This window comes from Platichthys flesus, chromosome 10, assembly GCF_949316205.1.
Source record: "Platichthys flesus chromosome 10, fPlaFle2.1, whole genome shotgun sequence".
NCBI lineage: Eukaryota > Metazoa > Chordata > Actinopteri > Pleuronectiformes > Pleuronectidae > Platichthys > Platichthys flesus.
In genome coordinates, this window is record NC_084954.1 from 15973742 (window position 1) to 16099864 (window position 126123).

Sequence of the window (126123 nt, forward strand, 5' to 3'; positions counted from 1 at the left end):
ACTCCGATGCATCACGGCCAAGTGACACACAGGGTCCTTTGTGTCGCCATCATCACGCTGCCTGGAGCCGAGGGACACTGTTCCAGAAAGGAGCGACTCATTTCCTCACTAACTATCAGGGAGTGGCTCAAGAATAGACATCAAACTGGGCTGATTAATTATAGAATGCGGTCTGTGTGAATGTGTGACTCCTCCGCTCCGGCAAAAAAGAGAGAGCTGGCCCTTCTCTCTGTCACATGACAAGCTGAACTTTAACAGACAACAGGCCAGAGGTGCATTCCAAAAACTGGAGCATGTGATTAGTGTTGTTTTTCTCATCTCTCCATCTCCATCTCCAGTAATGAGACACTGCCACGTTAATAACTGGAGGCCCTCTTCGTCAGTGGATTTGAAAGCAAGAGCTGGTACGGTGCCAGTGAAGCAAAGCCTGGTGGGACAACCAGCTTTATAGAAACACAATGCTGGCTCCACCCTTTGCCTCCCCTCCCTCCCATTTACACCAACCCCCCTGCTGGGGGACAGGAGGAGGGCGGGGGTGCTGTAAAGACAGCTGTGCTGCAGTTGAGAGGGAACCCAAACCCAGTACTGTGATAATATTGTGAACAATTGCTGCCTTCTTCCATTTCCCCCAAATGAGATAATAACATCACAATGAGATTTTATCCAAAGCTTTCAAACACATGAGTGAATATCAGACAAACTATCTTCAGTTTTGCTTCAACAGAATTTGAATAATGACATTTATCAATAAACAAAACACCAACACTGACTACTTCGATAAGTCACAGTTGGCTGTGAGTGCTGGACACACAAAGACACACGCACAACCTTGTACTTTTATGTTTGTGAGGACACTCATTGGTATAATGTATTCCCTTTGCCTCTTACCCCCACCTTAACTATCCCAACTAAATGCTTAACCCTAACCCTTACTTAGCCGTTAAAATAAAAGGAAATAAATACAATTATATTTTTAAAATGCATAAAAAAAGAGAGGAGAGAAAGCGATACAAAATATAATAAAAATGCAAGAGTGCAGGGGGTGTAGGGTAGGGCTCCTTACCCAGGATCTCACACATGCAATCTGAACTCATTAGGACCAGACTTTGGTCCCCATAATGTGTGCTGGTCTTCACAAGGTCAGTGTTTATGCTGGAAGACTTTGAATTGACTTCCATTCATTGTGGGCATCCTAATGAAAACTGTATCCTTAACATTAACCATGACCAGTTAATGCCTAATGACTAACCTAACCCCAAATCACATGAGATCTACTCGTCCGGAAAAGGTCCTAAAGACGTAAAAAAAAAATGAGTACACATGTATATAATCAATGAGGGATTATCTCCACCATGGCATTTGTAAAAATGTGAGCGTATCAATACGCTGCAAGAAATACCAACCTCCCTGTGACGGACATGTATCAGGGCAATGGTGCATTTGTTATCATCAGGACGTGTGGTGGCCCAGCACCGAGGGGAGGGGAGCAGCATGTGTGTGTAGCATTTCTATCGCTGAGTCATTACTTCTCAGTACTCTGAATCTGGACTCTGTGTGTGTGTGTGTGTGTGTGTGTGTTGTGAGAATGTGTGTGTGTGTGTGTGTGTGTGTGATTGAACAGGAGCAGCTCTTCCCATGGATCTGAGATTTCCTCCCAAAGTGTCTCTGTCTAATCCAGACACACTGTCACTCGAAACACTGGCTCTACTGTAATTACTGTGATCTTGTCGGATACACAGATGAAGTCGGTCGTGGAGCGAGACAGTGCATTGGCAAGTTGCTGCTGGAGGAGGAGGAGGAGGAGGTGGCCTTCTGAGTTTACTTTGCATGGATCTTGATCATTCTTTCAGACTGTGTGTGAGTGAATCCATGTGGCTGGCAGATAAGGCAGCTGGCTGAAGGACTCTTGTCTTACGTGACTGTGCACTGCGGCATCAGAATCACAGTTCAGTGTTTCTCCGAGGAACTTGTGTAAAAGCCAAAACAACACATGCCACAGAGCTGAGGTCAGTGATCTGTGTCCTGTATGAATAAGCCTCTGGCAAATACAGTGACCAAACCAGTGATCTCATAAACACGCAGTGGATGTCAATTTGATTCAGGGACGAGATGCACTTAGATTCCCTCGCAGCCAATCCCTCGCAGTCAAAAGACTCAGGAGGACTCGAGCTGCAGCATCAGCTATAATGCCAGCCCCCCCCCCCCTCCCTTTACTGAAATATTACTTTCATGTCGTTCGGCCACAATTCACTTTACACTCAGCGTTACAGCTGGAAAAACACAGCATACGAGTCCAGGGACAAAATAGTTCCCACTCTCACACAGCTGCAATCCTCAAGTGGATCCATCAACAGTATCACATCATGTTATATAAATATTAGAGGTTTGAAAGAATGTATCGGGACCTCGACTGGAAGGTGGAGAAACAACAAGTGGAGATTATCAGCTGCTGAAACTTGTACAACCACTTTATATATCCATTAAAACACAAATTGGCTGTGTCATCTGGACTCTTTAACACTTTATAATCATTTTCTGGTCGTCTGAAAGTATAATTCCACCACAGCAAGTGACCTTCAGCTGCAGATACGAATGGAGTGTATTTTGGACAGATGCCCAGAGTGCACCTTGGACTTCAGGGCCTAGCTTTTTTTCGAGGGAGGGTTCACACTGCGGTGAAGCCTCATGTGAAAACGTAAAAAACTCTCAAACACCTGCAGTTAAAACCAGTCACACCTACTGAAAGGAAGACGTGCATCTGTGAATGCAACATGTTGCGTTTACTGTGTTTTTTTCAGCAGGAAACCTGAGACAACTTGCAGCCACTTCCGGACTTTTTTGACTCGGAGCTCTGCGTGAGTTCATTGTTAACCGTTCGGTGGAGGAGGCAGCTGGAGGTGCAGAGGAGTGAACCTCATAGAGAACACACAGAGGTTTCGTAACCAAAGAGGCTGCTTGGCTGTCCTTGAGGGGGAGCAGCCCCTGAACTGTGGCTTGCAGAGTAGGTGTTTCCTCCTGCCATTCGCTAGATAAATAAACCGCTTTAATAACCGTGTTGGCCTCTGTGCACCAGCGTGCGTGTGTCTGCACACAACACAAATCCCCCAGTAATTATCGAGCTGGGTGTAGCCACTGTACGAGCTGTAGGGCCACATTATGCCCAGCAATGACTGCACTCACAGCCCCAGAGTCAGAACTGAGTGTTGTCTTATACCTGCTCAAAATACTAACTCTGAAACTGGGGTGAAGAGGAAGTGAAGATGCGTGAAGAGGATAAACCACACCCCGGAAAACCACAGACATATCCCCGGCTGGGTCTGTCGTCACATCAGGAGTGGATCTGTAACGCCACTCAGCACAGTTAATCCTGAGCTCTTTTAAATCTTTGTTGGGTTGAGGGGTGAGCCATCATTGCGACAAAGTGGGAGACAAATTACGTGTGTGTTCCAGTACTGCAGAAATTGGCTCATAAAGACTCTTTCGATTTCTGGCCTCTCTTCCTTTTTTAAATAAATCACAGCAAAGGAACTGAATGGAAAACCTTCAGCCCCCTCAGTCACCTGTGTGATACCGAAAACACCCGGCCACACTGGCAGAGATCCCATCAGGCGGTTGCTGTAGGGACAGCCCCAAATAAGAAGTGCAGCTGTCGCTTAAGACCTTCTGTCATACGCATTATTGTGCAAACCACTCGAAGTGTTTGAGCAGTTGGCCTTTGTATTGTGGCATCAGGGAATTAAGAGAAAAAAGGTTTAATATATGTCGGCCTCGTCGTGAGAAGCTTAAAGCAGAGGTTCTCAATTTTTTCTCAGACAATGACCTTGTACAAGATAGAATATATACTGAGGACTCACTCATGTACATCCCATAGAATATTTTCACTTTTTTTTTTTGCATGTTCACACTACTTAGGCTATATCCATAATACTACGTTTTCATTTGAAAACAGGATTTTCAAGCTAAAACAATCTCTATTGACATGTGCATTTCAGCACTATATCAGTTTTAATCCAAGTCAATACTCATGCTGATGTAGACAGGGGGGGGGGGGGTACACACCCCATGCTAGACACAGGAATTGTTGCAGGTCGCTTGAATAATACGATAATAACAATATGTCTCCTACACATGTAAACAGTTAAATCACTGTAAAATAGAAAATTGAACGTCACACAACAGCCGTTGGAAAAGACAACAGGGTCAGCAACCCTTGTTATTGATTATCCATGTTGCAGAACAACCAGGGAAAGGTCAATATTTTAGTCTTGTACTGACACAGAATACCATACACCTTCACAATTTCAACAGATGAATCTAGAAACTTTTCACAGACCCCTGGCTCTTAGTCAAGCTCCCCTACGGGTACTCAGGCCTTCATTTGAGAACCACTGCATTAAAGTTCCTGTTGCTTTGATAATAAAACACACCTTTGCAAATGTTTGACACTTTACAAGTGAGAAATATGAGAATCATTACACAGAGTGCATTTTACTGAGCTTCCTTCTATGACCTGAAAACCTTTCCTAACCTCTCCAATCAGGAAGTTTAACTTCCAGCCGAGCAGCACGGGGGGTAACAGGAGGGCCAGGAGGTCTCATCTTTACAGAGCAGCGGTCATATGAACGTGCTTAAAGTTTCTGTCCTTGACCCCAATAAAGCTGTGACCATCATATGGTTGAAATGAAGTGGTGGGAACCAAAGTGGCCATTACAGCCCAATTAGGCTGCCATAAGCGTTGAATGGGAGGACTTCAGCTCTGACACCTCCTCCACTTGTACTGTTTGTGGTGAATAGTTTCACTGTGGGTGGGTGTTCCCTCTTTTTATAGGCTGCATGATGGTGCATAGGTTGTGTGAAACATCTTCCGTACCGGTGGGGACCTGTCTGTCGGAAACCTCTGCGGTCCGAAAGCAAACATCCTGAGGCCTCTGCAGCAACTTGCCAAGCACCAGATTTTCCACACAGCAAAATGCCACCACGATTAAAGGCCCAAAGCGGTCCGTGGGCGCAGACACATGCGTGTGTACACAAGGATACAGCTCGAATGCTGCAAAACATCTGCTTGTTGTGTGCATGAGAGACACAGGATGTGCAACGCAGCCTCGTAGATGCAAACTTGCCAGAGGCAGTTTTTTTCTGTAAATGTGTAAAACAGAGCAAAAGACACTGAACAGAAAAAATCCTTGGAAATCGGGGGAATTATACAAACTAATCTCTTGTAGCCCCAAACACAGTAAGTCAGGCTTCTTGTCACCATCAATCCCGTCATTGTTAGAAGTGAAAACACAGGCGTTAATCAGCTTCAACGGAAACTAAAACATTCTTCCTCTGTGACTCAGTGGTGCAGTGGCTCTGATAGATTCACTTGTAGTTAACTGACAAACTCAGATCAACTTTTAATGGAGTAAAACACCAAATTATATCATAACTTCTTCATCGTTGTGCGATTTCTCTGACATCTATCTTTTTTCCAGTCTTGTTGAATAAAAACAAATAGATTTTTTTTTTATGTACTGCCAGTCCCAACCAAAAGTAAACTCAGGAAGTAACAGCCAGCAGCTCAGCCTTGGCTCCACCCTGGCTCACAACCAACATACATTGAAAAAGAATTCTCAATTCAGCTGTACATCATCTCTCACTGCCCATCTGAGTCTCATGCAGAAAATCATGTGGTTCTGTTGTTCCAGCAGCTGGACTTCCTGTTTTCTACATTTTCCTATTTGTGGGTGAGGCAACTGAGGGAGGACATGAACCCTTTCTTTTTTTAAACATCACTTTTAACACTGCAGACTTTAAACTATAAGCATTATTGAGTCTCTCATTTTTTTTAAAAAACTCTTAATTAATTCAGCTACTTTTCTTTTTAATAAATTAAACGATTATACTTTTTAAGTTTAAACTCTCACAGATCTTACTATGCAACCTCTAATCCTTAAAAAACACAGAGACGTAACAGATTTAAAATCACTTTTTTAATAAGACATTACAATGACATTGTTCTGTACATGGTTCCCCTCAGTCAAAATAGGAGTAAGAGCTGCAACACAAGGTGTCAGTCAACATTTCACCGGTCCACAGCTCCCTCTGACTGCACGACAGATGGTCTCTGATGTAGGGTTAATGTACTTTCGTACTCATGCTACAGATATAGGCTATCATATAATGTCTCAATACTGAGACTAATCAACTGTGGTATCAGATTGAGAGCGCTCAGAGCTGAAAGACATTCCTTTGGAGAGATTGAGTCAACGACTACATGTTACCCATTATTCAAAATACATCCCAACAAGCATGTTTAGGTTACGGGAGGCCTAGTTGTTGAATATTCAGAACAATTAGGTATCAAGACGTGACAAGAAAGGTCAATCAGTTAACTATGGCCCACATGAGGGGAGTGGGAGGGCTGAAGAAACATGTCCAAAGTCATTTTTTCCCTCTGATGTCAAGACCGATGACAATGAAATCTAAGCAATGGTGGATTTTTTTCTCTCCTTTTTTTCCCCTTGCTTCTGTCAATACCATTGAGAAGAAATATATTTTTCATCACAGTACTGTGTCAAAGTCTTTGCAAGGAGGCTACATGACATGAAAGATCGCACCTTGGAAGAAAGAGAACAAAGATCCAAGTTCAATGCAACAACGAACTTTGAAACAAGCCACAGTCCGAGAAAGATAAAAACCTCCGCTCCGTTAGAAAAATTATATAAAACAGGAAAAAGAAGAGGCAAAGGCGGTGAACTCTGTGGCTTTTTAACATTTGGAGCGATCAATTCCAATATTCATCAATCAAGCCCCCCAAAAAACCTAGAATGTGATCTAAGCTTGCTACAGAGCAAAAAGCAAACTGTAAACCAGAAATCCCAGTTTAAGATAAATTAGTCGTGGGGTAAAGGTATTAAAAAATAAATGGGGAAATCAACTTTTTCTTAACCATACTCAGTTTGAGAAGTTATTTGTTACTTGCAACTTTATTACAGTTTTGACCTAAAACAGTCAGCACTCAATCATTAAGATTTGTAGTTTGAGGTTAGCCATGTCAGGCCCTCATATAGTCCATCACCTGTGGTTGCACAGGAGGGCTGAACATACCAATTCCTATCTCTGATGCGGGTCAACCCGAGCTTCTCTTGGATTTCATGTGGCTTCATGGCGTCCGGGAGGTCTTGCTTGTTGGCGAATATCAAGATGATGGCGTCCCTCATCTCCCGGTCGTTGATGATACGGTGGAGCTCCTGCCTCGCCTCGTCTATGCGGTCCCTGTCCGCACAGTCCACCACGAAAATCAGACCCTGGGTGCCCGTGTAGTAGTGTCGCCACAGGGGGCGAATCTTGTCCTGGCCTCCCACGTCCCACACGTTGAACTTGACGTTCTTGTAGGTGACGGTCTCCACGTTGAAGCCGACCGTGGGGATCGTGGTGACAGACTGTCCGAGTTTCAGTTTGTAAAGGATCGTTGTCTTCCCGGCAGCATCAAGTCCGAGCATTAATATTCTCATCTCCTTGTTGCCAAATATCTTTGAGAGCATCTTCCCCATGTTGGACTCTTGTGCATAAATACTTTGTTCCTAACGAGAAAAATGTCAGCCACAGTGCTGATGATGATGATTGACTTCAACTCTAGAGCTTCAGTTGGATAAAGGGTTTAAATGTTAAAAACATAACTGGAGGGAGCATCAAGGGGTGGGGAGTCAAAACTGCACACTCATGTCTAAACCTAACAATACTTGGGGTCCTTTTCTTGGAGAGTCTGTGCGTCAGGATTCGATGAAGTGCTCGGACATCTATGTTCAGAGCAACACACTGATGTCAGGTCCTGCACACAACATGGCTCGGTTGAACACTAACAACTTGGCAGCAGGTGTTGCCTGACTTTCATTGTGTTTGGCCAAAATCTACACAACGCTGCGTGACAGACACACACAGAGGCCGTGGTGAGTCAAAGCTGCAGTTGTCAGACACGGTGTGTGTGTTTGTGGGAGAGAGAGAGAGAACGAGGCCCGGAGAAAAGCCTCGGCACTTGTGACTTTCTTCTGGCGCTTATGTCCTCCTCGCCGGCTGCGCCCTTGTTCCCTTCACCGCAAGAAAAGGCAGCTTTCTGCGGTTACTCCACCGAGCCGGGCGTTCACCGAAGCTGGAAGGGGTCCACTCCGGAATAAAAAAATACAATCCTCGGTTACTCAGCAACACCCGCGTCCACGCGTGAGACTCCACTTCTGGTCCCCCTGTGAAGAGATTTAGAGAGGGAGGGTCAGACATGCCAAATTACCCGGCTACCGCTCGTGGTTGCTAAAGACGGCTAACACGAGCTAGCTTGGTTGCCTAGCAAGCTAGCGTATGCTATGTGGCTAGCGGCGGTTAGCTGATCATATCCGACGATACGAAATCAAGCGGCGCTGGAACAACGTCGCGCTCGCGTCCGCCCGGGTGGAAGGATGCATGTGAGGCCGGGTGATTTACCTCCTGTCTCCCCCTCCTGCCTCGATAACCCGACCAGCGCTCGCCTCTCTCCGGGAAGTGGAGCTGGTCGTCGCGGCGCTGCTACACCGGAAAGGTGTGGAGCTGCATTAAGCGCCACTTCCTCCGCGTCTGCTTGATTCAGCTGCTGCCGCTGCTGCTGCCGTCTCACGCTGCTCCAGCCGTCCGGGGCTCGCACGACCCCCACAGGGTAAACAACGGCACGACACAAACTGTCATTAAATACACGGAGTCTCCTCATTACTGTGCATATATAGGTATTTACTTAATGGTGTACATAACAGCAATCAATGTTAGAACACAACATGATGCTTTATTCTAAACAAAGACTGTGGGTGGGTGTTTTACTTTGTGTCTCTTTGGAATGGCCACCATTTATGAGATTATTTATTGCTTATTATTATTATTATGGCCTGAACACTGACAGGCACTGAGAGACAGTGCCTATTGACATTTTAAGGATTATTATTTTTATTTTTTTTTATATATAATTTTTATAAAAATGTATTTACATCCTGCTCAGAAGTGGACTTCGCAGGATTAATGTAATCTAATTTAATTTAATTTAATTTTAATGTGCTGTTACTTATGGGTGTATGGTTTTGTCTAGATCTTTCTAACTTTGTTTTTAAAATGCTGGATAATCAAATGAAATGCGCAGAAGTGGACTGCGCAGGATTAATTTAATTTAATTTAATTTTGATGTGTTGTTTACTTTTGGGTGTGATTGTTATTTGTCAAGATCTTTCTAACTTTGTTTTTAAAGTGCTGGATAATCAGATTAAATTGAATTTGAATTAAATTGTGATATTATATGAAGATATGTTTTCTTGTCTAATGGTGAAAGAAGGAATGAGAATATATTACCACTTAGTCAAATTTCATAAAAATGGCTTAAAAATAACCTACATTAAAATGTTATCTTATAATGTACAAAATGGTCCATTCCTGCGTGTTATATCATATATTATATATTTCAAGGTGATAATCAAATGTGTGGCTTTTTGTTATTATTATTATCATTATTATTATTATTGTATTATTATATTTCAGTTGTCTCCTATTCTCATATGAAGCATTTAAAGGTGCTCTATGATAAATACAAAGGGTAACATCACCTCCTTGTGGTAATTACATGCTACTTAAAGTTAGGTATGATTCCTGGTTTCCATCCCTACACACAAGGAGCCACACAGGTTAGACTGTAGCTTACTTTCTACTTTACTTTGTCCCTTAAACACTCTGCAGCAAGTCAATCAGAGGTTCCCAAAAACATATGAAAGAATATCCTAGATCATGCTCCGAAGTTGTGAAGCAGACATCCGCTAGATATCACAAAAGCTAGTTCAGTGAACATCTTTAAAAGAAAACGTAAAACTTCTCTCTTCCTTCAGCCTTTAACTAGAGCTTGCTCTGGTCCGTACTCCTACGTTTAATGCATTTAAAAACTAAATAAAATAAAATTTATTTTTAATTTTAATTTTATTATATGAAAGGTACTACACCAATAAAGTTTATTATTAATATATTAATTGAAAATCTTTTATCCCTTTAGGGCTTATTGTACAGTAACTGTACAAAAACTTCTTGGATCATATAGATTTTCTTGTTTTGAAAAAAAAAGTTTTCTGCATCATCTGGGATGGATTTTTATTTTGCGCTGAAAAGTATTTACATATTTTATGATGAACTAATGCTTTATATGTCATAGCATTTATTTATCTAAGAGTTGCAATACGACCATATGTTGTTGATGTTTGAAAGTCCAGCAGAGACTCCCTGTGGTAAGTACCGGAGTTGCATCCATATGTACAGCTGCCAGTTAACCAGACAGTGCATACAGCTATCACCTAACACTGGCCTTTTGCTTTACCTGAAGGTTGCCTCTACAGTTGGAAGGTGAAGGTGAGATGAAGAGTGCTCACTTGGTTTCAATCTGCACTATTACCTCACTATAAGATGCCTTTCAATTCTATACCATTCACCTTTAATAATCTGGACTAAATGTTTTTGGTGCTTCTTATAGAGAATATACAGCATTTTCTTTCATTTGATTAAACGCCTGTTACCATAATATCATTATACGCACTTATGCAATGTTGTTACGTTGACTAAAATAATGTGATATCCTGTCAGCCTTAAACCACAGTGACAAATTACCGGACAATTTATATGTTTCACATGTCCGCACAAAACAAGGATCTCACTCACTGACACTTCACAAACATGCAGCTGGAGAAACTGAGCTAGATAAAACCTGCAATAACCGTAAGGCGACTCTTCCTGAGCTGTTTCTTAAAGCATCTTTTTTTATCATGGTGCAATGCAGCAGGACAGCGGCAACACATTGTTTCGTCTTCAGGGACCAGCAATGAGTCCGACCTGGGTGTTTGGCACACAAAGAGGACACAATTACAAACGTCTAGCTGTCAAAGTAGCTTTTTAACAGCCAAACTACAAAGTCTTACATGTAAGTGCCATATATGTGCAACTAAACTTAATTATTATCAATATTTTTAAATATTACATTTAGGGCTGTGGAATGATTAACCTTTTTAATCAAATTAATCACAGGTTTCTATGGATTATCATGATTAATCATATTACCGATTTCTCTGTATATTTTGGTGAAAACAAACAATTTATGACAAAAGACGGATATATATATATTTAACATGTTTTCTTTTAATAATCATAAATAAACAAAACAATGGTGCTGCAACTCAGCAGTTCTTTAGCATTTCTCTTTGCTATTCCATATGGAACATTAATATAATCTTCATCCTTAACAGAATTCGGGCTTCTTAGCCATTGTATGGTTGAATAAAACTTTTTAATTTTCTTTTTAAATCAAACAGAAATTATTTGAGCTTCTTAGCCATTATTTTTATAGGATGGTTGAATTTTGGGTATATTGGAAGGTCCTTGTGCGCATGCTTTAAATGTGTTAAAAAACAATCACAAATGAATCCCGTAATTTAATCATAACGCGTTAATGTGTTAGTTTTCACAGCTCTAATTATATTAAATATAAACACCAGAGTTGACGGTGGCTTATTAGAAATCATCTTCTTAACCAAGGTGCCTACATTGGAAGATGTTGGACATTCTGCTGTCCTAATGTCAATGGGGAGCTCCTTCCACCGTTTGGAAGCAAGGACAGCAAACAGTCGTCATTTTGTTGAGTGGTTAGCTTGCAGTGAGGGAGCAGCCAGCAAGGTTTGACCATGTCCTGGATGTAGAGCTGGCCCGATCTGTTCGCAGCATGGTACACAAGTACTAGCGTCATGAAGTGGATGCAGCAGCCACTTGTAATTGAAGGGAGCATAGAGTCTGAGTGAACCTAGATATGTTGAAGAACAGTCAAGCTACTGTATGGCACTAGCATGCAGACCAGCCATGTGGGAGTTGCAGTGTTTAGGCGTGAGATGACAAGAGCCAGGACCAAAACCTGTGCCGCGTAAGTATTCTCCTGATGTTGTGCAGCATGTATCTAAGCAATCGAGTTGTTGGGGCAATGTTGGCAGGAAGGGAGAGTTGACTGTCGAGTGTGTCCCAACCAGGTTCCAAATAATCTGGGTGGGGTCTATTACCTAATTGGCGCGTGTAATGGTATGGTAATGCCAAGGAGAGCCTTTCAATGAATTTTCACATCCTCTTTTTAGTTTCTCTTTTACTCCAGATTTATGCAGTTCCTTAAAGTCCAAATTTAGATTTTATAAACTTTTCTGCTCTATTGTTATTTTGTAAAAATCATATGTTTATCCTACAGCACCACTTTTGTTGATAATCAACCAAATGAAAGAATACAGCTTAAGGACAGAGTAAATACAGCTTAATGTTTTCCGCGATGTCAACAGAAAGTAGCTTGCATGTTAGATAGAAATCACTTTAGAGAATGCGTGATAATGGGATCGTCCACAATTATATGTTTCATGCAGGATAAGCTGGTATTCATAGTAGAGCCTAGCATTTCAACTGAAAGGGAACTTTCTATAGTCTCCTTCAACTAGTGAGCAATTGGCTCGGAGTGCACAGTTTGTCAAGATTGTCCGAATAACATTACCTCATGGGTGTGCAAAGGCAGATTTTAGTATCAAAAACAGACAAAACTGAGGTTCATATAAAACACATTAACTTATTAACACTTATTTGAAATTTGCAGTTGCAAATATATATATATATATATATATATATGAATATATATATACTCCCTGTGGTAAGTCCCTGAGTTGCATCAATATGTACAGCTGCCAGTTAACCGTACAGTGCATACAGCTATCACCTAACACTGGCCTTTTGCTTTACCTGAAGGTCGCCTCTACAGTTGGAAGGTGAAGGTGAGATGAAGAGTGCTCACTTGGTTTCAATCTGCACTATTACCTCACTATTAGATGCCTTTCAATTCTATACACTTCACCTTTAATAATCTGGACTAAATGTTTTTGGTGCTTCTTATAGAGAATACACAGCATTTTCTTTCATTTGATTAAACTCCTGGTGCCATAATATCATTACACGCAATAATGCAATGTGGTTACGTTGACTAAAATAATCTATGTGATATCCTGTCAGCTTTAAACCCCAGTGACAAATTACCGGACAATTTAAATGTTTCACATGTCCGCACAAAACAAGGATCTTACTCACTGACACTTCACAAACATGCAGCTGGAGAAACTGAGCTAGATAAAACCTGCAATTACCGTAAGGCGACTCTTCCTGAGCTGTTTCTTAAAGCATCTTTTTTATCATGGTGCAATGCAGCAGGAAAGCAGCAACACATTGTTTCGTCTTCAGGGACCAGCAATGAGTCCAACCTGGGTGTTTGGCACACAAAGAGGACACAATGACAAACCTCTTGCTGTCAACAGTTTACACCTGAATGCAAATGACTGAAAACATGAACAATATAAGACAAGGCCAGTCAATTAGATTTATAAAGCACCTTTCATACACAGAGTTAGATTCTAGGTCAGTTGAAGGTTAGGTGACATTTACACTTTTTACTGAATAATACATCAATGTTTTCCTCCCATCTTACAGATATCTTTTACATACATTACATTACAATACGATAAGTTCATTCAACCATGAGGGCACAAAGCCAGAACAGCAAGAATCAAGTTAGTCAAAGTAGCTTTTTAAAAGCCAACTACAAAGTCTTACATGTAAGTGCCATATAAGTGTAACCACGCTTAATTGTTATTATTTTAAGTTATTATATTAAATATAAACACCAGAGTTGACAGTGGTTAATTAGAAATCATCTATACACATGTCAATGGGGACCTCCTTCCACCGTTGGAAGCAAGGACAGCAAACAGTCGTCATTTTGTTAAGTGGTTAGCTTGCAGTGAGGGAGCAGCCAGCTGACTGGCAGATGCAGAGCAGAGCGGACAGGTTGGAGTGTAAGGTTTGAACATGTCCTGGATGTAGTCTTGACCCGATCTGTTCGCAGCACGGTACGCAAGTACTAGTGTCATGAAGTGGATGCGGCAGCCACTGGTAATTGAAGGGAGCGTAGAGTCTGAGTGAACCTAGGTACGTTGAAGAACAGTCAAGCAACTGCATGTCACTAGCATGCAGACCAGCCAGGTGGGAGTTGCAGTGTCTAGGCATATGATATATGATGATGATGATAAGAGCCAGGACCAAAACCTGTGCCAAATCTGAGTGAGAAGCGTAAGTATTTTCCTGATTTTGTGCAGCAAGTATCTAAGCAATCGGGTTGTTGGGGCAATGTTGGCTCACCAAGTATACCAAGTACTCCACAAGATGGGGGATGGTGTCATTGGAAGCATGACTTACAGCAGAGTTAAGGCCAAATTATACTCGTGTTGCACGGACGCACGCAACACGCCCGTTTCGAGCCCTCTGGCGGCTTGCGTGCGTCCGCCAATTTTTCTAACTATACGACAAAACGACGCGAGCCTCACGCAGCCCGCAAGGCGCAAGGATTGGTCGGACGACTACATCCCGTCCGGAGTCTAGTTTCCGGTTTCATGCCCCACAATACGCGGAAATCACGGAAGATTTAGAAGAACGAATATGGACCAAATAGATGAGCACTTGGCAGAAGAGATCCGAAAGTATGACCACTTATATAACCCGTCACTGACTGGCCGATTTGTCCGCCAGAAATAGGCTATGAGGAGCCGGAGTGGCGATGTAAATAAACATTCGACGAAGAAGAAGACGTCTCTTCTTTGTGTGTTTTGTTTTCGAAAAAAAAAGTTACTCCGCCTAGTGTTCTGGCGGTGAATTGCGTTGCAACACGCGCAACACGTTTAGGAAGCATAAACCAAAACGGATCCGTCGATGCAGCTGCGTGGCCTTCCGCGGTTGCAGTCGCAGGACTATAATTAAGGCCTAATTATACAAAACACACAAAGAAGAGACGTCTTCTTCTTCGAATGTTTATTTACATCTGATTTGATTTGATTTTATTTGGACATGGACATGACAATGTCATTGGACGAACCAGATGCATTGTTTACAGTGTATTAGGATAAATGCTAGTTTACAACACCTGTCCACAGGAGGCTGTTGCCACTCCGGCTCCTCATAGCCTATTTCTGGTGGATAAATCCGCCAGTCAGTGACAGGTTTTACAAGTGATCATACCATCGGATATCTTCTGCCAAGTGCGCTTCTATTTGGTCCATATTCGTTCTTCTAAATCTTCCGTGATTTCTGCCGGTATTATGGGGCATGAAACCGGAAATGCAGCTCCAGAAGGGATGTAGAGCAGACCAATCACAGCCTTGCGGGCTGAGTGAGCTTGCGGAGCTTTGCCGTAAATTTTAGAAAAGGGGGTCGACACCCGTCAGCACGTAAGGAGGGATACATAAGCACGTAAGGGACCCGGAAGGGCTCTTGCGCTTACGGGCCCGTGAAAACGCAGAAGCATGTTTCAGGCTTTAGAGTCAGGGTTCGAATTATCTTTTTGTCTCTAAGGGGGTCTCTAAGGGGGTCTCTGTCATAAAAAAGTTGGCACACCACGCACATAAACAATGAAATAGCCTAGGCGCGAGCAGCGCTTTTGCGCACGGTGGGCTTAGGCTGTATATATCTTGACACACGCACACAACAGACAGACAAATTTTGTACAGAAATTGATTTATTTTAATTAATTTCAATATATTATTGATTGTAATAGTCCATATATATGTAGCCCTATAGTCAATTCCCTGTTAAGACTCGGCTTTTACCTGAGTTCACTTTCTACCACCTGAATAATGTCTACTAATGGAAATGAGTGGAGTCCATAACACATTGCAACTATTTACAAATAATTTATTTAACCAAAGCAGGCATGTAGTTGAAATAATAATGATTCGCTACCGGAAATAAGATGTAGTTATGTTTAGGCTATTTAAACTATATTTAGTCCCTGTATAACAAACTCAATGGATATGGGCACTAGGCCAATAATGACAACAGCAATCTCCCTTATCAATTAACTGCATAAAACAGCACTTCACATTTAAAACTGAGTTATCAATATGGGAGCTAATAATAGGCCACACCGAATAGTAACTGTCACAAAACTATCCCTAGTATAACATAAACTTTGTGTTCACATGAAATTACAGTCATCTGTTACAAACAGGAACATCATACAGGTATAAAAGAAAATACAAAAGCCGGCACTGAAAAGGCACAAATAAAACGATCAGTTGCAGGCCTGTTAACTGGGTTCTTTGGCGCCCAATAACGACCACTACTACTCACGACCACCTGGTTTGTGGCGCGTGCACCGATAATATTGCCTTCAGTAGGTCCGCTAGCATCCACACGTAGCTAACCGGCAATCGTTCCTGGCCAACTGGTCGTCCCACGTAGCTGAATGGTAGCTAGCGGCGCTATTCAGTGGCGTAGCTCCCACGTAGGCTGCCTCAAAGGAACCGCTAGCGTCCGGGTTGCTCGGCTGCTACCTGAGCAGCACGTTATCTTGCTAGATGACGGCGGTACACCTCCGCTAAATCAGCTAGCACTGTACACGTGCACAATACTGAGGCAGCTAGATAACTCCAAAACGGAACATAGAATACTGTGCCCTTTCGCGAGCTGAATGAAAACAAAAAACTCTTAAGTACAAAACTGAAAGTGGCGTTACCTTCTTAATACTGCTGTAGCATCCTTATTAATTTCTCTCTTTTACTTCACTGTTAGTTCGACAAAGTCGGCCTCCTTTCTCATCTCTTTTTCTCTCTGTGCTCTCCCGTGTGTTTGTTTAGATCCCGCCTCTCAACCAATAGGGAGTCACTATTCTTGAGTGAAGTTCATTACCACCAACTGCTGACCATTTCACCTAACTAGCATGTTAGATTGACTACACTCTACCTATTTTACTTTTTTAACTTATTACTGAAACTTTGTAGACATATGATTGCCCAACCATATCCCCTTGCTTTATCAACAGTTATTTAATTAGCATCTTCTTTACACTTTAGGTATGGCAGACAGCTTCAGATATGAGAGACCCCCTCAGATTTGGACTTTGTTGCTTTCATGGGAGCTAGTCCTCACTCTCTGGGAGCTCGGCTCCCTCTGGCTCCCACGTAATTCGAACACTTGTTAGAGTGTATGGTGCTAGAACACCATTAATCATTTCCGTGAACTTTGTTCTGGGAATTAAGACATTTACAGCCTGCTCTGTAAGCCAGGGCGAGATCAGAGTTCTGTAAAGTTGGCAAGATATTCACAGATTCGGACTTTCCGGATCAATAAGTCATAGGTGAAATGTTGTTAAAGCACAAACGCTGCATAATTCACACCGTAGTAATGTGGGCAACGGGCTACAGGCCAGTTTTCATCAATATGAGTCGTCCTCCGTGATGGACACGTAACATTGGTTTCTACAGACAGCTAGCTGAGAAGGGGCCGTCTACAAAGTGCAACTCCGAAAAGAGATATTCAATAAATATTCAATAACATCACTGTAATACTGTATATTCTCACTATGCTACAGTACAAAGTTTTTAACAATGTCCTTTATCATAATTTTTGGAAATATGTTTTAGGGAAATTATTCAATAACTTCGCGCTCATACTGTATATTCTCACCAAAATCCAGTCACAGGTCCAGCGAGTCCTGCTAACTATGCTACAGTATAAAGTAAAAAAAAATGTTATTTATCATACTTTTGGAATTTTTTGTATGAAGATTATTCAATAACTTTGGTTTCATGCTGTATATTGTCACCAAAATCACATCACAGTTTCAGGATCTCCTGGTGGCTATGCTACAGCACTAACTTTGGGAAATTGTGGTTTTGTATAATTTAGGGAAATATTTGTTATGAATAATATTCAATTACGCCAGCCTCATACTGTATATTGTCACCAAAATCACATCACAGATTCAGGGAGTCCTGCTGGCCATGCTACAGCATTAATTTTGGGGAAAAACAGATTGAGCATATTTTTTTGAGTATTCTTTATAAATATTATTCAATAACATCGGTCTCATACTGTATATTTTCACCAAAATCATGTCACATGTCCAGGGAGTCCTGCTGGGTATGCAACAGCACTAAGTTTGGGAAAAAGTTATAAAATTTTTTTTTATTGTGGGACTGTAATGAAACCTGTTCATCGTGAAACCCACTTTTCAACCTCAGATCCCTTTGAAGGCCTCCTACACCAAATAATCAGCATTCTCAGAAGAAGTAGTTTAGATCGATAAGATGGATTATGTGTCTGAGTCATTTCTGTCCGTCAATTCATGAAAATATGAGATAAAATTAGGTTCTGGCTTCAATGTTAAAAAGATTCTGAATAAAATTCAAGAAAATTGGGAAATACATTTTCTGTTGTTTCGCATAACCCATCAAGGGTCTCCTTGTGTTGGCCGTGTAGTTTCCCAAACTAAGTACTGTAGCATAGCCAGCAGGACTCCTTGGACATGTGACATGATTTATGTGAGAATATACAGTATTACAGTGAAGTTATTGAATGTTTTCCATAATAAATATTTCCCAAAATTATGCTCAATCACTTTTCCCCAAAATTAGTACTGTAGCATAGCCAGCAGGAGACCTTGGATCTGTGACAAGATTTTGGTGATAATATACGGTATTGCAGTGAAGTTATTGAATAATATTTATAAAAAATATTTCCCAAAATTACGCTAAATCACTTTTCCCCAAACTTAGCACTGTAGCATAGCCAGCAGGAGACCCTGGATCACTGACATAATTTTAGTGAGAATACAGTATTAGACCGAAGTTATTGAATGATATTCATAACAAATATTTCCAAAAATTATACAAAATCACCCTTTCCCAAACTTATTGCTGTATCATAGTCAGCCGGACTCCCTGGACCGGACCTGTGACATGCTTTTTGTTAGAATTTACAGTATGAGACCGAAGTTATTGAATATTTTCCATAATAAAAAAATTCCCAAAATTATACAAAATCGTTTTTCCCAAAGTTAGTACTGTAGCATAGTCAGCCAGACTCCCTGGACATGTGACATGATTTTCGTGAGAATATACACTATTACAGTGAAGTTATTGAATAATTTCCCTACATTTTTTCCCAAAAATTATGCTCAATTATCTTTTCCCAAACTTAGCATTGTAGCATAGCCAGCAGGACTCCCTAAACATGTGACGTGATTTTAGTGACAATCTACAGTATAAGACTGTAGATCTACAGTATAAGACTGTAGATTGTATTCTGATAATATTCTTATCTAATAATTCCCAAAATTATAGAAAATCACTTTTACCCAAAATTACTCCTGTAGCATAGTCAGCCGGACTCCCTTTTTTTGTGATGTGATTTTGGTGACAATATACAGTATGAGACCGAAGTTATTGAATAATATTTATATATAATATTTCCCAAAATTAAACAAGCCACATTTTTCTAAACTAAGTGATGTAGCATAGCCAGCAGGACTCCCTTGACATGTGATGAGATTTTGGTGAAAATATAAACTATTACAGTGAAGTTATTGAATAATCTTCATAACAAATATTTCCAAAAGTATGATAAATTACATTTTTTTAAACTTTGTACTGTAGCATAGTCAGCAGGATTCCCTGGACCTGTGACGTGATTTTTGTGAGAATATACAGTATAACAGTGTGGTTATTGAATATTTATGTAATATCTCTTTTCGGTGTTGCACTTTGTAGATGGTCCCTGCTCACTCGTTTCTCAGCAAGCTGTACGTAGACAACAATTTTCAGTGTCAATCACGGAGGACGACTCACAGTGACGACAACTTGCCTGTAGCTCGTTGTCCACATTACTACGGTGTGAATTATGCAGCGTTTGAGCTTTAACACCGTTTCGCTGACGACGTATTGATCCGGGAAGTCTTAATCTGTGAATATCTTGCCAACTTCGCAGAACTCGAGAAGTTATTCATTCGCAGTTTGGTGGACGCAGAGTGTAACCGCCTCAAATAACACCAGAAAAGGTAGCTTTATTTTTCGCTAGTTGCTTTTCACACAAAAAAAGTCTCGAAAAGGATTTGAAAAAGTCGCCAGATTAAGCGAGAAAGTCGCCAAAGTTGGCAGCATCGCTCACTGGTTTGTTTTAGCGCCGCAGATCAGCTGTGTGTCGGTTGTCTGTTTTTCACACGAGCTGTATGTCTGATACTGACGGTGGGGTTGCAGGTTGATCTCCTGCATTTCCATCAAGAACAAGTTGGTTCATGTACTAAGCTAAATGTCAGGACTTTACGGTATGAAGATGCGCATATTTTGGTCTGTCGATAACAATCAAAGGCCCGATAGAACAGATGAGTGGATTTAGGAAGTGAAACCCTGGAGTGCTTTTATTCTGAAACGGATTCGGGAAGTGGTGTAAATACATGTGTGATATAAACAGATAAACATTGTGGTTCACAGCAGAATAAACAGTGATAATTATCTTGCCTGAGTTTTTAATGTTTATCTGATGAATTTACGTCACAGACAAACACTTTCTGTCTGCCTTTTCAGAATAAAAGCACTCCAGCGTTTCTGTTTCCTTGTTTAAAAAAGTGTTTTTTATTTTTACATCATCCATCTTTATATACGTATATGGTTGAAACATGAGGCTTATATGCTGAAAGGCAGATTAAATACCTCCATGACCTAAAGCAGCACTACATGATGAGTTGTCCCCACTGGCGCCGTTAAACCAGTGAAGCGAGGATGTGTTTGTGAGTGTGACGTCACCCACAGTCGCTCGATAATCAGCTACAGCGTTCACAAGGTTAAGGGCTGTGGTCCCGCCCCCCGTGTGCTGGGAAACATATTCACCATGGCCCCCGCTGCTCTGCACCCACAGCCGGAGGAAAAGCACCCTCCGTCTTGCCACTGACTCACTGACAGCGCCTGTGAACCGGAGACTTTGTGAATCTGTGAAGGAGACAGAACCGAGAGCGAATCATGGCGGACAAGATGACACCACTGGCCCATGCTCTATCGCAAACTAAACTGGACCTGAGTGACTCGAGTGACATTTCTCCCACTCGCGCTCAGCTGCAGACATGCCGGAGGAGAAAGCTGTCGAGCTGCAGCTCGCTGGAGACCAGTAAGCTGGTGCACGCTGCCGAGAGGAACGTCCTGGTCCTCAACACCGGGGGAACCATCGGGATGACTATGCATCCTGGAGGTAACTGAGTCTCACTGATGTAACGGCTCTGCTGCCTAGCAGTATCTAGTGTACGCGTGTGTGCATGTTCGTGTGCATGTGTGCGTGCAGGTGTGTTCGCTCTAACATGAGCAGGGAGCGTGCGTGTCAACAACACGTGAGCGCACCCTGAATTAGTCCCATAATACAAACAGCTTAGCCACACTGCCGCACACAGTAGATGCTCCGTGCACCACCGTGGCAGGACGTCTTCAAGGGGCAGGCATTAAGGGAAAGAGTACGAGTTCAAAAAATCACTATTTATAGTGCGTACTGCAAATACAAGAGAATCGAGAAACCCAACCACTTCGTAATAGTCAATATTTTTCATTCTGCGTGACGGTATGATGATTGACAAAATTGGCTTACACCCCCAGCACCACCTTAAAGTACCCCCTGGCAGAAAATGGTAAAAACACACGCTATTCTATAATAACAAAGTGCTGCGATTAGATGCACTGTTTGAATGTGTGTGTGAAAGGGTGAATGTAAAACGGAACTGTAAAGCGCTTTGAGTGGTCATCAAGACTAGAAAAGCGCTATATAAATACAAAACCAAAACCAAAACCATATTTTTTCAATGAATAATATAACAGGTTGTTTACGCGAGGTAATGGGCAACATTTGGAGCGTGTGGGGAGGGAGACTAACATCCAAAGGTCCCTCCGGCTGCTGGTACAAGCTAGAACAGGTCTTTTTCAAGGCCGCCCATCAGTAGTAGATTTTTTTAGTTTTTGTGTTGTAAATGCATTGGAAATATACTGAGTGGGAGTGGGCGTGGGAATTTGGCTGCAACACTGTTTTTCCGGGAAACTCCAAAAGTTTTTGAGTCCACAAGACACTTTTGGAGTTTCAGCTGTAAACAGTGTTGCAGCCAAATTCAATTGAATTGAAGTAAATAGTGACCACTTCAAATGAAAACACTTCACCCTCCATCGGCATAGTAGGGACTACATAATGAGTGAAGTTTCTTCTCTCTGTGATATATCCCTTTAGGAAGAGATGTTATTGGGATGCAGTTGTCTCTGTATCGTTAAGATTCTATTAATAGCACTTTTCTTCCAAAGAGTTAAAGTGCTATGCAAAATATATTCAGTAAAAACCAACAAACAAAAAGTATCAGCTGTAGATTAGGTATATTCTGTTTAGGCAGACCAGAAAGTAGAGCATAAAAAGAGTCCGTCCGGCGGGTGATACAAAGGATGTTATAGTGTCCAGGAGAGAGAAACATGCAGTCACATGCTGCCAATGTTCTTTGGATGATTAACGACATTCTTAGTGACATTTCAAGGTTATGAGGCAAAAATGACTCATTGATTTGACATTGAGATCTTTTCCTGACTGAGGCTTAGAAAATTCTCTGCCAATCCATTTCTTGATGTTTAAAAAATACAGTTGAAAGACATGTCAAGTTTCCCAGGAGACACAGCAATGTAAAGCTTTTGTGCTCCTGGTGATGTGTCCACGAGGCAGAAAGTAGTGGTTCAAAACATAGGACCTAGAGGTGAACCCCGAGTACACCACAGTACATTTACTTCAACTTTTGGATGAACATTCAAGTAAGGTAGTAAGTGAGAGAGAGAGAGCAAGGAGCCTGAGGTCTGTCTAAAATAGGGATCGGCAACCTTTACTATCAAAAGAGTAATTTTGCTCCCTCTTCCCCCAAATACAATTTGTCTGGAGCCGCAAAACATATTTGATAACACATTTTATAACTATTTTTATATAGTTATAATATATTTAAATATATAACTATAGTTTATATAAATATATAAACTATATAAATATAATATATATATGTATAATATAAATATAAAAACTATATTATATATAAATATATAAACTATAGTTTTTTGCATTTATGAAATTATAGACCAACAATAAAGAAAACTGTTGACATTTTATTGCTACATCAAACTCTTATGAAGATGAGGAGAAAATACAATGGCATAGGCCTTTGAAATAAATGTTCCTTCAGCCATGTACATCAATCAACCGTCGGGTAAAAGAATGTGACGCATCTTTTAGTTGGCGAAATATTACTGATCTCAATGTGTGTATCTCTCTGAGCGAGCGAGCGGGCGGAGCCCCTTGGCTGTGTGTGTCCGCTTTCTGGGAGCACACACACATACTTTTTATTATGTATTTCAGAATATCCTTTAATCCATAGCTTAAATACTATTTACTCAGTGTGGATAGGAAGAATAACTGTGATTTTTCAACACCTGTAAAAATGTAATTTCTTACATGTACCACTAGGGTTCAGTATGAGACTGATGTCTGGTGTTGTGATGGTCTGTTAACTCTGCTCTTCTCCCTAGTGGGCAAGGATTAACAGTATCGCCTTTTTCTGTTTCTTTAACCCACAGGGCTCGCACCAGAACCCAATGCACTAGTGAACTACCTGCGCAAGCTGCCCTTCCTCCATGATGCGATCTATGCCGAGAAGTCGTTCCTGTATGAATACTATTCCTTTGCGGACACCCTGGTCCTGCCGTAAGTGCGCCCACCTCCTTGCTCAATCAATATTTTGAAGAACTAATACAACATATGTTCTGCTCTTCTCTGGTACAGTTTAGTGTAAAGAATCACATCTTGATTGTACAAGTAATAAATAATTTTTATTGCACAAAGATTCTTCTCAATAAAAGCCTTTTTTTACAAATATTAAACTAACCTTATCAAACTGTCATATTTTTCATGTGCATACATTTCAAATCTGTTGCCTCAAGGATCATCATGTAAGGTCCCAGCACAGAAACAGTAGGTATTGGTAGTGGTTATGGACCTTGAAAATCAATTAAACAGAAAAATTATCAGTAACATGTTCAACTGCTATTCAAAGAAAAAAAATATAGAGGGCAAAGTATTACCTATCTTCATAATGAAAAAATGAATGCAATACATGCATTGTTATGTTATTGTCCTTGACAGCTAAGGTTTTTGTTGAGTAGCTCATATGTAGCTTGTATTGAAATACTTAACTTAATGTATGTGCAGACCATTGCCAAGGAAATTAAATCATAGACATGCTCGTCTGACTTTTTTTGCAAGGCGGGTTATTGCTATACGTTAATCAATTTAGAAATGACTATAAACTCTGCATCCTCATGAATATAACATGTACCCAAGAGTATAGTTGTTATTGTCACTAAACAGTGAAAGATCCATTTCATATCTGAAGAAGACGATATTGAATCGAAATTACTGACTCCCAATATACAATAACAATGACTTTAATGATCATGAAATGCTTTTATTGCTTTTACAGGAAGCCGATGTCTCAGTTTGGCCAGCCATTTCAAGGGTGCTGTAGCATTGGCAGCGTTGTGTGTGCCTGCATTGTGCATGAGAGTGGTGTGAGCCTCTGCTTAGGGTGTGCTCGCCTGACAGGAAGCGCATGCCAACATGGCCTTTGGCATGAGGAGCAAATAGCACGAAGGACTCAGGAGTTCAGAGCTGTTTGCACTGCCTGAAGTATTTCTGTGTGTCTAACCCTGCACTTGTGAATGTCATCTCTGTAACCAACAAGCCATCTGCTTTAAAGTGTGGCATGGGGGGGGATAGCCTGATGTTTTTCTTTAGGTGTATTTAGTAAATCGCTGCCATTTGCCTGCTGGTTAATCTGCTCTACTGCATGTTTTGATTTTTTCGATTCTTTTTAACGTTGTGTTGTGTTATTGTCTTTTCCATGTGCTGTGGATCAGTGAGCCTAAAATCCCTTGTGAGTGGGCTCCCAGCCAATCAGCAGTCTCTGTAGGGTCTTCATTAGTGATAGAAGGTGCCTCGTCTGCCAGAAATGTACATTCTCTCACAAATTTCCATACCCCCCTTCACGTAGGCTGCTGCGGTGGGATGCGGCAGAGCAGTGGGGAGGAGTGTGGTGTGTGGTGAAGACAACGGATCCATATAAGCTATATCCATATATATATATAAGCAGTTGTTAGTCAACTGGTTTTCCATAAACTCGCAGTTGAGGCTGTGTGAGCAGTTTGTGAGGCTCATAATAATATTTCAGGACTTCTCTTAACCTTACAACTTGTCCATACCCCCTGCGACACTCGGCTGTCTTGTGTTATTTTGTCAACTGCTTGTCAAAAATTTGATATTTATCAGTTTTTTTAAATAATATTAACGATTTACAACCATATCATATTTGTTAGACTACTTGAACATGTTTAATTAATATTATATAAATGTTTAGACCTTCAGTACAACGCAATGTTTGCTCATCCTTGAGTGTATACTGTCTAATGGGCGTACTGTTGATAGTATGCAGTTGCCAAGCTTATTTTACTGAGGAGGCAATTGGTTTATTGATTTATTGAAAAGCTTTATTCATGTGATGTTTTGAGGGTACGCCACAAGGCTGCCTGCCCCCTACCTCCACCCATCTCCTTCCACATCTCGAGTCCCCCAACACACACACACACATAGACACACTATGAGGCATCTTAGCATGGATATATGCAAATGCATCGCTTTGCTCCACCTCAGGCTGCTCCGCCTCATAGATATGAAATTTGTAATATGAATAGTGTTTTCTTGGGGGAACTTTGGACTGAATATTATTGACAACATGCATTCTCGGGTCGTGTGTGGACTTGAGGCTAATTAGAAGAGTGTCTGTCGGACGTCTGGTCGGGGTGGACTGGGACTTGCCTCAAAGTCCTTCCCCCTGCTGTTCCATTCAGCTTATATCTCCCTGTTATGAGGCTGTGGCGGAGGGGGGGGGGGGGGGGGGTTGTTCCACCCTGTTTCACCCTGTTTCTTTAGAAGGGAGATTAAAAAACGAAAATCTTTCCATGGTTGTTTAGCCAGTCAAGCTGCCTTATACGCAGTGTCGCAGGTGGGGCGGCCCGATTAAACTCCACTCCGAGGCGATTCATACAAGGTTCCCTTCCTTGGAATTGGAATGAAACAGAAACACAAGGTTTCAACCTAATCTGAGATGACTCGCAAAATAACCCTCAAGATATATTAACAGCAGTAATAAAGCCCCACAAAGCATTAGTACTTCATTCATTGGCCCTGAAAGCTCAACACACTGCAACCTCAGAAAACCCATTCAAATACACACAGGACAAGCAAATACGGAGGAGAAAGTATCTGAAGTCGATTGTTCGAAAAGTAGCCAGAGTTCAGAGGGGAGACGACTCATTTAGAACCATGAGTCATCATTTTAGGAGACGAGCAGCAAATCTTTATAGTTAAGTCAGGAGAACAGGGACTTTGTGTGAGACCTGTCTGTCTCAGCAACATGTATATTATATTAAATTATATTAAAATAAATCCTGTTTCTTTGCCAAATAACAAGTAATGTTATTGTTACTTTATGGAGCGGTGAAAGATAACTGATTTGATCTTGTACTGGATTTATTAGATGTTAAACTAGCAGCTAAAAACAAGAAAAAGTAGAATAAAGCCCTGATTTTTGCCGTGTCCAGTGCTTGTGTTGTCCAACTCACGATTGATGTTCTCTCAATTTGCTCTTGGTTTGTCTTTTTGTGTGTTTTCTGAAGTCGTAGTGTGTAGAGCTGTCAGGGCCGCTGCCATGCCCCTCCCTTATACACTCCTTAAAATGCCTCTGTGTGTTTGTCTGTATGTGTGTAAGAAACAGGTTTTGATTTCCTGCTCCTGAGGAACAAGGCTAAACACACTGAGTTACACTTCATAGAGTCATCTAAGTTTTCAGAGTATCCCCATCCTTCTTCAAGTATTCTTAAAAGCTTAACCAGAACATGAGGCGACCTTATGAAATAATGCCAATGAACACAAATAATCAATAATCACAAATCAGACAGTGATAATCCTTTGTTAAAGCACGTGCCTTTTATGTGGTTTTGAGTGAACAGCAACCCCTGTAATGACTAAAACCCCTGATTGTGGACCGTTTGTACTTTCTGTGTTTATTTTCTGTAAACATGAATAGTTTTGCACACAGTCACTGAAACTCAGACCTAAAACTTGATCTATGTTCCAGGTTGTCTGAACAAGAAAAGAGGATCGTCTACACTATCTTGGAGTACGACCCTTTGCTGGACTCCTCAAATATGACCCCAGATGACTGGGTGAAAATTGGAAAGGACATTGAGGTATCTGCTGTTGGATTCAATGCCAAATAATATCGTGTATTCTTTTGAAAGCTCTCAGATGATGATAAGATCAAAACAATTGTTCATATGATATAACATAATGGGGAGTCAAATTAACTAGTGATGGTGCGTTTGTAAATTTTGTCTTGTCTGTCTCCAGAAAAACTATAAGAACTACGACGGCTTTGTGATCCTGCATGGCACAGACACCATGGCTTACACAGCCTCTGCCCTGTCCTTCATGTGTGAACATCTGGGCAAACCGGTCGTGGTCACCGGCTCACAGGTGAGAGCTGGCTGCTGGACACTAACACAAGACAATATGTCTGCACCTTTTACTGTTGCATCTCAGGGTTGTTCTGTCTTCTTAAGATACGGCATGTTCTGTCTTTAGGTGCCGATCTATGAGATAAGGAACGATGGCAGAGGCAACCTGCTGGGGGCGCTGCTGATCACTGGCCAGTTTGTCATTCCTGAGGTGAGGAGCCATAGATGTGTGGAGTTGCAGAATAAATATAATTCACTTGTAGTAACTTTGTTTTTTTTTAAGCTTTCCATTAGTTTTTCCTTTTTTATTATGCATGGGGTGTATGAGGGAATTGTGATGAAGGTATGAATGAAATAATACATGAAAAGAACTAGTCCGTTGATATTATAAACCTATATCATGTTAAGAAGATGCAACATGATCTACAAAAACTATTCTGAGCATTCTTGACCCTTTCAAAGGTCAAAAAGTCTCCTAAACCACTCAGGAGAATTGTCCTGAGTGTTTCACAATACTGAAACACAACTACCAGAACAGGAAAAACAGTATTATCCACTGTGTGGTTTTCTGTGCAAGTAAAAAAAGTGCAGTTAAACTTGTGTCCCCTGTATTTAATTGGATTTTACTGAAGTAAAAAGAAAAATTTGATCTTGTTTGAGTGTTGATGAAACTGTTTTTTTTTTTTTATCTCCGTTCAGGTGTGTCTGTATTTTAACAACAAACTCTACCGAGGGAATCGCACTACCAAGGTGGATGCTGGGAGTTTCAACGCATTCTCCTCCCCTAATCTTGGTCCACTGGCCTCAGCTGAAATCGATATTAAAGGTAAGTCAGGGGTCCGGTTGAGCCTGTCGTCGGGAAGCAGATATACCTGATCTTATTTCTTATTTGTCTCTGGCTTTTCCACAGTCAACTGGGATGAGGTTTGGAAGCCAGACACCCAAGACACGTTTCAAGTCAGCACCGACCTGAGCTGTAACATCGGCCTGCTCAGGATCTTCCCAGGAATCACTTGTGCCACTGTAAGTCCCTATGAGAAATATCGTTGATGTTATGCAGGTGATGCAGTGTCTGAACTGGAGCAGAGATGATTATTACCTCTGCGAAAGAGGTTTTCGTATGTGTTTGTCTGTTAGTTATGCAACAACTACTTGGCGGATTACCATGAAACTTGGCATAAGTGTCAGGAAAGGACCCATTAATACAGAACAGGGTGGCAGCTCAGCAGCTGAAGCTCAATGTAAGTTGGGTGATGTAGCAGGACAATGTCACTAAACACTGAAGTAAAAACATACAAAACAAGAATGGCACTCGGAGAGCACATACTGTAGCTCCTCTTAGGTTAATGCATTATCCCTATTATATTATTAAAGAAACTTAAAAAATCCTGACTCCTTTAAAGATAGAATGGGTTCTTCGTCAGATCACGCCTCAACCCTCCACAAAACCCTAATGGAAATCAGTTCAGTTGTTTCTGCATAATCCTGCTAAAAAAACTAACAAAAGCAGATGAAAACCTATTCTCCTTCGCCGAGGTAATGACTTGAAACAAAGAAAATCCACCTTTTGGAGTGGTAACCTTAACCTAATAGTGAGGTTGTAGAATGTAGAAAGTTAATTACACCCCACGTCCCAAGACTTTGTCTGAGCTGAAGACGTTCTGAACATCCTGCAGATCTGACAGCTGCTACCGGAAGCTCTGGTTTTGAAGGAGGTTTTGCCCAGTTAGGAAATCCACAGGTTTACCCTCTGCTATTTTCCACCAGCGCTGTTGATGTGTAAATGGATTGTTCAAAAAATACAAGAAAGATTAGAGTTGTTCGTGAGTTATTGGCTTAAGCACATTGTGTTTGTCTTTTACATGTGACTCTGGAAAATGTTTGGGACTTATTTCAGGAACAAGTAATGCAGAAAATCAGTTTGTTCCAATGGGTTCACATGCTTTTTATTGACTCTGTATTTGCATGAAGTTTCAAATCATCCACTATGAGTAATGTACCCGTCCATTTTTTTATGTGTAAATACAGTTTCAAATCAGCACCAGATTAAATTAAGTCAAATGAAGAACGGGATTACATTAAAGACTTTAACAGCGCCATGCAAATATTTTTATCCAGGCGTGTTGTAATGAAATAATTTTCCTCCTGGGCAATAAACGTGATTAAGTGTATGTTCGTCAAAGGCAACTGACTGCTCCAAACTGCAATCAAATATAGTTAAGCTTAATTTAATTGTGCTATTACCCATCTTCTGTTACTTTGCCAGTCATGGAAACTGCCATCAAAGCTCAGCCCAGAGAAAGATGAGAAGGAGTTATGGGCCATGACCAATCACCCTGTAAAGAGGGAGGATTGGCACAGATACTGTAACATTTAGGTGCACCTCCCCCTGCAGCGGCTGCTGGGGGAGCGACTTTACTATCTCAATCTGCTGCCGCTGCCCGGCTCGGCTATCAAGACTTCCTCACAGCTTTTAACTGCCTTCGTGGGGCACTATTTTGATAAGGCACCAGGCTCCCTTGTTCGCCGCCCCGCCACTGCTGCGTGAGCGCCTCATTGCTAATCTGCGTCAAACATTTCTTGTCAAACTGCTTATCTCATCAAAAAATTACAGACTGTGCCCGGCACTGGTAATGTCACCTTCTCCTCACGTTTTATGGTAACTGCCGTGGTCTTGCCAAGTGACTTTATGCTTGCTTACACCTTCAGATTAATTGCTTTCCTTCTTGCCATTTCAGTCATCTGCCATTCTAGTCACAAGCCATGGCTAATGATGTGGTATAGGGCCTCTCATTGCCAGCCAACCAGTGATGAAGATATTGATTGCGTAGATGGCGCCAGATGGGCTTTTTAGTGGAGTGGATGGTAGCACGCCTTGGAGTGAAAGGGGCTGCAGGAAAAATAACATGGAATACTAATTCCTCAATTTGATTCTACACAGTTGAGCGGCCAGTTGAGTTACTCATAAATTGTGGGTGTTTATAATAATAATAAACTGTGGTGGTGTCCGTTTCCAGGTGGCGGCTTTCCTGCAGCCGCCCATGAAGGGTGTGGTCATGGAGACCTATGGCAGCGGAAACGCTCCAGACAACCGCCCTGACCTGCTAGCGGAGCTGAAGAAGGCCACCGACTCTGGCATCATCATCATGAACTGCACGCAGTGTCTGAGGGGCGTTGTGTCCGCAACATACGCCACTGGAACGGTAGTTCACGTTCACCTTTTCCCCGAAAACGCGACCTTTCAGTTTTTGTGATTCATTTTCCAGATACAAAAAAGAGAATCTGGTCCGTGACTCAAACTCATTTCGAAAGAAGGAATTAAACCGACAACCCATTGTCTTGATTTCTCAGGCGTTGGCGAAGGCCGGGCTGATACCTGGTGGTGACATGACTCCAGAGGCCGCCCTGACAAAGCTGTCCTATGTGTTGGCCAAGAAGGACCTTGATCTTAAAGCCATGAAAGAGGTCTGGATCTTCGTAAACAAATACAGGTTTTGGAGGATCCGATTATTTCCCAGAGAAAGGAGAAGAGAAAAATGAAAAAAAAGTGTGCTTGTGTTTGTGGCTCTGTCTTAGATAATGGGTAAAAACCTGCGAGGTGAAATGAGCTGCCAAGGGAAACCCGAGCTGGGTCTCAGAGACAGCCGCTTCATCCAGGTCATCGCCAAGTGCCTGAGCGTCAGCTGCAAGGAGGTGAGGACGCCACTGCCCACCGGCTTCACCACTCCTAACTGAAGTCCAGACTTTTCCTTAAAGTTGTGGTCATTAAGATGCATGAATATATATTGAAAAATACAATGACATTTTTTTTTTTTTTTTATATTTAACGTAAGCATTTTTATCATGACATTTTGTTTTTTCTCCAGGAACTGGAAGCCATACGTGACGCTCTGACTCCTTCCCTGGCTTGTGCTGCCGCTAAGATTGGCGACACAGAAGCTTTAAAAGCCCTGAGAGAAATGGTACAACTTCACTGTTCATTCCATCGGCATGTCCAGTTTTACTACACTGACATTAACACCCCTCTCATACACACACCTTCAAATAGTGGTTTGTTTTAAGGGAAGAAAAACGTCCCCAGCTAAAACCTATTGTAATCAAAAACAGGTTAACCAGCCTTCTGAGCTCAATGTGGTGTTTGCTGTGACAGTCTGAACACAGCCTACTGCTAGACTTTCACATAAGCTTATCTAAAAGCATGCTCGGTTTGTCATTTTTTTACACTGATGCATTTCCAGCGTCACTCTCTCCGTATTTAATGGCCGCAGCAAACACACTGGTGCACAGTGAAACAAAATCATCAGGCCCGACTGGTAAGGCAGGCCCTGAGACGTCCCAGCAGTCACATGTACATGTATGTATGTGGCTTGACTGGTATGCAGTCGCTGCTTAGACAGTTTCTGTGGACTGATTTCTTCCTTTGATATCATAAAATCTGTTCCACGTTCAAACCTACACAGTTTGTGACGGATTTGATCCACATCCTCCTCGTATAAAAATCTAGTGCTGTCTTTACACAGCATCAGACTGCAGAAAGGGTACACAAGCCTGTATTTAGAGTGTACGTGGGACACTGTTTTTTTGTAATATAGGAACACCCAACCCTGTGCAGTGGTCTGGGTCAATATGTTTTTTGGACGATAATGGAGGCAAAAGCTTCTTAATTAATTCTTATGTGTGGCACGATATTTCACCACACCGGTTCTTTAACGACCAGCTGAAATAAAGTGAGCCTGTTGTGTCCTGCTCTTTCACAGGGCACCAACTTGTGTCAGGGAGACTACGACGGACGCACACCTCTGCACGTCGCGGCCTCCGAGGGCCACCTGGGTCTGGTGCAGTATCTTCTGAGTCAGGGAGCTACAGTCTACGCTAAAGATCGCTACGGCGATACACCCCTGTGCAACGCTGTACGCTTCAGGTAAACCGCACCTGGGTTTGAAACTGTGAGAGCTGATGCGTTTGCTCTTCGTCGATCTCTTACGGTAGTTATGTCATTCATGAAGCTGCGAACACAACACTTAAAATCCCCCCCCCCCCTTTTTTTTGCCATCAGCAACCATTGTTAATCCTCTCAGTCATCAGGAGTGTTTCCTGCAAACATGTTGTTAATGGCTCCTAAAGAGGGAACTTCATTAAAAGAGCTGGAAGGTGGGAAATGACAGGAAGGGGAGCAGCCGCTAGGGGATGCAACTCGTAATGGAGTTTAGAGGCCAGGCAACAAACTAATTAGGCAAATTGTCACCTCACAATATAGACTGTGTTTATTTTTACCGAAGCGGATTTTAAATTTGGGTCACTCATTCACTTTGACTCTGAATGCCTATGTGGCAGGAGCCATGTTTAATGTTTTCTGCTATAGCTGCTACGTCGAGCCTCGGGGTGAAAACGGTGTGTGTGTGTGGTGCCAAATGGCTGTTGTCCTATTTTAACGGTTGGCTTAACTGCAAGTGTGGACTTGTTTCGGTTGCAATTGCAGAGGGATGCACTCAACGCTAACAGCAGTCGTTACACTGCCTACAGTAAACCCTTGAACATGGCCTTCGTGAAAGTACTTACAAAATAAGAGAAAGTTACCGAACTGGAGTTTTGAGTTGCTACCAGGATGTCAACATGTCTGACGCGCATTTTAGCGACTGCAGCATGATGACCATATACGGGGTGGCAGAGAGCAGGGAGAGAATAAAAAGGGTGAAAATACGAATGTGGGGAGTGTCCTCCGAACCAGTCCTACCAGCCTGCTCCCAGTTTCACAGATGAGAGATACTGGCTTCTTAGCACACTCAACGGGTAATAGTTTCTTTCACTGACTCGACAAAGAACTAAGCATTAAATTGTCATCTTGTGTCAATTCACTTTTTCACATGGCGAGGGCAGCTCTTAATGATAAACAGCTCAGGGATCAACATCTTTAGGCCTTTTGGTTTTATTTTGTAGTCTTGCTTATGTCACTTCAGGTGACTCCTGTGTGGGCGGTTGGTTCTGGGCGATAAGGAACTTGTTCCTACTCGCCAAACCGCCACCAGTGCCACGTTGACTCTGTCAATCAAAGCTGAAAATTCAAGACATAGTTTAGAATCAATGTGATCAAATTAAAATGCTTGAAAGCAACATTAAACTTAAGTGAAGCTTCTGAAAACACTTCCTTATACAGGTTTATCAGCTGGTATAAACTGAGTGAGTTTGATAATAGTTTTCATGTTTTAAATATACAGTAATATTACTGTCATCTCTTCTAATAATTCATTTAGACACAAGGAAGTCGTGAAGCTGCTGAGAAAGACCGGAGCTCACTTCTCCAGAGACAAGCTGGAGGAAGCAGGAGCAGAGCTGTGCAGGTGAGACACCCAGAAAGCAGGTCGCCAAACAATCGCACACAGTTTCTCGGTTGCTCGGCTGTGCACACAGTGACCCATCCTACATAGCTGACAACCAGTCGCCCCACTCTGACACAAACGGCAGGAATGCTCCCAGGCAGCATAGTTTCCGATCTGCGCCGCATCTCTACTGTCGGCAAGTAGACACCGCGAGCTGAGACACTCGACAAGCATAATCAAATCTGTTCCAATGAACCATTTCAGAAACACGCCTTTTGTAAGGTACGAAGTATGGCTCGTTTCCCTTTCAAGAAATAAGCCAAACATCACTGACTCCTGAAGACCAAGATTAAAGATTCAATTCCTTGATGTGCTGCCCAGTCTCTTTATACCACCTGGGCTAACCCTTTAATTGTGTTAATAATACTTATGTTCTTCTGTGTAATAACTCTGTCATTTCCTGTGTGTCAGCCTGGCATCCATCAGTGACCTGGAGGGCCTGGAGATCTGGATGCTCGCTGGAGCTGACCTGGCCAAACCAGGCTACGACGGACAGACGGCACTTCAAGTGGTAGGTTCAGGGCGGACACAATCCTCGTTAATAAAATCACTTTTACATTTTGAAATTAAAACCACTTCTCGTTCTGTCTTCACCAGGCCCAGGCTGTCGGCAACATTAGAGTAACAACGTTTTTAGCTCCGTTCTTGAACCAGGTGACACTTTCTATTCTAGCTGCTTCATAGCTTTCTCTTTCCTGACAAACAAGCACAACAGTTTCTTCTGAATTACATGTTTGTCTTGTTTAATTTCAGACCGCATTTGGTGAATTTAATTCATATGTTGAGGATGATGAGGAGGAGGTAAATGGCACAATGTGAATTTGTGCAATTCCTTTTTTATATATTTCCCATTAGTGGCCCCTCAAAACCATGGCTCCCTTTCTTCTTTGTGCACATCCATTTGAGCCTATGGTCCATCCATTTTTGTGTTGTGTATCATTACATTACATTACATTACATTTCATGGTATCGCAGTTGTGTGTACAGCTGCATGCTTTGCACAAGTTGTATGGTAAACCCCTGGTCCCTGTATCTGTATCTCATTGGTCAATCTGTCCCCATTGTATTTCACCTAACACACACACAATACACAGTCAAATGTATTAAAAGGTTTGTTCACATTCATCACGTCTTGAAACAACACTGAATGAGCTCCAAAGTCCTCACTGTTTCAAATTAAATTTAAAAATGGAGAAATGTAAGGGAGCCATTGCCAAACAGCTTCACCTCGCAGCTTCAACTTTTAGAAAATAAACATCAACTTCAGCTGAAATTTGAAAAACAAATATTTACACATATCAGTTTTCCTCCATCTCTTATGCTGAAATGACTTTATGAACAGAGACAGAATAATTTCAGTTTTTCAGGAAATTTCTGCCGTTTCAAAGCTCAATGAACTGAACTTCTTTGTCTCAGAATTTCAGAGTTTGTCTTCAGATCAAATCTGGTCACACCTGATGGCTGCACACAAATGCCTGAGAATATCATGTGTGTGTGTGTTTGAGTGTGTGTTTTGAAACACCTCTCACCTCACCACTGCTCCATATTCATTTTGTTTCCTTCTCCCCATGGCAGAGTGGCTGAGTGATCCAGTTCCCCGCCCCACGCCTGTGGCACAGCGAGGTGACGCCGCCTCGACCGACAGGAAGCCGCCCTCCATTAGCGTCCACTTCCTTCCCGAGCTGTCCCCCCCCACACGCCGCCCACCCTCCTGCTGAATGTCCCTATTGCACTCACTTTTGAATGTCTGCTTGTTTGTTTGTGGTGGAAAGCCAATCGCTGCCCACACGAAAGCCAGTTAAGAATTGTCCATGAAGGGCACCGAAGGGCACCGATGTTTGTACACGTACATACATATGTAGGAAACGTATTATACTGCTGAATGTTTCGATTTTAATTTGTGTCGATGAACGTTGAACAACAGACTGAGTTATTGTTCTGTCAAGACAGGGAATTCAGAGCTTCGCCTGAGCTGTTCTGTCACGGAGACCTGCTGTGAAACTTCCCATGACTCCATGAACAGCGAAGGATGGCAAAGAAACAACTTTTTTAACAGACAAATTTGAAAAGAGCACATTACTTAAATAAGTATTGTCGCACTGTTCTAAAGCAATATATTCATCATATCTAAGAAGCACAGAGTACCTCACAGATCTTATTTGTATTCTTATTTTTATAGCAAGATGCTTGTAAAGTATTTCGTTTCCTGGAGTATGAACCAACTGTGGCACTTGACTCGGGTCTAAAGCATAGTATGGTGTAAAGTCTGGTCTCGAAGCTGAGATCCTCACTTCCGTCTGCTCAAACAGGTATAACAAAAACCCTCCAGACTCATCCAGCCTGTTTCTTTGTGCCGTCCGTCGAGCTGGAAGAGTCACATCTCTCCTTTTGAAATGTAAAAGAAGAAAAACCATCGCCAAACCACCTCAGTTTCTGTCTTCTGTCTGTACGAGTAAAGGCTCAACAGCGCTGCTCTTTAATTTGATACAATTTACTCTGTAAACCGGTCCATGTACATTTATTATCAAGTTTTGATGTTTTGACTTTAAGTTGCAAATACATATCAATTGCTTCAGATGAGCTGTTTTCACTGCTGTTATTGTCCCAATTTTGTGTATTTTTAAAAATGCAAACAAAAAACGTGTGTGAAGCTTTAATGAAAAATAAATTTTGAAATGAAATAACCGTCTCCTGTTGCTTGACACTCACATCCTTGCTTAAGATTCGCGAGCAATTTCTGATTCGAGGTGGTTTTCTGTATGAATTAGTGCATGAAGGCCCAATTGTTGATGGCGCTACTGTAGGTATTTTGTGTTTCTCACAGAAATGTGGTCACAATAAAAAATTAGATTGCTTCCCTAGGCCTTCAGCGGAAACACATCAACACACAAACTGGAGCTGATCAGACACTCATCAGTGTGAGCTCCCACAAATCTGACACTGGGATAAATGAAGAGGTTAAAGCCTAAATCAGAGTTGACATAAAATTCCTCAAGTCCATGTGACTTTTGCAGTTTGGTATTTGCAGTCTCTTGTCTTGAGGGCGGCTGCCCCTTCGTGCGCCTTGTGGAGCAGGTGGAACCCAGCTCGTCCGGTTAGACCAGCATGGGTCTCATTCCTGCCTGAATGAGAGGCTTGTATGAACCTAGCCCCAAAACACTATATAAAGAGCTAGAACTCTGCAGTCACTCAGTCTGGGCTGGGATGGCACCAAGGGAGCACCGTCGCATGGGAGAAGAGTCACCTGCTCCAGGTGAGCACACTAAAGCGGCCTCCGTTTGTTTTCCTGTGGACTTATTCTTTGGCAAGTAGGTTCCGTCGTGTTGTTGAAACCTGTTGTGGTGATGTGTGTGCTCGTGTCGTAACCACAGGAGGATCTCAAGAGGCTACATCCAGCTTCTGCTTTTCAGCTGGAGAGTGGAGGACGGACGTTTTACCCCCGAAAAAAGTGTGTAGTCTCGCTGATTAAGTGGTTCTCAACAGTTCAACAGTTCTTAGACAAAATTGTGAAATGTTTAGGACCACTTGACCAGCCAGACCAATGCTGCTGCCGGAAAACATCTGAGGAGGCCGGATTCTGATCGAGTCATGTCAAACTGTGAGTTGTGTTCTCTCCGTCTTCCTCTCTGATTGTGCCCCCTTGTGTTGCAGTGCCTAATCCCAGCCACTGGGTCGGGGTTGTAAAAAATCATCAGGCTTCAGTAATTTAATTCTGCTGGCAAGCACACACATTTTTAACAACCCCGCTGATGCACCGACGCTGCTGTTTCTATCCCTGTGTTTTACTGTTGCTACTGTTCAGAGGTACTGATTAAAACAAGTCAATAAAAAACCCATTTGTCTCTGTTGAGTTTGTGTGGGCTGGTGGACGCGGAGTCTGTGGGGACGGCTGCTGTCCATAGTACTGAAATTTCAATCTCTGAAAAACCACCGCGCTTGCTGCCATTTTACATCCAGTGCTTCAAACCGGAGGGAAGCACTGACTGTTATTTAGTCAGGGATGATAAATAGTGAAACTTGGGGTAAAATATCTCTGCTTTGTACTTGATTTATGACAAATGTTGTCTCTCGTTCTCTACCAAACCACTTCAAAGTCTATATGTGGACTCAGTTAAACTTTAAAGACCGGCATTAAAACTTTACGTTGAGTTCCTTTAGTGTCAGGATCAGTCTGGTGGGAAAACTTGACCAAGAGACTCTTCAAGAAAATCCAAATGCCCTATTTTTCCAAGGAGTACAGGCTACTTAATATTGCATAAATCATTCATGAAAGCACCGTGCACCGATTACTCCCACCCTCTCTGCTTCATTTTAGACAGCCCCCATCTCCTCTTTTCCTTCTGATCTCCCTCCGTGCACAGAGAACCATCAATATTTGCTAAACGTTTCTCACAAAGCCGGGTCCGTGCACGAGGAGAAGCTGCAGAGGTCTCACACGCAGGAGGATAAGACAGGGGAGAGGCATTAATGAGATGCCCTGAGCGATTCCTCCGTACGTGCACAAGGGCAGCAGATGTAGCAGCACTTGCACGTCCCAGGGGGATCCACGTCCTCCGAATTTCATCAGCGGCTGGAGGGGTGGGGGGTGGGGGTGCTGGGGGGGGGGGGGGGGGACCCAAGCCAGGCTCCCCAGTGGGGAGGGCTGGGTGACGGACGTGGTAAATCATCTTTACTGTGGATTGTAATTATTGGTCTACACTGACAAGACCCCCCCCCCCATTTCCTCCACCCTATCTTTTAAAAAAGTGTGTGTGTGTCTGTCCTCGTGTGTATGAGTGCAACAGGGGGGGGGGGGGGGGGGGTGGTGACATGCGTGGTGTGTGAGGTGTTTGTGGGATCAAAAGTAATTTATTCATGCCTAGAATATTTATTATTTACCCCCCTCAGCTCAGGCGTTACAGCATCATTGTCTCTTTTTGAGATGATCGTCTCTGACCTGATCAAGATTAAGGAAAACTTGGCACAAAAAAATCTGTCTGATTTGGTGAATATTACAATCTCCTGAGTTTAACTTCAGATCAAGTGTTTTGGTACCTGCGGACTCAACTCAACCAGCAGTGTGAAATGAATAAAGTGAGAATCCACCTTGAGTGTAATCTGCCTGCAGCTTTTCTCTTTGTTCAGCAAAAGGGCCACTCCATCGATTTCCCTCCTCATTAGCAGTAGCCACAGGTCAGACTGTGACAACACTTCTCTGTTGCTTTACAGCTTCTCTGGAACGTGATGAAAATTACAATAATGATGTCGCAGTGGTGTCATCAGGGGTTATTACTCTTTGGATTTGTGAACTAAACATTTGCAGAAAGAACACGGATACAAGTATATGCATGGATTTTAAAAGCCTGGGGACAAAAAGCTTTGATATATGTCAGACCCTTTAGGAGTTTTTTACGAGTATATTTTCTGTTGGGAGTCCTCCAAGGGTAAGGTACAATTTTAAATCACAGTAATCCAAGAACACTTAAGCTAACTTCACCAAGGAGGTCAAGTTTTCATTCCTGTCTGTTTGTCTGTTGGTTTGCATGTTGGATTTTTGCAAAAGAAACCACTATAGTCAAGCTAGATTGACTATAAGGGAACTGATGGGCCCTGGCAGAGGCATGTACTCTATAGAGTGCTGGTTTATACTATAGTTCACACAAATTATAGTATAGTGTAGCATAGTGCAGTTCTGCATGGTATAGTATAGTTCAGTATAATATAGTTTAGTACAGTACAGCGCAGTGCAGCATGGTATCATATAGTATAGTGTGATATGGTATAGTGTAGTACAGTGCAGTGCAGCATGGTATAGTATAGTGTAGTATAATATAGTACAGTGCCATGTAGCATGATTTAGTGTAGTGTTGTGTAGTATAGTATAGTCTGGTAGAGTTCATACGTTCTAGTACATACTGTTTTTGTTGCTCTGTCTCATTGTAAATCAGGGTCATTTGAAACAGAGCAGAAACATTTGTCTCAGTGAAATCTCACCGGCACACTGAGCCAATGAGTTCACAGTGTGCGTAGCGGCCCCACGTGGATGACATCACCTCAGTCTGCTGCTCAGCTTCAGGAGAAACTGGTTCAACTTCATAAATTAAAACTGAGGAGACCAAATGCTCTGTGGACTCAGGGCCCGACTCACTTCTAACGCTGGAAACATCATCGTAGGGTCTTCTTTGGTTCTGCCAATATCGAACCAGTGCTTCTCCTGAACCTCACACAATGTACCTGCTGGTGTCAACGTCTCAACCAGTCAATACAGCATAATTAGCCTCAGCCCGCTGGAAATGGTGACGGCTCCTCAATGACAGGACTGATGAGTTCTCAGTGACTGAATCCCCCACACCAGTTGAATTATTCAACAGCACAAACACCTTAAATCATCATGTTTCTCAGGTGTCACACAAGGGATTTTGTTCAACGTTGGGTGATTGTCTCAAAAGTGAAATTTAGTTTGACTGGATTTTGATGGAACCTTCTGCAATAAAGCAGATTAAAATCAATCTGAATGAAATCAGTTTAATTTGATTGAAGAAGCCTCATCCCTGTTGCAGAAATAAGTCAAGTGTCTCTCAGCTGTCTGATATTCCCTTGTGCAGAATACAGTGCAATAAATACACCCTGTGCAATAAATACACCCTGCAGGAATATTACATAGGAGACAGGGATACCATAAAGTAAGATGTGATGAGGTCATTACCGTGCACACACTCACAGTGTGAATATTACAGGGAAGCTGTCGTTAGGGGTTATATTGCCTGGGTTGCCATTGTGTTTCACATTGTGTTTTGTTGGGTTATCTCCGTGCCAGCAAATCGGGTGGGAGAGCAGGTCATCACCGGCTGACAGGGGGACTGAGGAGAGAGAGGGGGGGGGAGTGACTGAGAGAGGGAGAGGAGAGGAGAGAGAGCAGCAGATGCACAAGGTGCGCCTCCTGCAGCAGCGCGCACACATCGGAGCATGACCTGCACCATGCATAGTGGCTTTTCATGAAACAAGTGTGTGAGAGGATGTAAAGCTGTCCGCGCGCACGGATGGATTGTATCGCTGCATTGTCTCCGCGCTCCGCTGGAAACCTGAGGGGTTGTTTTACGCACACGTGCGAGCGCACACCGTGATCTCACTGGATGTCCGGATTAAAAAACCTTGCGGATCTTTTCGTCGGAGGACGCGACAGATATGAGATAGATGGATGTACAGCGCAGATAGGTTTCCTGTGGAGTGGAATATATTTTTTCTCTTAGGCTACACGCGCAGCCCACATGGCTTTGCCAAACTCGCCGGGGTCTCCCGGAGCTGGGAAGCCCAACCCCAGCGTCATCGACCTGGGGACCATCTTCGTTGACTCCGACATCATATTTGGATTTACAAGTCACCTGCTGAGGAGAAAAACAAGGGTAAGAATACAGAGATCGTTGAAACACGTGTTTTCTAAAGGGTGATCCCATGCGTAATTGTAAAAATCAGTTGGAAACAGTGAGGAGTCGGACAAATGACGCGCGTCTGACGGCTCCTGTCCGGTGCTCGGGACCTGGAGGTGCGCCGCGCAGCATCTTCCATCTCTTCTTCTAATCTACAACTTCACCCCTTCGTTTCACTCATCTTTTATCTGACGCATTCAACACTTCTGCAACAATTTGCACCGGATGGAGGGTCCAAACTTTTTTATACGATTTCTGGGATTTGGCCAATATGCATCAACAAAGGCTTCAAATATGGTTGAAATTTGTTATTCGGTTAGAAACGGATATTAAGTAGTATAGATGTAAATGTGAGTGAAAACACGCTGTGAACGATTTGATTCTGATTTAATTTTGATCTTTTTATTTCTGTTCTTGATCGTTCCATGTCTTGAATACAGCCCCTTCGCAGCTTTTTTCAGAGCAAGATATTTTGAAACCCACCTTGAAAACTGCTTTTAAATGACAATTTATAATCTTTTTAGATCTTGTGGACTTTTTATTTGCGTCCTCTAACATCCCATCCCTTAATGTGGATTTAAACCTGAAGTGGGTTTCCCTAAACTAGGTCGATTCAGGGCAGAGAAACAAGCCCGTCTCTGATGCCAAGAGCAGGGGCTCATGTGGCCACTGTCGCTTACATCATCCCCATGAAATATTTAAAGTTTACCAAATTAAATATTTAACCTGAGTACCTCCATTCACCCCGCCACTTAGGGAGGTGCTACTCCGTTGTTCACCAGAGGATGGCGCCAGAGTCCCACTAACAACCACCAGGGGCAGTGCCTGCAACAGTTGCTGATGCGCCTTGAAACTGAAACTGTGGAATTCTCTAAACTGGGTGACCTGATATTTCCAATTCTAATGTTACAAATGAACAGAATCAAAATTATCTCAGTTTCTATCATCTTCAACATCTTGTTGCAGAACAATGTGATGGGAGTTTATTGAGTTTTCTTATCTTTTTCTTATCTCATAACCTTAAATTATCGTTTGATGATCACAAAGAGGAGACTTGTGCACCTTAACTCCATAAAGCTCAATGCAATGCACTCAAACCCAAACTTTGTTCAGACCCACAGAACTTTAAATCCCAGTGAGAATCCTACAATTTGACATTTAGGCTGAATTTTTGGAAATGTGCCAAACGATTACGCACAAGCCACAGCCCACGTTTCCATTTGATGAAATGATGCAGCCATAACCACATACGTTGTATTAAATGTAAATCCCACTCTATCACAATGCACCACTCTACTAATTCAGACTGATCCATGGCACAACAACAGCCATGAACCCTCATGTCGTCCCAGCACCCTGCAGGGAAGTTCCCCTCAGCTTCAGCCCTCCCATTCCTCCTGTAACACCTCCTCCTCCCTGCGCACGGCTGACTTCTCTCCTGTGCCAAAAAAAAAACTCCTCCGCTGCGCGCAAACTTGTCACACGCTCCCCAGTTCGATCAGCAGCTCCTGGTCCCAGCACAGCCTGACAGATGACCGCTAACCTCCAGCCAGGTCCTCGGTCCATCCAGCCTATGGCTCCGCGTCGCGTATTTCACCGGCGTAACCTTTGAGTTCCCCCCACGCCGAAGGTGCGACCTTGATCTGGAGGAAAAATGAGCTCCTTTAGGGGCAACTCAGCTCCTGGTGGAGACTACACCGGCCACCGCTTGTTCGCTGTAAGTGTCTCACACGAGATTCAGTGTCAAAAATGGTGATTTGCTTCTCAGGCTGGTTTCCAAACTTTCAAAAACCACAATCTGTGCGGCGCGCTCTTGGACAGGTGCTCCGTGCTCAAACAGGTTGTCAAGACGCAAAGAACGTATTTCTAGTAGTTGTTAATGTTGACCGAACCTTCTTTTCACCCTTTCATGCTGCAAGGTGGAGGGATGCCCGATTGGAGAGTCCCCGGTCACCCCCAGGAAAAGGCTTCACTCTGCGGAGGACGCGCGGTGCAGCAGCCGGCCTCCCCCCGAGGGCGCCGGGTCGGTTTCCATCAGCGAGTCGGAGGAGAAGAGAGGCTTCTGCCAGCAGTGTGAGAAGAAAGTGTCCGAGCTGAAGAGGCAAGCGCTGGCCCTGGCTGACCAGAACTCACTGAAGGTTGGTGAAATCCCCTTTTTCCCCCTCTTTTTATTCCAATCCCGGTCTGAAAATACAACTCTTATTTGCTTTTCTTTAGCCTTAAAGTTTGAGACACTGGGATAACATGAGACGCCTTGTTGTTTTACAGTATCTCTTGATAAAATGGTTAAGATAGTCAACAAGTGAGAAAGTCACAGTCACTGTTGTAGCATGGGAGATGAACTGGGACTCTCTGATGGAGCTTTTCTGTAGAGCTGCTTGTGTCTTCGGTCTTCTCTCTACCGCCTGCACCTGCTCCTAACGTTGACCTGTCCATCCATGAACATCCACCTGATTGTTTCCATCCACTTGCAAAAGTTGTTTATTGCCGTGCTCGACTTCAAATGCTGGCCTTGGATGTGAAAATGGAAGCTTTTGGGACTTTGAAAGTGGCCCATTGTCTGGCTAAACAATGCTTATCTCTTTATTTTTGCTGTTGGGTGTGGGGGGGTTGTTGGCGGCGGCGGTGGCTGAGGGGGGGGGGTTGAAAACGGGGCGAGCCGCTCACGTTTGCAGACTGAGGAGGAAGTCGAGACCCAATCGACCTTCGCTGTGCATTGAAAGTGTTCCTGTGCGTCTGCTCCCACAATTCCCACCGCTGTTAAATATAGGCCCTGAGACCCGCTGTTGTTGTGGCGAGGTCTGGGTCTGCCCTGGGGTCTGTCCTCCTTTGTTGTCCTGTTTTAGAGCGTCCCGACTTCAGATTGGATTACAGCTCTCCAAGGTTCCCCCCAAAAACCCTACAGCACCTGACGTCGGTACGGGAACAGGTATATCAGGGACAAGGGGGCATTTCTGAAGCACCTGGGTCTCTGTGGTTGAGACGTCTGTATGTGTGGTCTAATCTTTGTTCCGGCCATATCAGATCTATATACAGGTATCAGGTAAGTCCACCCCGGGAGCACATTAAGCCTCCTCTTAGCTGCTATTATCTGCCATGAGAACCGACCTCCCCTTTTTAGTGTGGGACCCTCCAGCTGTACTTTGTGGCCCTCACCAGGTGCTCAGTGCTGGAGAGAGAGATGAGAGCAGCCCCCTGTCCCTCCCCTACCCCGCACTTGTTGATGGCTAAATTGAGCCTTAATTCCGGGGTGGCTGTTATTGTACCGGGGTTATGGTATGGTCTCGTCCAGCTGGAGGATAGTCGACCCATTGTCTCTGTGTGAGTTAGAGCTGCTCACCTGTTGGACGCGGTTTGTGGGCGATCGTTTCCAAATTGCTTCCTCCGCGGAGGGAGCGAGGTCAACCGGACGAACCAGGTGGCCTGGGTCCACGCTCTACCTGCGGGGGTCCAGGCCAGTGGTGTGTCTGCGGTTGTCATGGAGAAAAAAAAAGTGGAGACTGTTTACCCGAGGTCGCACTTCCCCTCCCTCCCCATCCGCCAGACTTCTTTTTTCCTTTTTTTTTAATGAAGAGGAAGTCGGCTCGGTCCCCAGACATCCCTCTCCCCCCCTCACCCTGCCCGTTGACTTATTGTTTGAATACAGTAGTAGTAGCGAGTAGATCAAAATTCAAGGAAGACTGTTTGGGTTGAGAGAATGTGCTTTCATACATGAAGTCCACTGGAGGGAAAGTTCACTGTTCACACACACACACACACACACTGAAGTCTCCCAGACAGCTTTTGTGTTTTCCTGTTTGGGTCTAAAGGAAGCTGCTTACAAAATGTCCTTCAAAAGCTTTTGGGAAGAAAAGGTGCCGTCACTTTCCCTTCACATTATAGTTTAACACAACTCTGCTCTCGGGCCAAAATCACTGGGTCAGCATTAAAAAAAATATTAAATTTGAGATTTTTCTTTATCCATCCACATCCAATTGCAGCAATTAAATATGTTTCACGCTTCCTCCTCTTTCATATCTCCATCTCCTGCCTCAAGTGCAACCTCGGTGTTTGACGGCATTTAAAAACCATTTTAACTCCACATATACGACTATATTACCCTTTATACACATCATTTGCGATGGTTTTCTCATTATAAATACTTTATTCCAGTTGATGAAGTGTTGCCCAACGCTCAACCACCAAATACATCTCCTGAAATTATGTCCTAGAGCTAACGTCCCGGTCCGATTTGATGCATTTGATGTTATTCAGATAGCAGATGATTAAAAAGAAACGCATCGAGAAAACCTCCATCACTTAAATGTAATCAAGGGAATTCACCTATTTGATTTGCATAATTAAAAAACCACAGTGAGGGAATGACTTCAATAGTGAGGAGCAGACAGTCTGGATTGAATAATTGTAGACCATGCTTATTGTGGCTGGACACAGGGGCGAGGTTTAATATGAAGTCGACTTCAAAGTAACCAAGTGGCTCCTCGGAGGCTCTGTCAACACCGACTGATAGAGACATGCAGCCAGTTCACTCTCACCCTCTCTTTTTAATGTCGAGTAAAGAAACTTCACATTTTCTTTTTTTTTTTGTGCTTGGGGCATTTGCCATCTCGTGAATAAGTGAGTGTCAGTAACAGCAATTAGGTTTGTAAAGCGTTGGTAGCCTGGAGTTATTGTGACCTGAGTGTGTCGAGGCTGTGCTGGAACAGCTTAGACCCCTTAGTCACAGTTTAGACAGAATCCCTGTCATTTGATACCTTCTTTTTTTTTTAAAGAGGCTACCCTTGATCGTGATCGCTGAACCATGAGAGAGTTGAGATCCGGGCTGAATGGCTGCCAAAAAAGACGGTGTTATTTAGATCAAATATGCATGGAGGTGCATCGATGCTCAGGCTTCCTCGATGAAAAAGTTGGAGCACACAAAACTACTCGATTACTTCCTTGTAGAATATTATATTGCCACTTTTGTGTCGCGCACAGTACATATGTACCGGGAGCCAGCAGCAGGTCAGCTCAGCTTAAAGGGATAGTTCACCCAAAAAGGAAAACTCCCTCATTATCTACTCACCACTATGTCGATGGGGAGAGAGTGTTTGAGTCCACAATACACATTTGGAGTTTCAGGGTTAATTAGCGTCGCAGCAAAATCCTATACAACTGAAGTAAATGGGGACCAATCCTTCAAATATACCCCCCCCCCCCCCCCCCCCCAAACATGGTGTATTTGTGAGGGAGTTCAGAGACAGCCTTGGTGTTTGTTGCTCCGAGACGCAACAATCTAAAGCTAAAGGCCAGTATATCAAATCTGTCCAATTTCAGCTTCTTACAGTCGACTGTGGTTTATTGGGTTATTGACTAAAGTCAGCAGTGCTAACACCTGCTCATGAATACTGAGGCCTATGAATATAAAACGCAGTGTTGGTCCTTGTGAGCTCTATTGCACACGGACTGATTAACACAGAATGTCCTGGCGGGCTGTGACGGCTGGATGATGTGGATTACAGTTGAGCTAGTTTGAGGCTCAGGTCAGTTGCAGCCAGATCTCACCTTGCTCATGACCTTTGCCCTCAGGAAATGGGGAAACCGAATTTAGCTCCATCACAGTGGACATTCGAGTATAACGAATTTGAATCCTGGTTCATAGAGAGCAAACCGGCAGCTAATTATGAAAACAGTGCACTGCTGATATATTCACAATGTGTCCAAGCCGATTATGGATGGTGTGCATGAGTGTGACTGTGAATGTGGCTGCAGGAATTATTTTGTACCACCAGGTCTTTTGCCAGCTTTTTCACATTGGATTCATAAATAATGGGAACAGTCATTTTTCTCAAATGGCTCTTTGGATTCATGTTTGATCTGTTTCTGCTTTGTTCCTCGTTTGACCCTTGATCCACTCAAAGTGCAGAGCTGTTAGTGAATCCACGTGGATGTTTCAAATCAGATTTTGTTTTTCCAAAGCCCCGGAGAAAGGAAATTTATTAACCACACTTCGTGCAACTCATGTTTTCAGGGCAAGGGTGTTTGACTTTGTTTTGTGTGAAGTAAACACGTGAATTAACATTAATGCCACGTACTAACGGCATGATGCTTGCATTCTGCCTATTGTCCCCATTAATTCTCAAATTCACAAAAGACGTGCCGCATATTGTTTGATTGTCATGACCAAGGGCATAGAAGCAACATTGTTGACTGTGCAGTCAGTGTAAGAGGAATAGTTCAGGAGAGATGGGGGAAGAAGTGGATGCTGGTAAATGGCTTCAGATCTACCAGCCTGGCCACAGTTTCTCAGGCTGTGCTACGTCTCCTTTGTTGACTGACCTTTGACCTTTATGTCAGTTCTCCCTGTCTTGATGGTGGGTTATGGTTTCGTTGGGGGGGGGCCTGGGCTGGAACAGGTGTACGCTGCCAGGTTCGCTGCAGGAGGGCGGACGACAGGTCAGAGTAACTGGCAGACGGATGAAGGGAGGGACAGAAACGAGACTGTGTAAAAGAACCCTCCGGTTGTGAAACTCGAGCCGACGTAGAGTTAAAACAGAGCATGACCATATTATTCTATTCACCTCTAAGCACCTGAGCCCCAGAGGCTTTGTGTGATATGTGTGTGTTGCGTGCCTGTGTGGTGCCTGCTCAGCAGTGCATGCACTCGAGAGACAAGAGAGGCAGTGAGCAGATAAGAGACGAGACAGGAGAATACAGGGGACTCTGGGCTGAGCCGTCCCCTCACCTCGCCCCTGCATGCAGTGTGACTTTTGCTTTATGGCATGTGGCTGTATTAAACCACAGAGCAATAATCTGGTGTCAAGTGGTGCAGCGACCACAGACATCAGTCATGGAGCTACCGTGCTGCTCTGTATCTGTGGGCCTCAGCAGGATGCAGCTGTTCGCTGCCACTTCTCCTCAAGTCTCCGCGGCTTCAGCCAGTCGTTCTTTCGGCAACTGTCAGACACGTCTTCATGCGAGAAATTACTTTATGTACATTTATTTTATAATTACTATTACGGCTGGGAATCTAAGGTAATTACTGGGTTTGCACTGAAAGCTGGCACGGAATTTATTGTTATATTTTTCGTCTGGTCCCTGATTTGAATCACAATTTTGCCAGTTTTGATAGTGGTGCGGTTACTTGTGTTGAGCTTACTTTAGATTTGGCATCTTTTATTGAAAGAAAATTTGGTTTATAGAAAAACACGTTCATACTTCTTAAAGTAGCATATGTAACAAACCCGAAATAAGGAGAAAATCTCAGGTATTGCTGGCAAAACTCATGAATCATATCGGCACTGGCTCAGAAAACTCATTTTCCACCACTTAAGGTACACTACAGTGACATAAAACAAATCCCACTGATGGGAGATGACTTGGAATAAAAGAGTTTCCCTTCTTTTCCTCTATTTTCCAGCCTGTAGTAGTAGTAAAGTCAGTAGTAAAGTGAGCGTAAAGAGTTTTTTTAATTCACTTTCCCGCCTCCAGATTTCCACTGCTCCTCCTGCATTTCAAGGTACTTTAGGCCAGAAGCCTTTTCTTCTAACCTTTAGGCAAGCCCGGAATGGAGGCCACATCTCCACAATGTCTGCCGCAGTTTCATTTTACATCTTTAATTTGCAGAGCCGAAAGTGAATTGACCCCAATTGTTGCTGCACAGGCCGCTACTTATCGCAATTGCGAGGGTGAATTGCTTCGAGGCAGAGTGCAGGAAATGGGTTCAGGGTGTGCAGATGCGTGCGCTGATGGAAACTGAGCCGCGGCGAGGCTGATGCTCTCCTCCTTTCATCGGGACCAAAGCGAAGGAATCCATTGGAGGAGGTTAAGGAATCCTCTACCTGGAATAAGTACAATTCCTCCCGTCGAGGCGGAGCTCGTGGCTGCTCGGAGGAGCGGATCCACGGCAGGCGAGATTAAACAGGAGCTGACTTAAGTTTCCAAACACATGCGCACACACCCACTCACACACTGTGCACACACTGGCACGTGGGGAACACAGGTGGAATCATGCTTGAGCTCAGACACAAACACACACAAACCTGAATGTGTGCTACTCTGGCCATCTGGTGCAGCCGCGTGCCACTGAAATGTGCGTCTGCAGAGAGCCGTGCAGATGTCCCCTCACTTACCTGTCAAGGTGAGCACAGCTGCTTAGACCGGGGGGATTCATTCTGCCTCTATGAGTTACTGCAACAGGGTCCAGTGTCTCGTCATTCAAAGACATCAAATATACAAGCCAGCAGATTATCCTTAATAACAGTTATTCAGAAACGCTGTTTTGACAAAGTATGTGACTGAGGAGAACAACTGCACCATTATCTCAAAGTGAGCTGATGAGAAAGCAGTTTTAAGTTACCAGAGGCCATGAACGTTCACACCTTGAAGAGCGACTTTGCTTTTCTTTAATCTCTGTGGATTTTGGCCCGAAGCAGCAAAATCTCACCACAAAATAAGGATTATTAAAAGATTTAAACATTTTAGGAATCTTTTTCTCAAGGTATTTGCACTTGACTTGCATATTTCCATTTTATGCAACTTTATCCTCCCATTCTACTTCACCTCTGAAGCAAATATTCATTATTTTTATTCCACTACATTTGTCCTTCAGCTTTACTTTCTTGCTTCTGTTAAAGGAAAACTATCTAAGTCCAAAGGTGCTCTTGATGAATTTAAATTATGATCCTTTGTGGGTTCAGAAAATTCTCCTGGTCCTTATAATTAAACAAACTAATTATACATAATCCTCTTGGATTAGCTGGAAAATACTTTGTCCCTAAAATGAAAACAGGGTTTAGTTGAGGTTTTGAACACTGGACCTTTTACTTGTTGTGTTTTTCATAGTATTAGTTTAGTTTTACGTAAGTAAATGATCTTCAATCACCAAATGTGCTCATTAAATTGAGCCCTAATCACCAAAAGTTGGCGACCAGTATAGTTAATGGATGGATGGATGATTTACTAGCTCGCATCACATTTAGTTGGAGTGTTCATTGTGAGGTATTGTGAAATGGCATTACCTGTCTAATCAATCAGTTCTGAGGATGTGGTTTTTTGAATTATGGGAACGGGCACTGCTGAGGTTTCTGACAGCACCTATATTCTTGAGCTGTTCCTTGTTGCTTTTGTATCCGATGAACGATTGCCGTGCGTGTCTGAATGGGTTTGCTGCTGTTTGGTGAAGGATCATGTGCTACAATGAGCCAGACCGAAATGAAACAATGGAGCCGCGGACGGGGCTGACAGGACGATGTGTTACGGCACAGCACAGGTCCGCGGAGCATGAGAACGGAGCGACAAAAGGCAGAAATGTCAATGCGCAAAGAACACAACAAGGCATCGAGAAGTGGAGCCAGTGGGAATTCATCAGTCTGACTTGTTAATTCAGGGCGAGCTGCCTGCGTGTGTGCGCGCGAACCCTTCGTCTCGTGCTCTCTCTGGGCTCCTGGTGCTCGGCTCCATATGTCATGGTGAAGTGAGACGTGCACGGCTCAGGCAGACTGCAGTCCATTATTGAGTCTGATTCAGAGTATTGGAAAAACATAGTTGAGGAGATAAATTTCCAAGACCACGGACACCGCCGAGCGCCGAGTTTGGAGGGGCTCCATAAAACGCGCTCAATTGACAGCGGGCCTTGTGGTAGCAGACAAATCGGCTGGCTTATTGCGATGTGCTGAAAGAGAATGCCAGCGCTGTGTATCCTCGCCAAGATGGATATGGGGACAGCAAACTCTGCGCTGCTCGGGCGCGGCCCCCTCGCTCACAGCAAACAGTGGATCAGCAGAACGCGGCGGCGCCTGCGTCGGACCTGATGCTGCTCTGTTTGTCTCCCTCTCTGGCAAATGTCAACGGAGCTTCTACCTCTCTCACCTGCCAGCTCAGAATGCTGCCAGTGTTTTGGCCTCTGTGGCAATATTTACCCTCAGAGCGCCGTGCACGGAGCGGGGCCCAGATCTCAGAGAAGCGGGTTTATAAAGTCTCTCATAAATGTTTAAGAGGACCGAGCGAAACCTTCTCTGAGCTTTTGTCAAGGTGCCAGCAGCGAGGCACTTTAAGAGTTTGTCTTGGCTGCGATTTTTTTTTTCTTACTTACACAAAATAAAATACACAACAAGATGATGAATTATACACAGTGTTGTGGCAGTTTGAAGGCCTTGCGTTGGCAGAGTATATTACTTAAAAAGGGATAAAATGATCAACAGGTTTCTTTGGCTACTTGGCGGTTGTGTTATCCCTGACGTCACCTCATGAGGTTGTTATTGTGAATGTAAACAGATCCCAGAATATATGTTGAATATGAGCCCAATTGTCACCACTGTTCTTACAGGTCTGTTATAGTCAGACATAAGCACAGGTTCCGTCTCTGCTTTGTCCATGTGCTGTGCGGTGCTGCGGGGCAGGTACCACACAGCGGGTTTTAGAGCTTTTAGATCGAACCATAACAGTAAAGTTGTTGGTAGTAAAAACCAAAAGAATGAGCTGAAAGATGCTTAAAATCCTGGTGTAGGACTGAAGGGAACTGCTGAGTCAGGCCAGCATTATCTGTTTATGTACAAGAAACTCCTTGGACGTTACACACTGCTAGTTATTTCTTTCATCGGTATAAGAATAGTGATTAGAGAAGCTTTCACGACAAATTGAGTTTGTTTTATAGCAGGAGCGTACATACGCAGATATAGCAGAACAAAGCACAATCCCATGTTTTCGAATCTTCTCCTCCTGTTGTCTGCAGTAAACTCCAGAAAATGTCTTAACCCAGTTTTATGAACGCTTTCCTAACTCTAACTGCTAACCTCTAAAAAATAAATGTAAAAAACTTAAAACTGGAGCCATTGATTGCAAGGTATTATTTATTTAACACCGGAACATTAACCCGTTCATTCCCGGTGGAGTCTCTCAGTTGCCAACAGTAGTAACCTGAAGTTGTGGTGCGCAGCTGCAGTGTGTGTGTGCACCGCTGCTTTCATGTCATATTTCTATATATGTGTCGGGCTGACAGAATGCACGCGTCCCTGTGTGAGTCTATTTGTGTTTGTGTAATAGTAGATGGATTGTGATGGCGTGTGTTGTGATTGGGAGACGGGTTGTGTTAACTTGTCCTGCCGGGGCCTGTGCGTCGGTGCTATTTTTCATTGTGGGGATCTCATTCAGATACGTATATAGTGCTCCATAAATCCTGGCGCTGTGAGAAAATGCCAGTCAAAGTTCACGCTGCTCATGTTCATTTCATGCTTGAGTGTCCAGCTCCGCGAGCGAGGACGAGTGTGTGTATTGATGCTGTGCGAACGTGCGTGTAAGTACTGGAGGAAAAGAAAGAGATGAAGCACATTCAGAGTCCCTCCATCCTTTCCACTTTGCCGTAGAAGCCATCCATCTTTCTGAACTTAACTGCTACCAATTTATGATTGCATTATTATAGTCGGTGTTTTATCTTCATTCCAGCACGCAGGCCTAGTGGTGGTCTGGTTAATGGAGAAGGTGATGGAGAAGGTGACTGGCCATTGCCATTACTATTTGGCTTAGCTTTAGGGAGAATACAATGAAGATACCATCTCTCTTAAACTCTGATTTTTGCTGTGCTGGCTGCTGGCTAATCATGACCTCCTATGATTGCGTAACTGATCATAAACTACAAAACTACACTTGGGTAGTAGCGTAATTATAGGCCTGAAATATTACATCACCAAACTAGAATGGCACTCAGGAGAGCCCTCTTATGAAACCATATTCAAATCTACTAGATCCAGATTTTGATTTGGTTCTGCCTTAAATAGCACACCATTATCAATATCCATTCATTGTTCTCTGAGAAATAAAGGAAAATGGTGAAAAACACCATATCTAAAAAAGGGTTTTTCTAAAAAGTTTGCCCCACCCCTCCACAAAATGTCAAGGATATCATTTTTTGTGAATCCGGCAAATAAACAAACAAACAGAGACAAAAACATGACCTTCTTGGTGGAGTCTGAACCATCAGATCTGCATCAGCTCATGTATCTCCTGAAACAGAAGGAGCACAAGGAAAGTGGAATAAGTGGGTTTCTCTTTTACTTTTCTTTCACTATTGAGCGATTTTGGCCTGCTGACATTTTCAAGGAAACAGCACAGCCTTGCATTCTACAAAAAACACAGCAGCGAAGTTGCTTTTACTACCTCGGGTAAAAAATTTGCATCTGAATTTTCTCAATAAGCGGAACCACTGGAAAAGGTCAACCTCAGCTGTATGGATTTTCATAATGGATTTTCCACCAGAAAAAAAGTCAATCGAGACACGGCAGCAGTGTTTCTCGTCTTTTCCCCTGACAAACTGCTGCACTTGTGTTACTGTAATGCTTCTAATATTTTATTTTTGAATGTTTGAGTTGCCTCCAAAGTGTTTTTATAGTGATTGGAGATATTTTCATCCCTTCTGGGCAACAGCCATGTTAGATCGTCTTCTAAACACAGACTCCCTTTATATTTTCTGACTCATCCCATGTTTGGTGCAGATAAGCAGATTCTTTTGTGCATCGAACTTTGACAGATATTGCACAATGGGTTGTAAGTATGTTTAGGTTTGTCTTATCTATGTTTCCAGTCATTTAACACTACTTTCTTGACATTTTCAAGTTTTAATAAAGAGTTTGTAATGTCTCTCTGTGAGTTGTAGTTAGTTCTTAGCAATTTATCTTTCCATTCTCCATTAGGCTTCTTTATTTTATCTTTCATTATAAACTAGTGCAAGTAATTCTTGGGACTCTGCTGTTCGTACTTGACACTGGTCTTAAATTGAATTCATGTTGGTCTTGAAAGATGTTAAATTTAAGCTGCTGAAACCCTGATACAGTGATGAACTGGCATTAATGTCCACTGTTACAGTAAACCCCTGCTCTACGGAGGTCACTGGTGTTCTGACAGAAGCAAAATTAGGATAATTACATTTACATTCAGATCAGCAGAAACGTCCTGGCGTGAGAAATGATGCCATCTCGAGCTCGTCATCGCTCCCAGTGGACGGAGTAAACCTTCCCCCGTCCCTCTCCCATGAACCGACTCCCATTAATAGATCCATCCTTTATGCTTCCCCACTTGTTACTGCCGCTCTATTTTATGATGTCACCCTCTCTGCTGAAGAGCTCTGGGCTGTTTTATCTCCTTCATGTGTGTCGGGCACTTAAACTTAAACCTCTCTGTTTACGAGGCCCAAACTGCCTCTCCATCCTCTGCGTTTGCTTCTCAGTATCCGCTCAGCATCGCCTGTAAAACCCGAACCGTCCTTCGCCGTTCCGGGGGGGGGGGGGGGGGGGGGGGGGGGACCTCGCTGTCGGGCCTCAGAGTGCAGACCCCCGGCTAAGTGCCTGACTCCCATGCTGTGTGTGAGAACAAGCCTTTGGGAGAGTTTGTGTGACATGTGTATACCTCTTCGCTGCATTCTGAGGCTATATCTCACATTGCTACATTTATATACAAAAACACATCAACTCTGCTACGGATACGCCAGGCGTCCACACAACTCTGCAGTCTGGAAACACTGCTGCTGATCCTGTTTCAGTTTTAAACCTCCTGGGCTTTGTTTTAGTCCGGTTTGCCACAAACTGAGATGTTTGGAAACAATGACGTAAACACTCATGACCGCTTGCTCGCTGATTGTCAGGTTCCTATCACATGACCCCCCCTCTGGATGAGAACAACAGGCATTAGCTTTGGTTACCAGGACCAAACTAGGAGACAAACTATTATTCGTGCAATCTGCGACCATATCCAGCGGGAAACACACGCCTTCCTGTTTACAGGTGTGTTGGAGAGGGATTAAAACTGATCCAGAGCCAAAACTCCCTAGTGGACGGAGATGGTTTTAGTTTCAAATAAAGAGTAGTAGAAGGGATGTAGCTAAACTAACTATTGTGCTAGTTAAACTTTTCAGTTTCCAGAGAGTCTTGGGGGCTAATTGCTGCTGCCTGCCCTAATTGCATGTGGTGTGATTGCGGGGACATTTCACTTTCATTTGGATCTACTTTCAGTTATTCTGTTTTTTCAGTTGTCATCATTAATGTGGTATGTTTGCTCTTTGTTTGCCACAGGCTGTTTGGCAGCCGCTCACCCGGTGCTCCTCTCGCAATTATGGCTGTTGTTTACTGCTCTAAATTTATGCATCAAACAGAAACATTGCTGGAATGCCTTTGAACGTGTCTGTGCAACACGGAAATGCTTCCCTCCCTCCCTCCGATGCCCGGTGAGAAGGAGGGAAGCTCTTGGGGAGCACACCTGTGTCTTTTGGCCTTGGTGAATTCCTGTGTTCAGTTCTCTGCTGTGTACATCCTCGCTTTATGACCTTCAACAGCAGCAACTCATACAAGCAAAACAAACAAACAACCAGGGTCATTCTCTGATGGACATTTGTAGTTCGGACTGCTGGCGAGCCATACAACTATTATGTAGTCAAGCTTTAATGTTTGGTTTTATTTAATCTTACCGTTTCTACCCTACTGCGGACAACCGATATTTTTCCCTCCATATAAAAAAATTATCTTCGTCCAAAGAACCTTCATTTTCATTGATCTCCAACCAGACGACAACATAAAAACGACATCGAACACTCAAACAAACATGCCGGGCCACTAGGTGGCGATAAAGTCTATATCAACGATCAGTTACATACCAGAGTAAAATGCAGTCTTATACTGGGCAGATGCCTGTGAATGTTTTTCATTAATGGTAGATTTAGCTGTAAACGACTAATTAGACCGGCTCCCCAAATATAGAGAAACTGGTAGATAGCGGCTTTTGTCATTGTTTCTGACACATGGTCATTACTCAAAGCAGAGGTTGGCACATGTGAAAAAAGCTTTGAAGTTGGTCTTAAATATACACACAGATACAAAATACGTTTTTTTTTTTTAAGATACTGACTTTAAAAGGCCCTTGTAATCATTTACATTTTAGTTTGGGTTAGCATTTGGAGGAAAAAGTCACATTTAAAAAATAGACATAACAGGGACTGATTTGTGACCTTTTTACCTTGAGTTCCCCTGTTCTGAGAAAATCTATAGCATCTTAATTCAGTCTCTTTTTGTAAATTTGAAAGCGAACATTCCTTTAGCAGATTTCGTGTAAATGAACAACCTGTGATTCTGCCTTTTTTTCTTTTTCATGTGATGCTCCCGACCTCTCCATCACTGACCCAAACTCCGGTTTGAACATCTCTACACAAATCCATTTTCGGTTTCTGTAAAGATGTCCTTCCATTTTGTTTGCGTTTTTCTCAGCAAACATGTTTTCAGCCACTGTCATTTCCACATTCATCTAGCGAGACGCCGCCCCCTCCTCTCGCCAGTCTGTCCATCCACTGACCTCTAGGCCGCCCCTCATCCCACATGCGGTGTTTATGCTTTCATCCCTTTTGTGAGCGAGAGGCTGTTTCGGCTGCTTCAGCCAATGGAGGGGTGAAGCCGGGGCACACTTGAACTCCCTAGGTAGCAGCCGCTGCAGACCACATTTGAACTGAATTTGAACTATACACCTGATTCCTGTGTTTCCATTCCTTTCATGCATTTTACTCCGCCTCATAAACACGGCCACGAAAACCCTTACACTCCGAGTGCATTCATTAGTCTTCTGTTTTTCCCGAGGATTGGTTGCCGCGCTAGAAAAGAGGTTTCGGAAAGTGCTTCCTGCTCAAGTTGTTGAGTTATAGAGGGGCGCTGTAAAAAGCCCTACAGTAGCCATTGAAAGTCATGGTGGCGCTGTGGGGACTGAGCGCTCGAGGCTCCTGCAGCCGCTGAACAATGCTTAATTAGCTCATAAACAAAGGCCAGTGGGGGATCAGAGAGGGCAATCCAAGTGTCCCGTTCCTTTGAGCTTCTCCCACCGTTAACAAAGCTCCTCTAATGGCCCCCGTCACTCCACTTGTTGTGTCTCACCGCGGTGTGCTTCCTGACAACATAAAAGGCCCACATTCCAAAAAGAGACTCAGACAAGGGATGCTGCCCATCCACACCTCCCTTGGCCTTCAAAGCAACCCCCCCGTCAAAACAGATATTGACATTGCTCCTCCGCTAACCTCCGCCATTTATGTCTGGGTCCCCATGGTGACGGCGGCAGCTTTCATCTCGTCCCATTTAGCCTTGTGTCCGTGACTTTCGTGGTCACTTTTATTGCGCTCCTTTGTGTGACGCCGCGCTGGACACGGGACAGGACTGTGCCAGGATCTGGAAAGGTTGTTCAAGTTTGGCAATGAAGACAGGTGTGTGGTCAGAGTGTGTCTGGCTGTGTGCGTGCATGCCTGTGCCACACACGGGCCTGATGTCTGTGTTTGTACTAGATTTAGTGGCACGGTTAGCGTGTTTTTTTTTATGTATGTTTGGACACGAGTCCCTCCAAAGAAAACAGACATCCACTGCCGCGCGAGGACGGTCCCCGGCAGCAGGTCGGAGGCAGTCTCGGCTTGTTTGCGCGGCCGTGTTATCATCTCCTGTTTCCTGTCAAAACAGGAAACGACAGGGGCGAAAATGGAGGCTAGGAAAGTGCTGCCTTGATGTGTGTTGGCTGGATGTCCAGCTCCGCCCGACAGTGACCCTCCTGGCCAGGAAAAACAGACCCTGTCAGGGCGTAACCCGCAGCGAGCACCTAATGGTGTTATTTTTATCACTTTTACAAAGCACAGCGAGGGATGCTTTTCCCAGCTGTTGACACAGGTCTGGGTCATTTTTGTCTCCAAAACAGTGCAGCACATGAGAGAGGGAGACGTCCCACCTGCCCGCGTCCCATTGGCCGGCCGTCTCACATGATTGTGGACTCTGTTTAGGAAGGGAAATCCTTTTTGACATTTTGTTAATCATGAAAGCGAGACACTCCTTTTCTTTGGATGATCCCCAGACCTCCATCACAATACCTTTTCCGTAACGCTGGAGTCGTCATGTGGTTTTATCCATCCATCAAACAGATTTGTTCATTCCTCGGAAAAGGATGGTGCACACACACACACTCACACACTCACACACACACGGCAGACATTGTAAATGCTCTTTTATTGGGGCACAACTACTTGCGAGTACATTCCAGACAGTGGAGTCAGCTCCTGGTGTGGTACAGGAGTTCTGCTGACGGCACGGCAGGTAAAGGTCCCGGCGCCTGCAGCAGTAAGGCTCAATGAGAAGGCACGGACCAGGCGCACGGCACAAACAGCTGATTACTGAGTCAGCAAATTGTTGACTGGTGAAAAATGATAAGCATCTCCTGCCTCGCTCAGGGAGTCGCTCTGTAAAACTGAGAGTTGCTCCTGTGGAATTCCAGGAGTTTGGAGGCAGAACCGTGTTTGGCTCTTTATGGCGTCTCTGAAAACGAAAGAGCTGCTTGACACAAGAAAAGCTATTGTTGGCGAGACCAGATTTCACCAAGCAGCGTTTTCTCTCTTTCTCTTCCCAGCTGTTTGTGTGCACGCTGAGGCCCGAGTGACCACAACCTGAATTATAACACACAAGGAGCAATAGACAAAGGTTGACCTCACAGGGACTTGTTTTCTCTATGAGTAAGTGAAGACGAGACCAGACAGGTAAATGTCAGCGATAGCTCCTTCTGCACGTATCACTGGACAGACAGCAGAGGTCTCCTCCTTTCTCCGTGACCCAGATTAAGATGCGACTTGTGGGGTCGATGTCATCCGAAGGGAGGTCGGAGTTCATTTGTCTGTGCAGACCTTCAGGTGATGTTCCAGCGCTCGGGCAGAAGGCCACATCGACGCTGACCTCCATGAGTTGCGCAATTAGTTACCCTTTAACCCCGCAGTCCCACAATAAAACCGTGAGCACGGACCGGGCATGCTTCTGCATCCCCAGACCCTCTTACATATCACTCCATAAGTGTGTGTGGGTGGGTGTGTGAGTGTTTGCAGCTCCAAACGGCACTGATGTAGCTTGTGATTCAATCTGACATATTGTATTAGCTCTGACGTCCTTTGTCTTGTTTCAAATTAACAAAACAAAGCGACTGGAGCCGTGCACAGAAATTTAAATCCCTGGCTTGATGATATATCTGGCTTCTTTCCATTCTCCACTCATAAATATATAAAATATCCATCAGTCTGCATCAGCCTGCTGTAGACCGTACAACCATTTGCTCCGTGAGTGACTATTGCTTTTTAACTGCTCTTAACTGTGTGTGTTTCTCTGAAGTGCAGTTAAGGCGCATCACTCAGGGATTATGCAGACAGACAGGTTCAGATAAATGCTATTGTATCCTTGAGCCAAAAGTGCAAATCACTGCAGGCTCCAGCTCTCGGTTTTCACTTTGCTGTTCTGCCTTTACTTTGGCTCAGAGCATAGAAATTCAGCAGTGAAACCTGCAGCTATTGTTTCACCATCATGCCGACTCACTCAGCTCTAACCGGGCTCGGCTGTGTTGTGACATTTCATACGAGCAGACAGAAAGCCCCTGAAGAATGGGAAGACGGGAACTCAGAACTCAAACTGCAACCAAGGTTATCACTTCACAAAGTAAAGTGACAGCGGCAGTGTCCTTGTCCGTTCCTTTTCGTGTCCCTGGCATAAGGATTGAGTCCGTTTTAAAGTTGATTCCTCTTTGGTTCTTTAGTGGTACAAAGAAAAGGCTAGATCCTGTCACCTTAGACACTAACCGTTTTATTCAAACAGTTGGACAACATACAAAGCTTTTAGAAATCAATTAGTTTTCCCCTGTGTTTGCTGGACTGTGTGTTAGAGTAAATATGGAGGGAAACATCAGTCTATCGGTCTCAATTTAGGGGCTGCGTCCTTCCTGGTCCGGCCTATCCAAGGATTCGTCTACCTGCAGAATGAGAATCGCTGGTGCTGATGTGCTGTAAACGAATACATTGTATTTTATGCAGCAGAATTTCCTGCTCGCTCTACCCAGGCCCCTCTCCTGATTGTTCCGGAGACGTTCCTCTTGTTGTGAAGTCTAAACTCCGTAAAATGTCTGGACCCAGTTTTAGGAACATTTTTCTGAACTTGATGGCAGAAAACCGCTTAGGTTTCTCCAGGTCCCTGTCGTAGTTGGTAATAAAGCAGAATTAATGTTAATAAATGCAAATTGTTTTCCATGAACTATCACAGAAAAAATTGAATATTATTTTGAAAAAAAAACAATCAGGCTTCCAGCCAAACCCATCCTGAGCAGCTCATTTGAATATTAAGTGAAATGGTGTGAGCAGCTTTGTGTTGTGGGCCACAAGGCCATCTGCAGGAGGCTATTGTTCCTGAGAGACAAAGTCGCAAAATGTGCATGTGAACAAATTTTGATAAGCCAAGCAGTTTCTAGGATAGTGACTGAAAATCCTTTAGACCCAGTAAGTGGATTAGCGTGCGCTATTCTCCACCAAGACAGTTCAGCCTACTTCCTTATCTCAGTAAGATTCAATAGAATGTGTCTAGACATCTCAATTAGCAAGAAAAAAAAAAAATCAAAAAGTATACTGGATACTGGTTAGCACTTATCTCTGTGGGTTTCCTCCCTCACAAATCTCTTTCTATGTCTAGTTCTCATAAACACAAAACAGTTTTCCATTAACACAACCCTCCCCGGCTGAAAGCCATGGGCTGATGTTGAAATGCCTATTATTAGGGAGAATTGTCTTCTCTGAGAAGTCAATGGCATGGCAATGACGTCTTTCGTGATAAATGTATACCCCCCCCCCCTCATTCTCTGCTGTACCTACACCAGGCTGTTGCACCGGACTGATTCCGCCACTCACAACTCGGCTGCTCCATTGTTCTGCCGACACGCAGCAGCTTTGTCAGACACAAAGCGTGTCACTCTCTCGGAGATGATGCCGCCGCAGCCTGGGAGCGGACGGGACAGCCCGGCTCACTTCGGCTTATGATGGTTTGTGGTTTCAGCTTATGAACCCACTCGGGAAGTTAAAATCCTGGAGGTGACATTATAACGGTGTTCCATGCTCCCTGCAGTCTCTCATCAGTCATCCTGTTGCTCTCATACACTATGCACACTGGCACACGAGCCGATGTGCGAAAAGTGAAGCTACCTGCCGGAAGGGAAGTGCTGCGCTCGACAATAACAACACACTGTGCCTCATTATGTGACTTCTCCTATATAGTCCCACGTGTAGAGAGAGAGACTCCAGCAGGGAGAGGAAACATGAACATTTATCCATATGGCTTCTCGCCAGTACAATTACTGTCTTGTCCATTCCAGGGGGGAAGTGGAGAGAATACTTATAGGAGGATTCTCAATATTTCACCTTGACATCACTTTATTTTCATGACCGGGACTACATGTAGCTTTTCATCTCTGCACAAGGTGTCGTGGATGAATTATTGCACTAAGCACATGAAATGAGGCAAATATGAAACCTTGTGGATACATACATTAAAGCTTATGTGCACTTTAACGCTGACGCACTGGCATGAAGAAAATATTTACATGTTGATCTAAAAATGAATGAATTCTAATCATGATGTTGATGAGTAGAAAGAGGTTATTTTCCCACTATGGGCAGTGGAGGATGTTGATGACGATACCATATGCAATTACATCTGTTTGAGCGCGAGCAACTCCCTTTGCATTTTTCTCTGATAATTTACCATTCGTGTGTGCACTCGCACGCCACACGCTTTACCCTCTGTGTGGCTGAGGGAGTCCTGCGATGGAGATTAGGCGCCGTAAGCTTTTGCAGCAGTTTGTTCTCTCTCTAAATAAACTGCAGGGAACAGGGAGTTGTCTGCTTCTCAGTGAAAATCCCTAAAACACCTCCCGTAGAGCAAACAACAGTGAGAGCAGCTCTCTGAGAGTGACAGTTCAGACAGAGGCGAAGCAGGTGGCTGAAATCATTGCGTATAGACTGTTTGAATACGAGTGAAGAAGTGGTTCGAGCTGCTGGAACTAACTATTGTATCAGGATCCGCTGCTCTGCTTTGAGTGTTTCAGAGTGGGCTCTTGGACAAAAATAGATCTCTCAACCAGCTCCTGTGGATAGTCCTGTGAATACTGAACACTTCCAGCCTCACACTGCACTAATGAGGGCTGGAAATGCATGGAGCAGAGTTAACATTTTAATTCTGACCTCACATGCTCAGTTTTAGCTTCTAAATGAAAGTGGTTATATTATTGAACAGCACTTTCTTTTCTTTTTTTTTGCAAAATGGGAAAGTTTTTCATTATCTCTGAGAATGAGCCGAACAATTTTGTAACCTTCCTCACCCCTCCTTCTCAGCCCTCCTTCTGCCCCTGTTTCCACCTGCAGTTCACAGCAAATACCTGGCTCCTGCCCTCCCATCTCGTCTGTTGAATTTTTCATTATGCACTCATTTGGGTTTGTTTCCACAGCCAAGCCTGGTTGGGAAAAAAAATACCTTGAGAACATCCCAAAAACTGTAATTCTAATTAGAGGTGCACAATTGCTGGCGCAAGCGTACATAAACACAATCCTCAGCGTCCCTGGTGAGGACAACGTAGAATGGAGCTCTGCTGCTGCCTGAGTTGCTCCACAGCAGCCGTAGTCAGGGAAGTGGAAAATATTTGAAGAGAGGGAAAAAGTAGTTTCATCCGTCTAGTTTATCTGGTGATGCATTGAGCCATACTTTTTCACTAATAAGAAAACTTTTCAAGGACGGTGCACATTGCTCTCTTCACACAGGGCATTGTTTTAAAGTCAGTCCTCAGTTTAAAGAAACGATCGCTCACCACCTAATGCCTAATGAAGACGTCCACTGGCAACTAAGAGTTAAAATCTCCTCACGTCCAGCCTGGACCTCCCAACACTCTGACCTCGGCCACAGCCGATGATAGCTTGACGGATCTGGGGCTCAGGCGGTGACGGCGGCCTTTCGTCCACAGAGGAGAGAGAGACGCAGAGACAGGGAGAAAGAGAGAGAGAGGGATGTTGGAAAGTGGGGGAGAGGGCGAGTGAAGTCTGTCCAAACAGTTTGAACAGGGCTTGTTTTCTTTATGTGCGCGAGTGAACAGGAAAAGGTAATTAACTGGCCAAGTGGTGAAAGGCTGGAGTGATGGATGGGTTTGGTATAAAGAGAGACAGCCACAGACGCGCACACACACACACACACACACACACACACACACACACACACACACACACACACACACACACAAACACACACACACAAACACACACACACACAAACACACACACACACAAACACAAACACACACACACACACACACACACACACACACACATTTCTCCCTTTCATGTAGCCTGGTCTTGTGAACACTTGCATCTCATTCACATCTCAACAACATGCATCTCATTCTGCCCACAGTGAGAGCAGCTAGAAGCACACACACACACACACACACACACACACACACACACACACACACACACACACACACACACACACAAACACATAGGTGGGATGACCACATGGAGCGCTGACTCTATGTGAGCTCATCGGTGAGATCACGCTAGCTTCTCACAGTCACGATTGATCCCATCTGACTCTTATCTTTTTTTAACCTGAGGGTCAGTGAGATCTATGGCCTATTTGTTTTTGATTGACAGTGACATGTGTTTTTATGGAGTTGCAGTTTAGCAATGAGCAGTGTCATAGTGCTCGTAAGCACCAAACAAAAAAAGATAACTATAATATAACTGCATTTTTTTAAGTTAAACTCGACTGCAGACTTCGCTCCACCCTGCAATTGTTCATCGGAGGATGTGTCACGGTGATGAGCTGGACAGGTGGTTCTATCGTGTGTTGAAAGTTTCACTAAGAGGTAAAGCCTATTTGCATTTTCTGTCAGCAGTTCACAGACAGTTAGAGGGAGGAGAGAGCTAAATCACACGGGGGGCAGACGGACTGACATCTGTTTCTGTGAGCTCCTCGTGACCAGATGCTCAGCCCAGGGAGACACGACTGAGCATTTGAGGGAATAACTGGTGCAGACAAATCTGATGGGCTTTCTTTAAACAAGGTAATCGTCTGTTTGATCTAGAGACTGGGAGGTTTGCTCACAGAGATGTGCTGTTGACATTGTGAGTAAGCAGCCGGTTCTTCCAGATAGTTGCAGAATTCGGTAATGCTGTCTTATCTCTGTGGGGGAAATCGAATGTCACGAACCCGTTTTTTGCAAAGTCAGCGTTAGTGCGTCTTCATTTTGTCGAATGTTGGGAGTTTAAATGAAGCCTCACTAAGACAAAATCCAAATGTCACATGAGAAATACTATAGAAGCTGCAGAAATGTTTGATTATTATAGGATGGACTCTCTTTGTGCTCTAATGAGAGAAAAGTTTGACATGAAGAAATGAAGCAGCCATAGTTTTTCACACAGCCGTGCTGGACAAGTGACTTCCTTACTGCAGTGCTGTGGGCTCCTTGTCTCAGGAAGCACTGCCAGCCAGGTAACGACAATGTACTTGTGTTCCTGCAGATACTGTTGCATTGTTTGCTGAACGTCTCATTGCGGGTTTGTTTAATCTTGTGAAGTCAGCAGACGGACGGACGGACGGACGGGGGGGGGGGCAGACATCTGTTTGATGTGATTTGGCGAGCCGTCCCTTTTTTCGTGTTCGACCAGATTTTCGTTCCCACAGAGTTAAGTAGCACGCTAGTGTGACATCCTGAGTCATTGTCTTCTCTGCCTCCGAGCAGGCAGTGGTTAAATTTAATGGTCTGTATCCGAGATCTGCTGCGGCACTGAAAGCACATACCTGATATCTAATCAGAGTCCCAGGCCCTCCAGCTCTGCTTGGGGGGATCTGAGTCCACGTGGCGGCTGTGGAGGGCGAGTCTGAGAGGTGGTTGAGGTGGTGGGAGTAGTTCGGGGGCAGAAGGCGATTACGCCACTGGATGTGTTGCTTTTTATCCTGGGAGAATGTAATGGGTCTTAATGCCCCGCGCTCACCCGGGGAAAGGCCAGCAGCTGTGCTCGTTTTTCTCCGGCTGGGCTGTCAGAGCAAGCCGGGGCTACCTGTGGGAAAGCAGGCCTGCTGGAAGCTCTCTTCCTCACCCCGGGATCTGGAACTGGGCTCCTGCGGTTTATTGGAGGGGGGTCGGGGCGATCCCTTTGAGACCTACGTAGACGGTGTGTGGTTAGGGTCAACACTGTCTCAGGCCAAGTAAACAGAGATGGCTCCTTACAGGGAAGCAGAGGAAGGGAAAGCCGGTTAATAGGAGTTGAAAGGGCATCGGAGTTGGCAGCTGCTGTGTCGTCTCGATTTTACAAGAAATGCAGTCATAGGAAGTACTCAAGAACGGTGACGGGTAAACAGGACTGGTGCTGGTGTGAATAAAGTTTAGAGCGGACAGATAGAAAGCAGCACGGCGTTCGAACTGACTCATTGTGAGGAATGTTTCCGTGCTGATAAAATAATGAAGAAAGGGGAAGGAAGGAAAGGAAAACCGACTGAGAAGTTTTAATCGCAGAATTAACTTTCACGAGTTCCACTAGCTTGTGTTTCCGTTTACTGAGCAGTCAGAGCGAACACAGAGGATCCAGGAATAGTCTGCGTCTCATTGCTGCGGTGTCAGTTCTGGACTGTTTCATGGCAAATTGCACAATGACAGATGTTAGAAATAAGATGTTAATCGTATCCATGCAGAATGCCACAGTGCTGGCAGCTGTAAAACAGTTCACATATGAGCTGAGGAGCTGCAGGCTACAACTTTTCATTTGATTTTTTTTTTTCTTTTTCATCACGGATGCACAGTGATACGATGTTGCTTCATTTCTCTTTCTGCCACCGCTGGAGTGGAGCTTTTATGTCCGGGAAATATCTGTTGGGCTCAACTGGAATAGAAAATATGGTTACCCAGAGTATTTTACTTTCAAGGGAGTGTGCCTAAAAGTCTCTGGGCTACAGCGAGGGGCTTCATGCATTTCAAATCACTGTGACCTCAGCCTGATTTATATCTAGGCCGGTGCTCCACAACTGAGGCGCATCAGAAGCCGAACGCGGAAATAGACGGATTTGGCAGCTTCACTCTGTCTGGGTAGAGAGAAGGTGGCGGACGAGATGAGGCAAATGAGGTGTGATTTTTTGGGGAAATTCGAACGTGTGACTTTGCGCCGGTTGTGTTTGCACGGGAGAGAAATCATGGGCACCCTCCTCCCTGTCCCCTCATCCATAAGTGGTTGAGGCTGAGCTTGTTTCCATCAGCCTCTGGGCACGGCCTGTCTGTGATGACACTCTCCATCAAGCCAAAGAGACAGTCAGTTAGCATGGTGGCTCTCTCTCCTGCCGCGGCTGCCCTGGTTTTCATCACCGTTAGTGTGAGGGACACAGACAAACTTGGGTCTCTAAGGGCCGCGCAGGGCTCATTCCACCGGCACATGCAGGGCTCCCTCTCCCCAGTGGGCTCGCAGTGCAGACCTCCTTTCCATAATAAGGGCACAGCATCCGACTGCATTTGTCCCTAGAGTTTAATAAAGATCACTGCTGACAGGCAGTAAACCAACACAACCACCCACAAGCCTCCAGGCAAGGGCCACAACCTCGGCCTACACCTCCTCCCACCCCTCTCTCTCCCTCTCGCTGTCCTCACATCCTCACTTGTGCACTTTGAGTCTCTCTCGCTCTCCTCGGGTTGAAAACCAAAACCATCTCCCACTTGTGCGGAACAATGGCCGAGGAGTCCGAGCCCTGAAGGAGCTCCACTCCTGGACGCCGACGGGGAATGCTTTGAACATTTCCATTGTGTCAATGCCTTATGCGTTACATACTTCTCTGTGCAGCAGCAGCCCTCTTCACACCCACTTGCACCTGTCAGTAATAGATCACATGGATAATAAAAGAAACAATATGGCTTCCAGCCTGGGTGCACTCATGCGTCATATGTTTCATGTTTTCCACTTTAATGCTCATGCACAAGCTCTCAAGCCGTTAGATTGAACCGGAGAGCACGGACACGAGAGTAAACTGTTTAAGTGTCTAACCACGTGGCGACTTTCCAGCTGCTTTCACTGAGTAATTTATTCATTTTAAATCCAAACCTGCTTTCTCAGAATTACATTCCATGTATTTATGTCTTCTCTGACCCTAAAGATGGATCCTGTGGCCTTCAATCTCACCATATCCGCTAGCCCCCCCCCCCCCCCCCCCCCCCCTTCACATGCCTAACATCGTCATCATCGCCCCCCATCATCTCCATAAGCCTTCTGGCCGTGACCCTTTATTCACTCCACCGGGCATAAAGCTCACGACAGCTTTACAGGAGCAGCCCACTCTCTAACCTCCAGAATGCTAACTGAATAGCAGATGGGCTCAGCATTGTGTGTCTTTTTATTAGCTCCCCTAAATCAACACCTAACAATGCACGGAGAGGGAGAGGGGGAATTGATTTCTTCCATCCACCGGTGCCCTGAGGTGGGTGAGGGCCGGTCCGAGAGGGTAGAGGGTGTCGGGGTGATGGAAGGGCGGAGTTGACTGGTTGTGACGTCCCTTTAATTTCCTGTCATGAAACCAAACTAGACCAGTGCACAGAAGCTGTCGGGCCGCTGTGTTTTCCTCTTTTCTATCGCTCTGTTTCCCGTTTCACACCAATCTGTCATAGGCTGTTTCATGGTATTTCAGCGGAACTCTCCTGTCTTGTGCAGAAATATCCTGCCTGAGCGCAACTACGGAATCCACTCACGTGTCAGGATCAAGCAGCGTTAGATATCATTCCTAAAAGCTCTTATCATAGCTCTATCATATGTCTGTTTTAAGCTTCTAACATTTAAATCCATCTAACATTTAAATCCATCCCTCATTTATATATATATATATATATATATAAACATTCACTTTCTACCTTGCTGCTCTTGATCTCCCATCAGCCAGTAATCCTCCCATCAGCGTCCTCATTCCCAGTGAGATTTATGCGAATTTCTACCTTTCTAAGTGTTTTCCTTAGTTGTGCCCTCATCCTGTCCATGCCCGACCATGTGCATTGTAAGTAGCCGGTAGAGTAAATCATTTACTACAACCACTCAGTAAACATCAGGCCAGTTCAGTCACAGTCCAACGCATGATCGTCCTTTAAGTAAGGTGATGACATGGAGATTATGGGGACATTCACTGCAATCCAGCAAATATCACTTCCTGTCCATTTCTGAGTATATGGGAAATGGACATACAGAAACTCTGCATCATTTCCCACGGGGTTGCAGGAAGGTTATGTGATCATATTATTGATATTGTCGGTGTGTGTGTGCGCACAGAAGTCTGAGTATTGAGCCGCTTTCGTGCGGAGGAGATTTAGGGTCCCTCGGCCTCCGTCTCTATGGTCTCTGGGTTGTAGCTGTATTAAGTGGCGCTGCATTAGTGCAGTGGATTGTTGTTTCCCCGCAGCTTCACTCCTCCTGATCACCTCGGAGGTTCCACAGAGCAAAGGCCTCATAAACATTTATGTATCGGCTGCGGGCTCCTGTCTCAGACCATGACTCCACTGGGCAGAGGCCTAGTGGCCCTTAATGCCTCTTAAGAGACTGTCTTGTTAGTGTGTGTGTGGGTTGTGTTTGTGTGTGTGTGTGTGTGTGTGTGTGTGTGTGTTTGTTTGTTTCCCTAAAATCAGAAAGTTACTTAGATTTGATATTGAAAACTTCTGATAGCTTTGTGCATCCCTGCGGCTTCCTGGAGGAAGTAGTTATTTTCACATTTGGTTGCTCATCATATGTTTTCATGCTGGGACACTTATCAAATGTAAATTGTATAGCTGTGGGCTCTCAGTCCGTTCAGCTGTTGTTGTCTGTAGTCATTCCTCCCAAGCAGAGATGGACACGGTAGGGGGGCGTTCTTAGAGACAAAGTAAAAGGACAAAACTCTACTGGACACCGTCTTGAAAAGCAGTAACTAGCTGGAATTTTCAGTCTTTTTTCTTCGTAAAGCTTCACAAAATAAATAGAATACACATTTTGTTTTTTTAAGAGAAGAATGCTTCTGTGGGGTCTCTGGCTAATCCCTCCGAGCCAAGTTTTCTCCTCACGTTCCTCTTGTTTTGGTCCCAGATTCTGTGAAATAAGCACATGCCTGATTAACCTGATCAACAGTCTTAAGTTGCATGCAGGCAAAACCTCTCAGTCTAAACAAACAGCCAATCCCGAAAAAAAAAAGGAAGTGGTTAAGGCAGGGAGTGAGGGTCCCAGAGGGCAGCCAGAGACCACACTGGTAGCGGATCACTGACGCACATGGAAAATGTGAACAACACACAGGAAATCCTTTCAAAAGAACAGACGAGCGATATGCTTGAAATCAACGTGTTACACGCGTTAAGTGTGTGTGTGTGTGGGCATGTCGTGTGTGGAGTTAAAGCCTCTCTTTTGTGTTTGCTTTCTCTGCAGGACCCTGGATATGCAACATTTCTGTTAGAGCAGCTCAAAACACCTGGGAGCCATGACGCTGGAGTCAGCTGCTGCCAGGTGTGCTCCACGCCTCTGCACCAACTGAGGCAGGAGGCCTTGCAGACGCTCCACGCTCCCGTCCTCACCTTCAGCCCGGACATGGCGGCCCTGCCCACCACCTCGTTTTTACCGCAGCCTTCCAGACTCACCATGTCGTCCTCAAGTGTCCGTGCCAAACAGCTGTCCAAAGGCCAAACCGTCACCCACGGTGTCCTGCCTCTGGGGGAGAGGCGCAGGGTGCCGGGCTGGTCTCAAAGCCCCTCGGCCTCCTCGGGGCCCAGCGTCCAGGTGACGGTGGCAGGAGGGCAGATCACCGGATCCCTGAACACCGTCACCATTCAGGCACAGCAGTACCTCGAGGGCATGTGGAGCATCTCCAGGGTCAACAACTTCATCCCTCAGCCTAAACTGGTACAACTTTAATCTTTCACTTTTCTTGTTTTTATCACATGCATTTGGAATGGATTGCACATTAGACTGAGCTTCACTCCCTAGAGGACTGAATTGTAAAGAATATGCAGTAATATAAACCTCTTGACTTGCCTTTTAACCTGAGTTGACATTAATTAACTTGAAATAATGGCACAGCACCTTTTTTCCCTGCACACAATGCTGCAGTGCTTGTCAGGTCAAGTCTTGTCAATGCGTTTGTTACATTTCAGACCTTTGGAGACGATGGCGCCCTGCAGAGAATCTCTGAGTCAGAGCTCTGTGGGAGTGCTGACCTCTCATTCCTCAGTAGTCAAGGAGCCTGAGTGATTTGGGGTCAGAGGTCATCGCAACACTAATCTGCTGACCTCCTCCTCAAGGGCATTTCAAATGACCACCCCACAGCGCCACCATAACTCTTCTCTCATGTTGGAAAGCATTAGTCTGTTTGATGTCCAGAGACTTTGAAGGGTCCTGGGTTTTGGCCTCGGTGTCATGGGAGCTAATGATTAGTCTTGCTGTACCTTCTGTATGACTTTAAACTGTTTAGTTGCTCATGTTTGAAGGTTTTGTCGTAATGTCAGTTGAACGTGAAAAGTGATTTTTCACATGTCAGACTGTATTTCTGCCCCCTGACATATACTGATGTTTCTCTTTCTAAACATCTGGACGCAAGACCTGACAAACCTCTCTGACATTGAACACCAGGCAAACACCTATGTGCTAACATCATCCGACCCGTGCACTCTAATATTTCCCATCAAATTCATAAGCTGTAAATGTAGCCACTCCAGTTCTAACTGGGTTGATAACCGGGGTCTCTTATGGGTCCTGGCAGTGCTAGTCCTTCCTTTCTGCTTGGAAATTGAAGACAGATTTTTACTCCTCCCTTTAATGTCAACAGTTGCCTGTAGAGATGGTTTATGGGAGGCCATCAAAAGCTTTTAACTGCATGTACGCAATCTAGGGCAAATCAAACAGCCTGGCACAGAAGGGAGCGGCTGACTCGTGTTCTCCATCTATGTGTCTAAAGGCAATTAGTGGCCCTCGTAGCTGCGATGAGTTGCTCAATGCCGCATAGCTGAGGCCGGGGCCCTCCTCAGGCTGTGAGAAATGTCCCTTCAGGACACAAAAGTAACACACGCAGCAGAAAAAAAGGCTTTTATTTTCTCAAGCTTGTTTCTTTCATTAAAGCCAGATCTCTGAGAATGACAAAAACCCACAGCAGCCCGTGAGGATTGGGAGTTAACACTGAGCCGAAAGGCACTCGTTTTAATTCATGATTCCCCCTCGGTTTCTTTGTAGGGAGAGCATGCAGTGTTGTTCAGACAAAGACGCTTTGGACTGTGTGTGTGCAGAATAAAAAGCAGCCTGGGGCTCTCCCTCGCACAGACCATTATAGGGCACCTTGAATCTCCCATTTGGGAAAAGGCTCTGGTTAACATCTGGAATGATGTTGTGGTCACTGGAATTGAAACTGTCTGACTCCCTCTCTTTGTAAATTGGCTGGCACGGTTTCATGCTGCTGCCTTGAATTCTGCACTTCTTTGAGAAAGTCGGCTGCACTTCGAGAACCTGATGAGAAACATCAGCTTTGATAAACATTTAAAATTATTTTATTCTTGGTGTTTTGTCCTTTTGAAATAGAAACTTTAATAAATTAAATGAATCCAGGAAAACAGTATCTTTAAAGATGGATTTCCATTTCCTCCCACTGCCAAGAAATAAAACCTTCTTGGATAGGAACTCTGCCATCTTGCACATTTGGAGGCATAGTTGGCACAATTGCGATCAGGGGTGGAGCTGAGATAACGCTGTACCTTTCCTAACCAGTCAGTCTCCGCTGTCAAACTGTTTTATAACATAACATTTTTAATATAGATATACAGACTATGGGAAAAATTTAAAAACTGGTTGACCCAAATTTCAATTCTCTCTTAGCTCCATTAAATCCACAACCACTTGTGTCTACAAAGACCAAGTACTCTTAACCTATGAGGGTTTCCGTTATTGGCATGTTAGCTGCGGGTTACCATGAACGCCCCTCCGCCACTAATGCGAAGCCCAGCAGAGGATCTTGGCTGCTGCTCTGGTGCAGCTGGGCGTGAGTGGGGACGTGCCACTGAAAGTGACGATGACAAGAGAACGATGCAGGAAAGGAAGAAACTTCCTCTTTCCAAACTGGGAATCAATTAGAAAAGCAATGCCTGGATATTTGCTAAAGGAGTATTATCTCTTTTCTCTCCTGGAAGGACTCCAGTACTGTTAACAGTCCATCACTGGTTTCTGTTGGTTACAGAGGCCGGCCAAGCCTGACAGGCAGATTAACACAGGGCCTATTTGAACTCTGCAGTAATCGTCTGTTGACCGCTGGGGTCAGAGGTCACAGAGGAGTCCTGGTGGTGTTAAGGAGCAGGGGGGGAGATGGTCCAGTGATAGGATGCCGGTCTGCTCTCATCACCTCCGACTCTTCTCAATCTCTTTTCTCTCTTTCCACTCTCTTACACACTCTTTCTATTACCTCCACATCTCCACACCACCCCCCGCTCGTTTCTCTGCCTTTTCTTTACAGTGGCAAAGGGATCAGGGAGGGCTGGGGGTTAAAGGATGGAAGGCCAGCTCATTACCGACTGTCAGTGTAAACGGCCGAGCACACATGGCTCCGCTGACAGTGCCTAATTACCTGACTAGGGGATAGATCGTACTTTTCAGCCAGAATTAGGGTCCAAGGCTGCAGAGAGCAGCTTGGCCGAGGGGCTTAGGTCCCCTGTCTCGATACCGAGGGGAATACGCCTTGATAGGCACTGTAATGTGCTCAAGAGTGTGCGTGTGCTTGCCAGTATGTGTGAGTGATTCTGAGGCCACAGCACAGCCCCACCTGTGACCAGCTGTCCCTTTATGCGCCTGAAAATCTACTGCCACTTGATTTTTAAAAAGCGACACTACTACCGCCCTGATCAGTGACAGATTCAATGAGTTATACTCGTCAACTTCCTGTTTGGCCGCGTGTCAAGCGCTGCACTCTTTCATGCCAGAGTCTAATGGGTCCACCCGAGATCTGGTTCAAGTTCCTCACTTGGCATTCGCACCCGCATGGTCGTGAGGCTTTCTGCTTCGGCGGCTGCATGAGGATCTGTACTTGGCTCATTTCAGCCTGTGCCCCACTATTTTCCACGGTGTTCCTCTCAGTTCATAACTTCACACACGGCAGCTTAACATCGGACTTAGCTTCCATGATGAAGCCTCAAGAGAGCCAAAAAGCCAGCGCTCCGAAGCAAGAGGGTAGATTCCCGTCTCAGATAACAAGCTCAGAGAGAAGAAATGGGAATTCATGACATGCGCTCGCTCTGCAGGTCCTCCCTGCTCGACAAATGGTCAGCGAAGCTTTTCTGGGAAAAGACTTTTATTATAGCAACACGTTTGTAGTGCATGTAAAGCTAACATCGCAGGAGCAGTAGCCAAGCCTCTCATGTGAATGCCAGAATGTAAGTATGTCCTCACATCCTGATGTATAGCGTTCACATGTCAGGCTCGGCATATAAATAGCACAGCTGTCGGCCCGTGCTGACAAATGGCAGATAGTGTAACGCCGCACACTTTATAAAAAATATTGTAAAGGATGTTATTTTAGTTGCCGAACATGAATCTGGGACAAATACCCAGGTGGCAAATATGCAGAAGGCCTGAGCGGCATTTATAATACACTCAATATAACAAGTGAAATAGCACTAAGGCCGGAATGGCGCATGTGCGCTCAATTCAAGCTTGTTGCTGATTGCACAACGTTCATATGCCAGTTTTGTAGATGTATTTAGGAAAACCCTGACCTTATATTTATTTAATATCGAATCCTGAAAACCCAAAGCACTCCTTCCTGTCCGCTGCTATTGATCAACGTCCTGCAGGATAACCTAGCGGCTCCGCTGGGGATTAACCTTTTGTCAGTGTGGCGACTCCAGCTGAAATGTAGTCTCGGAGTTTGCATGTGGCTCAAGTAATCAGCTCTGTGCGCTCCTTGTGCCGGACCGCGAGCAATCAGTAACCCAGTGCCGGCTCCAGTGCTCAGGCTGAGCTGAGATGATCCTTTGTCCAGCGAACATAACATAAACAGGGGGCCGGAGGGGTTAGCCTCTATTTTTGTCCTGACTATGTATCTGTTGCTCTGCATTAAGCCTGTTCCATACTGATACTAAACTTAGACCACATCCTCCCTGACAGGTTTTAGTTTGTTGCTATGTTTACGCGCCCATAAAACCGAGAAGCTTTAGAACGTAGCTGGACCTGTTTGAAAACTCCTTGTATTCGATGATGCAGTCCCACACATTCACCTCCTGACTGGGCATGACTCCAATTCCAGCGGTGAAGGCAAAACTTTTTAAACAATTACTGTTGAGAAAGCCCTCATCTTGGTTTTCCTCATTGTTTCTCGTTCGTTAGTATTTTCTGTAACCAAGCAACCGGCTGCAGAGTGGACACTCTATGCTTGTTTACATCGGCCCATGCATTGATTGTGTGGACGGAGATCATTTTAGTTTTAAAACTTAAACATATTACCATGGATGCAGCCAATCTTTATCACATGCATAACTACCTTTAAATATGTTTTTAATACATTAGTGCAACTGTAATCAACTGTTGACATTATCATAGAACACATAATGCCAGTGCTTATCTTTTATAGTAGATGCAAATAGCAAAATCTCTTATTTATCATTTTTGTTCATCCATATTCAAATGTTAAATTGCGTTTAAAGCCTTTAGAAATCTGGTTAATACTTTTTTGTCTTTCTTAATCTTAAGTCTTGGACGTTAATGATGACACTGATTTAGCTGTTTATGACCTGCTGCAGCACATATGTAATAAATATGTAGACGTACAGGTGATTTACCCAGTGTAGCTTGGTCATGACTTACAGAAGCCCTGGGGCTGGAGCGAAAGCATCTCACCTTATTTTACTCCTCTTCAATTACCAAGCTTCCAGAGCAGGGTGCGCCCGTGCAACCACAACTCCCATACCTAATAAACATGTAAGCTCTCTTATAAGTACCTCTCACGCTCACTGTTGGTTGGTTCTCCCTTTTTTTAAACTGCAAGTAGATAGTTTCAACTTGACATGCGAGGCGACACGTCCCTCATTCCCGTTGAGTAAACTGCCAAATTAGTCATGGAGGTATATGTATAATCGGGAGCAGAGTGAAGTAAAACGCCGCTGATTTAATTACTAATTAAATGTGGGTTATCACTTAATTACAGTAGGCCATAACCGGATCAGGCTGGAGAGCGTTGCCAGAATCAATGAATGGTGCGGCGGTCCTCGCTGTTCTGCGGGGAGCGCTCTGCTGGGGATGCCGCTGACTCCCGCTCACAGGAGCTGGCCCGCAGCATCTGCCCGTCCATCTGTGGCTGAGGGGAAGTAAATGGGGCGGAAGGAAGGTGGGAAGGAGTGATAAAGCCCGTAAGTGTTGGTCGTGGTCTTATCTCTGTGTCTGTGTGTCAACAGGCCCCGGGTATGACGGGGGATCCAGTCATGGTCGTCACAGCGTCAGAGGCCCCGGTCACCAACATGACCACCACCACCACCAGCAGCACCCTGACGCCCTGCCGACTGGGGAGCTCCAGCCAACCGGGACTCCCCTCAGCCGTCACCGTTATGTCAGCCTCCCCCTCTCCCTCCTCATCTACTGCAGCGTCCTTCTTCATTAGGTAAGCACCTCCTCCTCCTCCCCCCCTCCGCCTCCGCCTGTCAAATCACACCATGGCTGAGTCTGTCAAAGCGTAGAGAGATAAGATTGAGCTGTTGTGGTGGTAAATGAAGTGTTTAGTGTTTAGGTGAGCTTGTATGCATACACACCTGCGTGCATTCAAGCTTCAGTGTTTGTGTGTGTGTGTGTGTGTGTGTATAATACAGTACATGAAGAGAGCAGGAGAGGAGGTGTGTACAGACATGTCTTCAGATGTCTGCAGAAGGTCATGGCTCACGGTGTTAACATCCATGTGGGGCACCTATTCCATGGACATTTTGTTTTTGCCATGGTTGATTTCTAGCACGCCTTGGGATACGCACCATCATGGGACTAAATGAACCCTTGGTTACAGGCACCAGTGCCCATGAATGGATAAAAGAATTACATAATTCAATGAGAGGAGGGAGTGTCTGAAAAGGGGCTTAGGTTAAAGCCGCGTATTGTCCTGAGGTATTTCATGTTTAGTTATTTTTCCTCTTTGTTTTGCTTCTTCAACTTCAAACTCCTGATTTTCCAGCTGCACGCTCCAACCTCCTGCAGCTGCAGAGCGGGGCTTCTCCTTCTGTTGGTGGAACCATTTTGTCTCCGGTGGTTCTCAGGCTTCTTTTTTTCCAGCGCCGCTTGGCTCTGGTGTTGTTGTTGCCCCGGAGAATACTTCACCCTCTGCAGGCGGTTGGACGGATGGTGCAATGTGCTGCATTGTCGTTGATAGATTCCCTGGCAGGCTGGTCAGTGCATACAGTCCGTGCCTCTTCTCTCTCTGAGGAGTCCTATGCCATAATGAATGTTGGCGGAAATGAAGCTGACTGAGAATGATGCATGGGGCCATTGAAGCACCGCACCGCGGGAGGTGAAGGGACTTGTAGAGTGTGACAGGAAGCCCAGGGGGGATCACTGTGGAGCTTAGGTGTTTCTTTCTCCGAGCGCCCCCAAATGGGGTTTGTCTTGCCAGCTTTCCACAAGGTCAGAGTAAACGAGTGCTTGGGTCCATCTCCTTCGGCTGTGGGACATTCCACTAAATATGCAACTTCCCATGTATCTCGTTTCCCCGTCACGAGAGAGGTTGGTCTGAATAACACCGAGGTGCGGCCCTCTGCTCGACAGGGTTGATTCCTGACGCTGATTTATTGGTTCTCGTGTTTTCGTTTGCTCCTATAATTACGCCTGCCGTCCACACTACTCCAGAGCTTTCAAACCCCAAAGTGCAGTAGTTTAGAAACCCTGCTGGTCCCGTTATAGTTTGTACAGTCTTGGGCTGCATTATAGCAGGGATGAGCAAAAACAGAGCCATTTAGAAACAATGACACGGTCACCAGCATTTGCTTCCAATGACTCAACTTCCACCGGTCAAGGTAAAACGGTGGAAACAATGTCATTAACAGCTCTACCTTATCGTTGGTTAAAGAAAAATAAAACCCCTGCTTAAAGAAGGTAATTGACATTCCACTAAATATGCAACTTCCTGTGAATAACACCAAGGTGTGGCCCTCTGCTAGACGGGGTTAATTCTTGACACTGATTTATTGTTTTTTGTGTTTTCTTTGGACCTGAGCTCAAAAAGAATGGCTTATAGAGAGCCCTGTCTAGCCACACAGTGCGGGCCAATCAGGGGGAAAATAGGGAGGTGGACTTGTTTTTTCCTTGCAGCAGGTCGTGGTGGGGCTGAGGGGGGTTTACGTGGAAGTGCAAGTGTCCCACCTTTTCATTTCATCCAGAAGATAATTTCTGCCAGGAATGTGGTGTTTGACTTGGCCCAGAGAAACACAGCGATGACGGGGCCAGCTTCGCACAACATTGAAATAAAGGTGGCGGAGAAGCACTGCGCTTGATCTATAACCCACCCACTTCCTGACCCTGTGCGGCTGCCGTCTGCAACATGAACATCATCATCATCATCACAGTCCTCATATGGTTGTGTTTGAATCAATGCTGATTGAAATTAAAATTCTTAAGTAAAAAAAAAAAACAGTGACGAATCAATCAACAGATTCTCATGTTTTCTTTCTGCTCGGGTAGCGCTCCGGTTGAAAAAAAAAAAGAGTGTTGAAATTAGCGTTCTTCATGTTTTCGACTTGATTGAAAACTCTTATCTGATTAGTATTCCTTTTTGTTCTCCAAAGATACAATTAGCTGTATGCATGTGTAAATCCTGAGAGCCCAGGATGTAAGAGCAGAATAACCAAACAGCACTTTCTACCCCACCAGGGTGGAGAAGGCTCCACAGACACGTGTCTGACATTCACTCACACCGTTCCACTCGGAGATGAAATTTTAATTAGGACACAATTAGCCCGAGTTGAGCTGCTCTCTCTCGTTTGCTTGCTGAGAGAAAGGGAAGAGGGTGATGAACAAAAGCCACTCATTGTTACATTTTTCATTGGGAAAATAAGTCAAGCATTCAACTGCTTAGAAAAGCATTTAACTTGTTTCATTAAAGATGTGTAGTGAGTTGAAAAATCATTTGAGCAGAAATGTCGATGAGGTAACCGCAGAGCTCAGCAGGTCAGAGACACGTTTAAGACAGGTCCTGTGCACAGATCAGTAACATGGCTCCTATAAGATTAATTATTAGTGACTATAAACTACTTAATCAAGCTTTTGTATTTGTTTTATTCCTTTAAACAATTATATTAAGAGTATGTTTGTGTTGATGGCAACAAATTACTAATTATTTCCCTCAGATAATTTCATGCGTTAACTTCAATACACTGTAAGTTGCACTATATTTGAGCTGTTTCAGAACCAGTGTGTGCGATGCAGTGACTTCTAGAGGTGAAGTTGCAGAGTGCGATCGACTGAAAACCCTTTTCCCTCATCCCCTCCCTCTCCAATACCTTTTTTTACACCAAAATTAGTGGGTACACTTGTTTTGTTCTTTTTAAACAGAGAGGTGAATGTTGATTGCATCCATTACCGTTGCAGACAAAAGCCAGATGTTGGTGGGTGTAACTGGGTTTTGCGATCAGTCAGAAAGGGGCTTTAGTGTCGAGGCAAACCTCCAATGTGCCCTTCAGGTAATGTAAGACAAAAGCTCCTCGTTAAAGCCAGTGTTTGTCCATTCTGGGTGATGTAGGAAAATGAAGATGCAGCGTGGCGGACTCCTCTCCCATTGAGTCATTTTGGTTGATTATACACAAAAACATAATTATCTATATATTTTAGATTTCTGATTTTTAGATCCCTTTAAATCCTACACACCGGACCTTTAAATGCATCCTTGAAACTTATTTAACCTTCAGAGATTGTTGAAGCAATTTGTGTCGGTTCATTTTAATTGGGGAGAGCCAATTATTCATTTTGAAGGTGCTAGTTATTAATTCAAGGGAACAAATGACTTGAGGTTTTGCACGATTATCAGAACAGTTAACCCTGATCGCTGCGAGGCTGTGTGTCTGAACGTGAAACTCGTAAGTGCTGCTATTCTCTTTGTTGCCTGGAGCGATTCACCATGAAACTGCAGCAACCATGAATATCATCATGTGATGCTTCTGTTTTCAGAAAATAGAAAAACAAAGATCACATGAAGTTGACTTTATCTTTTTATTTTATTTTATTTTTCCTCTCTGCTGCTTACTGCGTCTGCTGATTGTGTAAAGTCGCCTGAAACAGAGATGACCTCCCCTGGGGGGGGGATCAGTAACGACCCATTGATAATTAGGGTGACTTTACAGTCGCAAGGAGACAGGAAGAGTCAAGGGTCAAACTCCGACCGGATAGTGTGTGTGCGTGTGTGTGCATGTGCGCATATCATTAAGTGTGGACACCAGTGCATTACTGGGGCTGGGGCTAATGAATATGGAGCCATGAGTTCAGCTGACTGGCATGTTAAGCACTGATTGCCTTGTGACAGAGCATATGATTAGTGTATTGACACAGCGTCGTGCAATGAAAGCAGGCGGAGCTCGCAGCAGGGGCTCGGCGCTGTGTCTGACTGGCGCCCTGCAGATCCCTCCACCCATCCCTCCGTTCCATTAACACCTGCTGATTGTGACGGTGTGTTTATTGCTCGACGCTTCTGTGATGTTCCTCAGACGAGTCCACTGCCCAGCTTGGGGTCTTCTCGTGCTCACTTCTGCATTAGACATGTTCCACTGGCCTATTGTTGGTCCCTTGTTTGTGTTTGTTTAGAGGCGGCGGAGGTGGGGGGGGGGGGGGGGGGGCGTGCAGTTCATCAGGGGGATGATTGACTCGCTCTGAAGATATGGGCAGGTAATGAATAGAGTGCTACGAAAAGACTTTGCAGACTCAACAAGTCAGTGGAAGGATTCGAAGGACATTAAAGACTCAAGAGGTGGCACACAGGCGGGCGGGCGGCCGGGCCGTTCGCAGGGGCAGGGCCGGACAGCTGTTTGCTGGAATGTGGCCCTGAAGGAGTGTCAGGAGGAAGTGGTTTTACGGGTCGCTCATCGTCCGCCCCGCAGCTGCTGCCCAGGTGAGTGTTTGTGCAGTAATGACTGTGATTGTGCAGAAGGAATCCTCCTGTAATTGCGGCCGCGGCTTCATGGCCGTTTAGTCGAGGCTACCCGGCCTTTGTGTCAGCAACAACCCGGCTGCCCTTTATCCCCCGGGCTGCGCTGAGTAACCATAGAAACAAGTCATTAGCTTGTGGAAATAAAATGGGTCTGATTTTGAAGATTGGGAAACAGGATGATAACCCTCTCTCGTCCACTGGACTATAATCTAGTTGGAGGGAGGGAAAAGCATCTTCTCGGTGCTGAGTCCAGCGTGTGGCACGATCCCAAGCTGCTTGCTCATTCTGAATAACATGTTGGAAATTCGGTGGAACACATCAACTTTCTGAATCAGGGGGTGGATCCAGGATTCGGTGAAATAGATTGTATGTATGAGTGTGTGAAATGTGGTGCAGCCTGATTGAACTTAAGGGGTGTCATGTGTCAGAGTGTGTTTGTAAAGGACAACTTAAAACCACTTCCATGATAGGGGTGGTCCGTGGGTTGAGCCTTCAGGCCGACATAGCAGGACAGACCTGCGTTTGGTTGGCTGTGCCGTGATTGACAGGAGGGATCTTCGTCGCTGACTAAGAGGGCGGGCAGATTACGTGGAGCAGAGTGGTCTCGCTGAGCACTCTGGATGTGGCCCGCATGGCAGGGGGATAAAGACACAGAGCGGGACGGTGGCTGAGCGGGACCTATGTGTTTGTAGATGTTGTAATTGCGAGGGAGCGCTCGGGCTGATGCTCCATTCTGACAGCATCGGTCAGACCAGGAGGGCTGCGCCAGTGGAGAAGAATATCCCATTCACTACCATGGGAGTCAAGTAAGTTGCTATGCTGCACACAAACAACTCTGACCTCACTTGGATGTGTGATACTCTTGTGTAGCGAAATGCACGTCAGGGTTGTTTTCTGATTCTGCCCGGTGAGCTCTGATGTCTATGGCTTTTTCCTTTTGATTTTTCTTGTTTCTGTGTCACTCTCTCTTGTTTCCGGGGTCGGACTGTCTGCTCCCCGGAGGTGAGAGGGTAATGGTTTTGCTGGCGATGGATTCCTAGACCGAGTGAGAGTCTGAGCAGAATGTGAAGCAGGGCAGGAACCAAAGTGCAGAAACACTGGCTCCATTTTGAGGGAAACCACCACAGGGGAGCTGAAATGTTAATGCTACCTCCACCTCCAAAGCCTGACAAACGAAATTGATTCATATCAATCTGTTGAATCTGAGCAACAAATGCCCAGGGGCCGTGAATGGCTCATCAGAAGAATTGAGTGGGTGGTAGTCAGGATGGTTGAGCTGCTCTGTGTTATTTGTCTTTGTTTACTGTTGGATAAAACACCAGCTGCTATATTCCTGCCACAATCAGGCTGATGGGACTAATGGCTGCCTCTGTGCAGTGGTGGACTCTGCAGCAGCTCCAGCTGAGGCATTGACGGCGTCGGCTGCAGCCGGTAGATAAACTCAGGTGTGAGAATCTATCCAAGGCTCCGTCAGGCTCAGACAAGGCTGAGATGTTGATGGAGATTCAGTCTGGCCTTGCAGCCTCCGGCACCTACAGCTGCATGCCGCTTCCCTCCTGTACCCTCTCATCCACCCTATTACAGGTCGCCTCTCTCTGACTCATAAGCCCCCATGATTCTCAGGTAACAGACGTCATTGTTTTCTGATTGGAAGATACAGATTTAATCTTTACTGCATCGAAACCTGGCACGGACAGGCAGTGTTCAGGCAGCCTGAGTGACTCATATATATATATATATAACATGCCGCACAGGAGTATATTTACAGAACACTTGAGCCTGAGGGCTGATGGTTATACCGATATTATAGAGCAAACATTTCTGATCCGATAAATCAGCCAATATTAAAATATAACATACAGAATAGTTTTCTTAAGATGTCATTATCAAACCCCATTTCATTTTGTCGTGATATTTTTCCCGTTTAAGCCTAAACTATATCAATAATCGCTATAAATGAAAAGAAAAAAACAAATACAGCCAAATATACTGAAGTTGAATCAAAGATAGGCTTGTCAATTATCCCTTTAGCTCTTTTCCTTTCAGCATAAGATCACATGCATAACCCTGCAGCACCAGGGTGATGATCAGCATTGTGACACATAGTGTCGAATGGTGAATGGTAAAACAGCTCTAGTGATGGGGGTAAAAGAGAAGCTGAGGATTTTGTCGCATTCCTGCACGAAGCATAACCTGTTCCCCCTTTTCCCCTGTTCCCCCAAATGAATCCCTGAGTCAGGAAGTCTGTCTGGCCCACTCACATAGCCTACAGGGGGGCAGTGGAGGGGTGACTGACAAACAAAGAGCTGCAGTGCTGACTCAATCCTGTGCACTCACCCTGGGTCCACGTGCACTAAGCCCTGAGGGGAGAGGGGGGAAAGCATGGCCATCGCTGCTCTGACATATTCCTTTCACACATGGAGAAATAAGAGGATGTGGAGCGCCGACCTCTGTCCTTACGGCTTGTCCCCGAACATAGAGCTTCCTTTTCTTTCACCGTGTCAGCAGGGACGATCAAAGAAACCAGTCTGTGTGAGAATGTTTGCGTGTGGGCAGGAGAGGTCAATCCTTCTCTAACTCTGTTTGCCTGCCCACATAGAGAATTCCTCATTCCACTGCATAACGACTCAGAGCCCCCACAGGGCGCCATGATCAGTACATTAGTGTTTAGTTATCATGCACGACTCTGCAAATCCTCTAACCTCTAGCCTGTTGAATGGATATTATACATCATGCCTGTGGGGGCCCAGGGATGCCATCTAAACCTCTTTAGTGCCCCTCAGTGAAAGTCATGTAAATGGACTCTATTATCTTTGCCATTATAACCGCAGTGACTTCCGCACAGTGGTTGAGACGCAGTGTAAGATTGCAGCGGAATCGCAATAGCTGGTGGCGGGGAATATATGCGTTAAAGAATTTTATGACCTATTGTGCACAGATGTAGAATGGAGCCTGTGGCCCGTGCTCCTGTGAGCTGCCTTTATCTCGTACACTCTGGAGAAACAAAGCTGGCTCCTGGTGGAGCTTCTCAGACGTCCCTGCTCCTCAGCCACGGCCTATTCTATTCAACATAACTAATAGCTGCCTAATCACTGTCGGTAGGTTGATTTCCCCAAACACTCTTGCTTTATTTCTTCAGGAAACGTTACAGAGCCCCCATGGTTCTGTTAGTTAATAAGAAGGGCCCAGCTTCATGCAGATGGAGTTTAGATTACCACTGAGGATAAGGCCATTGTCAGGGCAGGTGCTGTAGTGTTTACATCATCACCCTCAGCTTCAGGAGGTGAGCAATACCACCTTGAAAACACACTTTCTTTTCATAATCTGTTTTGAAATGTAGCTTATACGCGAAGCGCGCTATGGATACATCCATGCTACTACGACATTGTTTGAAAACAATCTCTGTGCACACGAGCATTATGGCTCCAAATCAGTTTTAATCCCTGTCATCACTAATAGCCCTGAAAACACATCTCACGTTACCACTCATGTACACTAGGCAGGCACGTGTCGGTTTAGACAGAACTGCTCTTGTAATAGGTCATCTCCTCTGAATGTAAGCAGTGTATTACTGTAAAGAGCAGAATGTAACTTCACAGAAGCCCAAAACAAAATGGCAGAAACGCTTGTAAATGATTATCCATGTCGCGTTTTACACTAAATGGCTAATGCTGGTTGTTTTCATCCAGAAGGGTCATGTGATACGAGTCTAATGAATCAGCGAAGGCTACGTCATGACAAAAAAGACCCAATCCTCAAACGGTTGTGGCTGTGTGCGTCATTGTTTCTATACATCCCTAAAACTCTGTGGACGCCAGGCGTGTCCGTAGCAGAGTTCATTTTTATTTTCCATTTATGTTTCAAGAATAACCTTTGGCTTCACGGTGCAATAAATACACTATTCGTGTTTCTACATATTCCAAATGATATTTGCACCACAATGTTCTTCTTAGCGGAGAGTTAGGAGAGATTAAGAGTTTCATTATGCCCTTGACTTCCTCTCGTCCAATTACAAGCGAAACAAGCCAGCAGCTTGTGCAGGACACGTGAGAAGAAGAAACTGCTGTATCAAACTAAAAGCAGCAAGGAGGATTTATCTCCCCTGTGTTTCTGCTTTCTGCGTGCAGCGTCGTCTTGAATGGAGCGGATTATAGCCTGTAATCGGTTCACGACCCAGCACGTGAAAGCCAGCTGCGGCGTGCTAAAAATCCCATTATCCCCATACGCTCTATGTGGCCCAGCGAGCGTTGCAGTGTGTATTTCTGTGGTTGACTTTACGAGAGTGTGATACAGGATGAACTGCTTAGCTCGAATAATGCGGTTGTAGTCAGTAGCGTCTTAGCAGCGGTTCTCAGGGACACATTTCCCCCCAGTGTATTGACGTCGGTATTCTTCCTATATGCATCCGTGATGTGTTTATTGATTCGCCCAATCCCAATGATCACTTCATCCTACAGCTGCTTTCATGGCCGCCTCGCCGACAGCTCAGCTCATCCCACCTGACTCGGACCCCCTCTAGTTTTTGGCTGGTATGCCTATTGACTTGAATATAGATGAAAGATTAGGAAACACGTGTTGGATCTCCCCTCCCCCTGTGTTCTGTCTCTCCGGACGGCCCACTGATTAATCACGCCCAAATGTTCTCAGCAGCCTGCGGGCCTGTGTGTTGTGATAGCCTCTGTGTGGAGAAGTGCAAATAAATAATCGCTAGGTGTCTTACCCTGGCAGCAAATGATTAATGAAGCAGAGAAGTGGAGCAGAAGTACCCTGGCTTTCACCCCTCTGTCTGTCTCTCCCACACTCATCATGCTCTCTAGTTATCCTCCGTTCTCATAGGGCGTTATGTTTTAATCTAAGACGATATTGTACCTGATCGCAGAGGCCTCCTGTGTTAATATTGCCGGTTATTTGTCTCTTCTACGTCTAATAACCAACTGTGAGCCGAAATGATTACCGAGACAGGAAACGTCACTCAGTGAGTCGGCAGCGATGCCGTCTCGGCAGGCCCCCGAACAGAATTTCCTGAGGTCTTTCAAGGGAACGTGTGGGTGGGTTTGCGGGTGAATCGGAGTTCAACATGTGTATTTGAGAGTCTGAAGTTATTCCAGATTCTCCACTGCCTCGAAGAGGAGCGCAGCAGAAATACCTGGAGCCGTGTCTGAGGAGCAGATTGAAAAAAAACACTGGAAGAGATGAAAGCAGCTGTTAATCTTTGTCAGCAGTGCCAGAGGTGGGGAGTCTGCAGAGCAGGAGGAAAACATGTCTTCATTATCATCTGTCACCCATCAGCTGAAAAAGTGAATTTTCTTTCAGGACTTTTTTTTTTTGCTGCCTCGACCAATTTTGATGTAATAGCTGAACGTTTCCCCCCCGTCTCGCTTCTAACGCTGCAGTTTTCAGGAAATCTCCTGTAAACGAGTTAGAGACAATTGCTAGAGATTTTCCTTTGAGGACGTTTTTGATTGTCATTGCAGGTATTTTCAGCTCTTTCCTCCAGGGGCCCTAAATTGGCCCCCTTATCTCATTAACTGATCTTGCTAGTTAAAGGCATATTAGCATGATGTGATCATGAATGCTAGGAAGAACAATAAAGTGAACTGTAAATAGAATTATAGCCCTTAACTTTTACCCTAAATGTCCTTCCTTTATTGTCTTAAGCCCTCCCTAAGCCCAATAGCTTGGCATGATAGCTTTGTGGTCTTTCACAGAGGGTGACTGGGACGTAGGGGGAGACTGGAACCGCAGAGCTTTATGGGTAGGTCTTTAAAAAACGAAAACACCGGAAGGCAGTTTTACCACAAGAAGGGTTAGTCACCCACTGTGGATCATTTCCCTGCCAGAAATAATCCCTCCTCCATCATTAACGGGTTAACTGGCATAGACACACAGCACCTTCTCTGCAGAGTCCTCTGGGAAGTCAGGAGTCTGTTCTTCTCGACGCGACGTCCAGAAGCACAGAAGAAAAACCTGCTCAACGTAGTTCCCTTGATAGGCAGAATAAAACGAACAAAGAAGTTAATTTTACCTCTGTGTTGATACAAGCCAGTACTAGAATCCACTGTTGCTTTCCCTGATGTACCGTTGCAACAAAACAGGTTTCCTTGAATATTGATGTGTTTTTTTTTCTTTTGCGCCAACTGTTCCATTCATTCTTGGTCGACTGGGGATTCCCATCTTTGGGAATGAAGCAACTTCAAGCTGGCCGTGGCAGAGCGGCCCCAACAATCTTTTTTTCTCCCCTGTTTCTTTCTCAGGCAGAAAATGATTTACATCCTTGTGGACAGCGCTTCACTGGCACAGAGCCAGAGTCGCTGATCGAAGAGAGGACTCTCACCCTGCCGCTCCCTCTCTCACCGCCTCTGTCTTTCTGACTCACCAGCATTTTCTCCTTGTTGGAGATTCTTCCACCTTTTCCATCTCATTGATCTCTAATTTCAAATCTTTTAAACCTCCAGCTTTACCTCTGCACTGCCCTTCTCCCTGTTCCCGACTTTTACTTTCTTCCTGTTTTTGAAACAATCTTCCGTTATTCAAGCTATTCTCCAGAGGATGCACTAACCCCTCGTTGTCTACCTCAGTCCTCAGAGTTCTGATGAGAATTTAGGGCAACATCCACATTGTGTTTTATTTTTTCTCCAGTGGAGAAGTTTGGAAGCACTGCTGGCCCCGTTTTAGTTTGAAAACTCATTGTTTGGAAATCATGACTCAGTCACCCGTAATCACATCCAGAGTGGTTCTTATCAGTCACAACTCCACTACCTGCGGCAAATGAAAACGCTGTAAACACCAACAGTTCCTCCTGTCGGTTGGAGGTTACTTTTCACCATATTTGTTTCTCGTTCAAAGTATATGCTGCAAGTAAGCAACTAAGTTTAGAGATTATTATCTGCTTCCTGTTTGCACCAGCACACCCAGTGTACGTGATTGGTCACATGATATACCCTTTCAGGTGTGTTAGTATGGACTGGGACTTTTAGTGATGCGGCAGATGAGCTGCTTGAATCCACATTCATGACATGACTAAGACAAGCTACATTCGTATCGACTTTGTCTGGAATCTTCTCTTCTCACATTGTATTCAGAGATGTGACATGATTGGATTTGGCCTAACCTAATTTGCCAGGGATAGGTGCAGAGGAGATGTGTGTGCAGCCTTGGGTTGTCAGCAGTCAGCGCACAAATTATGCCCCATTTGGTATTCTGTGTCCAAGGCCAGACACTACAGGAACAAAAGACTCGCCGAACACCTTATGGAAACAAAGAGCTTTTCTAAAAGGCCTTGGTTTAATGTGTTTGGAACGTGCCAAGTGAGATATTGCTCAGCTAACTGGACATCACAGTCATTGCTGTCTGGTTTAGCTGAGGATCCATTTATCTATTTCTGAGGATTCATAGAATGCGTGCAAATCCTAGCCTGGAGGTGTTTGGCCACTTCTTGTAAACTGCTGCTGTGTAAACTGACACGAGAGAGAGGGGCGGTCTTCCGTCAGTCATTAAAACAGCCGAGCAAGCGGGCTGGCTTCCATGCAGGTGAAGGCTTCAGAGATTCAGAGCTTTCGATTGATAAGATTCAGCTGACAGTCAGATAAGCCTGTTAGTTCTCTTCTCCATTTAATGTATTCTGTGCTGCCGAAGGAAAGAGGAAACACAATTTTTGGGCGGAATAACTGGAAAGATCAGGGTTTTTGTTGATGAGATAACCAGACTGCACAGAGGGAAGTGTATGCACCTCCGTCTCCTGGTGAAGGATTTTGTTAGTAGCTTCTGTAAAGTAAAATGTTGTCACAATTACATTTTCAATCTTAAACAAAATCTCCGTCCACACAGCAAATTTGCATTCATATAAACAGGCCTGACGAACATTCACATACACTGGGCTTGCGTGTGCAGGTATCCGTACCAGAGTTGATGCGTTATAAAGGCTTCTTCAAGAGAAAGCCTTTATATGTCCGGTTGCGGCCTCAGGGATTAGTTGTTTTGAGTGATTTAGAATAAACAAGAGGAAGTGAGAGAAACTAAATTAATGTTTATACCAGTGGTCCCTTGATTGCAGGGAGACTCTGGAAAGGAGACAGACTCATTACCAGACTAATCCTCAGCGCCACACAGGAGGCCCGGAATCCACTTTTTCATGCATTTGACAGCCTGTTCCTCAGTTATTGTCCCCATGTGCCTCATGCTGTGCGTCAGGTCACCTGAATCTGCTTATTTCCTTGGTTATTTTAAGAGCCCACCCTACGTGACCCCTTCGGCTTTTAGTGTTGGGGCAATGCATATATTTATACATGGAAGGCCATACATCTGAGGGATGCTGACAACCACAGCAAACAGTCCCTCTGAGATATAGCTACTGTGGTCGACTCTGAGTAGGAGGGTTTTATGGCGTGCGGGCATTTGTCTCATACTTAATGATCAGCATCCTGACCTTGCTAGTAAATCTTGTCTGGGGTGGGCCTTCTTGCTGCCAGGGCTGGTTGGCAGAGTATGACATCATCCCCTCTTCTCTGTGTGTGCATGATATGGATGTGTGTCTGTGTGTTCAGGGGCTGATGTCATGGTCTTTTAATCACCAGTGAGGCTTGGCGGCGGCTGGGTCGGACTGCCAGTGACCTGGGCACACAGCCATCGAGGCCGGCGTTGAAAATGAAGATTTGTGTTAATCCAATCCCAAATTTGAACCCCCCCAAAATATAGGAAGTGACGTCAATCTGCTCGGTGGAGTTCGACCATTAGCCTGCTTCTCTTACTAAGTCTGTATTTTCTTCTCGAGTTAAGCTCAGTTGGAAGATGTATGTTATCCCCCCCACGACTTAGGGGCAGAGGGCTGTTTGATCGCGTCAGGGGCAGCCCATCAATAAGACAGTGTGTACTGATTTTAGCTCTGGGGAGGTTTCCTATTGATTAGCCTTTGACTCAAAAACATAGCACCTCACCTGATAGGCCAACACACATCCTGCCCAATCAATCATCACCATCTGCTGGTATGGCACTTTGGGCTTGACAGTCTCTCTGCTGCTCAACAACAACAGCACGGCTCCATGCACACACTGTATATCCTCCAAAGATATCTCACATGCCTTCACTACTGAGCTCGGGATAAATTTTCAATGTCTCCAGCAGCGAGCGAGCGAGCCCGACTCATTGTTGTTGTAGTCATTATCACTGCATGGTGCCGAGGCTGGCTGGAGCCCAGTATTCCCACCTCCATTCATGAAGAGCGACGACGGCCTGCTAATCAGCAACAGCGTGAGGGAAGATTCGCTGTGGAGCAGTGTGATATCAGAGCCGGTGATCACGATTCCTGCATGAATGGACAGGGCATCCTTATCTTGTCCGCAGAGAAGAAGAAAAAAAGGAGAATCACAGAAAGGAAATGTCAAGGATAGTAAATGTGGCCAACATGGTAATTAGCCACAGGAAGAAGCTACCTAAAGAGGTGTAGCCGGGGACAAATTTTACACAAACAAGCTAATTGGCGCACCAGCTAATGATTCTCTGGGGCCAGAGGAATTTCTTTTGTTAATTTGACAAAGCTTGAATAGAAGGCTGGAGCCATTATTGACAGGAGGTCCAAGTGGAGCTCTGAAAGCAGTAGGCAAAAGCTTCTCCAGGCTCTCTGTCCTCTAGTCATTGACCTCCTCCAATCGCTCCACTCCTTCACTGTCCCTCCCTCCGGTTGTGAGGACAAATCCTGGACGTCCTCTCTCGAACAAAAGCGCTGGGAAAACCTTTTATTCTAACCAGTCCATGATTTTACATCTGTCTTGCTGCGGCTCATTTATATATATTACCGTCATTATCTGTCTCTGCGGTCTGTTCATAAGGAGACAGTGATGGAGCTGAAAGGCTATCAGGACAGTTCCAACTGTGGCTGTCCTCTGTTATTACTTCATTTTGATGTATAACAGTTGCAGTAGGCATAAGACCAATGACCAGTCACACTGTAAGGGTGACCAATGTCCGCATTAGTATTGTCTTCTTTTCATTGACTACTGCCAGCCATGATTCAAAGGGATTCTTTGGTCAAGCTTTTTGCTCCTGAGAATCGCCACCTCAGGCAAATTAATTTAGACGCTCTGCACAAAGGCAGAGGTGAGCTCGCTGTGGCAAGGAGGAAGATAAAGGTTATGCGACGTATCAGACCGCTTCTTACTCTGCACCTTCAAATAGATCAGCCGTTCTGTGGCTTTTTATTTTAGTGCAGGGTTGTTGTTGTTTTTAACTCTAAATTTAATCCAGCAGGGTTCATATAAGGGGCACTATGTCAGAGGGAGAGAGGCAGAGAGAGAGAGAGCTGGGCGCTTGTGCTGAATGCACTTTCATCTGGCAAGTCTCACACCCACTCCGTCTGCAGACGTGTTGTAGGAGGCACTCTGCAGCCAATGCCGAAGCCTTTCCAACAGGACTGGCTGGTCGGGGGCTGTGAGGGCTTACTGGTAAATTAGCAGCCCAGGGAATACAGGGTACTCTCACCCCGGTGCTCGCCCACTCACATGCTTTCATTCCCCTTTTTTTACCCTTGACCATTGACTGACTGCACTCTGTCTCGCTGGCCGGCATAAATCTGCCTTTCTAACATGTCGTCTGTTCATTGTGTGCCCTCTCATTACTCTCGCTCACACTCTTTTTTTTTTTTTTAAATCTCTCACAGCTTCCCAGTTGAGTCCAAGCATCGCTCATTCAGGCAATCCATCTTTCTGCTCTTAAGTATATCCTTCCTTATCTGTGTGTCACTCCTTATGATTAATAACACTCTCATTCATTTGGCTAATTACATCCGTTAACAATGGCTAAAAAAAAACACAAATGTGCTCAAGTGTATACACACACACACACACTCACACACTCATACATGCATGCACTGTATATGCCTACTAACCAAATCTGTTTGAAGTGTGGGACCCTAAAAGAAGAGAGGCTCCTGTGTGCATTAAGTATTCATGTGACGTGTGGTGGGGTGCACATGTGTGTGTGCTGGGGTTTGAGACAGAGTGTGTGTGCGTGTGTGTGCGCGTGTGTGTGTGTGTGTGTGTGTGTGTGTGTGTGCTTTGTGCATGTGGGTTGAGAGAGAAAGAGAATACTTACAAATTGCGCCGCGAGCAGCCAGCAATCGAGCGCTGACACCTCGTCTGGCAGTCAGAGGGAAAAGGGGCTGGGCTGTGGAAAGAAAGAGAGAGAGAGGGAGAGGAGGGAGTCTGTGTGTGTGTGTTCGTGTGTGTAATAATGTGTGTGTGAGGGAGTCAGAGACAGAGAGCAAGGCAGGGAGAGGGAGAGAGAGGAGCGAGAGGGAGCAACACGGCAGGACAGCTGCCAGCATTTCACCGATAGCAGGAGAGGGACCGAGAGGCGGAACCGGAGTAGGAATTCTCCTCATTCTCAGCCACCCAAGGAAATTTTCCAGGCTAGCCAGGCGTGTTGATTCTCTCCCCCCCCCCGCCCTCCGTCTGCCTGTGAGCAGCACAGACACTGGGAAGGATCTGGACATCAGGACCTGCAGCCATTCAAGAGCAGACACACCACAGTGGATTAACCGAATGAGAGGAAAACCGTGCAGCCTGTGGGATGAATGGATTGTGAAAGAAGCACTGAGAAGCTAGGAGAGGAATCTGTTGCAGGGTTTTTTGCGTCTCTGAACTGACGCTGAACTTTTGCCGGTGACGAGGGATGGAAAGAGTTGGAGGTGCTTTGAACGGAGGAGATTCACTTTCTCATCCTCACCTCCTCTCATCCGCCTCCTCCTGAGAAGCTCTCCGGACTATACCTGCACACCTCCCTCCCGCTGTGGTCCTACTGCTTTTCTCCTGCAGGACACCCATCCTGTCTGCCCACCTCCACCCTACCCCACCTGGCGCTGCTTCCATTCTGGTTACTATGACGCCCACGCCCCCTCCTCCTCCTCCTCCCTCCACCCCTCCAGCTTCTCACAAACGTCTGTGAAATCAAGTGGAACCTCGATGATTGCGATCGGAGCAAAAAGGACCCCTGTGCCCCAACTCGCAAGCCGCCCCGCCTTGTGCCGTGCTTTCTGCGACTGTGCCAGTGTGTCAAATGCGCAAGTAATGGAGAACAGTGACAGCACAGGCATTGACCGCAAAGTTGAACTCTATCAGTCGTCTCTTTTTTGACTATGACCATAAACTAGATAATGGATTGGAAAGAGCTGTAAGTACAACAGTGCAGCATTTTCTCACTGGTGCATGCTCACACCAGACACTGCATGAGAATAATTTGCACAAACTCAACACTGATACCAGCCCAGAAAAACCTCGGCTTTGTGCACACACCCTCCTCCGTGCATTTAGACTAAGTTGTGCAAGTAAACAGCTTCATTAGCATGGAGATGGGGAGTGAACAGGTGGACAAGCTGTTGTCGAAGAAATCTGAGCCTCTCCTCACACAGCCTATTTCCCATTGACTGATCGCGTGGTCGGGAAACGCAGGGAGAGGGAGAGAAAGAAGGAGGGAGGGAGGGAGAGAAGAGGGAGGGAGAGAAGGTGACAAGCAATTAATTTCCCTGTGCACATGTGGTTTTGGAGAGAAAAAAGCAAACCATCCCTTTTTTTCCTCACCTTCCACTGAAGAACACATGTGCACCATTGTGCAGCATGTATTAAGATCTCAAGGTTACAAGCACGGCATTCGGTAGTGAGCACTCCTCACTGGTCAAGACAATTATAAATCGGCACAGTGCCGCCTTTTCCCCTCTGTATGTTGTGTGTTATGGTGACTCCTGGTACCTGATGCCTGATTTATCTCTTTGCCGGGAAAGGAAGAGACAGAATAGGGTGTGAGAGAGAGAGCGAGTGAGACAGAGACGAAGCGACAGGGCGCATCTATCTTGAACGAACGTGCCGTGGATACCTCTCATAAATGTGCATACACACACACACAGCCACGTGTACTCTGGTGTTGTTTCCCCCCTTTTCTCTCCCTCCATCTCCCATTCATCTATTCCATCTCATTTTTCTTCCTCCCTGTCACACGATCCGTCTCGCATGCTATCACACATGGGCAGCTCCCCGGGGAGAGCCTTCTCCTTTAGCCCCCTTGGATGCAATAATTATTCCATCAGCCGGTAGTGTGTTCCCTGATTGTGCTCTTGGGCTGTCGCTGCAGGGGGCGTACAGTTGGGAGAGGGTACCGCTGAGGAGAGGAGGGGCTGGGGCTGGGGTCGTCATTCCATGTTGCAGGGAGAGGAGTTGGGAGGGGAGGAGGTGCTGGGTGGGTTGTGTTTTGGGCTGGAGCCCACCCAGTGCTGCCCAGAGGAGCCTGGTGCAGGACTAATGAGCTCGACTGACCTCTTAGGAAAATACTGCTCGCCAGGACGCACATTGGTCTGCACTTTTTTATTTGCTCTATCCCTCTTTCTCATTTGCCTCGTTTCCTTCACTTCTCCTAAAATCCCTTCGCTCTGCAGAATTTTCATCTTTTAATTTCTCCCTGCAATTGTCATTCACTCCCCGTGCTAGTATTTTCCTTCGTGCTGGCGATCACCTCTTTGCCTTGAATGCAATTGTCTGAATACCCACATCTTGAGCAGAAAAAAATAACATTTGAGTGAATTGGATGTCCTTGGCGTATTACTTTCTTCCACTGACCTTGAATTTCCAGCTGAGGTGCAGTTTTAGCTGATCCAGGGCAATGCCATACCTGGAACTACTCTCTGTCTGGCTCGATTCCCTGCAGGCCTGGCAGAAATATTGGTGCTGCCCTTTTAGCTACAGGAATCTAGACAGAATGGAGTGTGTATGTGCCAGACTCTTTTGGCCCTGTAGCCAATCTACGTCCCCTCAGTGCCGTCTGGGACACACTCGGCCTAGATGACAGTGGATTTTAATTAGAGGACCCTCAAAGAGCTGGATCCAGTTACGATAGAGGGCTGAGAGCCATTTGTCCATTAAGATTCCACTAAGGTAGAGGAGGGAGCTGGGTTCACCTGCCTGCCTCTCTGTCCACCTCATTTAATGTAAAGGATCAAAACTCCCAATGCACCGTACCAGGCTACAGCTTTGATTTAAATGACAGGGGGAACGTACACTGTCATAATTGCTTAGTTGTACTTGCAGAAATGGACATGACTATATCCCAGGAGGCCGTGCTTCAGCGGCCCTCGCCTGTCATGTCGGTGACAGTTTTTTGTGTTTGAGCAAGATAAATTCATGCTCTTGCTCTGCCCTTCCTGCTCTAACAGCCTACACATGGTCCCTGACAGTTGAAAGGCCTATTTATTTATTTTTATCTTATAGATTTGTGGTTTCTGTACAGATATCGAGGTGGGAGAGAAGTAAACTGGTTCCAGGTGAAGTTGAAGGGCTTAATCATTACCTTCTTTGTGGGGGAAACTGAGTTGGGAGTTGGAAGAAAAGGAATATTTTAAGTGAAGAAAAAGTGGGAGTGGTGGGGTCGGGAAGCTTTCCTGCTGACTCTGTTTGCTTTGTCAGACCAACAGGACTTCGGTGACCTTTATGTTACAGCCTGTGATTTCTGCACACCCTTAATAATGTCAACGTAGACCATTAAGCTCTTGGTTGTGTAGCTCACTAGAAAACAACACCTGATCTAAAAGCAATTTGTTTATACATGAACATGGCCTTGTTGTTCTTTCTAAGTTTGTCTTCAATCTCCATTTTTCTTTTTGTATTCCAGGGCAGCTCAGAAGCTGAATCTGTCCTCCAAGCGCAAGAAGCACCAGCCCTCGCTGCTCCACCCACAGGAGCCCTCCATCTACCCCACAAACTTCAGTGGCATCCTGCAGGTCTCGCCGCCCCCCGCCCCGCCATGCCTGCTCCGAGCCGTGTCCAAAGTAAAAGAGAACCCAGGAATGGGAAAGGTGAGAGCCGGCATGTACGCTAAAGACTCAGGGCTGAATGCATTATTTTAATACCCATAAAGTACACAAAGAGGATGGTGAATACATGTGACTAAACCCCTTCTCACATTTTGTCTTGTACGCACACACACACACACACACACACAGAGGCTTATTGAAGGGGAGAATGCAGAGTGGCTGCACACTGGCCAAGAGACAGCTAGTTGTCTGGTACAGTCCGCACAGATACAGTCAGATAAGCCTACTGGAATGTCATGAATTCACAGAGTTTGTGCTACCAGCTCCCTCCGTCTGAACACAGAAAGAGAGCCAAAACTATAATTCACAAGTTGCCTCAACAGCAGGAGTTTAATTCCATTTAAGGTATACGGTGTGTGACGTTGAAATTCGGCTGGCAGCAATAGGAAGGTCATTAAACAAAGCTGTATAAACACGTCGCTCTTCCTTTGTGGTTTATTGAGTATTGTTTGTCAGAGCCGGTGTCCTGTATTTATAAAGCAGAAGAAGTCCCCCGAACAAGATAATATCCCACCAGGATAGGAAGTGCTCGCTTCTGTTGCGAGGTATATAGACGGTCGAGATTCTGCCACATACTGTAAATCTCCCATTGACACGCGGACGTCATATAAAAAAATGCAGTGTTATTAACAAGCGTCGCCACACCTGAGGTTTACTGTGCATCACATCGGCCGGTTTTAAAAGGGGAATCGAGATTTATGATGTTGTTCCAAACGGATCAGACCTGAGTTTCAGGTTTTCTTATGGAAAAGCAAAAACATCTGAGTTCGCTCTCTGTTTCTTTGTCTCTCCCTTGTGGAGTCACATTTTCAGCATAGCCTGCTTGTTTTTTGGCTTTTCCTGTGTCTGTTTCGTATTAATTCACATAATTCAATTGTGCACGACTTGAGTGAACATCTTGTTTCCATCAACCCATATGTGGGTCACTTCCAACCCTCCACTTTTGACATGGACCTGTCTCCTCAGGCATGGGCAGTTGAGTGGATGGAGGAATGCCAAAGCCCAACTAATGGATTTAGTGGGGGATCAGGGGACAGGGAAACAGCGGCCATTAGCACGGAGTCTGAGGTGTGAAAATACTGTAGCCAATCCTCCGCGGCCTCTGGTGTCTGATCTATGCCAACATAAATAAACCGAGACATTAGTTCGCCTGGTAGCCTCTGTCTGCTCGACGGCAACTCCGCGAACGTGGGAGCCCAGTTTAAATATCACAGCAAAGGTAATTTACTCAACATATGCACACGTCAGTCAGGATAACAGCCCCCTGTAGAGTTTTAAGAGAGTTTGCACTTGGCCTCAGGAATCCAAGATGAATTCATCGTCTGAAAGAAAACAACTTCCAGCGGCATTGCTGTGGAGCGTGCGGGAGTCTGGGTCTGTAGCAATATTTATATACTAGTCAGGGGAAGAATGGACCTTTTGTGTGGGAGTGAAGACAAGTAGAGTCCCCCAGCTGAGCAGAACAGTCATCTGTCAGAAAGGGGAAGGGAGTAAGCTGTATTTTAAGGGTTTTGTTTCCATGCCTGCGAGGCATCACAGGTACTTTTTCAAGAGGTTTTGAAATGGTTCGGGATTGAGTTCCCTATCATATCCATTGCAGGATATAGAACCATTCCGTTGATATAATGAGGCGAAACACTAATCACTCAGGGGGTTGACAGGGACTCCAAAGGTCTTTATACATATCCCCAGAGCTGTTTACGTCTCCTGTCAGTCACAGATATGTTTCCACTGTGCCTCCGCAGAAAAAAAGGAATGGTGTCTATCTGACCATCAGATTGTAAAGCAATATAGAGTCGACAGGATTTCTAAAGAAGGTCATTGTTAATGGGGGTGTAATATGGCCTCACCCACACCGACCACACACAGTGCAGCATGGTCGATTCGGGTAGCGGTGAAATTTGCTGTTGTTTGTAGGGGGGTGGGAGGGGGGGCGCTGTACACAACTTGCTGAACGACTTCCACTCTGCAACCATGGCAATATCTTTAGACACGAACAGGCTTTTCAAGGTGCTGCCCAATCGACACCTTTAGACATAAACCGCAATCCTAGTTAGCATTTCCGATGCGGGCTTGATGAACTACACCAAGACCTGTGGAATGTGTAAAGACTTGGAATGTCAAGACCCAGAATGCAACAGGGCGACTTTCCAGTTTCTTAATGCCGGCGTGGCCAGTTTTCAAGAAATATACGGGGGACGGAGAGGAGAAGGAGGAAGACTGAGTGGGTGGGCGGGATGAGAGTGAGGGAGGGGGCCATATGCTCCTGCACTCCCATGCTGGCGAGCTGCTCCTGGTCCAGAAAAACAACCCACTCGAGGGATAATCCTCGCAGCAATGCACCTCGCACACATTAATGTCCACCATTTGCTGCTCTGACTTTCGTCTCGCACCTTGCTGCCTCGCCGACGCCACTATACAACGTGTTGACCCACCGAGCTCGCCAAGTCAATGCGACCGAGTGTTTCCATAGCAACCTTCCATGTCCATCAACTCTGCAATGTGCACGTGACGTTCAATGCACAAAGCTGAACCATGCTCACAGCTGTGATCCTAACCTATGTTCAGAATTTCAGGGCATTTCTCCTGGAGTAAAAGATTTTAAGTATGATGTGATTTTTTTTTTCCTCTAATATGTTCAACCAGAAAAAAGCATTATTACGTCGCTCTACTGAGTCCGTCTACACATATGAATCATCCCTGCTTTACTTTCTGTTTCTCTCTCTCTCTTTTTAAATTCAGGTGAAAGTGATGATGCGGATCTGTCCGTCTCTGGAGGCGGCGGACTCCTCAGAGTCTCAGTCTTTTTTGAAAGTGGACAGTAGGAAGAAGCAGCTGACCCTCTACGACCCCGCATCCAGCCCGCCGCACTCCAGTTCAGGACATCGGAGATCTGCCACGGTGGCCGTACCAAAGATATTCGCCTTCGATGCTGTTTTTACCCAGGATGCCTCACAAGTAAGGACCAGTATGAGTGGGTGTGTTTGTCTGGTGGTTTTATTAGGTGTTGTTTAGGACTTCAGCGTCTCAAGGGCAAAGGGACATCTCTCCGCTGTGGCAGGGTGTGGCCAGGGGCTTAGAGAAGAAATTCTTGTCTTGGGTCAGAGGGCGTCTGTACCAGTGTGGCTCTAACAGCTGGGCTTTTTAAGGCCCCTGGGGAATGATTTGAATCCACTCCAGTTATATGTAACCTCTCCTTTCATAGAACAGCTATATCTAACCTCAGGCCTCTGCAACTCAGAGCAGACATACCCAGTAAGAACTAAGACAAAGGTCATATACATGTGTACTCTATGGTAACTCTAGGTGCACACTAGCCATTCTCTCTCCATAGCTTAAACAAACAGCGTTTTTTATAATGTGGTTTGTCAGCCCTGCAGAATGTTAGAAAAACCTGAGGTCCAATATTTCACGTATGTCCCCGTGGTGCAGTAAGGCTCTAAATAGCCGAGGGCAGAGGAGATTGTCATTACTATGTCGGACAGCGATTCTGTACCGGTGAGAGCCTCAGATCTTCTTTCTTACCACCTACTCGGAGAAAGTATTTTGCGCAGTAATCTGCCGGTAACGAAAGCCTAAGTGTTGCCGCCGCAGCGCTGAGGCCAAGCTGCTAGATTGCACCGCTGGGACGGCGCTGCTGGTGGCTAAGGGTAACAGCAAGCTGCTCTGCTGTTAGAGGCCTTGTTTGCTGCGTGATGTATGGAGAAGGGAACTCTCCTTCCACAAGCCCTGCCCCAGAGGACCCATGCTGAAACAGCTTGCGAAAATGAGCTCCACGTTGCAGCACACACACACACACGCATCCAGTGTGATGTAAAATACTGAAACCATTAAGGTGATTTGCTGTATCCAGTAAATAGCTGTTTGGTTAATATGTTACCAGTTTGGATTCATTGTTCTCATGTTGGCCTGTTGCACTGTATTCCTCGGATGAGGCTGAATGGTAAACTGACTGTGAGGGCGCTGTCTCTGTGCGTTTTTCACAGGCTGAGGTGTGCTCAGGGACCGTCGCCGAGGTCATCCAGTCGGTGGTGAACGGTGCCGACGGCTGCATCTTCTGCTTCGGCCAAGTCAAGCTCGGTAAGCTCCTCCACTGGCAAGAGATTAGACGAGAGGCTTTGTTAGTAGCCGTGGAAACCTCTCATTGCTCTTTGTTAGCCACACTCGATGTCCACAATTGGCTTAGCGGTGCACCGGGGTGAGTCAAGGAATGGGGGATTGGAGGAAAGGAATGGGAAGTGAGTCCGGAGAGGGGAGGGGGGTGTTGAGGGATAAAGTGCTGCATCCAGGCTTCAGGGCTCAGTTTGTAATTAAAATCTTAGTAATTGGCCTGACCAGTGTTCTTAGGCTGAGGGGCTTGTTCCCCTCATGCAAGGAGCAGCTATAGTTCTACTGCTGCTGGTATAAGCCCTTTTACACCCATTTGATTTCAATTTGGGGATACACTAAATATTACCTCTGAAACCCCCACCTCAAACATTATTAATTATTTATATCAGCAGTTGTTAAACACAATAAGCCTCAGAGAATAACCAATTTCAGCGCCAACTCATTTGTCGTCAGTCCGAACAGCTTGATCGAAAAAGTCATTTTAATTTAAACACCCTGTGTGAGTGAGCCAGCGTTAACTGTGCTTCCCAACACTTCCATTTCCATCCCTCTCTCTCTCGTTCACACGTCCGCAGGAAAGACATACACCATGATCGGCAAAGACAGCTCCACTCAGAGCCTCGGCATCGTGCCCTGCGCCATTTCCTGGCTCTTCAAGCTCATCAACGAGCGTAAGGAGAAGTCGGGCACGCGCTTCTCCATCCGAGTGTCCGCAGTGGAAATCTTTGGAAAGGACGAGGAGCTGAAGGACCTGCTGTCGGAGGTGTCAAGCGGCAGCCTGCAGGAGGGCCAGTCCCAGGGTATCCACCTGAGAGAGGATCCCATCTGTGGCACTCAGGTTGGAAGCGTTCCTCCTCTCCACTTTCTCTTTGTCTGCTGAATCCTTTCATGCTCCCTGCAGGTTATAAAGTATTAGCCCGCCTTGGTATTGATCTTTTTCTGTGTATGATCTACCTCTTCCTCTCCCAAAGATGTTTGACTTTATCCCGTGTGTGCATGTGTGTTTTTATCTCCCTGGACTCTCCCTCTATCCCACCTGCCTGTGAAATCCTTGCTTTATATTTCCGCCAAACCCATCTGTGGTATTGATGGCTTTTTCCTTACCTTTGTATTGACTCTGCTGTCAGCATCCATCAGCATCTATTACCCGTGTGTTAGCGCCAGTCCTCTGCAGCACAATGGAAGTATTATTGGGGGATGGTGGCATGCTGTAGGTTTGAAGGCACTCACAGGTGTTGCTGTCAGATGTTGTTTTTGGGGATCTATATGGACTCGTACTTCAAAGACGGTGCACTTCTGTGAGGCTCCTTCATGCTCTTCCTCTCAGCAGCCACGTGTCGGCTCCCTTCATGATGCATCCCGCCGTCTCTCTCTCTCTCTCTCTCTCTCTCTCTCTCTCTCTCTCCTACCTCCTCCTCTCTTTCTGTATTTCCCCCACCACTATCATCACATCCATGGCATGGGAAGTGTCCCTGCCTCCTGCTGTACCATTACCTCTCCTAATCCTCCGCCCTTCATGTGCATATCTGCTGTTTTAATTGCCCCCGAGACCCAATCTAATGGGCAAGAAATGTGTGTTGAGGTCCAATTAACGGGCTCCCCTCACGTTCTCCTTCCTCTCGACCCTTTTTTACATCTAGACGTTTTCTCAAGCCCCGTGTGGTCTCCTTTGCTCAACCTACCCCTGTTTTCTGTCTCCACCTTCCCCCCCTGTTCAGCTCCAGAATCAGAGCGAGCTCCGCGCCCCGACCGCTGAGAAGGCTGCCTTCTACCTGGATGCAGCCATAGCCGCGCGCAGCACAAGTACACCGAGTGCAGATGAGGAGGACCGACGCAACTCCCACATGCTTTTCACCCTGCACATTTACCAGTACCGCATGGAGAAGAGCGGCAAGGGAGGAAGTAAGTGCTTACATTTCTACATCTACGACCCGGATGGCTTTGAACCACCATATTGCCATCAGACATTCATAGCACAGAACTAAATGGGCACTCAGTAGAGACAGGCCCTTTGTGGAAACACATTTAAATTAAGAGATCTGTATTGTTTTGGATCTGCACCTGCACCTTAACATATGATCCATAAATTACTCTCTGAGAAATCTAGAGATGCTGAAAAGAGTCCTATCTCACAATGTTAAAGAAAGTAAAAAGATTATCTCTGGATCCACCCCCTGATCTGAATCTGTACAAAAGTTTAATTGATTCTTTACAGACCCATAGCTTATTTTTCCACCAAGTTTCGTGGTAATTTGTCCAGTAGTTTTTGCGTAATCTTGCTAACAAACAAACAAACAAACAAACAGACAGATGTGAAGACATAATTGTTACGTGAAGCCTCTGTGTGGAACCGCATCAGCAATGATCAGTATATGTCCTCTCTTAAATACGTTTATGTAAAGGTGACCTGTCTTTCACGCTGAATAATCACAAGATTGTTGTGCTGTGAACAAGAAGGCAAATAATAATTACCCTTTAAGTATGAATGAAATGTCAGACACGTCCATTACTTGAAATCTGTATGGATTAATTACATCTGGTCTCAGGAAGACAGACATAGTTTTCTGTTTTGGTCAGGATCAAATGAATATTTGAAATCTCTCTGACAAAAGTTTAACGTTTTGCTGCTGCTGTAGAAATTGCATCTCTCCCACATAGCAATGTGTGAAACAGTGATTTTCAGTATGACAGCCAATTCTCCCAAGATGCGTTTAATTCATAAGCAGGAGACCGAATATGTGCTTCTGATTGTCATGTTGGTTCTTTAATTTCTTATGTGTCTAACCAACGGAGCCTCCTTGTTACCACAAGTTAAACATCTGGTGGGAGTTTACCAGTCTGGCTGCTATTTGATTCATTTCACAGTGGGAATCCTGTGCATCTACAAATCACACGGCTCTGACAGTCACCGTTCTAGCGGCTACTCCTGTCATTATGGCCCAGTGTGTGAGGAGCTGAGTTAGGGTTTTGGGGAGTGTCTGCAATCTGCTCATCTGGTTCTTCTTCTGTTGTTTGCTCAGTGTCGGGCGGACGGAGCAGGCTGCACCTCATTGACCTGGGAAGTTGTGAAAAGGTTCTGAGTAAGAGCAGAGAGGGAGGAGGAGGCCAGTGTCTCTCTCTGAACGCTCTGGGAAACGTCATCATGGCTTTAACAAATGGAGCAAAGCATGTCCCTTACAGGTAAGACAAATAACATTAAAACTTTTAGCGGATATAGTAATTGTCCCTGGATGTGTCGTCAGTCTTGCTGGTTTGCTGTGTGACCATTTATTTAGTTTGTTTAGCCTCATATTACAGCTTTTACTGATGTTGCACAAGCTTTTGTTAGAGTTCCTCGGGCGTGAGAGGATTAATTAGTCATTCATTTGGGAGGATTTTTCAGCTCAGAGAATTGAAAATGGCTCCTTCTGGAATCATGAAGGCTACCTTTTATTGTGATTTTGAAATGTTACCGTGCTGTTTGCTGATAACGATGTAAACGCATACTCCCCCCCCAGGGACAGCAAACTGACAATGCTGTTGAGGGAGTCCCTTGGCAACATCAACTGCAGAACGACCATGATCGCCCACATCTCCGACTCGCCTGCCAACTACGCTGACTCACTCACCACCATCCAGCTGGCATCACGGATCCACCGCATGAGGAAGAAGAAATCCAAGGTAGAGTGATGATCCGCTTAGCACTGATAAATCTGATTTAACATATGCAGTAATAAACATATATGATAATCAAGTGACAGCAAAATGGTACATCTGTTAAGCAACAATCATTTAGATGTTTGAATTAAAATAACTAAATAATGAATCCCGTAACAACTGTTCCCCATTTAATGTTACGGCAATGATGATGTGTTAATGATAATGCCGAGTAATTGATATTCAACATTATTTTAACCATTACTTTGCTAATGTGCATGTGCAACTTTTATGACATTGATCATATTTCACTCCGGGACTTAGGCCCTCACATTTTTCTTGCTGATGTAATTTTGGAGCGATCAGGCAAATTAATATGTGAATACTTCTGCAAATGAAAGATTATTAGTGCGGTAACTCAGAGCTAGTTCATCTCGGCTCCTCAACACATTATCATGTAATCAATACCACCGCCTAAGGAAGTGTGTAATGCATTCCCTCGGATTAGGGAAATATATGCTCCTGATAATTAGGTGGAATGACAGCATGTATTTATTTGGTATTGGACGCTGGCATGATTACAATGCATCCACATATAGCAATTCATATCGTTGACATTAATTTCTGTCTGACTATTGACGTGCACTTTTAACCTTAAGATAAATATCGACTGGTAATTTCATAGCCCTGCAATTTAGTTCACTATGAATTTGTTAAGAAGTGAATTCACAATAAATCACAAGGGTTACAACTGGTTTGTAAAATTACAGGATTGTTACATTAACATTTTGAGAGGATAGAATTACATTACTGTCATCGGTTAATGAGATCGTGTTTAAATCCAAAGAGACTAATGTCTTGATCTCTACTTCGCAGTATGCATCCAGTTCATCTGGAGGGGAGAGCTCTTGTGAGGAAGGGAGGATCCGCCGGCCGCCTCACCTCAGGCCCTTCCACCCTCGGACAGTAGCCCTGGACCCAGAGCTGCCCTCTCTGCTCAGTGACCCGGACTACTCCTCCAGTAGTGAACAGTCCTGTGATACTGTCATTTACGTTGGGCCGGGGGGAACTGCAATCTCAGACAGAGAGCTCAGTGACAATGAAGGCCCCCCTGCTTTTGTTCCAATCATCCCCTCGCTGAATAGGAGGAGGTCTACAAAAGATGGCCCTATGGACAGAGACCAGTTCTTCAAATGCAACACATTTGCTGAGCTGCAGGAGAGGCTAGAGTGCATAGACGGCAGTGAAGAGCCCACTGCGTTTGTTGGAGAGGGCAAGCGAAGCCAGCCCAGCCCCAAGACTGAAAAATCTAAGGAGAGCCAAGATGCTGATTCACCAAAGACTGTAGCAAACAACCCAGAGGACCTCTCACCCAAACAATCTCCAAAACATGCCACCACACAACCATCAAGCAGTCCCACTAGTAAATCTAAACTTGACACTATCAAGAGGCAATGCATACCTGCAGAAAGGGTATCGCCAGAGAGTGTCCAAAATGTATGCCGAACTAGCGCTGATGGTGAGAAGGCCTTGGTTTCTGAAAGCCAGATCAGTACAAACAAACTATCAACCGCTGCAGTGCCAAACTCTGAGCCTGTGGTACGGGAGAAGGTCTTCTTCAACAAGAAAGCCCTGCCAAGGCCGGCTCCACCGCCGTCAGAGCAGAGAGAAAGTGCAGATAATGAAGAAAGATCCAGCACCAGATTGCCGCCTGTGGGAATGAGCCACCAAGTCGTGAAAAGGAGGGATCCTTGCACCTCTCCTTTGCTCAGAGCTCCGCTGGATGTGTGTCAGGTGCGCTCTACATTGAGGGAGAGGTGTCTGGATCGGGACATTCTCAGAGCCACTGTCACCTTGCAGCAGCCTGTAGAACTTAATGGAGAGGATGAGCTTGTGTTCACTGTGGTGGAGGAGCTGTCTATAGGCAGTATTGTAGATCAGGGGCGGCCAACCAGCATTATCAGCTTCAACAGTGACTGCTCCCTTCAAGCCCTGGCCTCCGGCTCCCGACCTGTCAGCATCATCAGCAGCATTAACGATGAATTTGATGCCTACACGTCAGCGATGGGAGGATCAGAGGTGAACATCGCAGTGGCCACACCCCTTCAGGAAGGAGCCGTGGATAGCAGGGGTTCATCTATTAGCTCTTGGTTGAGTGAGGTCAGTGTTTGCACCTTGGAGAGCGAAGGGGCTCATTCTTCGGATGTCTTCCTTCCTCAGGCCAAACACATGGGACCAGAGGCCACCTTTTACTTTGATTCCCTGGATATGTTCCATTGTGTATCCTCCTCTAGAGATGCCAAGAACTCTTTAAATGACAGTGGATTTAGTTTTTCTGAATTAGACAGTGATAGTGCTGCCTCAAGCAAACAATCTTTGAGTAAATGTCCCCCATCTCCGGAGTCAGCCAAAGGCTCCCTCAGATTCACATCCAAAATAACTAAAGCTCACTCGCTCAGTTCCTCCCAACTTCCACAGGCCCCCTCCATAGTCCACTCTAGTCTACCCAGGAAGATTAAACCTACCTCATCCATCTCTCATAGTAGTAGCAGTAGCAGCAGCAGTAGAGAGCCACAGAGGTTAGAGGCTAAGCAGGAGGATCCATGGCAACGTAATGACAACCACTCCGAACCTCACTTTTCTGACTCCAGCAGCACCAGCAGGTTTCCCAAGAACCCCCTTAGTGGTATACCTTCCAGCAAAACAGCCAACAACAGCAACAGTGTACCTCGCCCACCGAAGGTGCAGGGGTCTACCTCATCCCAGAGGGTGGTTGATGGCTGTGAGAAGTCAGCCAGCAAGAATCCACCTAGCAAAATGCCTCAGCTAAGAAGAGGTGCCACTACCCTGGGGACAGTGCCCGTCATCCATTCTTTTGCAGACTACAAAGGAACCCAAGACATCATTGCATCTGCCACAAGCCTTAAATTCTCCTCACTGGGGAAAAACAACAAGGCCAACTCACAGAAAGCAAGTAATCTCCCGAGATCAGGTTGCGTCTCGCCTCCTCCCCCTCCAGTGAGAAAGTCCAGTCTTGATCATAAAACTAAGACGCTGCTGCCCCAAAGTGCCTTAAAGTCACAATATGGGGAGACAGGAAGGGCCTCTGGAGCAAGGTCAGCTGTATCAGAGGATGAGCTTGACATACGAACCAGAGCAGACTCCACCAGTTTCAAAACCTCCAGCCTCAACACAGCCAAAGTTACCTCCAGTCTGAAGGCCAGAGGGCCAAGGGGAGAGGCTGGGCAGCATTATAGCAGTCAGATGTCACTGGAGAGGTGTGGAAGCCTGTCTTTATCGGGTTCAAGAACAACACTTAGTAGGGAGAATAGTGGGGCAAGTTTAGGGAGCAACAAATCCAACAGGTCCATTCCCAGATTTGGTATTCCCAATTCATCCAGCGCTCCTATAGCTACAAGCCCCTCATCCCCAGGTGGAGGGAATACAACCAAATCTGGTCAGGTAAAAGTATCTGTAAATCCCAGAGCATTAGGGGCAGTCAATAACAGCAAGGCCCGCTCGCTATCGGCAAATCACTCAAAGGGCCTGAGCTCCTCCAACAAATCTTTATCCACTCCCGTGTCCAGAACGACCAACGCCAACCTCCCTCCATCAGGACGGACATCAGCTCCTCGGGCCGCCGCTGCCGTTGGCAGTAAGCCTGGCAGGGGAACTATCATGGGCACAAAGCAGGCCATGAGGGCCGCCAACAGCCGTGTGAGCGAACTGGCAACAGGCAACATATTAGGAAAGCACATGAGAGGTTCAGGAGATTCAGACAGTGGGAACGACAGTGGGGTGAACGTAGGTGAAGATAAATCTACCATCGCAATGCTGCCCTCCCCATACAGCAAGATCACAGCACCCAGGCGACCTCAGCGCTACAGCAGCGGCCACGGCAGTGACAACAGCAGCGTGCTGAGCGGGGAGTTGCCTCCAGCCATGGGCCGCACGGCCCTGTTCTACCACAGCGGCGGCAGCAGCGGATACGAGAGCATGATCCGAGACAGTGAAGCCACAGGCAGCGCTTCGTCTGCCCACGACTCCATGAGCGAGAGCGGCATGTCAACATCCGGTAGAACGAGGGGCTCAAAGTTTCCCAAGAAAAGAGCAAATGGTGAGAAAGTAATTTAGGTTTTGGGGTTTTACAAATAGCAATGCAGGTACAGGTAATATTACAGAATATATCATTCTGGTAATAGCATCATATGAAGAAGCTATTCGACAGCACTTCCAGTGAAACGCCATACATTGAAATAGCGTTCTCAAATGAATGCACTTTCCAAGTAAATTATCCACACAGCGGTTCTAACTTTATGAATCCATTATTATTAAAGTCATGAATTGGTGTTTCATTAGATTTTCTCTCCCCTGAATCAGCAGCATACATTATTCATACATTTGTGGGAAGATTTCGAACAAGTTTGAACAGTGTGATGATCAACTAAGACGAATTGAACATGACCTGGTTCAGGTTTTTGTAGCCTTAGATATATGTCACTATTTGAATTAATTTACCTGCCTTTTGAATTTATTTGAGCTATACATGTACAGAATAGTGGCTTGAAACCTTCATAAATATCTAATCACCACAACTCGGCTGGCTTATGTAAAGCCTCGCATCACATCTCAGAGTGAGACTCATACATATTTACTCAGAGAGCCGAGCAAATGCTGCTGTTGTATGACACCAGTGTAACTGATACCTGTCTGAATTTATTTGTGGCTTTGTAGGTTTCCAGAGGAGGCGGCTCATCCCGGCACCCCTGCCAGACACCTCAACCCTGGGGAAGAAGGTGGCCACAGCGGGTCAGTGGGTGGACTTGCCTCCTATGTCTGGACCCCTGAAGGAGCCTTTTGAGATCAAGGTGTATGAGATTGATGATGTGGAACGGCTTCAGAGGCGGCGTCAGGAGGAAACCGCAGAGGTGAGCAGAGGGTCACTGCTGACTTGCTCTACATAGTGGCTCCTCTTGCTAAACTTGTTTTAGATAATGTAACGTCTGGGTCAAGGTCTTGTCAATCCCTCTTGCTAAGCCCGAAGCAATATCTTACATATGTGACATTGATGCCGTTGATGCTCAAGATGTGCTACATACACTCAAGTTGTGGGAATGTCTTAGCTCACTTCTTCCCAGTTTCTTTTTAAAGAACAAGACAGGAATAATAAGTCTGCTATGTCTAACCTTCTGTCAGCTCAGCGGCAAATCCCACAGCTAAAATGTCTGTATCTAGATTCCTGGAGCTTGGTATTTTGGCAGCATTCCTCAGGAATGTCAAGAGTTCAGAAGGCAATTACTGAAGAGGGTTAATTGGTTTGGATATGAGTGATGACTCGACTTACTGCTGACGATAGCAGTGTGTGTTGTGCGGGTAGAGGCAATGAGAAAGTAGATGCATGAAAAGATTGGTCAGGGAATGTGTGATGAATGCAGCAGCGCCCAACGCTCTCCCAAATCAGCTCACCACAAGCACTCATCACTGGTTGCCTGATCGCTTTTTATAGCTGGCTCCACTTCTGTGGATCATTAACTGCTCCCACAAGTTCAGCGCAGCCAGACGGGGATTTGTTAAGAGAAGATATTAAATCAGATAGACGGAAGCTTGATTTACTTTCAATTAGGAAAAAATTATCTTAAAATTTTCTCTCCGGGCCTGAAGACAAGTATGAATTGCTTCTCCGTGACTTTCCCTCACTCTTTAAAAATTACCATTGGAATCTTATGCGAGTGCCTTAATAGCTTGTGTCGACAGTATGCATGGATATTTACACACTACATGTATGTATGCATATAATAATAAGTCTTGATCAAGATACTAACCTGATTTTATCTTTTTCCATTCGTCTTCAGCAACCATTCCAGGATGTTGACAAGGTGAGCTCATTTTTCATAATGACATCACAAACCTGAAAGTAAATCACATACTTTCAATTACAGTACACCACAAGTTATTTTTTTTACATCATTTTAATATACTCCCTGCAGGCAGGGTTATTAAGCATTACTCACATTTTAGGTTGTGTTACACATTTTGTCAAGAGTTATTATTCTTATCTATAGTTGAACACAGCCACAATGTGTTCACTGTATTTAATCACCTCTTCCTGTCTATCAGGGCCTGCTGTATTTCAACAGTAAGCTGAAAATATTGGAGAGAAGGCAACAGCAGGTGAAGGACCTGAGAGCAAAGCATGAGGTGTTGTTGGAGGAGCTGGAAGACACAAAGGCCCGGTTGATGATGGACCCCTGCAAGTGGATAGGAGAGTGTGAGTAACTCCTGAGAAGTTGTAAATGCAAGATCCTGTCAAACCTTGTAAGTATTTCTCTAAAGTAAAATCCTCTAACCAAACGTTATTTGACTTTTACAATAGTTGAGGTGGACCCGAGTTTGGATAAGGAGTCTCCTGAGTATCTGGAGACCCTGGCACAGGCCACTGAGGAACTGGATTTCTGTGTCAACCTATGCAAGTCCCGCGTCATGATGGTGACCTGCTTCGACATCAGCACGTCGTCGACGCCGGTGTCTTGCCCGCAGGAGGGTCTGCGTGAAGTTGAAGTGTGAGGACGAAAGGAAGTTGAGGTGGAGAAAAGAGGAAGTGAGAAGGAGGATGATGAAGAAATGTAGCAGCCGGTTTCTAGTTACCACTGGAATGAAGAACAACCAGAGGCAGAGATGAGAGTGGATCATTGCATTGATCAACAGAGGAAATCTTAACCACCTAACTACAGTGCCTCGTTGTCCAGGACATGGTTTTAAAGACAGAGGAATGAAACGTGAGCACAAATGTTGTTGCCCAAATGGCAAGGCAGTGGCCATCACTTACTCAAGAGTCACCAACACCTGGAAGTGCCTTTTTTATCACTTTGTTTTAAGTCATTATTTTTCATATGGTGCAGGTATCTTAAGCATACCCGGGCAAACCCTGAACATATTTCTTTTATGATAAAATATTTTATATTGCATTGTATAGTGTATTTATATGATTATGTGGTGTGTACAAATATCCTTTTACGGGAAAAAAAAAAAAGAGAGAGAAAAAAAAGAAAAAAGCAATAAGCTAATGTTATTGCGCTCCCAGACTTTGCCTTTTCTCTTGTTTCAAACCTCAGTCTGCTTTTTATCCATCTTCATTCAGCCTCTTGCGCCTTATGTTAACTCTCTGGTTCTGTAGTTTTCTAGATTCTCAAATTGGACTGTGTTATCTCATCAAGAACTGCATTCGCTGTTGTCACTCGTCTCCTGCCAGCCAGCCTGTAAGAGGCTCGCAGCGCCGAGTGAATCTTTTTTTTTTTCCTCCAGTTGCCTTGATCAAAATGGGTCTCAATGGACGCTCTGAGGTAGAGCAGCAGCTCTGTTGGGGGACAGCAGGCTTCTTCAAGCTGCGAGATGACGAGACATGAAGCCAAAACATATCAATCAAAGGGCCACTGTGACGGATAGTGAGTGATTTTTCTCGATTCAGCCATTCTGTCTGGTGCCTCAGTATGTGGTAATGCAAACCTGAGAGACTTAACCCTCCCCACACTAGCCTATGAGGATAGCATAATGAATGGTTCCACTGATAGCGGTGCTCATCAGTGAGCCTGAAACACTGTCAGACACTGTATGATGAAGGGGCACAGATGAGATAGCACAGGTCTACCGGCCTCATAACCAGTACTTTTTTTAAGTGCTGCCAATCCTTGGCTCTATGCATTCCAATACATTTACTGCAGTTATTGCAAGAACCTCAGTACCGACTTAAAGAGCAACAACTCTGACGTCCCCCACCCTTTTTTTTAAAGAGGTCCATGAATGAAGTCCAGCCAGTGTCCAAAACAATGACTTCAGGATTGTTGATTTTCCTGTGAAATGATGCAGTGATTAAGAGCCAATGATCATAACATTGTTTAGAAGAATCAATCATGACATCAGCTCTTTAAAGCTGCCAGAATGTGTTTGTTGTAAATCAAAATGGCTGACAGAGAGAACAAAGATGATCGGGGAAATTAATGTCAAGAAAAACAAACTGGCTTTGTTGTACTGGTGTGTTTGATTTCTATATCTATGACATAAATTACTTTGTGTTCTTTCTTTTACAAAGATGTACTCTCTCAGGCCCTCTCTGAAGATGCTGCATGAGATTTTTTAATCATTTCTAAGAATGATTTCTACTCCATTTTTACCATTCTAATTTTTTACAACAACTTCAGTTTTCAATAATGTGTGGGAGTTGAGGCTCATGAATTAAATAACTATTACCAAACCAAGACCTTTTTTTCCAATAAATTATTATATGTAAGGTCATATTTCATATCAAAACCCATATTTTCGAATCCCTTTGTTTTTGTATAGGACTTTCAGACCCAATGTATAAATGTATGATACGGCAGCTTGTGTTTTACTTTTACAGTACCTGTGAATAAAATGGTTCTACATACTGATGGTTCTACATACTGTAAAGTTTTTATTCTCAGTCCTGTTTCCACATGATAACAAAGAAGAAAGAGGTGAACTGAGTGAACGCCTGTAACAGCAGGCAACAAGAGGGAAACTGAGGATCAAGTGACAAGTCTTTTTTTTCTTAAAACACACATTTTGTCATCTAATGACTCAGGTCTACACCACTTCCATCACGACCACATGGCCAAGTGTTTCATCCGCCTCCTTCACCATCTATACGTACACTATGACAATATGAGACACTGATACAACTTACCTTTAAACACCCCATGTATCAGGTGTTTAAGTCATACCTGGCACATACAACACTATTGCATTCCAACGGCAGGAACCTCAGAGATTGATATTGTTAAAACAAAACAAAAAAACATATGTACAATTGACAAAAGATGTAAATGTGAAAATAAAATGTTTATAATTCGGAATGAAATTGTGAAATAACCAGCATTTTATAGGATGGAGAAAGGGTTGGACGATTCAAAGGGACTAGGACCAACATGGGCACTAAATATCTTGATTAATGGAGTTTTGAGCACAACGTTTTCAACCTGTAATGATTGATGAATATTTCCTCCGTTCCTGTGAAACTCAAGGTTTCTGTTTTATTATCTTTTGAAGAGAGCGCCCCCTGCCCCCCCCCCCCCCTATGCAAAATGAAATGGTTCGGTCCAGCTCCCAAACCACGTGTTAACGGTACCTGATCAGTGCACCGAGACACGTGTGTATGCTTCCGGAAGAAACCTGTAGAGGCAAGAGGACAGAGACAGGGGACAATAGAGAGAAGAGAGCATATGTGTGTGTCCCCTATTACTTCAAAAAGAAAGGTGAGTGTTGTCCGTGAGTCTTAGAAAAGAGTCCACTGTGGTAGTGAATTAAGGTAATGGAGCTCCTCAGCCATTCTAAGTGGACACCTGTGGATGTGAACTAGTACACTCTTGACTTTAGAGCTCATGCCGCCCCACAAATCAATGGCCATGCATTACTATGGAAACAACACGATGGCAGAATTGAGAGCATATTCCTGTCTAAGTTTATATTACAATACTTGAGACAAAACTAGTCCTAGAATATAGACACCATCTACATGTACACAAACACAGCATTCTAAGCAAAGTACAGCTGATCCTGTAGTGGTGATGGATCCTGATCATATTCTACCATTACTGGCAATAACTCCTCCATTTCTATTGTCATTGCTGCTTCCTTCGTCTCCATCAGGCAATTTCAAAACCTTTGCAAAAGAAAACTTAAATTCTCTCTTTCAATCCACAATAGCCTATGTCATTTTGAGAAGAAACGTACATTTCTTTGAGCATCTCTGTCGACATTTTGCAGTTTACTTTCCTTTTTGCTGAAATAAGATGATTAAAGTTCAGACCTGGGACATGCTTGTCCTCAGTGATAGTTCTCTTGTCTTTGCTCTCCTGAGACAACAATAGTAAATAGTCTGCTGTGTAGAGCAAATTAAGGAAAAGGAGATGTGGGCTGTAGAGTAATTACTGTCTCTACCAGGAGGGCCCTGTGCTCAGTGTGATACATGAAATCCTGTTGCGTATCGTACTGTATGTGTTTGGGTGTGTTCTAGGGAACCTGCTGTGCCCCAGCATCTTTCCTCCTCCCTGTTAATTCTGTTTTGATCAAAGCATAAGAGGTTAATTTGGATGACTGGCGAGACCAGCTGGTCACTGTGTTTCAAATCAAATTCTCCGGGTGATTTTCGCTCCACGGCTCAGTGGCTTTTGGCATTCTGACACCTCTTGACGGCCAGTCTAGACCGAGTCCACTGTACGGAAGAGTCACGTCAAATATTCTGCTCTACATGGTAATATATAAATGGTAAATGGACTGCATTTATATAGCGCTCACGCAAAGCACTTTACACTACTTTACAAGTCACATTCACCCACACAGTCACACAGCATTTAGCTGCCTTTTTCCTATCACACATTATTCATACTCTAGCTGACATGAATATGAAAATGTCCAGACTCAATTTTCTGGACATTTTCTGAGTTTGTATTCCACAAACAAAGAATGCAGCAGGAGATTGTTGAGGTGGACACACAAGAAAGATTCAAGCCAGGGTTGACACCAGTTCTCAAGACATTTTTCTGCTGTATTCTCACATGAGCTAACGTGGACATCTTACAAGGGAGCTGGCAGGAAAGGTTCTGGAACATGTCTGAAGCAACTAACTTGGACATTTGCGTTCTCACCTAAAGCCCCTCTAGTAAAGTTAAGCCAAATTGTTAGACTTCAGTGCATGTTCAAAAAAAGCTTCTGACAAAAAAGCTGTGAATTTAGGGTCTAATGTCTTGATCAAAGACATTTCAACATGCGGACTGGGGATTTTGAGGATCAAACCACTGACCTTCCCATTAGTGGACAACCTGCTCTATCTCCTGGGCCACAGTGTTATTAGGAAGCTGCTGTGCAGAGTGGAAACAGTTGGCCAGAGCCGCTGCAGACGTCTGATGGCTTCTGAGCCAGTCAGCCCCATGTATCCCAGCCCACTTTGCCTCAGGGCGCTCATCATTAGCAGGGAGTTGGGTGTTGTATGAGAATAGCAATGAGTTCACTGAAGAGTCAGGCGTTTCCCCTCCCTTCCATCTCCCTCACTCCAACCCAGCACTGACCCTTCACTGAAGCTCTCTTTACTCTTGGGGAGAGGTTTTATCCCAAAGAAAAATCCTTTTGTCCAGTTCTCATTCTGTTTGCTATCTTTCCTTTGGTTAGTGTCTTGTCTTTGTTTCCATTATTGTCTGAAGTGTGAGTTCCGTTCTAAGGCAGTTCTCCTGTCAAACTGACTCTGAGCATCTGTAAGTTCTCATATCCTTATACATCGTTGTTCGACACTCGTAAAGCCTCTTAAAATATGTCTAATACAGTTCCAAAAGACAATCACGTTCATTTCTTCATTCTTTTGCTAGTTTGTCACTTAAGATGACCTTGTGTCCTCCGCTTTTAACCAAAAGTTGACAATTTTCAAATGGACGTTTGCTTTATGAACCCTCTCACCCCCTCCTCCACTGTTGTTAGGCAGTCTGCATCTGCCTGGGGCATTGTTAGTGGTGGCAGTTGCTCAGTTTTGGATTTACAGCTCTTCGGGCCCACAGCATAGCCTGTCTAAACCTAGCATGCTCTTTGAAGAAGACCTATAAACCTGACCAAATGCTGCCTCCTATTCTGAGTAATTAAAACAAGCTGGCGCAGAGGAAAGTCCTTAAATTATTGGAGACTAAGCAAGATGTAAGCCTCTCTGGTCGTGCTTCAAGGGGGTCATAACTATTGACATCTCCATCCCCAAAACAGATGGTATGTGTGGGGAGAGTGCACTGCAACCACTTACGAGCTGTGGACCTGGAGGCTTTTCTCCTCATATGTACTGTAAATTCTTGCAGGATGGGTGGCCGTACAAGTCCAACAACATGCCACTAAGCTGAGATGATGCCACAGGCTGTAAATCACACCAAAGAAATCCATAATCTGAAGGAGAATTAATTAGCCTTTTAGAGACATCTGGGAATTATCTATCACTGAAAATGAACCTTATTTACTGTGTGTAATTAAGCAAAGCATCAGGGGCAAGATAGGCTCAGGATCAATCAGGCATTGCCTGTATAGATGGTAATGATGTTCATGATATAGGGCAAATACTTTCCCATATTGGTACAAATTGAAATATTCATCCTTGTATTACTTTTACTGAAAGTCCCGAGGCCTCATTCAGCCTTAATGGTTTGGACAGTGATGAGGAGCAGGATACGGGTCAAGAGATCAGACAGACTGTTGTGTGTTGACCTACTCGCTTGCAAGGTAATGAATATCCTGGAGATGAAGAAGCGCACAGACCCACACAGTCTCTGATGCTGCCTGACAGTCAGCTGGCAGTGTCGTCCTCTCAATTATGCAGTCTGAAAATGGTCTTGCGAAGCAGGAGGAGGTCACTGCAGAGGTGGCTGTTTCATATTCTCCCCCATTTATGTCATTTTCTCCATCATTGCACATACTTAACCGGAATTGACTTCAGTGTATGATTCAGAATGCTACTTATTCATGCATAGTCTTTTGTTTATAACTTTTGGCGAGTACATGATGCACTGACCTTGTCAAAAAATGAGAAGCGCTTTCTCGATTGCATGCACTGACCTTGTTTTATCTGTGGTCTTATAGTCCCTTGAACCCGATTGCTTGTAGATAACCACTGATTTACATAAAGGCTTTGTTTAGGTGCACTGTTTCAAAATGCTTTCAGAATACTGATGCGAGCAGTTAATGTGCAATGAATATTCATGATTTTACACAAGGTTCTACACAATTGAGCAGAAAAAAGACAAGTAAAGTGTAAAGTCCTTGATTAGACCAATTGTTTGACAGGTTCGTGCTTACCATAGTCCGATTAATGGCTCGGCGCTCTGTTCTGCTCTTTGGCTTTTTTTTAAAGGTTTCTACTCTTTTAAAGATTTGCAAATTTCACTTAAGAGATCAGCGTCCATAAAAAAATCATTATTCCCGCAGTAGAAGCTCAATCATTTGATTCCTCAGAAAGTGCTCACTCAGATATTGCTATTAATAGCCTGGTGAAACTGAATACCCGGCCATTCCATCAGGTTGCGCTCTCTTAGCAGATGGGCACGTGTGACGAAAAAAGCCCTTTTTAATTAGTCTGTCCGAAGACGTTTTCTTCATAACTGTCAGCGCCTTGCACGTTTTAAGTTTCCTAGGCTGCCAGTCAAGCTTGTAGCTGGCTCCCAGCAGCAACCATCTGGTGGACAGCAGAACCTGGGCTGCAGGGTGGCTCCCCACTCCACTGAGCCGACAGGTAGCCCAGGGACAAAGGCAAAAGTCTTATGTTGACGGATCGGTACTCTGTTTAATCTGGTACCTTTGTGCTCTGTTTAGGGATCAGAGGTCAAACTAACTACATCCTAAGATATGCAATCTTGTGGAGAAAGGTCGGACAGAAAACGATGGTTGTTAGTGTGGTGAAGGCTAAATGGAAATAAGTTGTTGACATGTGTTGAGCATGTAGCATATTTTACATGTTGCAAACTGGTTTACATTAGATACTGTCTATGGAGAAGGGTTTTGATTAAATGCTTTTTATCAGCCCCTAATCAATGCTCCCTTCCCTTCACACACCCTCGGATTGGTTCCACAGTGACCCTTTGATAGTAAAAGCATATACTTTGAATAATTTGACAGAATATAGTTTGAGAAAGGAGATCACGTTTTTGAAAGGCTGTGCAACAGTAGATTAGAGGCCCATTTCTAAGGGTGATTGTTTAGCATCCTTCACCCAGGAATTTCATGCTCACAATGATTTTGCAAGGTATTTAGTTTCCATTCAATCTCCTTTTAGGTAGGTACATCGGCATGTTTAAATTAAAAGAGCATTGCACTTTCCATCTCTCAGATGAAATGTAACTCATGAAATGCAAAGGCCAACGTGGTTTCGGGTATCTGTGGTATGGCGACTGATAAGATGAATTGAATTTCCTTTACTTATTGGATTGAGGAATTGTGTGTGTTTTTTTTCTTTCTTCCCTCTCTTTTTGCCAGAAGACTTTGCGCCATGGTTGAAGAGATCGTTTGATTTTGCAGAGCTTTGATTGCTTTCTCAAAAACCTTTTATACATTGAATCAAGCGATCTGCCTCTGAGAGCGAGTTTTCAATACAACCTTCAAGTGTGAGAAATCCTTCAAAAGGAGTATTTTTACCAAAATATACTTTGGATCTGTTTGCTCACTCTGGAATAGGCAAACCCAAATTTGAATGTTGTGTGCATGCCTCAAAAACAGCAGAGGGGTTTGTATAACAAATTGGCAGATAAGTAGTGCAGCTCTTACTGTATCTGTAGCTGTGTGATGTGAAATTGTTTAATGAGATGGAAATTGCAACTTCAGAGACTTGATCCAGCATCGACAACCTTAAGAAGGATACCGAATGTACTGCAAAGCATACTTAGATGTGTGAATGGAACGCCCCTGCAATTTTATTGGAACAAATTTCTTCTAAAGTGCAAGAGCTTGCAGTATACTGAGCATTTCTCAGAATTGCAGACCATATTTTGATATTTTCTTTTCACTCCTTGATTTCTTTCATTCCTCCGTGCCGGCGACAGTGGGCGTTATGGTATGTGCCATTCTTCTTAGGGATGTCTTTCTTCATATTTGGTACAAATGGTCACTTGGATGCAAATATGAGCTGATAAGAATTTAGGTCCAAGGTCAAAGTCACTGTGACCTCGCAAATCTCTTTTGTCTTTTGCAAGAATGTTCAATTACACTCTGTAATGAAGTGATTTGATTCGTGTGCTCGAATATCAGTTCATGCTTTTGGCCTCTAAAAAATGATATCTCAAATCTGTCTTTTAGGGAATTTCAAATTCCCTAAATTGGATTTAAAAATGAACTGATTAGAAAATTAAATCGTCAAAGGTCACTGTGAACTCATGAGTCTGGAAAAAAATGTATATTGACTGAAACTGCACCGGTGAAGAATCTAATGTTGCTTACTCTGGTATACCTCATTGTGTTACATTCAGTTTGCATGTTCACAATAACTCAAAAATTATAATCAAAGTCTCACGGCCCAGCCTGGGGTTTAATCCACCAATCAGACAAAGCCTTGTTCTATGCATCATGCTTCCATCTGCCCCTCGCTTTGATAGTGTGTGCTGTTTTCATTGACACATGCAGATGACGAGGATGATGATTACATGGTGAGGGACTTTTTTTTCTTCCTCCTCTCACGTCTCTATTGCAGCAGCGAGGGGTCCCTTCATTGTCGGCACTGAGTTACAGTGCATTGTCTCGTCAGACACGTTGAGACGTACCATAGTGGTGACAGCCCCAACATCGTCTTTGTATCCCCCCCACCCCCCACGCTGTCTGCCGGATTAGAGCTTGATTTGTGCAGGTTGCTGTCAGGAGGCTGTCAGTGGTGATGCCTAAAGTGGAATATGTGCAAGTGAAGAGGTTAATTACACAACATTTAAGACCCTTCTTTCCTTCACCGTTCATGCTGTAGCCAATCACGTCCTAGACACTCGCTAATCAAACGTGGGCTGGCAGCTTTGAGCTGTGGCAACAGTTGCCATGATGGCGGCTTGTCTGGCAGCGAGCGCGCGTCCTGCTGTTTGAGTTGGTTGGCAGGCTGGTGCAATCCCCCCTGCTTTTGCTGCTTTCATTAACAGCCAAAAGAAGGAGGAGAATAAATGTCTTCTCTGAATTACTGAAGGACTGAATCATTCTTTCTTGTCGGGTTTGTGCTTCATTAAATCTGGCAATCATTTTAAAAATAGAAACGATTTGCCAGTGCTTAAATAAACAATACAGTAAAATACAAAAGAAAATTGATTTAAATGTATTACAGTGTATAATAGTAAGAGTGACATAATGTACTGTGCTTCCCAAGTGTTTTATATGAAATTTATATAAATATATGATTTAAGGTAATGTTGGTGGGCAATCTTTATGCCCAAAGATCTTGATATTTTATGTTTATTGTCTGTCTTCTTTAATAAGTTGAAGCCAAGCTGCGTTCACAAACCAACGTTCAAAACATGCATTTCAAAACTGGGATGACAAATTCTCACTATTAAGCTAAAGCCCCTTAAACACAAAGCTTTACATTTTAGTAAAATGTGTTGAAATCCCATTCAGAAATAATATTCCTGTGTTTCATCTTGTTTTTACTTCAATCTTTGTGCCCTAAATTTACAGTCGTCTTTCTGTTATGTTGTTGCGCTCCTACCGCAAACAAAGTAGAAACAGATGGACCACTCTGAGTTAGGGCGACAAACTTTGAAGTTGGGACGAGGTGATGAGACGTGACCTTCTCGACCGACCCACCCCTCATGTGCTGACACGTCAACATGGACGCCGCTGTCCAAAACCCAAAACGTACGGGTGCCACCGGTCGCTCCATGTCACTAATGTCGTCACTCTGCCGCCTGAACTCGCAGCTCATGCTTTCATCTAGTTCACTTAAAAGGACGACCCCTCTGACCTGTCCGGTCGCAGGCATCTCCTCACTGTAGGACCTCTCACCACTATGGTAATGAGCACGGCTGCTGAAACCAGCGTGGATGAGAGGGCAGGGATTACGAGAAAACCAGGAAACTAGAAAGCGCTCGGTTGTAGAAAACCCCATTTCTCAAAGGCTCCCTCAGAAGAAGAGTACTAACATCTGGTTCTACGGTGATGAATATCCTATTGCATATATGCAAAGATGTATATGTAAACATTCATGGTTGGCTTTTATTCTAGTGGAGGACCATGCTAATTACATTCTTTTTATGATGATATTTCTCTGAGGGGCTGCATATGGAAGATGCTAGGGTTATGCAGATTCCCAAAGGTATTAAAATCATAGACTTGTAATCACTTGGTCTTTATGATTGATATTATTCTGTGTGGTTTGCTGGCTTACAGTGAAAGTCTCTTGCTGTTGCACAAGACAGTAGCTTGACTTTGGTGCTAGTTACACTAATGAAACAGGGTAGAAAGCCCTCAGAAGATAGAACAAAACGTAACGTCCTTGAAAAAAGCTCAGCCTCCTCGTTCTTTTCCAGATGAAGAGACGCGACATTGTTCAAAAAAGCTGTGGTGAGATTATTTCTGGTGCCAATTTCCCAGAGGTAATGCTCATTGTGTTTTTTAGTATATTGTTCCATAGCAACCGCGATGAAATGGTTTTTATTGATTTGCTCAGGAGGAAATTAGGCCTCACCCTGTCCGTGCATTTCATTGTGCCCTGCCTCCACTGTCTCTGAACAACCCCTCACAGATAACTCTTCCTCCTCTTTAATTACCACTGGTTACCTGAATGGCACGGCACACGGAGAGCTGCCCTCGTAATTAGCTGTCAGCTGTTTTAAGGCACAGCTCATTGATTAGGTCATGATCGCTAATAGGACGTGAAATCTCGCTGCCTTCTCTATTGATATAGACGACGATGAATGGAGGTTTTAAATCTGCGCCCGGCCTCTGAGTTAAGTACTTGAATAGGCAAACGCGTAATTAAGTGTTTTACGGTCACGTTGGAGTTATGAACATTTTTTCTCCCATCAGCTTGTCTGAATTGTAAACAACTGTCTGCATAGTCTAATGCATCAAATCTGTGATTCCATCAAAGTAATACGCTTCTGTAAATTGAATGAATCTGGTGAATGATCTGGGACACCTCGGATTTGCTAACCATGCTGATTCTAGAATTATACACTATTTCCTATTTGGCCAATCTGTTGCCATGCGATGCAGTTGGGTGACATCCTCCCGGTCGGCCCAGTTGGCTGACAGGATGCTTTCAGGCTTGATATGGTGTCTAACTGTCCAAAAGCAGTTAGTCAAACTGCAGTCTGGCTTTGCAAATCGGCAGGCTGTGCTGTGACTGGATTAAGATGTTTGTAAGGTATTACCTCCACATTCCCTCCAACCGCTTATTGAAAGTGCCTTAGTCTGTGTTTGTATCTCATATTTACTGCTCAATGTTAATGTGTTTTTAAAGGAGCAGAATTTAAACTCCAGTGTAAACAATATCATCTTGTGAAAAGTACACCCTTAAAATGTGTTACTAAATGGAGACGAATAAAAAATGATTTCAATTTGCAATGTGTGACTTCAACGGGTAGGGGTCTCTCAGCATAACAATAACAAAAGTCCAAATTGAATGACATTATGAAGCAGTGTGGAATCATGGGAGTTGATTTTTCACTATCATTGCTGTTGAAAAACAACCTCCCACAACTCAAAGAAATGGATACGAACAATGGGGATCCATTAAAAATGACCAATACAAACAATGGAAGGAAAAAATTGCCAACTGGCAAGCTGGGTTTTTTGTCTGTGTCATACGTTTGCCTTGGACGTTATAACAGAGACAGAAAAAGCCATGAGTAAAGCGGATATGATGCGATTAAAAAGGCGAACAAATTGAAACATCCCGTTACCTTGACTAGGCTTCAGGATTTCTCTGGGTTTGAATATTTTTGAAAACTGAAAGTGACCAGCTCCATATTGCCAACTGCAAGGTTAGAGTTGCCGGTTACAGATTTAATATCCAGATCGCGGCACAAAGTTTCTTTGTTCATTTGTAATCATTGATCTTCTCTCTGGGAATGCGACTCGTCTGAACAGGTGGGCCCAGCCTTAAGGCATGTGAACTCGAGGCCTCTGCAGCTCCACCATCCAGACTTTGTGTGCGGGAGACTTTTGGCGGACGTGTTGCCCCCCCCCCCTCCTCCTCCTTCCATCTCCACAGCTCCCCCCAACACAGTTGTTCATGAATATGGATAGCAGGCAAGGCTCCCTGGCATCATTAAGGTGCCACAAGCCCATATAAATCCAATTGCCATAAAACCTCCAAATGCTCTGACAAAGAAGGTAACATGATAACAACTGGCAGAACTCGAGAAGACAAACACTTCTTGAGAAGAGGAGCACACAGTGGATTGTTGATTAGCAGTGTGTTCCGCACTTTGATTGCGTCCAGTGTTACTCTGCGGTTGTGTTAACACCCTCAGACGTCTCGTGTGACGAGGCTGGATGCAGTTACATGCAGACACAGTTTGTCTTGGCTGCGATATTGACAGCCTCTCATGCACAGCTGCAACAGACTCCAACCCTCAGAAGACTCCGGGGGAGAAAAAGCTGCGACATCTTTCTGCTTTGAAAAATGTGTGTTTGTGTTGCGCTTAGTTCCGACTTTTGTACAACTTTGTGCTAAAGCGTTTGCACCAATGTGAGTATGAGGGTCCTGTGTCTGTAGGAATAATGTATAACTGGAGCTAATGAAAATTTAAAAAGGGGATAGTGATAGTGCCAGGTTACATGGCTAGTTTCTAAGTTTGATTTCCGAATAGTTTTTGAACAGTGATCAGAATAACTTGTGTGTTTTAACCGGAGTTATTAGATTCAAATGCATATCCCTCTTTCTAACTCTCTGTGGACAGAAATACATTTTAATTGCACAGTCAGCAGCTGGACTCTGCACTGAGGGCATTTTGACAATCTGTTGGCAGCCAGCCTCATCCTCTCTCATCTTTCCTGTCGTAGCGGACCACAGCCAAGAAAGGCCCACGGATGCTCAGTGCCAATTGTTCCTTGTAAAAGAGACTTTCTAACCATCTGCACTACTCTTGAATGGAAACCTTTTATGACTTTGCTTTGTGATACACGTGAACATGCCATGTGTATCCTTAGGCCCCATTCAGACCAACTATAGCACCGTGTCAGAAAAACAACGGCTCCTCGTCTTTCACGACTACTGCAGTGGCGAAGCAGGTTTGCTTCCATTAAAAAAGTTTGCTCCTGGCTCAGCATTATTCCCACAGCTTTGCAGCCTCACTGGACAGAATACCTCTAGCATGTACTATAACTTTGTTGCATTGTGCTGATTGCAGCATTGTGTACCGTTTGTAAAGGCCTTGGAGGGTAATTTGTGATTTATGGTTTTGGGCTATATGGAAAAAATGACATCTGTTCCTCACAAAAGCTGCGTTGTAAAATTTTGCCGTAGGTGAGTATAAACCACTGCAAAGTATCTTGGCATCGGATTTGACTTTGAGCAGCACTTCTTGGTTTATACTTTATCTGCTCAGCTGAACCTGCAGCAGGACAACCAACAATCTGTATATAAAGATTGACATGGCAGCTCCTCAAAAGGGACACCGTAGCATCTCGATTGCCACCTGGTGGCTTGCTGCAGCATTGGTCATAAATCCCTTCTCCATGTTGACAGAGGGGACGTGGTCCAGATTTAAAAAGTCAATTAACACATACAACTTATTTTGTTTGGTCATTTTAGGTTAATGTCACACTGAGTTTAGTTTCAATTACTTATTCGATTTAATTGAAACTGAATGAAACATGATGGCAGAGTACTGACGGGACCTAGCTCTATCGGCTCCATTCCTGATCACTATTGCACAGATCACTATATGCAAGATGGTGCCATTCATATCCAGGATTTTTAAACTTCATTTCTGGATTGGAGGAAGTGGAGACACGTTTTCCATCTTTATTTTATAGTCTAAACATATCCCTCAGAATAATTAGACGATGTATCAATTTACCAAAGTAGGTCCAGATGCACACTCAGCATCAACCCTGCAGGGATGTCTCCTTCTCTTTCTTTACTTTGGAGAATGTTTTAAGTAAACATCATGTAGGACTACCGTGTGGTTCAAGGTTTATTTGTTACTAAAAATTTGTAGCACTGCTCCTGTGTTTTTACTGGATGTGGCTTTAGAGGGACTGCACCCTCAAAAAACATTGTAGTGGCATTCCTGCTATAGTATTTATTTTGCTGTCTTGATGTTCTCCTATAAACAACATCATCAAAAAATGATTTTTTGCTGTGTTAGACGAGTGCGTCCTCACTCCCGCCCAACCACCTCTCCACCGACTCCGAATCCACACATGAATATGGAGTAGCAGGGCCTTGATGAGGCAGGCAGGCATCTCCTCTTCTTAGAGCAACTTCAGAAGAAGTTCCTTGCGGGGGGTCTGGAGTGGAATCTTGAGGGCACCACAACGCCAGCCTCCTCCACAAACCTGGCACTTTTGTCTTTGGAGAGAAGCCATGCAAAATTCATTCAGCCTGCAAAATTCATCCTGTGCAGGCATGAGGGTTACGGATGAAGCAAGGAGAGGAATTCTTGTGTTTCCTTTCCTTTCTCTTACTGTGCAACAGAAATTCAATGCACTTTATATAATTCAGATACATGGTAGAAATCACAAATTCCTAATTGAAGAGTTATGAATTAAGGTTGTATATGAGCGTTGAACCTGTGGCTGCAACACTTTGATCAGCCAGTGGAGAATTCATGCAATTGAAAGCTGTTGAATATAATTTCCTTAGCTTCCCTGGCAGTACTAGGCATTTTAATGTTAAAAAACAACAATTATTTTGTTTTTTAATTTAGTTTTTAACCTCTAACATCATATTGTAACCCAACTAATGACTCAAAGAGTAAGAAGTAATGGATATAGGCTACATTGTCCCCCAAACATCAGAGGTGCATAATAAATAAGGAATAGACTGAGCAGAATGCCAATTTTACTATAAAATATTTTATTGTAGCCCATGTAAAACGAGTAATGACGGCGTAATGTAAAAATTCATTCGACCAAACCTTGTTAAATATTGTAATATGCTGTAATACAAGTCCACCCTTTAACATTTCTGTTTGCTGCATCTCCGTAACGAAGCAGCAATAAAAGCTCATTAATGCTATATGCTCTATTGTAAAGCAGCTATAAAACCACGATGATGAATGTTTTATTTTGATGCAGCCGTTCTTATGTCACTCTAGTTTCATGTCCGATCAGGCTCTGATTTCCTCGGGGACTTCGCACACCAGCGAATTAGCCACTTAGAGCCACGGAAATCTGCGCAAATCTGCTGAAAACGATAGCCTGTAACTCACTTACGACAACTTTAGAGCAATGCTCACCCACTTCACGCAGAATTAGATTAACAGTAGCTGAATGCTGATATTAACCAAGTGATGAGATTACAACTACAGGTTTGGTGCTAAAGCAATTAGCTGTCTGAGTGAATATCCCCCAAATCAGATTAGGATGGTGAACTTCAACCCCTCCGCATTGAGTAAGACGTGATTTGTCCATAAAGAGTGTGACTACTCCTCCCTTTGCCTTTGACTTGTCTTTCACGGGTTATTATTCACACATCTTTCATTGACATCCACTTAAACGTACGTTTTCATCACTTTGCCTCCCAGGCTCATTAAATTCTCATTCAACTTGGGTCGTCTCTTGACCTGTTCGTGTGTGGATCCGGTCCATGTTTTCCACCATAAGATTTGAAATGTTGTTCATGTTGTATATAATATTGGCTCAGAAACTGAAAGAGACATAACTAGAATGTGACTGCATGCCTCTGCCAAGGTCAAACGGTATGCGGCCAATATATACAGTATATCTATGTTAGCATTTGCAGATTTGTCTACTCATGTTCAATACCCTTGAAAAATGTATATAACACATTTACGGATTTCTAACATGTTTAGAAATCGGATCACGTACACACAGATTATGAATACACATTTCAGATTCCTGTACACAGTCGCAAATCTCAGCACATTTACATGCATACGGATTGAGATTGAGTTTCACAGGTCTCCATACACACAGAAATGTTATTATAATAATGGCCTCAAAAAATCCCCCCCAATCTGATGATTTTATTTTGATTTGCAACAAATTACCTACATTCATAGATCAGTCCACTAAATATATATGTTTTTCTGTTTGTTTTAACCATCTAGTTCCATGCCTTATTTCCTGTGAAGTCAGTGCTAATATTTAAAAAAAATGCCATATTTTGCAATGTTAAAAAAAACATCTCTGGAACCCATTTTCAGATTTCTGACTATTATGCCAAGAAAGGGCCCAGGTTCCAAGTTTCACGGAAATCCATTTAGTGAATTTTGCGTAATCCTGCAGACAAACAAGCAAACAACAAAACAAACATGGCAGTTAAGGCGTTACCTCTTTCTTTGAGGTAATAAATCAATAACAAAAAAAATTTCATGAGATATGTGTTTATTTTGTCATCTTTGACTTGAACAAGGTCGACAAAATCTTGTCATGGTACTAGAGGTTGGTGGCCCCTTGGACACAGGTCATCATTAGTGCCTCAGGTCAGGATTACGGAAAAGCTAATGCTAAGATATTCGGCGAGATGGAGCTGTGGGCAGAGGAGGGTTGAGCACGGATTGACTCCTTAATGTAATTACACTCACTCGAGGGAGAGGAGGAGACAGAAGTGGGCTGGGGATTTGAGAGAGGGATGTGACAGCCTCACAATTGAGAGCAGAGGAGTGTCAGCAGACCTGTCTCTCAGTGGTGAGT

General features: G+C 44.5%; 3 protein-coding genes and 1 long non-coding RNA gene across 6 annotated transcripts; 2 read left to right on the forward strand and 2 right to left on the reverse strand.

The window, feature by feature from the left end:
- Positions 1-5953: 5953 nt before the first annotated feature.
- arf6b (ADP-ribosylation factor 6b) lies at positions 5954-8649 on the reverse strand. The gene is made up of 2 exons (XM_062397260.1): positions 8458-8649; positions 5954-8222 (listed from the first exon to the last, which is right to left on the reverse strand). The coding sequence occupies exon 2, from the start codon at positions 7533-7535 to the stop codon at positions 7008-7010; it is 528 nt and encodes a 175-aa protein (XP_062253244.1). The 5' UTR covers positions 7536-8222; positions 8458-8649; the 3' UTR covers positions 5954-7007.
- Positions 8650-10210: 1561 nt separating this feature from the next.
- On the reverse strand, positions 10211-16863 carry LOC133961888 (uncharacterized). The gene is made up of 3 exons (XR_009922051.1): positions 16598-16863; positions 13182-13295; positions 10211-10857 (listed from the first exon to the last, which is right to left on the reverse strand). It is a non-coding gene; the product is annotated as an uncharacterized LOC133961888 (long non-coding RNA).
- Positions 16864-19700: 2837 nt separating this feature from the next.
- On the forward strand, positions 19701-36543 carry aspg (asparaginase homolog (S. cerevisiae)). 3 transcript variants are annotated; one of them, XM_062397129.1, is made up of 18 exons: positions 19701-21102; positions 23490-23616; positions 24392-24427; positions 27104-27215; positions 27376-27501; positions 27610-27693; positions 28182-28308; positions 28393-28505; positions 30500-30685; positions 30834-30947; positions 31059-31175; positions 31349-31444; positions 32240-32403; positions 33734-33820; positions 34271-34370; positions 34457-34513; positions 34613-34660; positions 35435-36543. In XM_062397129.1, exons 1-18 carry the CDS (start codon positions 20877-20879, stop codon positions 35441-35443), a joined length of 1929 nt encoding a protein of 642 aa, XP_062253113.1. In that variant the 5' UTR covers positions 19701-20876; the 3' UTR covers positions 35444-36543. The 3 variants fall into 3 exon arrangements, with proteins under 3 accessions (XP_062253113.1, XP_062253115.1, XP_062253114.1); XM_062397131.1 differs by lacking the exon at positions 34613-34660; XM_062397130.1 differs by lacking the exon at positions 24392-24427.
- A 6196-nt stretch (positions 36544-42739) lies between these two features.
- Positions 42740-111218, forward strand: kif26ab (kinesin family member 26Ab). Its single transcript, XM_062397932.1, has 16 exons — positions 42740-42982; positions 43185-43403; positions 69497-69967; positions 75487-75689; positions 94848-95031; positions 97792-98007; positions 99036-99129; positions 99735-99997; positions 100878-101061; positions 102180-102339; positions 102657-102819; positions 103672-106912; positions 107530-107723; positions 108648-108671; positions 108913-109063; positions 109169-111218. The coding sequence occupies exons 1-16, from the start codon at positions 42920-42922 to the stop codon at positions 109357-109359; spliced, it is 6021 nt and encodes a 2006-aa protein (XP_062253916.1). The 5' UTR covers positions 42740-42919; the 3' UTR covers positions 109360-111218.
- The last annotated feature ends 14905 nt before the right edge of the window (positions 111219-126123 follow it).

What these genes read in the sequence shown, in the direction of transcription:
- arf6b (XM_062397260.1), bottom strand. Translation starts at nt 7,535, where the DNA reads ATGGGGAAGATGCTCTCAAAGATATTTGGCAACAAGGAGATGAGAATA.
- aspg (XM_062397129.1), top strand. Translation starts at nt 20,877, where the DNA reads ATGGCGGACAAGATGACACCACTGGCCCATGCTCTATCGCAAACTAAA. An exon ending in GATGACTATGCATCCTGGAG is followed by an intron (nt 21,103 to 23,489) that starts GTAACTGAGTCT and finishes TTTAACCCACAG; the next exon opens with GGCTCGCACCAGAACCCAAT. An exon ending in GCGGACACCCTGGTCCTGCC is followed by an intron (nt 23,617 to 24,391) that starts GTAAGTGCGCCC and finishes TTGCTTTTACAG; the next exon opens with GAAGCCGATGTCTCAGTTTG.
- kif26ab (XM_062397932.1), top strand. Translation starts at nt 42,920, where the DNA reads ATGAGCTCCTTTAGGGGCAACTCAGCTCCTGGTGGAGACTACACCGGC. An exon ending in GCAGCGTCCTTCTTCATTAG is followed by an intron (nt 75,690 to 94,847) that starts GTAAGCACCTCC and finishes TTTGTATTCCAG; the next exon opens with GGCAGCTCAGAAGCTGAATC. An exon ending in TTACCCAGGATGCCTCACAA is followed by an intron (nt 98,008 to 99,035) that starts GTAAGGACCAGT and finishes CGTTTTTCACAG; the next exon opens with GCTGAGGTGTGCTCAGGGAC.